This window comes from Eubalaena glacialis, chromosome 5 (assembly GCF_028564815.1).
Source record: "Eubalaena glacialis isolate mEubGla1 chromosome 5, mEubGla1.1.hap2.+ XY, whole genome shotgun sequence".
NCBI lineage: Eukaryota > Metazoa > Chordata > Mammalia > Artiodactyla > Balaenidae > Eubalaena > Eubalaena glacialis.
Window position 1 is genome coordinate 118,110,623 of NC_083720.1, and position 144,179 is coordinate 118,254,801.

Consider the following 144,179-nt stretch of genomic DNA (forward strand, 5'->3'; position numbering starts at 1 on the left):
TCCCAGCACCACTTATTGAAGAGGCTGTCTTTTCTCCATTGTATGTTCTTGCCTCCTTTGTTGTAAATTAGGTGACCATATGTGTGTGGGTTTATCTCTGGGCATTCTATCCTGTACCACTGATCTATATTTCTGTTTTTGTGCCAGTACCACACTGTCTTGATTACTGTAACTTTGTGGTATAGTTTGAAGTTGGGGAGCCTGATTCCTCCAGCTCCGTTTATCTTTCTCAAGATTGCTTTGGCTATTTGGACTCTTTTGTTTTTCCATACAAATTGTGAAATTTTTGGTTCTAGTTCTGTGAAAAATGCCATTGGTAGTTTGATAGGGATTGCATTGAATCTGTAGATTGCTTTGGGTAGTATAGTCATTTTCACAATATTGATTCTTCCAATCCAAGAACATGGTATATTTCTCCATCTGTTTATGTCATCTATGATTTCTTTCATCAGTGTTTTATAGTTTTCTGAGAATAAGTCTTTTGCCTCCTTAAACAGGTTTATTCCTAGGTATTTTAATTCTTTTTGTTGCAATGGTAAAGGGGAGTGTTTCCTTAATTTCTCTTTCTGATTTTTCATTGCTGGTGTATAGGAATGCCAGATATTTCTGTGCATTAATTTTGTGTCCTGCAACCTTAACAAATTCATTGATTAGTTCTAGCAGTTTTCTCGTGTCAACTTTAGGATTTTCTATGTATACTATCATGTCATTGGCAAACAGTGACAGTTTTACTTCTTCTTTTCCATTTTGTATTCTTTTTATTTCTTTTTCTTCTCTGATTGCCATGGCTAGGACTTCCAAAACTATGTTGAATAAGAGTGGTGAGAGTGGACATCCTTGTCTTGTTACTGATCTTAGTGGAAATGCTTTCAGTTTTTCACCATTGAGTATAATGCTTGCTGTGGGTTTGTCATATATGGCCTTCATTATGTTGAGGTAGGTTCCCTCCATGCCCATTTTCTGGAGAGTTTTAATCATAAATCAGTGTTGAATTTTGTCAAAAGCTTTTTCTGCATCTATTGAGATGATCATAAGGTTTTTATTCCTTAATTTGTTAAGGTGGTGTATCAAATTGATTGATTTGCGTATATTGAAGAATCCTTGCACGCCTGGGGTAAATCTCACTTGATCATGGTGTATGATCTTTTCAATGAGTTGTTGGATTCTGTTTGCTACTATTTTGTTCAGGATTTTTGCATCTATATTCATCAGTGATATTGGTCTATAATTTTCTTTTTTTGTGATACCTTTTTCTGGTTTTGGTATCAGGTTTCATAGAATCAATTTGGGAGTGTTCCTTCCTCTGCAATTTTTTGGAAGAGTTTGAGAAGGATGGGTGTTAGCTCTTCTCTAAATGTTTGATAGAATTCGTCTGTAAAGCCATCTGTTCCTGGACTTTTGTTTGTTGGAAGATTTTTAATTATGGTTTTGATTTCATTACTTGTGATAGGTCTGTTTATATTTTCTAATTCTTCCTGGTTCAATCTTGGAAAATTGTATCTTTCCAAGAATTTGTCCATTTCTTTGTGGTTGTCCATTTTATTGGCATATAGTTTTTTGTAGTAGTCTCATAATCCTTTGTATTTCTGCAGTGTTGGTTGTGATTTTTCCTTTTTCATTTCTAATTTTATTGATTTGCATCCTCTCCCTTTTTTTCTTGATGAGTCTGGCTAAGGGTTTATCAATTTTGTTTATCCTCTCAAAGAAGCAGCTTTTAGTTTTATTGATCTTTGCTATTGTTTTCTTCATTTCTATTTCATTTATTTCTGCTCTGACCTTTATGATTTCTTTCCTTCTACTGACTTTGGGTTTTCTTTGTTCTTCTTTCTCTAGTTGTTTTAAGTGTAGGGTTAGATTGTTTATTTGAGATTTTTCTTGCTCCCTGAGGTGAGATAATATTGCTATTGACTTCCCTCTTAGAGCTGTTTTGTTGCATCCCATAGGTTTTGGGTCATCATGTTTTCTTTGTTATTGGTTTCTATGTATTTTTTTCTTTCTTCTTTGATTTCTTCAGTGATCTCTTGGTTATTTAGTAGCATACTGTTTAGCCTCCATGTATTTGTGTTTTTTACAGTTTTTTTTCCTGTAATTGATTTCCAGTCTCATAGCGTTGTGGTCAGAAAAGATGCTTGATACGATTTCAATTTTCTTAAATTTTCCAAGGCTTGATTTGTGACCCAAGATGTGATCTATCCTGGAGAATGTTCTATGCGCACTTGAGAAGAAAGTGTATTCTGCCACTTTTGAGTGGAATATTCTATAAATATCAATTAGATCTATCTGGACTATTGTGTCATTTACAGCTTGTGTTTCCTTATTTATTTTCATTTTGGATGATCTGTCCATTGGTGAAAGTGGGGTGTTAAAGTTCCCTGCTATTATTGTGTTACTGTCGATTTTCCCTTTGATGGCTGTTAGCATTTGCCTTATGTACTGAGGTGCTCCTATGTTGGGTGCATAAATACTTATAATTGTTATATTTTCTTCTTGGATTGATCCTTTTATTATTATGTAGCGTCCCTCCTTATCTCTTGTAACAGTCTTTATTTTAAAGTCTATTTTATCTGATATGAGAATTGCTACTCCAGCTTTCTTTTGATTTCCATTTGCATGGAATATCTTTTTCCATACCTTCACTTTCAGTCTGTATGTGTCCCTAGGTCTCAAGTGGGTCTCTTGTAGACAGCATATATATGGGTTTTGTTTTCATATCCATTCAGCCAGTCTGTGTCTTTTGGTTGGGGCATTTAATCCATTTACATTCAAGGTTATTATCAATATGTATGTTCCTATTACCATTTTCTTAATTGTTTTGGGTTTATTTTTGTGGGTCTTTTTCTTCTCTTGTGTTTCCCACTTAGAGAAGTTTCTTTTGTATTTGTTGTAAAGCTGGTTTGGTGATGATGAATTCTCTTAGCTTTGGCTTGTCTGAAAAGCTTTTGAATTCTCCGTCAAATCTGAATGAGGTCTTTGTTGGGTAGAGTAATCTTGGCTGTAGGTTTTTCTCTTTCATCACTTTAAGTATATCCTGCCACTCCCTTCTGGCTTGCAGAGTTTCTGCTGAAAAATCAGCTGATGAACTTATGGACATTCCTTTTTATGTTAATTTTTTTTCCCCTTGATGCTTTTAGCATATTTTCTTTCAATTTAATTTTTGTTAGTTTGATTAATATGTGTCTTGGTGTGTTTTTCCTAGGGTTTATTCTGTATGGGAATCTCTGTGCTTCCTGGACTTGGGTGAACATTTCCTTTCCCATGTTAGGGCAGTTTTCAACTATAATCTCTTCAAATATTTTCTCAGTACCTTTCTTTTTGTCTTCTTCTTCTGGGACCCCTATAATCTGAATGTTGGTGCATTTAGTGTTGTCCCAGAGGTCTCTGAGATTGTGTTCAGACAATCTTTCTTTTGTCTTTATTCTGCTCCCCGGAAGTTATTTCCACCGTTTTGTCTTCCAGCTCACTTATTCGTTCTTCTACCTTAGTTATTCTGTTATTGTTTCCTTCTAGTATATTTTTCGTTTCAGTTACTGTGTTGTTCATCTCTGTTTGTTCTTTAGTTCTTCTAGATCTTTGTTAAACATTTCTTGTATTTTTACAATCTGTGCCTCCATTCTATTTCCAAGATTCTGGATCATCTTTACTATCATTACTCTGAATTCTTTTCAGGTAGATTGCCTATTTCCTCTTCATTTATTTGGTCTTGTAGGCTTTTACCTTGCTCCTTCATCTGTGACATATGTTTTTACTGTCTCTTTTTTTTTTTTTTTTTTTTTTGATGAGTGGGATTGTGTTCCTTTCTTACTGGTCATTTGGCCTGAGGCTTCCAACACTGGAGTTTGTAGGCTGTTGGTAGAGCTGGGTCTTGGTGCTGAAATGAGGAACTCTGTGAGACCTCACTCCAATGAATATTCCCTGGGTCTGAGGTTCTCTGTTAGTCCAGTGGTTTGGACTCGGAGTTCCTACTGCAGGAGCTTTGGCCTGACACCCGGCTCATGAACCAAGACCCCACAAGCTGCATGGGGTGGCAAAAAGAAAAAAGAAAAAAAAAAAGAACAATAACAGAGTAAAATATAAAATTAGACTAGGAAACTAACAGATATGTTAGAAAGAATATAAAAATAAAAATATAGATGAATCAACAAGTAGAAAGTACAGCAGTATCAGAACAGTAAAAAAAAAAGGAGGCGGGAAAAGAAAAAAAAATGAGGGGAAAAGGCCTTTGCTGTGGAGGGTGGGGCCTAAGCAAGGGTGAGTTTTGGGTGGTGGCCGGGGCTTATGCTTAGGACCCACAGGGCTGGAAAAGGCCCTGGGGGCTGTGGGGAGTGGGGCTTAGGCTCAATGGAACAGAATAAGCCCAGGCGTGCCCCCCACCCCTGGTCTCAGAGGGCAGGGGACCTCACCTGGGAGCCCAGCAGGTTTCCTGTGCTCAAGTGGGTGGGCCAAATGCCCTCCTCTCCTCTTCTGCTCCTCTGGTCCCTGATGGCCCCTCCTGCCTGCCTCTCCTGCTCTCCCCAGCCTCCCTCTTATGCTCCGAAGACCCACGTGGCCTGGAGGGGGCTTTGGAGGGGGTGGGTACCAGCCTGGGAACTCAGCAGGCTCCCTGGCCCGAGTGGGCAATGTAGTTGCCTTCCGCTCCTCTCCCACTCCTCCCAGAGGGACCCTCCCACCTGCTTCTCCTGATCCCCCCGGCCTCAGGGGTGCCAGTCCTGTCTGACCTCCATTTCTCCTCCCCCCTCAGTCCCCCCACATCTTACCTGTTCACCTGGGGGTTCCTCCCATCTCCTTGGGTATCAGGGTCCCCCACCAGTGGCCGGCAGCTGCCCTAGTTGTGGGGAGATGCTGGCTCAGTGTCTTTTCACACCACCATCTTGCCTCCGCCCTGCAGGTCAGCTTTTAAACTACATTTCAAGTAATGAGACTTATGCCTTAGAGCCAGTGTTTTAATTAGCTGGTGAATGTTTAGGCTGTTTCTCTATTTACTAATACCAGCTGATAATTAGCAATGAAAGAGGAAAATAAATTAGGTTGATTCTAAACAACACTATTCTTTTCCCAGTTTCCACTCATCTTGGGGTATCATTTTCCATTTCAGGCAACAATGCATCTAGTAAAAGGTAAGCAAAACTTTCCATCAAATGATGATGGGAAAGGGAAAAAATGGCTATCTACTTCTAGTGACTATCATCTATCACCACTTGGAAACAAGAGGGAACATTAGTTGATAATTTAGTATGTATCACTCACCATGTGCTAAGGATTTTGTGTTCATGGTAGCCTTTAATCCCTGCAACCTTAGAAAGTAGATATTGTAACTTCCATTGCAGGAAAGAGGAACATCAGTCCAGGTCCATTTAACTCTAAAGCGTTTGGCTACTGTGTTATACCACCAGAATACTTGCAATATTCTTTACTGTGTAGACAAGCATGTGTGTGCACGAGAGAGAGAGAGAGAGAGAGAGGGAGGATGTTGTAAAGAAAGGGGAAGAGTATGTTTTACATATTTCTAAAATAAATAATGTTAACTGTACAAATGACAGTAGAAAAAAGCGGGAATGGAAAGATTTTCCTTGGAGTGTTGGAGTGTTGATGGCAAAACTGAAATGGATATTTGAGAGTCTGATCACCTTCCCAGATTAGTGTCTCCATCATCCTGTTTTTACTGTCTGTCTGAACTAGGACAGCAGTGGCCACATCTATGTCTCCGTAAACCAGAGCATAGTAGAGTCAGGCTGGATATGTTAATTAACTTCAGTTGCTAAATGGTGGATCAGATCAGTCACTAAACAATTCAATTAATAGATGAGAGTAAGTAACAGACTGAATATGCCATGGCTAATTTCATCCACACCTGTTGATTCTTCAGTAATTGATCTGATCCACCACACAGCTAACCCACGTGGTTCTTAAAATGCCTAGAATACTGTGTGTGGTGTTCCAGCTATTTCAATAGTACATTTATAGCCTTCAAATGCCACATCCTCAAAAAGAACCAGACCTAGGTTGAAGGCACATACAACAGGCCTATCTGATTTTTTAATAGATACATTTTCTAATAATGGACTCTCTGAGATAAATATATACTTTATCTTTTGTATGTAAATATAAAAATATGTAACAATTAAAAAATTGCCTTTAAAAGTGATTAGCTTGTGCACTAGAGTTCTTTAAATTGTCATACTGATAACTAACAAGTAGTACTGGTTATTATTAACTAATAGTTTAGAAGATTTTACCTGTTATTTTAGACAAAACATTCTAGTTTTACTGTTTTATTTTTCCTTAAGACATAAAAAATCTCCACTGCCAAAATTTTATCTGTTACAGCTTCTGTACAAATAAAAAACTTATTAATAAATAATTAGAAAGTGACTGGTTGTGTGAATAAGACCCCTAGTCTACATTCAGGGAATCTAGATTATAATCCCAGCTACATCAGAGATTCACTGAGCTAAGAGAATCCAGAGTCAGGCCATTTAGTTCAAAGCCTCAAAGGAGAGGGTCTGAAGACCAGAGGAGTTCACCGCAGATCTCCTGATGCCTAGCCATGTATCACCTCCACCTCTACAGTCTAAGAATTTTCGAGGAAAAATGTTAGAAAGTACAGTTCACAACTAATTAGATTATGGAAATATCTCATGTCTTGATTTTACTGAATCAATCTTCAAAGTACAGTATGATAAGATTATATAGTTAGTGTTAGCCTTTAAATTTTGAAATATGATTGCAAATCTATTTTGTAAAGATTTCTTGAGTGAGACCAATTATAACACTTCATTGAATTTTTTTCTAGGCCATGGTAAAATGTATGGATTTTTATTCTAAAAACAATAAGAAACAATAGATGGATTTTCTAAATTTAAATGTATATATACTTATTTTATTTTATTTTTTTCAAATCATTGATTTTTGACCCATATACCTTCATTACATATTCCACTGACTTTTTTTGGGGGGGGGGGGCTGATATTACTTTTTAGCATTAATAACAAGATGGGTTGAGTCAGTGTAGTGGTGGTGGGTGGAGAGTATAATTTGTGAATCCATAGCTTTATATGCTTCTATCAATTATTCATTCAGTCACCTAATTATTCAACACATATTGATTGCCTGCCTGTAGGCTCCAGGATACAGAAATGAAAAAACATGGCTGGTTCCAGACCCTGTGATCCAGGACAAGATGGACATGTCAGCCTAGGATTACAGTGCAGAACAGGATGTGCTGTGAGCCAGGTAAGAACAAGGGACAGCAAGGACACAGGATGATGCAGATGCAATCTGCTTGACAAAGGACAGGCTACCAGGAGGAGATGGCTTAAAGGATTAAATATTTATAATTATAATAATAGATAATATTTTATTGATGCTTACAATAGATAATATTTTACCCCTTTAATATTTACAATAATTTATTTACATGTATATTGTTGATAATATTTATAATAGATAATATTACAATAGATAATATTTTATTGATGCCAGGTGCTATTCTAAGCCCTTTGCATCTATTAGCTTACTTAATCCTCACAACAACTCCTTGAGATAGGTCTTATTATTATCTCCATTTTCCCATGAAACAACCAAGATTCAAGGTCACAGAATTAGAAAGTGGCAGAAGTGGAATTTGAACTCAAACAGACTCTAGGTTGTGACAAAGAAAAGGGAGTGAGAGCGAACAAAATGATAGGATAAGATCACAGAAGTCAGCAACGGCAAATCATAACAGCTTTGTGTGATGTATGAACAACTGTGAATTTGTCCTAAAGGCTATAATTATGCAAGGCTCTTCAGTGTGTCAAAGACCAGTACACATATTCTCACTTCCATCCCTTTGCTCACATAGTTACCAGAAATGTCCTTCCTCTATCCCTGCTCTCCCTTAATTCTTTCCTATCCTTTAAAACCTCTCTCCTCTGTGACACTTCCAGCCCATAAAACCACCATCCAACTCTTCCAGCACAAATTGCCCATATCACATTATTCAGTAATTCTGGCTGACATTGTGCAATAGTTTTCCACATGTATTATCCAATCACCCCATAGACGTCACACACACATCTTAAAGGCTTAGAAGCCATGACCTATTCCCTTTCTGTACTCCCACAGCATCTAGTCCAGCTAGTGAGCATCTAGAAGTTACTTATAGAATAAAACTTGTAGGGACAGTGGAATCTGTTGTTATTACTGTTCCTCAAAACAGAAATTTCCCCACCTGTCCATCCGGTCTTTCTGGCTGCTTGTTGTATAATCAAGAGATTTAAATCTCAACAATAGAAAATTATAACTTGCTTGGCAAATGCCCAAACTTCTGCCCAGATTAATGGGGGAAGAAAGGTAAAATAATAAGGATACAGCACAACACATATATTAGCGTTAACTGATTTTCTAATATCTTACTTCATAACTAGTACTATTTTCAAGGCAGTCAATCTATTTTAAGATTAGAAGGTCTCTTCAGTGTTTAGGATGTTCTCCTACACCTCCCAATTCACCAGTCTCCAGCCTTACTGTTCAGACAGGATTTAATTTTTAAATTAGTCTTGACACATGAGAGACTATTTTTAAAGATCTACCAAGTAGGAAATTCCATATCCTTCCATAGTAATTCATCCCACTCAGCCAGTTCTTCCCTAGGTTTAATCTAAATCCCACACATTGCAGTTGGGGCTCATTTCCTCTTGTTTTGACCCTGCTGTGTAAATGAAGAATAGTTGATTTTGTGCAATTATGACTAAACCATTCTTTTCTCTTTTTTTTTAAAGTACTATTAAATAACCCAGGCCTCTCTGGTTTAGTTGAATCATCATAGTTATTTTAACCTATACTCATAGATCTTATTCCCTAATTATTTTTATCTTCACTACTAAATACTTTCTAAGTGCTCTACATTCTTAGTGCAGAATCTAGAGCTTAAAAATGGGACCCAGGGACTGTCTGGCTAGGGGCAGGCATAACTGGAAGATGACCTCATGGTTCCTGATTTCTGCTCTTCTATTACTGACTCTCATTGTGATGTCTCCACTCCTTGCAGGGATACTTTCTAGCTTCATTGCCTGATAATCATTCCTAAAATATCCATCAACCAGACTAAAGATTAGTAATTATTGCTCTGCCACAGCTACTTGACATTATTAATTGAAATTCTTTGTGAATGTCTTATCATTTGTTCATATTAGTAAGAAATCTACATAAATAGTGCTGATCCTAGGCTCTAAATCTACCCTATTATTAGCAGCAAGTTTAATGAGTATTTTTTTTTTTTTTCTAAATTACTGACCATTTTGTCCTGACCAACACCTCTCTCCCAAGTTGGCATGTATTCTCATAAACATGCTCTGAGTTTCGTCCCCAATCCAGTGAGCCTCCATAGGATGGTGGTAATCTCATTCCTTAATAGAATGATGAAGCTTTCTTATTGAATATAATTTTAAACAGGTTAAAGTCAAAATAGACTGCATCAAAGAACAGATAAGTGACCTGGAAGATAAAATAGTGGAAATAACCACTGCAGAGCAAAATAAAGAAAAAAGAATGAAAAGAAATGAGGACAGTCTCAGAGACCTCTGGGACAACATTAAATGCACCAACATTCGAATTATATGGGTCCCAGAAGAAGAAGACAACAAGAAAGGTACTGAGAAAATATCTGAAGAGATTATAGCTGAAAATTTCCCTAATATGGGAAAGGAAATAGTTAATCAAGTCCAGGAAGCACAAAGAGTCCCATACAGATAAACCCAAGGAGAAACACGCCAAGACACATATTAATCAAACTATCAAAGATTAAATACAAAGAAAAAATATTAAAAGCAGCAAGGGAAAAACAACAAATAACATACAAGGGAATCCCCATAAGGTTAATAGCTGATTTTTCAGCAGAAACTCTGCAAGCCAGAAGGGAGTGGCAGGACATATTTAAGGTGATGAAAGGGAAAACCTACAATGGAGAATACTCTACCCAGCAAGGATCTCATTCAGATTTGACAAAGAAATTAAAATCTTTACAGAGAAGTAAAGCTAACAGAATTCAGCACCACAAAACCAGCTTTACAACAAATGCTAAAGGAACTTCTATAGGCAAGAAACACAAGAGAAGGAAAAGACCTACAATAACAAACCCAAAACAATTAAGAAAATGGTAATTGTAACATACATATTGATAATTACCTTAAATGTAAATGGATTAAATGCTCCCACCAAAAGACATAGACTGGCTGAATGGATACAAAAACAAGACCCATATATATGCTGTTTACAAGAGGCCCACTTCAGACCTAGGGACACATACAGACTGAAAGTGAGGGGATGGAAAAAGATATCCCATGAAAATAGAAATCAAAAGAAAGCTGGAGTTGCAATTCTCATATCAGACAAAGTAGATATTAAAACAAAGACTATTACAAGAGACAAAGAAGGACACTACATGATGATCAAGGGATCAAACCAAGAAGAAGATATAACAATTGTAAATATTTATTCACCCAACATAGGAGCACCTCAATACATAAGGCAAAAACTAACAGCTATAAAAGGGGAAATCGACAGTAACACAATCATAGTAGGGGACTTGAACACCCCACTTTCACCAATGGACAGATCATCCAAAATGAACATAAATAAGGAAACACAAGCTTTAAATAACATGTTAAACAAGATGGACTTAATTGATATTTATAGGACATTCCATCCAAAAACAACAGAATACACATTCTTCTCAAGTACTCATGGAACATTCTCCAGGATAGATCATATCTTGGGTCTCAAACCAAGTTTTGGTAAATTTAAGAAAATTGAAATCATATCAATTATCTTTTCTGACTACAATGCTATGAGACTAGATATAAATTACAGGAAAAAATCTGTAAAAAATACAAATACATGGAGGCTAAACAGTACATTACTTAATAATCAAGAGATGACTGAAGAAATCAAAGAGGAAATCAGAAAATACCTAGAAAAAAATGACAATGAAAACACGACGACCCAAAACCTATGGGAGGCAGCAAAAGAACTTCTAAGAGGCAAGTTTATAGCAATACAATCCTACCCTAAGAAACAAGAAACATCTCAAATAATCAACCTAACCTTACACCTAAAGCAATTAGAGAAAGAAGAACAAAAAAACACCAATGTTAGCAGAAGGAAAGAAATCATAAAGATCAGATCAGAAATAAAAGAAAAAGAAATGAAGGAAACAATAGCAAAGATCAATAAAACTAAAAGCTGGTTCTTTGAGAAGATAAACAAAATTGATAAGCCATTAGCCAGACTCATCAAGAAAAAAAGGGAGAAGACTCAAATCAATAGAATTAGAAACGAAAAAGAAGAAGTAACAACTGACATTGGAGAAATACAAAGGATCATGAGAGATTACTACAAGCAACTCTATGCCAATAAAACAGACAACCTGGAAGAAATGGACAAATTCTTAGAAATACACAACCTTCTGAGACTGAACCAGGAAGAAATAGAAAATATGAACAGACCAATCACAAGCACTGAAATTGAAACTGTGATTAAAAATTTTCCAACAAAAAAAAGCCCAGGACCAGAGGGCTTCACAGGTGAATTCTATCAAACATTCAGAGAAGAGCTAACACCTATCCTTCTCAAACTCTTCCAAAATATAATAGAGGGAGGAAGACTCCCAAACTCATTCTACAAGGCCAGCATCACCGTGATACCAAAACCAGACAAAGATGTCACAAAGAAAGAAAACTACAGGCCAATATCACTGATGAACATAGATGGAAAAATCCTCAAGAAAATACTAGCAAACAGAATCCAACAACACATTAAAAGGATCATACACCATGATCAATTGGGGTTTATCCCAGTGATGCAAGGATTCTCCAATATACACAAATCAATCAATGTGATACACCATATTAACAAATTGAAGGAGAAAAACCATATGATCATCTCAATAGATGCAGAGAAAGCTTTAGACAAAATTCAACACCAATTTATAATAAAAGCCCTCCAGAAACTAGGCATAGAGGGAACTTACCTCAACATAATAAAGGCCATATATGACAAACCCACAGCCAACATCGTCCTCAATGGTGAAAAACTCAAACCATTTCCAGTAAGATCAGAAACAAGACAGGTTGCCCACTCTCACCACTATTATTCAACATACTTTTGGAAGTTTTAACTACAGCAATCAGAGAAGAAAAAGAAATAAAAGGAATCCAAATTGGAAAAGAAGAAGTAACTGTCACTGTTTGCAGATGACATGATACTATACACAGAGAATCCTAAAGATGCTACCAGAAGACTACTAGAGCTAATCAATGAATTTGGTAAAGTAGCAGGATATGAAATTAATGCACAGAAATCTCTTGCATTCCTATACACTAATGATGAAAAATCTGAAAGTGAAATTAAGAAAACACTCCCATTACCACTGCAGCGAAGAGTAAAATATCTAGGAATAAACCTACCTAAGGAGACAGAAGACCTGTACGCAGAAAACTGTAAGACACTGATGAAAGAAATTAAAGATGATCCAAACAGATGGAGACATATACCATGTTTTTAGATTGGAAGAATCAACATTGTGAAAATGACTATACTACCCAAAGCAATCTACAGATTCAATGCAATCCCTATCAAACTACCAATGGCATTTTTCACAGAACTAGAACCAAAAATTTCACAATTTGTATGGAAAAACAAAAGAGTCCAAATAGCCAAAGCAATCTTGAGAAAGATAAACGGAGCTGGAGGAATCAGGCTCCCTGACTTCAGACTATACTACAAAGCTACAGTAATCAAGTCAGTATGGTACTGGCACAAAAAAAGAAATATAAATCAATGGAACAGGATAGAAATCCCAGAGATAAGCCCACACACATATGGTCACCGTATTTTTTTTTGTTTCAAATCTTGATGTTTTCAACATTTAGATTTTATTTATTTATTTATTCATTTATTTTTGGCTGTGTTGGGTCTTCCTTTCTGTGTGTGGTCTTTCTCTAGTTGCGGTGAGCAGGGGCCACTCTTCATCATGGTGCACGGGCCTCTCACTATCGTGGCCTCTTTTGTTGCGGAGCACAGGCTCCAGATGCGCAGGCTCAGTAGTTGTGGCTCACGGGCCTAGTTGCTCCGTGGCATGTGGGATCTTCCCAGACCAGGGCTCGAACCCATGTCCCCTGCATTAGCAGGCAGATTCTCAACCACTGCATCACCAGGGAAGCCCCAGTCACCTTATTTTTGATAAAGGAGGCAAGAATATACAATGGAGAAAAGACTAGCCTCTTCAATAAGTGGTGCTGGGAAAATTGGACAGCTACATGTAAAAGAATGAAATTAGAACACTCCCTAACACCATACACAAAAAGAAACTCAGAATGGATTAAAAACCTAAATGTTAGGCCAGACACTATCAAACTCTTAGAGGAAAACATAGGCAGAACACTCTATGACATAAATCACAGCAAGATTCTTTTTGACCCGCCTCGTAGAGAAGTGGAAATAAAAACAAAAATAAACAAATGGGACCTAATGAAACTTAAAAGCTTTTGCACAGCAAAGGAAACCATAAACAAGATGAAAAGACAACCCTCAGAATGGGAGAAAATATTTGCAAATGAAGCAACTGACAAAGGATTAATCTCCAAGATTTCCAAGCAGCTCATGCAGCTCAATAACAAAAAAACAAACAACCCAGTCCAAAAATGGGCAGAAGACCTAAATAGACATTTCTCCAAAGAAGATATACAGATTGCCAACAGACACATGAAAGAATGCTCAACATCATTAATCATTAGAGAAATGCAAATCAAAACTACAATGAAATATCATCTCACACTGGTTAGAATGGCCATCATCAAAAAATCTATGAACAATAAATGCTGGAGAGGGTGTGGAGAAAAGGGAACCCTCTTGCACTGTTGGTGGGAATGTAAACTGATACAGCCACTATGGAGAACAGTATGGAGGTTCCTTAAAAAAATAAAAATAGTACTACCATATGACCCAGCAATCCCACTCCTGGGCATATACCCTGAGAAAACCATAATTCAAAAAGAGTCATGTACCACAGTGTTCATTGCAGCTCTATTTACAAAAGCCAGGACATGGAAGCAACCTAAGTGTCCATCGACAGATGAATGGATAAAGAAGATGTGGCACATATATACAATGGAATATTACTCAGCCATAAAAATAAATGAAATTGAGTTATTTGTAGTGAGGTAGATGGACCTAGAGTCTGTCATACAGGGTGAAGTAAGTCAGAAAGAGAAAAACAAACACTATATGCTAACACATATATATGGAATCTTAAAAAAAGAAAGAAAAAAATGGTCATGAAGAACCTAGCAGCAAGACGGGAATAAAGACACAGACCTACTATAGAATGGACTTGAGGACATGGGGAGGGGGAAGGGTAAGCTGGAACAAAGTGAGAGAGTGGGATGGACATATATACACTACCAAATGTAAAATAGCTAGTGGGAAGCAGCCGCATAACACAGGGAGATCAGGTGGGTCCTTTGTGACCACCTAGAGGGGTGGGATAGGGAGGGTGGGAGGGAGGGAGACACAAGAGGGAAGAGATATGGGGATTACAGGGTGTTAAAGTGAACGGAAGGATTCAACCCCTTTTCAAGGAGGGTGTCTCCATGTGGGCAGAACTAGAGAATAAATGGGTCTTTAATTAAAAAAAAAAAAAAGACTGCATCAAGTCTTCCAAACCCTAAGGTCATAATGAATGTGTTTGACAGGTTCTTTTCTTCATGAGTACTCAGTTAACTGTCCAAGTTTAAAAATATATATATAAGCTTTTATTTAGGTCTCCCATTTTTAACTTTAAAAATTGTATTAGTCTGCTAGGGCTGTCCTAACAAAGTACCACAGACTGGATGGCTTAAATAAATTTATTTTCTCATAGTTCTGGAGGCTAGATATCCAAGATCAAGGTGTTGGCACAGTTGGTATCTTCTGAGGCCTCTCTCCTTGGTTTATAGGTGGCCGTCTTCTCCTTGTGTCTTCACATGGTTACCCATCTGTGCATGTTTGTGTCCTAATCTCTTTTCATAAGGACACCAGTCATATTGAATTAGGACCCACCTCAGTGACCTCATTCAATCTTAATTACCTCTATACAACCCTATCTTCAAATACAGTTACATTCTGAGGTATCTAGGGTCAGGATTTCAACGTATGAATTTGCGGGGGGACACAATTCAGCCCATAACAAAATATCCATGACTATCTTTCTTCCTCCACTAAGTGTAATATTGTTAATAAATTGCCAGTAATGCATCTATATCTTGTTTTATTTTTTTCCCAAACTATTTCCTAAACCCAATCTAGGATGTTTTATTGTCCTAAAAACTTCACTAATTCTCTATATTTCTTTTTAAAAAATCTCTTTGATTTTGCTTTTTTGTTGACAACAAAGCAGCTCATCAATTCAGTCAAACTGGACAATTCTCTGAGGAAAAAAAAATTAAACTACATGTTTAGTGCAGTTGTTTGGTCTATATTGCCAAGATCACTTAAGCCAGTAGCCTTATATCTAGCCTTGGTAGTATTCTGCCTTATTTCCATTTCAAATGTAGTTCTGTGTACAGAAACTTCTCTTTTTTTCACCTTTCATTATGTTTTATGATATTTTCCAAGAGTATGCTTAACTCCTTTGGACAGCTTGGCTCCTTAAGCTCTCTTAGTATAGAAGAGAACGTCTAAGCTCTCTTAGTATTTTTTTTTAAACTAGCTACCTAAGATTATTGAAACCTGATTTCTGAAACACGTTAACTTTACTTAACTAATAGAAAAGAATCTATGAGGTAGCTACAATCACCAAAGACATGAATAATTGGATTAAGAGATGAAGAGTCAAGATTACCCAGTCTCAGATCCAAGTGGAACTGCTTGGTTAAAATGTTGGGATGTATTTCACCAACATTGTCTTAGATCCTCTTCTCCTTTTGATCAGGTCCCCACATGAATCATTAATTCCTTTAATGCTTCCTCTGGGTAGATTATTTTCAGTCCAATTAACATACCAACGTTCTCAGCTTTACCTTGGGAACCTCTACCTAAATAGCCCTCCACGTCATTAATGACCCCTTCAAATCTGCTCCTTCTCCATTTCTCTTGACCCCTACTCTCCTAGTTACCCAGGCTGGAAACTTTATAAACAGACATGTGATTTTTCTCTTCCTTCACTAAACTGTCTTCCACTTTGCCTTCATTACCTCTGACTTAAACCATTCACTGATCATGTAAAAAGCATCTTCATTTATTGAATTTCTCTTCCACCACCCCCACCACCCATTCAATCCCAGACCCTATCTACTGCTAGACTGGTAGATATAACAATACAATAACAAGCTGTGTAGAGAAAGGAATGGAAATAAGGAAAGAGCCACTTTCTTAGAGATAAAGAAGAGAGATGTTAAAATAAAGGAAAAGTTGCCTCCCTTAATTAAACAACTCCCAATTCAAATATATATATATATGATGCCTTCCAAGGCCTACTGAGCAAAATTCAAATTCTTACCCTAGGTAAGGTATTCAATGCCTTCCATATTCTCGTGCTAATTTCCCCACAATTCTCCTTTGATACTCTAAAATAATGGAATTTCATTATTCCTTCCATATACCCTGTGCTTCCACAGCAGTACTTACTCTCCTCCAGTTTCTACTCATCATTCAAATTTAAGTTCCTGTGTAAAGCTTTCTCTAATGTGTTCAGATATGAGGGACTCATATCCAAACCATCCTCCAACCTAGAAGTCTCCAAATTAGTATACACACACTCCAAGAGAAGAGCAAACAATCTATTGGAGTGTGGAAAGAAAATATTTGAACGTCTATGATAGTTCCTTTTAAAAATAAGAAAGAAGTTAAAGGCTACTATTATTTAATATACATATTGACACTAGGACCCTCACTAGATCCATGCATCAGACGTGGATTCTATGGAAAATTAGCCTTCAAAAGTCTGGAGTTCCACAATGACAAAACATTTGCTGTGACGCATATCCATCATTCATTTTCAGTATATTATGACATATTGAAGTTTATATAGGTTTTTGGATAGTCTTATCTAGTTTTTAGCTAAACTAAGCCTCACAACATGCTTAATATTTTTTCTACAAGACCCTACAAATTAAAAATAATATAATATAAGCACCAGCAAACAAGAATTAAATGACAGATATAACATTCCCCTCTCCCAATATAAGATTTACATCAACCACACTAGATGCAAAAATCAGATCTGACATATAAATCACATTCTTACTGCCAAAAAATTATTAACTGTATACTTAAGAAAGTGAGAAGAGTTTTCAATTGTTCAACAAAATTAAAATCATTTCAAAAAATACTGTTTCCTCTTAAAATTATCTTTTTAATTTCTAATATTGTTTATGATTATAATGTATGTAATATATTAGTATGGAGTGCATACATGTAACATATATAAATATCATTTATCTCCAGCAGGCATGCAAAATAATTTGTTAATGGGCTGCACAAACCAAAAGTGTGGGGACCAGTCTTCCGAACTGACATAGCACTGTTCATACCTCTTAAGTGGAATTCATTTCTTTCTTACTTGTATTCTAGTCACTTACAATGAGGCACTTTTGGCTACGCATGTCTTCTAAACTACAGTCTCTTGGAGGAAAGGGATATCTTATTCACATTTAATTGTCCACTGTGTTAAACACATTTATTGAGCACATTAGTGACTGATCATTCGATAAATGTTTGGTAGGAGAATAAATGGAAGGCTGGATGAGTAAATGGGAGTGTTCCCGTGAAATTAAGGTTCTTGCCTCGTCACGGAAAGAATTCGGAGAAGCGGCAGGGAGGTTAAGAAAGGAAAGTGGGAATTTATTTAAGCAAATATACGCTCTCAGAGGGAGAGCGGGCAGACAGGTGAGGAGCTGCTGCCCTGGGTTTCTCTGGCAAGCTGGTTATGAGGGGCATACAAATGAAGGGGTGGAGTATTCACTGAGGCAGGAGGAGTTTGGGGGTCGTATTCCCTGATTTTCATCCCAGCTCCACCTTCCCGAGGGGAAGATTTTTGTCCTTATTTAGCTTAGATCAGAAGTGTCATGGCGTTAGTGCATGATGGGTACTTCTTATCTGCAAGGCTAATTTTATTGTAATGACAGCACAATAATCAACAGGTTACATTCGGATGCGGGAGATTCCTGCCTTTCCTCACCTTTCTTTGTCTGCCTCCTGCACACTTGTCACCCAAAATGTGTGGTTTCCGGTCAGTCTGGAGGTTCCTGCTTTTCTTTGTCTGCCCATGGACTCCTGCTGTTTACCAGATGCTTGATTTCCTGCCACCTGGCCCCTGCCCCCATTTCTCTGCTCATATCTAGCTGCCTGCCTGCTGTAACAGGAGGATGAATATATTGTGGTTTAAAGTGCTATTTAAATTGTCCCTGGTTGGATGACCAAGAAAGAACACTTCTGATAGCCCTCCCCAGGCAAGAGGGGTTAAAGAGCATCTTAGGTGGAGCTCCAAGAACCAACATAAGACCCCAGATTTCCCTGAGAAGAATGTCATGTTTCAGGAAGTAGAAAGAAGGCAGAGTCAAAATTAGTAGTGGCAATGATTTTCCTCTTTGAAGAGAACCAGGGCTCCTGACACATTCTCCAGGCTGCTCTCATCATCAGCACAAGTTTTCTTCTGACACGTATTCTGTGAACGTGCTACAGGCACTATAACCCAGGTTCTGATTTGTTACCTAAAATGAACTGACTCACCAGGAAATGCATTTTTACTGCTCTTTTCTAGATGAGTATCACAGCTCTGTTTACAGTAGAAACGTTCATCAAGGTAGCCACATTAAAAATATCATGCAAGACAACCACCAATGATAAAACATTTTAATCACATAAGTCCTTCACAAGGCGAGCACTGTAATTACCAAAGTTTTAGTATCGCCTGCATTTAAGGAGACATGCTAGGCAATAATAGATGATAATGCCCTATGACACCAATAAACCTGAAAAGGAAGAGTAGGAATGAGTCTGAAGGCAAGGAGGTTGCTGGGGAAAAGAAGTGTCTGAATCTGATAAGAAAACTGTAGCACATGCTGCATTCAAAGCAAGGGATGAGGTAAGAGGATGAACTGATGTGGGGAGAGAAAATTCAACAGCATCCACAGAGATGGAGAAAGAGCAAGGCAATGCACACTCCCCGTGTTGTGTAAGTGCTATTTTGGGGTATAGATGTTTTACTGTATTTGGGGACACTGTGGAGTTTCAAGCACCTTAGTCATTTTGTTTCTGACAATTCTTAGCTGAACACAGAGCTCATGAAGTCCAGATATCACGAAGCCTAAAGCCAGGTTCAGCCATGAAGTTGCCTCCAATTGCTCAGCCAGAAGGTGACTAAAAGAACAAAGGGGTCAAATCAGCCAACAGAGAGGCCCTGCCCACCCACCCACTCCTCAGCATCTCAGGGCTTGTAGAGGATAAGGTGAGCTCTGAAAGTACAAAGTCTCAGGGAGTCCTGGGAGGGGAAATAATGCCCCTTGCACATGTCAGATCCAGCTGCAGTTGAAGTGTGACAACTCCACTAAGTGTTAAGAATTGACTAGTTGCACAGTTGAGAAGGGGAAGGGAAATTGGAGGCATACCAGAGACTCAGAGTTGAGAATGTAGGTTTGTTACCACTTCCCTGAAGCTCAGCTAGAAGCCTGACTGGCCTATTCCAAGCAGTTCAGAGCTCCCTGTGTGCCTTCAAACCAGTCCAGCACTAGAGCCCTTCCTATGGAGGGCGCTCATACAGTGGGAGAGGTCAAAGCCCCACACTAGGCGCAAAAGAAATGTGTTAAAATGAAGTAAAAAACAGATTGGAGGTGCACTTTGGTAAAAGGTTGAGCAATTCCTTATGGTTACATACATACCTACCCATGCCACAGCAACTCCATTCTTATACATCCAAGAAAAATGAAAATATACGTCCACACAAAGACTGGCACAAGAATGTTCAAAGCAGCTTTATTCATAATAGCAAAAAACTGGTAACATCCCAAATGTCCATCAACAGGAGAATGGATAAACAAATTGTGGAGTATATACATATAATGAGACAATTCTCAGCAAAAAAAAAATGAAAAAGCAAAACAAAACAAAACTATTGACATGCACTGCACATATGCATGTTACAGACATTATGCTGAGCAAAAGAATCCCAACACTAAAGAATACACATTGTGTTATTATTCCATTATATAAAGCTGTAGAACAGGCAAAACTCATATATAATGAAAAAAATTAGAACTGTAGTTGCTCAGGGGAGAGAGAAAGAATTGCCTGGGAGGGGGAAATTGTTGGGATGATGGAAATGTTCAGTATCACTATTGGGGTGTGGATTATACTAGGTATGCATTTATCAAAATTCACTGAATTGTGTGCTTAATATTTATTTTACTGTATGTAAACTTTACCTTAAAAAAACAGTAAACAAATGTTGAAGCCTAGTTAGAAGGTTTCTTTTTTACCCCTCCACAGCGGTATGGGTTACCAATTCCTACGCTAATTTCTGTGTATTCTAATCTTGAGCAAATGAGTAAATGTATTAAGGGTAATGAGATTCAAGTTTCATGTAGTTGTAGAAGAGTTACAAATACGGAAAAGAGAGAATCAGAATGTACCCTGTAGTGTTAGATTGGAATTGAAAGCACCAGTATAAGGTCATAGTTTTAATAGATGAATGAATATAAACAGAGATAGATAAATAGATAGATAGATAGTTTCCCAGCTCTATACATGTGAGAGGACCTAGAAGCAATGACATCCATTAACAATGAGCATATGTAGTACTTATAATATTTGGCTTCTAATTTTTTTAAATTAATTAATACATTTTATTTTTTTATTTTTGGCTGTGTTGGGTCTTCATTGTTGTGTGCAGGCTTTCTCTAGTTGTGGTGAGCGGGGACTACTCTTCACTGTGGTGCGCGGTCTTCTCACTGTGGTGGCTTCTCTTGTTGCGGAGCAAAGGCTATAGGCACGCTGGCTTTAGTTGTGGCACGTAGGCTCAGTAGTTGTAGCTCACGGATTCTAGAGTGCAGGCTCAGTAGTTGTGGTGCACAGGCTTTGTTGCTCTGCAGCATGTGGGATCTTCAGGGACAAGGGCACAAACCCATGTCCCCTGCATTGGCAGGCAGATTCTTAACCACTGTGCCACCAGGGAAGCCCTTGGTTTCTAATTAATAGTGGCTTCTCCTTTAAAAATAAGCCAGAGATCCATGGGAAAGGTTGATTATAGAGATGGAACAGAGAAAGTACAAGATAATCCTGGAACATCTCGTTATACAGAAATTCAGAAAGTGGTCAAAGAATGATGGGACTATATCAAAAGGATACAAAATCCTAATTTCTGCTTCCACTTCAACCTTAATATCAAAAACAAGCTGAATAACCTACAGTCATAGTTTTTTGTAAACTCATCAGATAGTTGAGGATAAAAAAAGCCAAAATGAACTAAAACCTAGAAAGTGGCAAGCCCTTTGTAGGAAATGCCCTACAGCTTCTATCGTCTTTTGTAGGGCAGTGGGACTAGGAAGATGCCACCATTAATGGGTTTAAGGAAAAACTAACTGAACTCTGTAAGAACTCTAAAGACTAAGGGACAGTTGGTGTGATGTTTGAATCCTGAGGAGCTCTGTCTACACCCACTCATCAGATCTTTCTCATAGGTCCTCACTAAGTGCTCATGCAAAAGATTATGAGCAGAGCAAGAGAGCTGAGACAGAACCCGTAAAACACAGGTGCTTGTTAAATGCTAGAGGAAGACAGGAGAAATGAGATAGACTGTTCAAGGCACTGCAGGTTCTTATTCCATCCTTCTCAGAGGTCGCCCACAGCTGGAGGAAGAATAGGAGAGCCAGGAGAGACCCCTTTGAGAAGCAGGTGCCCAGGGCCTGAGAGTGTCTTTCAGCTCTTTTGCCCTCCCTGTCATAGACAAGCCATGCTAAATCCCTACAGACATTCTGAGCATTCACTGAATATACTTCTCAGCACTCCAAAGATGCAAGAGCAAGGCAGGAGAGCAGAAAAAGATCTCTTGAACCACAAAAGTCAGAAGGCAATTGCCATAATTTGCCATGGTGGAAGTGTGTGTCTGCATCATGTCATGGCATTCCTTATAGAGGGAGGTATTGGAGTTCCAAGGAACATGAGGGCTTTGTTCCTCCTGGGAGCAGCAAAACTCTTTACCACATTTCCCCCTTGCAGTTTACCTCCTCTGAGTGCAGATTCATCTTAATTACTGTCCCTTCTATTTTTATTGACCGGCTGTAGAGATTTATTGAACGATCGATGTGTACTTACCACTCCCCTATCACATTGATAATATGACTTATTACTGTCCATTTAGTCATTCCCCGATTAAGCACTCTTGAATTAAATAAGGGTGTGGTGTATATGTGGGGAGGAGTAGGAAAAGTTGGCCCTTCCTTTCTCAAGAAAGGCATTCAGTAGTATGTAACTATGTGACTTCTGATTGGCACACCAAGCTAATAAGGAGAAATTTTGGATTCCAAACTCATGCTGATCTAGGGCTAGCCTGATTAGTCTCTGTGGCCACAGGGAAAGCCCCAAACCTCACAGCCATATCATAATGAGAATCAACAGAATTTCCTCCTTCCCTGGAGAAATATTTTATAGCAATGATCCCACTGGAGGCCTGATAATCTCTTCTTCCTAGGTGAAGCCCAGTTTGGCCACAGCTGTAATCATTATTTTGGCCATAAGTCCCAGAAGCTGCAGTGTTTTCTTAGTACGTCATATATAATAGGTATTAATATCTGTCTCCTGAAAAATGATTCATTGATAGCAATATCTTTGCAGTCACCCAGACACGATGGGCTGGGAATAAGGGGGCTTCCTCTGTCTGAAATCATCGTAACCCTCCACTTCCTCCATCTCCATACCGTCAGTAACCACGCCCTTTTGCTACTTTTTAAAGTTTCCCCCATCTTCCTCTACCATTTAGTTCCTACTGAGGGTTCTCTGGTGTAGGCCTGCTATTACTTGAACTTGAAAGAAAGAGTACCTTGATGGAATTAAATGAGCTGATATTTAAAAAAAGAAAAAAACAGGAAGGAAGCAATGAACAAGAAATAATTAGGTGATATAGAGATACTAAGCTGGACATTTCCAGCCACCAGCTGGCACAAAGTAGAGCTGACCATTGGCTTTTTATATCCTATAATGTTTTTAGCACTATTTTTCACAAATCTCTATGAGACATATTCTCAATAATATTTGTTAACTGAATGACCTCTACTATGTATGTACAGAAGTGACAGCACACAGCTTTTACTGAAACTAAAAGAGGAAACCACTTTATGTTGTTGTTTTTTTTTTTTACTTTATTATTTATTGATTTATTTTTGGCTGTGTTGGGTCTTCGTTGCTGCGCGGGCTTTCTCTAGTTGCGGTGAGTGGGGCCTACTCTTCGTTGCAGTGTGCGGGCTTCTCATTGCGGTGGCTTCTCTTGTTGCAGAGCATGGGCTCTAGGCACGCAGGCTTCAGTAGTTGTGGCTCATGGACTCTAGAGTGCAGGCTCAGTAGTTGTGGCGCATGGGCTTAGTTGCTCCGCAGCATGTGGGATCCTCCTGGACAAGGGCTTGAACCTGTGTCCCCTGCATTGGCAGGCGGATTCTTAACCACTATACCACCAGGGAAGTCGCTATGTTGGTTTTTAAAAATTTTATTCAGCACACTTTTTACACCCCTCAACACACACACACACACGGTAATATATAAAGATCTAGGACTTTGAGATCAGACAAACTTGATTTCTAATCCAGTTCTCTCCTTATTACATTTGTGACCTTGAGAAAGTCACTTAATCTCTGTAAGGTCTAGTTTTCTTGTCTATAAACACGATTAGATGAGATAATGTAAAATTCACTTACAAAAGTTAGATATTATTCTACTTCTTTCTAGTATTTTATTTATGTTTATATAAATTATTCCCTCAAAATGTTAGTATGATTTTATATGGGCCACATATAAAACATGTTGAAAACTTTCCAGAAGTTAGTTTTCCATTAAGAACACGGCCACATGGATACAGTTCTCATGAGTAAGATTGTGCCACTATCTTCAAATAATCTCACCCCAATTTTCAACCATGGCTGCCTGTACTCAGAGAAGGTGCACACACATGGGAAAAATATTCTACTCAAGGTTTTCCGCAGTCTTGCACTCATCTTCCTTAGATCACATGGTGTATATCCCAGTGACCCAGGAACAAATTACCACCAATGGCTAATATCCTGCATTTACTGTGCTGGAGACAGCATCCACCTTTATCCATGGGATGTCCTCAGGGCTTCACAGAGCCACTTTGGGGGCTCATTCCTATTCCAGAGAACCATAAAGAGACGGTGAGAGAAAGCAACTTTCCTGACTCACCCTGCTACCAATGTGTTCCATCCCTCAGAGTAGTTAACGGCAAAGTGTCTGGAGCCAGATGCCTGAATTCAAATCCTGGCTCTGCTCATTACTTCGTCTATGACTTTGGGGAAAATTGTTTAGTCTCTCTGTGCCTTAGTTTTCTTATCTGCAAAATGGGGATATTTGTAGAACCTACCTCAAGGTGTATTGTAAGGATTACATGAACCAATATATTTAAGGCACATAGTCCACACCTGGCACACTGGAAATGCTCATTGCAAGGTTTGGTAGACTTGGTGAATGTCCTGAGAAAGACCAGGCTCTACCTGAAGAGACTTAAAATCCTGGCCCACTATTGACTCACAGCACAGGTTGGTCATTTCTTAGCTCAAGAAATGAGGGTGTTAATAAGTCTGTGGGTGTTAATAAGTACCTGTATCCATACCAGGAAGCATTGCTGTGCCTGCCTAATCTTCTCACCTTTTGTTAATATATTTCTGGAGCACAGGGACCAGAGGGTGTGTCATGGATATTAGTGGCACCAAATACCTATGCAAGTTAATTCATTCACACAAAGGACAGAGAAATACAAATACTATAGGTGCAAACAGGGGTCTCTAGGGCTGACCTAATTTTTCTTTTTTCCAAAAGTTTTGTATTTAGGTTTAGAATAGAGATTTGTAGCCTGAGGGAAGGCCATGCCCAAGGAAGTTGGTTGCTGGTGTTCAGTAGCTGGTGGGAAGATCTTGACCACCATGAGTCTCTTCTGGCAAATGTGACAGAAAATTGCTGTCTTTCCCTTCTTCTCAACATCATGACACTATCCTGCACACATTCATGAGTATTAGATGGGGACTGTCCCTTTATACTCAGGAGAGTTGCTACTCAGAGATGGCTCACAGAGTGACAAGTCAGATCCTGGCAGTCCTCCTCTAGAAGGGTGTTTGAGGGGGAGGTCAAGTTTTTTAAAAGTTGATTTTGGATTTTAAATGTCCTCCCCACAAAAAGAAAAATGTTCCTTCCTTTAGAGGTAAATGATAACTATACTCATATTTGAATTCTTTTTTGAAGAGCTAAAGATAGATAATAGATACATTAGATAGATAGATAGATAGATAGATAGATAGATAGATAGATAGATAGGTAGATAGATAGATAGGTGATAGGCAGATGATAGATAGATAGGTAGACAGGTTGGTAAGGAGATAGATACTAGATATACAAAGTCTATACTCATATACTCTTTAGTATGCATGTATGCATGTATGTATACATCTATGTATATTATGTATATGTTAATGTTATTTATAGCTATGTATGTATTTCAGAATGGGAGAACTACACAGTTATCTAGGGTTTGGTTGATCCTTGGTCTACGAGGCCTTTAGTATTCAACAACGGGGTGTTTCAGAGAGGACCTGACCTTAATGAGGAAGAATAGGAAAACAAAGAAAATAAAACATAAGCAGGCAATGCAAAAGCCAAGAGAAAGTGATGGAGTCCACATTCAGACAGGAAATGTGAAGTGTTAACTGCAAAATCAAGGTCACAGGCATCCTACCACAGCATTTTGATAGTTCATTTATCATTGCCCACTTGTGAAGTGGAATAAAGAACAAAATGGCTTATGACTCGTATTGCTGGAAGTAAAATGGCCTAGAACATATTTTAATAAGAAAAAATAGACTCCAATAGCAGAAAAATGTAAAGAGAAAACACAAATCACGCAGTAACTAACCACAGTAAATAAGCTCCAGCCAATGTGGATAATTCTGGGAAATAAGGGGCAAAAGCATAAAGAAAAACATACAAACTTGTTCAAGAGAAAATGCCATCCTTTGTTATTAGAAGAAGGGGTTGGGCATGGGAATTGAAAATCCAGAAAGTTCACTTGTCTATTTTTGTTGTTTTAATCCAGGGCAAAATAACCCCTTAGTTTAATGTAGTTCAACTAACAGATATCAAACAATACATATAAAAAGCGAGAGGCTACAGCTTTTGAAGAAAACATGAATAGATAACAAGAACTAGACACTTAAAAAAGACTCCTGGGGAGTGGAAGTGACTATATCCTTCTTTGAAGGAAGCTTCTCCTTTTATTTCATTGAGTTAGTAGTGTTGGGAGAAAACACTGTAAAAACTTTAATGAAGCAATAAAACTCACTTTGAAACCTTCTGCATATGCTTTGTTTTTCTCACCGAGCAGCTCACAATTACATCCATGTAAAAAAGAAACAGCCCCGGTAACTGACCTATGATCGCTTATTAAATATTTACCTTAGTGACCACATATAAAACAGTCAAATATAAAAGGAACTCTCAATTTCACAATTTATCTAGTGCACAAATGGCAGCTCCAAACTGTTAAATGGGCAAGGGACCAAAAGAGAAGTGCTCCCTGAGACTTTGAAATCCAACGTCCCCTTGTCTAAAAATGCTTTAAGAGTATAAATTGGCAGCGATCTACACATTGCCTGAGAGCACTCCACCTTCACTCCAAATCTATGTAGATCACATTTGAGCACAGCTTCCTCTCCAGGTTTATGCTCCTACCAAAGCCATGCTCTCCTAGGTCACAGTGCTTTCCACATAGCTTCCCTTCTTGCTGCAACGTGCAGCTTCAATCCCATCTCCTCTACAAGGATTCCCTTCGTTTAATTGAATGGCAATGATATATTGGGTTGGCCAAAAAGTGCCATTGGTTTTTAAGTAAAAATAAAAGACAAATTGTTCATTTTGACCAAGAACTTTATTAAACAACGTATTCACCATTTTGTTCCACTACGTTCCGCCATTTTTCAGGCAACTTCATAATTCCATCTTCCCAAAACTTTTTATCTTTTTGAGCAAAGAACTGTTCCAGTTGCATTTTACAGACTTCCAGAGAGTTGAAATTTTTTCCATTAAGAGAACTTTGTAAAGACTGAAATCAATGGAAATCTGAAGGTGCAATGTCTGGTGAATACGATGGTTGAATCAGAACTTCCCAGCCAAGCTGTAACAGTTTTTGCCTGGTCATCAAAGAAACGTGTGGTCATGTATTATCCTGATGGAAGATTATGAGTTTTCTGTTGACTAATTCTGGATGCTTTTCATCGAGTGCTGCTTTCAGCTGGTCTAATTGGGAGCAGTACTTGTTGGAATTAATCGTTTGGTTTTCTGGAAGGAGCTAGTAATAGAGGACTCCCTTCCAATCCCACCATACACACAACATCACCTTCTTTGGATAAAGACCGGCCTTTGGTGTGGTTGGTGGTGGTTCATTTCACTTGCCCCACAATCTCTTCCATTCCACATTATTGTACAGTATCCACTTTTTAACGCCTGTCACAATTTGTTTTAAAAACAGAACGTTTCGTTACGTTTAAGTAGAGAATCACATGTGTAAATACGGTCAAGAAGGTTTTTTTCACTTAACTTATGTGGAACCCAAAACATCAAAGCTATTCACATAACCAAGCTGGTGCAAATGATTTTCAATGCTTGATTTGGATATTTTGAGTATGTCGGCTATTTCCCACGTGGTATAACATTGATTGTTCTCAATTAATGTCTCAGTTTGATCGCTATCAACTTCAACTGGTCTACCCGACCGTGGAGCATCATCCAGAGAGAAATCTCCAGCACAGAACTTCACAAACCACTTTTGACACGTTTGATCAGTCACAGCACCTCTCCATACACTGCACAAATCTTTTTTTGCGTTTCAGTTGCATTTTTACCTTTCTTGAAGTAATAAAGCATAACATGCCAAAAATATTGCTTTTTTTCTTCCATCTTCAATATTAAAATGACTACACAAAATTTCACCAATTTTGATGTCTTTTTTTAAATGCATGCTGATATGACAGATGTCACATGCAATCTAACAAAACTGTTTCGAATGAAGTTAAAGACGAGTTAGTGGCTGCAGCCATCTTACAGAAAAAACCGAATGAACTTTTTGTCCAACCCAATATATATTTCTAACAAGCTAACATAAGCAAGAACTTTTAGCTGTCATCACCAGTAAGATGACCCACAGGATAAATTACTATTGTATATTTGTTTATGTACCATGAGGACAGATGCTATGTTTTTCTTTCAACTCTACAAAGAAGGTATTACAGTATCAAAGGCCCTCGATGCCAGATGATGATGTTAAATTTCCTCTGGTAATGGGTAATAAAGAAGGAAAATAGGTGGAGGGTGGGGGAATTGGACCATTAATTGATTAAAAGTGTAGAAGTAATATATACATGACATATATCATAAGACATATATATATATATATAAAATCTTAGTTTTCTAGCTATAATAGATTACAGTCTATAAGTTATTTAATTTTCATACCACAAACTTCAATTATATTTCTAGGTGTAATTTTATGTGTAAGTTTATAGTATACCATTTTTGTTTCACTAAAAATGATCTTGATCATCATTATATTGTGTAGGGTCAAATACTAAGTATCCTAAAATAGCCATTGGTAGACTTTTCCCCCCACTCTTGTAGCTCTCTTCTCTATGAAATCCTATTGGCTTAAAGTTACAAATGCCTCTCTTGACTATTTCTTTTTCTATTGGCTCTTTTCCAGTCTAAACTTACCTCTATTTTTTTTTCTCATTATGAAAGCGAGATTCCCCTTTCCTAGTTACTGGGTACTCCAGATAAGAAATAGAATTTGGATTGGGAAAATATGGGCTATAAATGGGGATTCATGGATTTTTCCCCCTTGAAATTTAAGTTCTTCAGACAAAACACAAAAGGTCTTTATTTCCAAGTTCTTTAAGGATTTTTTTCCCTGGATTTATATTCTACATCCATATTTTCAAGACAATAGCTGTGGCTCTCTTTGTCAAGTCCTATGATATAATTGACTAATATTATTTCCACTATCTACTTAAAGTGTTCTGTGAAAGTGTCATGGCGTTTCAAGTATCCAATATTAGCTATTGATTTAAGGGAAATTTCTGGCACTTTTTTTTTGCCTTAATGGTTCATTACCAAGTCAAATTTACAAACTAATTCCATTGAATTTACCACACTTCTATGTTGGGAATTAATAACATTCCCTTCTATTTGAGAAACCATTTCTTCCAGCTACTTGACAATTGTGGTTGCTGCTGTGTCCAGTGAAATACCACTAAACTAAGAAAGTATGTTTCTATCTCTAAATTAAAATTCAAAGAAAACCTTCAATCTAGAAAAAAATAAAGATAATAGAAATAAGAACAACCCCCCGCCCCAATTTTTTCTTTCTGCATTCTGCTGAAGAGTTTCCCATCCTTCACAATACTGTCAAGAGCACTGGCAATGCTACATGGGTCAACTTGTTTCTACTCTAGCTCTACACTTGATTTTAGAAAATAAGTGAGCAATGGAGGAAGCCACTAGTTTTGTCTTTCAAAATGGTCTCTCTCAGAGGTGCAGCCACACCCAACATGAGAGCAACTGTCTGTCTGAAAATGGCAGCTGTTTTGAAGTGAGATTCAGCTGAATATTCTCGTATGAGATTTCATCATTAACGACAGTGTTATTTACTTATACGGTGAGGAAAAGTGCAAGAGGAATTCTGCAGCATGTGACCTGTAAATCCTTTTACTTCACCTGACATATTCGCTCCATTTGGGGCTTCTTGACCTGACCAAGAGCAACATCAACCAGTGTTTGATTTTTCCAAATTCTCTGATCATTTTTCCCAGTCTGTCTTGTGTCCCATAACTTTTGAAAGTTCAAAAGACCAATAAACATGTTCTCTAATTGTTTATGATCTTGTCTTTACTGATTGCATTTAGGACAATAAAACTTTGTTTCCCATAGTATTGGTACTCCCTGACAAGTAATGTTAAGCACTCAAGAAATATACTAGAAAAAGCTGTGTAGAATATTTCTAAAAATAATCTCCAAGTTACTAGCAAATGGACCAGTTTGGTTTGATATGGTTTCAGAACATAGGAAAAGTTATAAATCCTATATGAAAGAACACATAGAGGAGGCCAACAATGAAGATCAAGAACTAATTTAATTAAGAGATACAAACCTCCAGTTACAAAATAAATGAGTCACAGGGATGAAATATACAGCATGGGGAATATAGTCAATTATATTGTAATATCTCTGTATGGTGACAGATGGTAACTAGACTTATCATGATGATCATTTTGTAATGTATAGAAATATAGAATCATTATGTCATGCACCTGGAACTAACATAGTATTGTAGGTCGATTATACTTCAATTACAAAAAAAATATGTAGACACTGGGAAGAAATGCATCAACATGCTAACGGTGGTTATCTCTGGGGGTGGTGATTATGGGTGATTGTTATTTTTTATTTTATGCTTTATGTATTTCTAGTTGTCTACAATGAACATGTATTGCTTATAAAAGTAAAAAAACAATGCATCATTAAAAATGAAAAAAAAAGACCTAATTGAATTAGAAGGAAAAAGGTAGGAGAAATGGAATCATTTATAGAAGACAGGCTTAATCAGTGCTACTTGAGACATGCACTCCATGTATGTGTGAAATCACACACACTCCATGTATGTGTGAAATGTATTTCTTCACAGAATCATAGAAGAAAACGTGCAGCTAGAATGCTCCTTTGAGTTCTTCTAGTCCCAACCTATTTAGGCGCCAAGGAGTTAACATGGGTTTTTTTTTAGCTATGTTTGGGAACTCTCAAATCAACTTTGATTATCTTTGTGATTTGCTATCTCAGGGTAAAATGTACTTTCCCTATTCTTTGGTTAATGTATATTTAAGGGTTTTCAGAAGAAAATCATAAAACTAATAGACCCACTTAACTGAATATTGTGCCTTTCCTCTAAAGAACCCAAAAGATTTTCTCCTCATTTCTCCTTAAACAAATAACATGATTTAATATATGAGGAAAAGGTACCATTATTCTTCTTTTATAAATGTAGAACTAAGACCCAGGGAAATGAAGCAAAAATCATACCATTCTTTTTTTCAGAAAATGAATCTTCTCACATAAAGCTATACTTGCACGTTTAGTATCTTCCTCAGTCATTGTCATGAATTTATAGTGAATTTCATAACTATGCTAACACTCTCATTCTTACCTAATCCTTCTTGGATACTTTGGATATACTTTGATGTACTATATTATACATACACATGTATATCAATACATGTGCACACACACACATATAAATGGCCTTTTGGAATTTGCACTGCTGTGTTCATACTGACCAATTTCATCAGCATTCTCATTTTGAGCATTATAAATCCACATAATGACTGGCAAGGATTAGGAGTTCAGTCTGTGATCAAGAAACAAAGAAAAGCTTACTGGCCCACACTGAGATCAAATGGGTAAACTTAGTCTCATTACTGTCTTTGTTAATAAAGCTAACCAATTGCCCTAAGACAGAAACACAACAAAAGGTAAATTCAATGCATCTAATATCTAACTAGTAGCTCTCAAATTTATCAAGTGGTACTATAAACTATACATTGAGATTTACCACTAATAATTACTAAATTTTGTGGATCATTCAATTCAAGACCTCAATCTTTAAACAAAATTAATTTATATTTTGTTATATTGTTACAAATTATATTGTTACAAATCTGCTACTTATAATTCTACTCATTGGTCTGTTTCAAACTGAGTTTCTCTGATTTGAGGATTTTCACGCTACAGACAGTGGTAACTAAGGCATTTAGAAAATGTAAGTACTTACTCAAAGTCAGACTTTAATAAAATGGTAAGCTGCCATAATTTGAATCCATTTTAGTTTGATTTAAAGTTGTTCATTTTAGCTTGCATACAATTAATTCCCAAGAAATTAGCAAGTGCTAATGAGTGATTACTATGTGTTAAGCACAGACTAAGCTCTAAGTAATTTTATTAACTTATTTAGACTTCATAAATACCCCCCCCCCATTTTATAGATGAGAAAATCAGTAACCTGGAGTTAAAGATACAATGTAGTTCATACCTATAACTAAAACTTAGCCTATATGTAGGCAATTAGCAGATCACCTACAGAGTTTAAGGGCATTATTTACAAGCACATGCTTCCACACACCCCTGACTTACATGGGCATGCTATTCCATCACTAGAGAGTAAGTCCTTTGAGCTAAAGCATCATGTCTTCTGTATTCACAGCTAAAATATAAAGGATAATAAAGCAGGTAACACACTATCTTAAGTCAGGCACACCAGAAGCAGAGCCCAACAAGAATTTATGTGGAAGAGATGTATATACTTCCAGGGGATATCAGAAAGGATGGGGGGACAGGAGAGGCACAGGGAGGAGGCCAAGCATTCTGCATGCCTGATCGACAGGGGAACCCTGAAGGGTAAGCTTTGCCTCAGTGTTGTCTGACCCAAGCTGAGAAAGCTGGCCTTTCATAATCCTATACTCCTCAGCTGTTCTTTAAAGCCTACTCCAGAAAAGTGTAAATCCCTGCAAGGTCTCCCCACTGCAGAATTCCCTGAAATTAAAAAAAATAAAAGAGCCAAAGACTTTAACAGACCCCTTACCAAATAAGATGTACAAATGGCAAATAAGCACATGAAAAAATGCTCCACATCATATGGCATCAGGGAAATGCAAATTAAAACAACAAGATACTACTATACACCTATTAGAATTGCCAAAATCCAGAACACTGACAACATCAAGTGCTGGTGAGAGTGTGGGGCAACAGGAACACTTATTAATTGCTGGTGGGAATGCAAAATGGTACAGCCACTTTGGAAGATAGTTTAGCAGTTTCTTATAAACTAAACATACTCTTACCATGTGATCCAGCAATCATGCTCCTTGTTATTTACTGAAAGAAGTTGGAAACATGTTCACACAAACACTTGTGCACAGATATTTATAGCAGCTTTATTCATAATTGTTAAAACTTGGAAGCAACCACAATGTCCTTCAGCGTGGATAAACTGTGGTACATCCAGAAAATGGAATATTATTCAGTGCTCAAAAGAAATGAGCTATCAAGCCATGAAAAGACAAGGCAGAAATATAAACGCATATTGCTAAGTGAAAGAAGTCAATCCAAAGAGACTATACACTGTATGTTTCCAATTACATGACATTCTGGAAAAGGAAAAATTATGGAGATAATAAAAGGATCAGTGTCACCAAGGGTTGAGAGTGGGGGAGAAGAATGAATAGGTGGAGAACAGGGGATTTTTAGCATAGTGAAACTAGTCTGTTTGATGCTATAATGGTGGATACCTGTCATTATACATTTGTCCAAACACATGGAATGTACAATACCAAGAGTGAACTTTAACACAATCTATGGACTTTGTTTGATAATGATGTATCAGTGTAGGTTCATCAATTGTAATAAATGTACCACTCTGGTGGGTGATGTGACAATGGTGGAGAATAGGGGTTATATGAGAAATCTCTGTACATTCTCCTCAATTTTACTGTGAACCTTAAAATGCTCTAAAAATTAATCTCAATTAAAAAATTTTAAAAACAACCCAAAATTCAAAAATTGCTCTTTTTCACTTTTAACTAATCTTTAAAAAAATGTTTTCTGGCCAAATATATCTATAATAACTGCTCTTCTGAGAAGTCAACATTTACAGCTGTTTGTTTCCTTACTCTTGAAATCTCAAATTATGGAAATGTTATAGAGTTTACATGATGGTGGGAAAAAATATACTTTGTACCTGCTTTCAGAAACTCTGTTCCATGTTCACATTAATCATGTTTGGGATGATTTATTTCTGCATTCATGCTGGCCAATTTTATTAGTGTTTGGTTTGGCTGAATGGAAGAAAATCTGCTTTCTATTTCACCTCTGTAAAAAGAAGAATTAGATTTGTGCTAAATTATATAAAGTTTATAGCTCTGCTTTGTCCCCAGTATCAGGCACTTCCATATTCATCTTTCTTCTATATTCTCCCTCTACAGCATCCTCTAGAAAAAGTCGCTTGATCTAGGTCTGCTCAAGTAATGTCTTTGGTTTGTTTTCCAAACTCTTCAGAATCTTTAGCACCTACAACAGGAATGTTTCATGTTCACCATACAGATCTTGTCACAACCATTCCCCACTTTAGTACTTAGTGTTCAGTGCTGGCCTCAAATATTTTTACTATTGAGACTGCTCCCTTCATGCTCACCATCCTCTACACTGCCACCATTAGCCTGGCCCCCTGCACAGCCCCAAAAGCCCCCTTCCTTTGACCACTGACACACTAATGGCCCATTATTCCCAAATACAGCCACATTCTTTTATACCACAAAGCGAACGCCCTTCATCTTTGCAACTGCTGTTCAACTCTAAACATTCAGAAAGTTTTCCCAACTCCCTCCCCAAAAATATTGTCTCAAACTTTGCAAAATGGTCAACAGCACGTTTCTTTCATAACCACTACTACTCCGGCCTCCCTGAGGGCAGGAGTTCACATTCAGCAATTCCTAAATTCCTAATACCAGATAAGAGTCCATCAGCCTGAGCAGTAAATTACTCTTGGATTTACTATGTCATTTTGGTCATATTATTTTGATTTTCTTTTTCAGGTGGGAGTACTTCTGAGATAGAATTTCAGAGGTTCCCACCCTCCACTTCCAATGTTCAAACTTCCACCATTTTCCAGCACTTCTGCCGAAGAGCAAATCGTTTAATGAAAATCCCATCTCTCTGCTATATATTTGTATACCTACAATGTTTCAACCTTGTGACAAATATTTGGCTAAATTTGGTTCCTACCTTATAGTAGATCCATGTGAATAATCAAAGGTAGGTCTAGCTTCAATTAACTCAAAAGTTATAAGCTATAAAATTGCTGGCCAAGTTCCTGACTTTAAATGGTTCAGGCTATTTTAAATCATATCGATGAAGAGTAAGACTAAATATCAATCTTCTGGATACTTAGTCTACGAGAGAGCAGTGGTTAAGATTTCAAGCTAAATTTTTTAATATTCTCTACAGATATCCCTGCTGCTGTAGACTCAACTGTATACGGAGATTTGAAGTTTCCAGCAGCACATTGAATATAATGTTTTCCTTTTCTCACGTTCCTTTATGCCTTACTTCATCTGGCAAATAATTGGGGACAAGAACTATTGTTCTGTGGTTGTGTAAGAAGCTGGTTCTTGTAGAATGGGTGAGAGAAGAGGGCCATGGATTTTATTGTATTGATTTGGAGCTTAGACTTTGAAGTTTGATGCGACCTAAAGTCCTGGCTCTCACCCTGAGCCCAGGGCAAGTTCTTTAGCATCTCTATACTTTTGTTTGCTTATCTGTTAAATAAGGACAACACTAGTACCCATTTCACAAGGTTTTATAAGTATTAAATGAGGTAATGGATATAAAGTATGTAACTTGGTGCTTAGATAAATCAATGATTAGTAAATGTAAATTACTATTATTATTGTCACCACCTTTATTCCATATGCTCTATATATTCAAATCTCAGTGAAGCTCTAAGCAAAACATGGTGGAATAAAGGAACTATGAAAACTGTTGATGGAAAGAAAACCCAACCAGATAAATAACTTATTTCTACAAAATAAAGATCAGAAGCTTGATACATACTCATTAGGTAGGTTGACTATATAATTTATCATCCTAATTGGGACCCTTTGGAGACTGAAGGGAATGCTATTAGTAATTACTCCAGAACAAAAGCATAAACAAAAACCATCAATGGTTGAACCAGGAGTTAGGGTCACCCTTTTGTTAGCACACTCTGATTTCTGGTATTCTAAAATGAAAGAGACAGGAAAAACAACCTTCAGCTCTGAGATTTTCTATGTGTTATAATCCTTGTATCCCTGGGTAGTAGAGAGAAAATAGTCGAAGCCCCCCCAAATTACCAAGGTACAGTTAAACATATAGAAACACAGAATGAAATTCAAAATAATGAATTTGTAGAAAGGATGCAAATTTTAACATCAAAGCTGTGGGTCAAGTTCTAGTTTTGCATTTAAGTCGCCATGCTACTTGAGGAAGTCAGAATCTCTGACCCTTTGTCTATCACCTGTGGATAGGAATGATGGCGGTGATAATAATAAATATACCCAGTCATTAGGATATATAAAAAGCTGCATTATATATTATAAAGCAATAAACAACAGTTATTACCTGAACGAGTTATTTTGGGGAATTTCTTGAAAATCCTAACATGATTCTCTTCCTTTGAGATATGAAGAGAAAAGCAAGAAGCTTGTTTATGAAATGCAAGAACTCTAAGAATAATAGCAATACAGAAGTCTCTACCTTGCAATGGTGATTGCTGAGCTGATCCTAGAATCGTTTAGTTATTATTAAAACTTTATGTCCTTCAACAAAATGTGGAAACTGACTCAATAAATATCGTGGATTCACTTTTTCTTAAAGCATGTCTTAAAAATAATTAAACCAATAAGAAATAAATCCTTTTTTAAGAGACTGGGTTTTCAGTGGTTTAATTCAAACAGAACCTGTGGGTAGATTAGGGGGAATTAGGTAGAAATGTTTCCTGTGCCTCTATTTCTTCTAATTCCATGGTTTTCGATTCTACAAAATATTTGAATTGCCTAAGGGGCTTTTATTATTATTTATTTATTTATTTATTTATTTATTTATTTTGTTAACATCTTTATTGGAGTATAATCACTTTACAATGTCGTCTTAGTTTCTGCTGTATAACAAAGTGAATCAGCTATACTATACATATATCTCCATATCCCCTCCCTCTTTTGTCTCCCTCCCATCCTCCCTATCCCACCCCTCTAGGTGGTCACAAAGCACCGAGCTGATCTCCCTGTGCTATGCAGCTGCTTCTCACTAGCTATCTATTTTACATTTGGTAGTGTATATATGTCCATGCCGCTCTCTCACTTCATCCCAGCTTACCCTTCCCCCTCCCCGTGTCCTCAAGTCCATTCTCTACATCTGAATCCTGTCCTGCCTAAAGGGCTTTTAAACACTGAAGATCCCCTCCCTAACCAATTAAACTAAACCAATTAAATCCTAATCTCTGAGCTGTGGGGCCTGTGTTGGTATTTTGTGAAAACTACTGAGGTGATTCTGATGGGCAAGGGGAGGCTGATGTCTTGATTCAGTGGCCACATGTGAGAAGAAGACACCTTGGAGGAACATTTTATCCCTGTATCCCTCAAGGCATTGCTCCTTTAATCCACCTCCATCAACTCTTTCCTAACCCCTCAGGCCCCAGAATCCCAGCACCTTAAACTTCTCTTTCTCTTTACTTTGCTCTAATCAAATCCCATGAAAAGTAAAGTCTCTGATAAATCCATTCACATCAAAGGGTAATCGTTGATAAAACAAAGTATTCATCCTCCTAATGGTGTTTACATTTTAACAATGAATTGAACTTAAAGGTAAAGAAAGAACACATGGAAGGTGAAAATAGAGACATCAGGCCAGTATGTCAGGAAGTGATTTCTGAGCATTTCTGGACCTTCCCAGGATTCCAGAAATCACATCAAGGATGTGGTACTCCATTTGCCTGGGCCTAACTCTAAGAAGTTGATGTAGGTATCAGTTCATGGACAAAACAAATAGTCCAACTTAATGAACTAACATAATATGTGATTCATACTTTTCATTTCCCAAACACGTTGCGTGTTTTCATGTTATCGTCAATCCCATAACTCTGATGGAAAGTTAGGAACTGTTATTCTCATTTTACTTATGAGAAATGAGGCCAGAGAGGTGAAGTCATTCCTGCAGATACAGATAAAGGGTTGTCACCACAATCTGACTTCACGCCCCAGCTCTTCCCACGTTTCTTCTCCAAAGGTGATCATTGCTTTAGAAATGATTAAGGCCACAATAAAGGGAGTTCAGAACAACAAAAAAAGAAAACCTGTTAGAGAGGTTGGTAACCCCTGTAGAAGAAATTTAGAGCTTTTTCTTTTTTTGTTTTCTGTAATTTAAAGCCTGTTATCATGGGGAAATGCAAACAAGTTCAATCCAAAAAATATTTACTAGCGTATTCAACCTCTACTGTTTCTCCTGTCACTTCAGATGTCATGGGGACATCAGTAAGTACCCACAAGTTGCCCTTGGCAGGAAAAGCCTTTGTGGTGAAGTTGTAAGCGTCACAGTTAGTGCAATCTTATAAGGGCAGAAGCAAGAATCTGCATCATCTCAGGAGTAAAGAGGGAAGTGAGTGATTTGTATATTCTATATACCTACGCCAATCTGTTAAAGAACCTCTGGGTACACTTAATAATGTATTGGTTTGATATTTTAGAGAACATATCATCCATTCACCCAGGTGAATAGTTTATGCCAAACAAGTCATCTAGAATCTTGGCATATTGATCATTTTTAAGGATAACTCAGTGACTGGAAAATGAGTGGAAATAATTTGTTAGATGGCAAATTGTGTTCTTATTTTTTAATGATGATTTAGAATTTTGTATTTAGGCACCTGATACTGAATTTCTTAGTGTTCGTTGCTTAAAAACTTAGATTTTAAAATAACATAAGATGACCTATGTTTAGGTGTTAGATTACATTGTAAGATTAATGTGCCCATATAAGGATGGAAATTGCTAGAAGGAGTTATTTTGAAGGAAGAAGGAAGAGAAAAAGAGACAGAAAAGAGAAAGGAAGAGGAATAAAAAAAGAGTACCTGTTGAGCAAAAAATAAGTTTCTCACATCGTACCTTCCTTTTGTCCAAGAAAGATAAAAGTTAAGTTTGAAGAAGAAAAAATAGCTTCGATCTTGTTTCCAGTAGGAAAAAGGTGGATAGACAACCTAGATGGAAGACCCAGAGACAGAGTAAGCTTACTCTCAAGGAGAGAGGAAAAAGATGGTATAGAAAATGACAAAATTTAAGCAGTTGATATACGTAGATAGAAATGGAGCGTGTGGCAAATCCACAGAGAGTTTTGAAATGAGCAGGAAAAACAATTTCAAATTGTATAAAGACAAAAAGAGAGTAAAGTGGAAGTAATGTTGATTCGTCATGATGTAGCTTAAGCTACATCACTGAGCATGAGCTCGTAGCAGCAGCTAGAGGAGGAAACCATCGAGTAAGCAATGACAGAAATCTCAGTGATATATCGCAAAGCAAATGGCCTTAGGAAGGACCAGATGAGAACCAGACATCAGGGAGGATACTGGAATGAACAAGTGGCAGGGGGCCAGCCGTAAACGTGTTTAGTCTTGGTGGCAGTTGAGCCTTCAGTGACGACTCACAATCTTTATATGGGGGCAAAACATGAGCCTGATGCCCTTAAAAGTCAATTAAGTTCTTCAGCCCAAAGAAAAAAAACACACGTTACCCAATACGCAAACAGTGCTGAAAGTTCACTTCCTCTTAAAGCTACTCGCTCAGGATAGCATTACTCTATGGCCAGGCACTGAGGTCAGGAAGTAGTTTATTTTCACTGAAACTGAAGGAGGAAGTTAGAAAAACGGCTGCAACTAGATCAATTCGGAAAAGCCAGGTACGAATAAAGAGAGCAAGTTTTTACTTTCTCTTTTGAGAAGGCCAGCTGCGAGCTAAATTTTGCACACCAATAAAAGACAAAAACCCCAGCAGTATTCATCTATACTCAGTATGAAAGACGGAAGCTGAATTGGTAATGGAGGCTTTTCTGTGTCGGAGGGCAAAGTTAGCTGTAGGAGGCTATGGGGCTCTCAGTGAGACCACTTGAAAAACCGAAGAAAAATAGACGGAATAGATTGAATAACTGGATTTCTCCAAGTAGGAGTGGGTGAGTGGGGACCAGGGCAGGGGGAGGCCAGAGAGGGGAGGAGAGAAGGGAGAGTTGGGGGGAGGGGGAGGTTTTTAATGGAAGGCAGGGAATGGGGACAAAGGCAGAAAGAGCTGCTTGTTTAAAATCAGTATTCTTCAAAGCGGATGTCGTCTTTCCCCAGGGATATTCCGAGGGAGTCACAGGACCAGAGCTGCAGCATTCCTAACATCTGTTCAGCAAGGGCAGCTTTAGATTTGCAGCAAAACCTCTTCCTCTGCATCACTCCTTCCTTCTCTTATTTGGAATCATAAGGCCTGATTTCCTGCCCACCCTACATTCCAATCCCTTCCCACCTTCCCCTGAGTGCTTCCCTCCCTTCTTCAGTGTCCAGAAAAGTAAAAACGTCACCTGCTTCTCCTCCCAACAGCTGAATTATTCTTACACACTTTTATTTCGATAGCAAAGTGGTTCAAGGTGTGTTTCAGGGTTGTGGAAACCCTCAAAGGGATTATGGAATGAAAAAGTTTTGAGAACCATGCTCTAAATAAAGAATTGGAGATGAAAACCTGTCATAATGAAAAATTAAACTACCTCAAATAAAGCAAAGGATCAACCAATGCCTTGGCAAGCAAGGAGAGAAATTCATATACCGTGGGGCTGGTAATGAGCCAGTTTCTTGCCAATGTCTAAGCCTCTTTCTACCTGGCTAGGGAAATGCAAGGAAAGAATTTATAGCCATGCAATAAAACATGCAAGAATCAGAAAATAGAAGTTTGAATATGTTTATTTCTAAGTTTGAAATTTTTTGTCAGTAACTTCTACCCCAGGGCTAACTAAACCTACATGAATGAATGGGTATGATAACCCATAGCTCAGCAGACTACAAGGCCAGTCTGTGAAAGGTAATCATTCTCTATAAGCATTATTTAATTAGTTAAAATGGAGATAATACCTATATCATAGAGATGTAGTGAGGATTATGGTTAAAAACTAGGTATTATTTTTAAGTGCTTTCTATGTTTCAGGTAGTGTACTATATACTTTACATGCATTATCTTATTCCTACAACTGCCCTCTAAATAACTGCATGAAAGCATGAATGCATGCATGGATGCGTGGATGGAAAGAATTATCAGTTCCCACTTCTTTTTTTTTTTTTTTACTTTTCAGCCGCTCTACAAGACATGCAGGATCTTAGTTCCCTGAACAGGGATCAAACCTGTGCCCCCTGAAGTAGAAGCACAGAGTCTTAACCTCTGGACCGCCAGGGAAGTCCTCAGTTCCCACTTTAGAGATGAGAAAATGAGACCTAGATTAAATAATTTATACAAGGTTCCATGGTTATCTGGTTATCAGAAGAAGAGATAGATTCTACCTGACTCCAAATTCTTGCTCTGTATTATACTCTTACTTTATTATTCTGCTTTTTGTATCCTATACTTCCACTCTCTTTTTATTCTCCCCCTATCCTGAGAGTCCTACTGGCTGACTCTTACCCCTAACACAAGCACTAGGATTTTCAGATTGTCTTTTTTGTCTCTTCCTAAATCTTTTCTGATAAAAAGATCTGAAAATCTCTCTTATTCAACTCAGCAAAAAATAATGGGATAAGAGCAACATGCTAGGCACTGGGTTAGAGGCTAGAGAAGTAGAATAAAACATGATTCATTTTCTCAAATGATTCAGAAGCAATACATGAAGCTTAAAGTCTTGAATTTCGTCCCATCTCTCCAACTCTCCACCTCCTCAATCCTCAATCTCCAGCTTACTCTCCTCGCCCCTTCTCCCCCAAAACCCTGCCAAACTTTCTGTAGAAAGTGAAGAAATGCAGTAGGGTGATTGTTCAGCTTTGATAGACATGTCTATTTCTTTTGACATAGGGTCTTTTTGTTCTTCGGAAATCACACTCCTGAGATGGGCTCTTTCTCTGCCTGATTGGAAAAGATTTTATTTTCAAGGCTAATGGCCTGTGTGCTTCTAACTACCTTTGAATCAGAGCAATCATATTTTTCTACCACCCAGTGTTCAAAAGTCATGAAGAAATGTCCCCAACATATTTAGAAGCATAAGGTTTTCTGAATGAGGACTATACATGTACAAGGAAATCATGGTCTTCATAGAAGTATAGATGCTTGGGACAGAGGAAGACTTCGGATTCAGAAAGCCTGGTTTTTGAATGTCAGTTCTGCCTCTCACTAAGGATGGGATTGTGGACAAACTGATTAACTTCTCTGAGCATCATTTCCCTGTCTGTAAAATAATCGCTATAATACCTTTGTCTCAGAGTTTTTCCTAAAATCCAATAAGATAATTATGTACAACACTTAGACACATAAGTGGTCAATAAATGGTAGCTGTTATCACTAGTATTTTCTATGTGGAAATCATGTAATCAAAATTCTGAAAAGAGATTTAAGATAAACCTGTCCCTTTTGTCTTACTAAGTCCTTCTACACACGTGCTTTCTCTGCATTTTTACATCACACTTTTTTTTTAAGCCCATGGTGGACAACTAACCTCTGTATCCTGACACAGCCAGAATGTTTTTTTGCTTAGTGGACTTTAATTGCTACTGCATTACATTAGGATTCCCATGGAATTACTTATTATAGCCACACAGTGCCAGAATGAGTAATAATGAAATCTATTAGAATGGCTACCAAGGAAACTACATATGAGTTTCCATCCTGTAAAGTATTTGGCCACATGAAACCAACATCCAATGCCTAACAAGAGTAACATCCCAGGGATTTTATGACATCATGGACAGTGAGTAAGTAGTTTTACATAACAAATAGAAGCTTAAGTGACAATATAAATTTAGGTCCTACAATGCACTTCCTTTTTCAATAAATTAAAATTAAATTAAAGATATAATTTTTATATATCTTTAATCATTCATATATATCTTTTGATTTTAGTGAAGCCATAGAATAAATGAGTAACTAAAATTCATTGATACAATGTATGATTATGTAAAAATGTTAATTAGCTTTGTAATCTACACAGCAAACGTAGAGTACCAAGTCTACCATATATTTCTGCAAAAAGCACTGAAATAATGAATAAAATGTTAATACCTCCTCCTCTGATTGAATTGTTTCTTAGAAAATAATTTTAAAAATCTATAAATATCAATATATTCTATTGGTCTGTTTTAAAGTTAGCATATAAATTAACATTGCACTGATGGTTTCAGATCTTGGGATTCAGAAATAAGAAGTAATAAAAACTAGTACCATGCCGTGTATTGCTTGATTCCATAAAGATGTAAAAAGTATCTTCACATTTCAACAATATTGCAATTGGGTTTGTTCTGATATGGCATCACATTTTACTCATGTCGGATTCCCTGAATTTTGGTCCCCATTTGCCTGTGCTGCATGGCGACACTATACCCCCTGAATCACAGGAAGAGGCAGGTGAGCATCCAGAGGCAGAATGGGAGGGATTGGAAGGGATTAAAAGCAAACTCCATGAGAAATTAGGTTTGTTGGGTCAAATGCTGGTGGAGCCATTCTACAATTGTATTCAATCTGAAAAATGTATAACTTCAACGCACTATATTTAGATGGTACTATTTTGTGAAGTGGGTCAAGATCAGGCAACTCCCTGAATGTTTTGGTTTTGCTTTTGTTTTGTTTTCCAGGAGCAACCCTCCTCCCAGAATTTACAGGATAGCACAAATATAGATTAAAACGTTTCATACTTTTATGACTTCAGTTGGCTCTACACATCATTTACTCCATTTTTTTCAACTTCATGTACAGTTGTTTACATATCTGAAGGCACTGAGCTTATTTTGTGTAATCATGAAATATTATTTCTTAAAATGTCATTAATATAAATAATTTTTCTAATGTCACACCATATTTATATTATTTATGAATGTGAAGGATATTATTTCCATTTGTTTTAAAGGTGACAGAAACTGAGGTTAAGCATTTACAGCTGTCAAGTGAACAAATAGCAGCTAAAAGCCCAGAAATCTTTCCTTTAATCCCTCTCACTTTGTTATTAACATAAGGAAAGACTCAGTCATTTTCAGCTTTCTTCCTTTTCCCCCATTTGTGAATGGGGTGCACTTCTATTCTTGTCTTTCTTGCACTTTCTGCATCCCCATCAAATTTCAAAGCAGGAGACAGGAGGGAAGTATGCTAGTAACTGCGGGGGTTGGAGGGGTGCAGAAATTGCACTCAGTGGAGAGTGGATCTCTTGAGCATGTTGGCATTTCTAGTAATTTTCTCACTCTATTCTCCCATTTACTTCCTATCACTCTGCTTAAGCAAATCTCTTTGAGGGAAACCCTAGGACTCAGGAAAGAGAGCCTAGGTCTTCACGTTGGAGAGATCTGTCCTAGAGTCTCAGAGCCACCCACTTCCTCATCTTTAAAATGAAGGTAACATACTTATTTCTTACAAGCACTATTACAAGCACTAAATATCATAACTAGTTAGGCAGCAAAAAACACCCAATCCTTACTCATAGTAAGAATTTAACAAATGCAGTTGTTAAATGGCTCATAACTGTTATCTTCACCCCCATCTCCACAAGCCCCCACCCACCCTGACCCACCTGTTCTCCCCTCACAGAAGGCCACTCTCCATACATCAGCCAGGCCTCTCCAGTTGCATCACTCTTTCAACAAATATTTGTCAAACAAACATTACTATGTTCAAGGCACCGTGTAGAGAATTGCAGAAAACACCACTGTGTATGGAACCTTTAAATAGTCAACACACCTCTATGCCAGGTCCCAGACCAGGTGGTAGCTGAGCTTAGGCAAGTCCCTTCACTTTCCTGAGACTGACTCCACATATTTACATTGATCTTAACACTATCTTTGTTTTAATATTATCTTTTCTATTTCATTACATTATTATATACATCAGATAACATAAATTATGAGACTAGATTGTTCAAAACTATAGCAAGTAAGCCATGAAATGTTTGGTGTAAATGTAACATATATATCACAACTGTGATTAGTCTGGGAGAATTTTGCCCTCTCTATAGGGATATGTAGCTCGTGCTTCCTTTTTTTTTTTTTTTTTTTAATAATCTGCCTTAATATCTCAAGGCAGTTTTGTTTTTTTTTTTTAATTAATTTAGTTATTTTTGGCTGTGTTGTGTCTTCGTTTCTGTGCGACGGCTTTCTCTAGTTGCGGCAAGTGGGGACCACTCTTCATCGCGGTGCGCGGGCCTCTCTTGTTGCGGAGCACAGGCTCCGGACGCGCAGGCTCAGTAGTTGTGGCTCACGGGCCCAGTTGCTCCGCGGCATGTGGGATCTTCCCAGATCAGGGCTCGAACCCGTGTCCCCTGCATTGGCAGGCAGAATCTCAACCACTGCGCCACCAGGGAAGCCCTCGTGCTTCTTTAATTTCATCTTTTTATCCAAATTCTAATTCTTACTCATATAGGGCTTTTGAAGAACTGACCCTGCCTCAAAATGTGGGACACTCTCCCCTCTTATTATCACCTCATGAAAGTCTAATGAGGTGTGGAGGGAAAAAGGGTCATGTGTTGGCCTTTAGATCTATTCCATATACATTGTTGGAAGCAGTGTTTTAATACCAGAATGAAGACGAGCTTGCAAAATAAAGTTACTTTCTAAAATTCTTTAAAGAATAGGGCTTCATGGGATGAAATATGAGTTTCACTCTTTGTATGTCACTACATTTTCCTTCTGATTTTACCCAAGTGTTCTGCTGTTGGGCTCCAGTTAGCATCTGAATCCAACACTTTACCCAGTCCATGTAGACTGGTTGGATTAGGTGAAGGGAAGTCCCATCAAGATAAAGTTGCCCTAAGGGGCACAAAAGGGCATTACAGAGAAGTCAGGTAAGCCATGAATGGAGTCTTCTGTGTGAAATAAATTAACTACAAAAGGCCCCAGGTGGCTTTTCCTATCTTCCAAGAATTAACAATGTTTCATTGTTATTGAAAACTTATGGGATTTTTTCTTTTTTTAATGACAGAATGAATGTTAAATATACAACATATAATTTATTCCATCCTGGCAGGAAATTGCCTTCAGTTTTCTCTGGGGAACCGTGCAAACATCTGGATAATATTGAAATCTTTTAATATAAAAGAGTAGTAATTACCCCCAAACTTACTACTTCCCACATTTATTTCCTCTTTTTCAACAATTAGGAATTTATTTCTTTCTCAATGAGGATTTAAAGACTGCTTATGAAGGAATTAATTTTGCAATGCATCTGCAAAGAACACAGTTCTTTTAGCCTGGTCCCATGGAAATTCACAGAAAGTTAATTTTTACCATTTTTCTTCAAGGCAGCCAAATTTCCTTATTTTACAGATGTTCATTTTTTAAAAATTTTGCCAACATAGTTTCCTTTGGTTTTGAATGTTGTGCTGAAATGTCTTTTTAATGTAATGAGCAGTATTACATGGCTATTTATATTTAGCTTTGATTCTCATTCATCACCAGCCTATGGAAGAATTTTGACAAGCAATGTACAAATGTGACATGGGTACAAAAGCATATCTCAGAGGTCTGGAATCTCTGGGTGAATGCCATGCTCCGTATAGTGCTGCATAACTCTGGAGGAGAATTTCCAATAAGTTACATGGGATATGAAACTAGCCTTGACATTTTGCTCCATAATACTTTTTTGCTTCTCAGAAAGCAGTGTGAGTTCTTTCCTCTCACTTTTTCCCTATATTCCTTTCTTTTCTTATGTGTTCTTGAGTGTTGGTTCTTTATTCTTTTACTCAACTCACGCTATTTTTTTTAATAGTTTAGTTGGTAAAATGTTAATTAACCTCAAGTAATTTTCTTTCTTCTATTGCTATGTCTGAGCATTTTTGATTTTTGTTTGTTTTGTCTCCTTGTTAATAGTATACCTAGAGCTGTGTTATTTCCCCATATAGCCTACATTTGAGTTCATTTATTCTCCTTGTGTTGGTTTTAGTGTTCTATGTTGAATTACAAGGACCTTGAAGGGAGAGAAAAAGCTGAGTAGTCCAGCTGGTTGCTGAGTCACCAGCTTCATTTTGTTAAGAATGCAGTTTTTGAACTTTGCCAAGTCTACTAATCTTTTTGGACCCCAATTTCTGATCTGAAATAATAATTTATATGTTCTGTGAATGGGTTCACTATGGTAATTAGTCATTCCTTCTAAAGTTTCTGAAGATGTAAATTATACTTAATGCTTACTAGCTTAGAATATTTAATGATACCAATATATGCCTAGCACTGTGCTGTGTACTGGGTGTACAAAGATGAATTAGGATCCCTTTCCTCCAGGACTGTTTTGAGAAACAGTTTCATGTAGAAGGATAGTTTGAATAGACCATAAGAAAGGCTTTACATTACAATTACACCACATTACCAGTTAGTGTTAAATATGTTTGTGTACCATGGCATGATTTTTAACATTCTATATTGCAATAATTGTAAATTAGAGAAGAGAAATAAATTTCCAACATAATCTAGTCTTTCTAGATTCAAGCACAATTATCCAAACAACTCTGAACAAATTTTATCCAGTTAATACCAATCATCAAATTTATATTTTTAAAAATTGTCCTATATCTAATAAGTATTGACTTCTGCTACATTTTAATTCACATATTACCTGTTTTAAATATAGAGAAGGGAAGAGGGAATTAACATTTGTTGAACACCTATCACATGCCCACTATGATGCTAAGTGTTTTAAGAGCATTATTTCAATCAGTACTCAGAATAATTCTCCAAGGTAGATATTGTTATCTCTAATTTAAGAATATGAGAAGTTAGACTGAGAGATCAGGTGATCTGTCCAAGGTTACCCAACCAGAAAATATTAGTCAATATTCACACCCAGGGTCATTCACTCCAAAACCCATGCTTGCTCTGCTACACCACATCCCTACCCCAAAGGAAACCCAGAGAATGGGAGTACAAACAGTCCTTTAAAGATATTGTAGGACACTGGTGGCCTCTGAACTAACTGCCTCACCATACAGATGAAGAATATGAGGCCTGGAGAGTTTAAATGACTTGCCAGAATTCATCCTGCTAGTTGATGTCAGAGATTGGAGTGGGCATTATTTTTTTTCTAGGACAAGTCCATGCTCGGGAACATTCTGTTTGAAAATGAAAGAATGAACTGCCTGCTTCAGGAAATGCTTAAACAGAAACGTGGTGATCAAAAATATTATAGAAGCACTTTTCAATGGATGGAAGTTTGGATTGGAAGACCTAAAAGCTCCCTTCCATCTCTCGCATTCACTGAGGCTGTATAATTAAATATACTTTTCCATTATCTTTTCTTCAATTAAAAATAACTTACTAAATAATTTTCCTATTCTCCTCAAGATATATACTTTTTAAAATAGGCTTTATTTTTTAGGGCAGGTTTAGTTTCACAGGAAATTTGAGCAGAAGGTACAGAGATTTCCCATATACCTTCAGCTCCCACACATGCATGGCCTCCTCATTATCAACTTCCCCTACTGGAGTGATACATTTGTTACAATTGATGCACCTACATGACACATTATTATTACTCAAAGTCCATAGTTTACATTACAGTTCTCTCTTGGTATTGTGCAGGCTATGGGTTTTGACTAGTGTATATGACCTGTATCCACCAGTATGGTGTCATACTGATGAGTTTCACTGCCTTAAAAATCCTCTGTGCTCCACCTATTCATCTCTCCCCCTCCACTCCCAACCTCTGGCAAACACTGATCTTTTTACTGTCTCCATAGTTTCTCCTTTTCCAGAATGTCATACCTTTGGAATCCTGCAGTATATACAGCCTTTTCAGACTGGCTTCTTTCACTCAGTAACATTCATTTATGGTTCTCCATGTCTTCTCATGGCCTGATAGCTCATTTCTTTTCAGTGCTGAATAATATTCTATTGTCTGGATGGACCACAGTTTATTAATCCATTCACCTACTAAAGGACATCTTGGTTGCTTCCAAGATTTTACAATTATAAATAAAGCTGCTATAAACATCTGTGTGCAGGTTTTTGAGCAGAGGTAAGTTTTCAGATCCTTTGAGTAAATACCAAGGAGTGTGATTGATGGATAACATGGTAAGAGTATGTTCAGATTTGTAAGAAATTGCCAAATTGTCTTCTAAAGTGGCTAGACCATTTTGCATTCCCACCAGCAATGAATGAGAGATCCTGTTGCTCCACATCCTTGCCAGCACTTGATGTCAGTGTTCTGGATTTTGGCTGTTTTAATAGGTATGTAATGGTATCTCACTGTTTTAATTTGCATTTCCCTGATAACATACAATGTGGAGCATCTTTTCATGTGCTTATTTGCCATCTATATATCTTCTTTGGTGAGATATCTGTTAAGGTCTTTGGCCCATTTATAAATTGTGTTGTTTTCTTATTGTTGAGTTTTAATATTCTTTCATATATTTTGGATAGCAGTCCTTTATCAGATATGTCTTTTGCAAATATTTAATCCTAGTTTGTGGCTTGTCTTATTCTCTTGACATTGTCTTTTGTAGAGCAGATGTTTTTAATTTTAATGAAATCCAGCTTATCAATGATTTCTTTCATGGATCATGCCTTTGGTGTTGGATCTAAAACGTCATCACCATACCCAAGGTCATCTAGGTTTCTTCCTAGGTTATCGTCTAGAAGTTTTATACTTTTCTGTTTTACATTTAGACTACTTTAATTTTTGTGAAAAGTGTACAGTCCAAGTTAAAATTCATTTATTTGCATGTGAATGTTCAAATGTTCCAACACCATTTGTTGAAAGTACTGTTTTTGCTCCATTGTATTGTCTTTGTTCCTTTGTCAAATACCAGAGAACTATATTAAATCGTTCTATTTCTGGTCTCTCTTGCCAATAACATACTGTCTTGATTAACTTTATAGTAAGTCTGAAGTCTGGTAGTGTCAGTCCTCCAATTTCGTTCTTCTCCTTCAATATTGTGTTGCCTATTCTGGGACTTTTGCCTCTCCATATAAACTTTAGAATTCGTTTGTAGATATTCACAAAATAACTGGCTGGGATTTTGATTGGGATTACATGGAATCTATAGACCAAATTGTTAAGAACTAATATCTTAATATTGTCTTCCTATCCATGAACATGAGATAGCTCTCCATTTTATAGTTCCTCTTTGACATTTTTCTTCAGAGTTTTTGGTTTTCCTTATACAGATCATGTACATATTTTGTTAGATTTATAACTAAGTATTACATTTTGGGGGGGTGCTAATTTAAATAGTGTTAAGTTTTTAATTTCAAATTTTACTTGTTCATTGCTGTTGTATAGGAAAGTGATTGACTTGTATGTATTAACTTTGTATCCTGCAATCTTGCTATAATCACTCTTTAGTTCCAGAAAATTTTTTATTGATTTGTTCAGATTTTCTTTGTAGATGATCATGTCATCTGTGAACAAAGTATCATTTATTCCTTCCCAATCTGTATACGTTTTATTTCTTATTATGTACTTGTTGCTATATCTAAGACTACCAATATGACATTGAAAAGCAGTGGTGAGAGAGGACATCCTTACCTTGTTCCAGATCTTAGTAGAAAATCTTCAAGCTTCTCCCATTAAATATCATGTTGGCTATTAGTTTTTTTTGTAGATATCTTTATCAAGTTAAGGATGTTCCCCTCTATTTCTAGTTTATTAAGAGGTTTTATCATGAATCAGTGTTGGATTTTGTCACGTGCTTTCTCTGCATTTTTTTATATAATCCATGTAAGTTTTCTTTTTTAATCTATTGATGTGCTGAGTTACAAAAATTGATTTTCAAATGTTGAAAGAGCCTTGCATACCTTGATTATGTCCCACTTGATCATGGTGTATAATTCTTTTTGTACATTTCTGATTTCAATTTGCTAATATTTAGTCAAGGATTTTTGCATCTATGTTTAAGAAAGATCTTAGTTCGTGGTTTTCTTATGGTTTTGTCTGTTTTTCGGTATTAAGGTGATACTGGCCTCATAGAATGAGATAGGAAGTATTCCCTCTGCTTCAATCTTCTGAAAGAAAATGTAGGAAAATGGTACAATTTTTTCCTTAAATGTTGGTAGAATTCACCAGTGAATCCAGCTGGGCCTGGTACTTTCTGTTGTAGAGGTTATTAATTATTGATTAGATTCTTTAATAGTTATGTCTATTCAGATCGTCTACTTCTCCTTTGTGCTTTGGCAGTTTGTGTCTTTGTAGGCATTAGCCCATTTCACCTAAGTTACCAAATTTGTGTGCATAGAGTTGTTCATATTATTCTTTCATGATTCTTTTAATGTCCATGGGATCTGTAGTGATGTCCCTCTTTCATTTCTGACACAATTTGTGTCCTCTCCTTTTTTCTTAGCCCAGCTAAGGAGGCTTATCCATTTTGTTGGTCTTTTCAAAGCCTTTGGTTTTGTTGCTTTTCTATATTGATTTCCTGTTTTAGGTTTTATTAATTTCTGCTCTAATATATTTTCTTCTGCTTATTTTGGATTGAATTTTCTCTTCTTTTTCTAGTTTCTTAAGGTGGAAACTTTAATTATTGATTTTAGATTTTTCTTCTTTTCTAATACACGCATTCACTGTTATAAATTCCCCCTCTAAGCACTGCTTTTGCTGTACACCACAAATTTGGTGTTGTACTTTCATTTAGTTTAAAACATTTATTTTATCTCAAGATTTCTTCTTATGCTATATAGAAGTGTGTTGTTTAATCTGCATATATTTTTGGGTTTTCCAGTTATCTTTCTGCTATTGATTTCTAGTTTAATTCCACTGTGGTTTGAGAGGAGGCATTCTATGATTGTTATTCTCTTACATTTTTTAAGGTGTGTTTATGGCCCCAGATGTGGTCTATCTTGGTGAATGTTCCATGTGAGCTTGAGGGAAAAAAATGAATATTCTGCTGTTGTTGGATAAAGTAGTCTATAGAGGTCAATTATTGCTGGTTGATTGACAGTGTTTTGAGTTCAACTATGTGTTTACTGATTTTCTGTTTGCTGAATTGGTCCATTTCCAATAGAAGGGTATTGAAGACTCCAACTATAGTAGTGGACTCATCTATTTCAACTTGTAGTTCTATCAGTTTTTGCCCCCTATGGTTTGATGCTCTGTTGTCAGAAACATACACATTAAGGATAATTATGTCTTCTCGGAGAATTGACCCATTTAGCATTATGTAATGCCCCTTTTTATTCCTGATAATTTCCTTACTCTGAAGTCTGCTCAGTCTAAAATTAATATACCTACTGCTTTTTTTGGTTTGTGGTATCGTGAAATGCCTTTCTCTACCCATTTAATTTTAATGTATATGTCTTTAGATTTAAAGTGGATTTCTTGTAGACAGCATATAGTCAGGTCTTTTTTTTTTTTTTCAAGTCTTTATTGAATTTGTTACAATATTGCTTCTGTTTTATGTTTTGGTTTTTTGGCCATGAGGCCTGTGGTATCTTAGCTCTCCAATGAGGGATCGAACCCACACCCCCTGCATTGGAAGGTGAAGTCTTAACCACTGGACAACCAGGGAAGTCCCTAATTGGGTCTTGTTCTTTGATCCCCTCTGATAATCTCTATCTTTTATTTGGTGCAATGAGACCATTGATGTTCAAAGTGATTATTGATAGGGCTGAAAGAATATCTACCATATTTGTTACTGTTTTGTATTTGTTGCCTTTGTTTTTTGTTTCTATGTTTGCCTTCCATTTTATTTGCTCTTTGTGGTGTTTTTTTTTTAAACACCTTTATTGGAGTATAATTGCTTTCAAATGCTGTGTTAGTTTCTGCTTTATAACAAAGTGAATAAGCTATACATATACATATGTCCCCATATCTCCTCCTTCTTGCATCTCCCTCCCACCCTCCCTATCACACCCCTCTAGATGGTCACAGAGCACCAAGCTGAACTCCCTGTGCTATGTGGCTGCTTCCCACTAGCTATCTATTTTACATTTGGTAGGATATATTAGTCCTGCAACTCTCTCACTTTGTCTCAGCTTACCCTTCTCCTTCCCCGTGTCCTCAAGTCCATTCTCTACATCTGCATCATTATTCCTGTCCAGCCCCTAGGTTCTTCATAACCTTTTTTTAAAAATTTTAGATTCCGTATATATGTGTTAGCATATGGTATTTGTTTTTCTCCTTCTCACTTACTTCACTCTGTATGACAGACTCTAGGTCCATCCACCTCACTACAAATGACTCAGTTTCGTTTCCTTTTGTGGCTGAGTAATATTCCATTGTATATATGTGCCACATCTTCTTTATCCATGCATCTGTCGATGGACACCTAGGTTGCTTTGATATCCTGGTTATTGTAAATAGAGCTGCAATGAATATTGTGGTACATGACTCTTTTTGAATTATGCTTTTCTCAGGGTATATGCCCAGTAGTGGGATTGCGGGGTCGTATGGTAGTTCTAGTATTAGTTTTTAAGGAAACTCCATACTGTTCTGCATAGTGGCTGTATCAATTTACATTCCCACCACCAGTGCAAGAGGGTTCCCTTTTCTCCACACCTTCTCCAGCATTTATTGTTCGTAGAATTTTTGATGATGGCCATTCTGACCGGTGTGAGATGGTATCTCATTGTAGTTTTGATTTTCATTTCTCTAATGATCAGTGATGTTGAGCATCCTTTAATGTGTTTGTTGGCTGTCTGTATATCTTCTTTGGAGAAATGTCTATTTAGGTCTTCTGCCCATTTTTGGATTGGGTTTTTTTTTTTTTTTTGACATTGAGCTGCATGAGCTGCTTGTAACTTTTGGAGATTAATCCTTTGTCAGTTGTTTCATTTGCAAATATTTTCTCCCATTCTGAGGGTTGTCTTTTCGACTTGTTATGGTTTCCTTTGCCGTGCAAAAGCTTTTAGTTTCATTAGATCCCATTTGTTTATTTTTGTTTTTATTTCCATTTCTCTAGAAGGTGGGTCCAAAAGGATCTTGCTGTGATTTATGTCATAGAGTGTTCTGCCTATGGTTTCCTCTAAGAGTTTTATAGTGTCTGGCCACCTTAAATTTAGGTCTTTAATTCATTTTGAGCTTATTTTTGTGTATGGTGTTAGGGAGTGTTCTAATTTCATTCTTTTACATGTAGCTGTCCAGTTTTCCCAGCACCACTTATTGAGGAGGCTGTCTTTTCTCCATTGTATATTCTTGCCTCCTTTATCAAAAGCAAGGTGACCATATGTGCTTGGGTTCATCTCTGGACTTTCTATCCTGTTCCATTGATCTATATTTCTGTTTTTGTGCCAGTACCATACTGTCTTGACTACTGTAGCTTTGTACTATAGTCTGCAGTCAGGAAGCCTGATTCCTCCAGCTCCGTTTATCTTTCTCAAGATTGTTTTGGCTATTTGGGGTCTTTTGTGTTGCCATACAAATTGTGAAATTTTTTGTTCTAGTTCTGTGAAAAATGCCATTGGTAGTTTGATAGGGATTGCGTGAAATCTGTAGATTGCTTTGTGAGGTAGAGTCATTTTCAAAATGATATTTCTTCCAATCCAAGAACATGGTATATCTCTCCATCTGTTTGTATCATTTTTAATTTCCTTCATCAGTGTCTTATAGTTTTCTACATAGAGGTCTTTTGTCTCCTTAGGTAGGTTTATTCCTAGGTATTTTATTCTTTTTTGCAATGGTAAATGAGAGTGTTTCCTTAATTTCTCTTTCAGATTTTTCATCACGGTTGTATAGCAATGCAAGAGATTTCTGTGCATTAATTTTGTATTCTGCTACTTTACCAAATTCATTGATCAGCTCTTGTAGTTTTCTGGTAGTGTCTTTAGGATTCTCTATGTATAGTATCATGTCATCTGCAAACAGTGACAGCTTTACTTCTTCTTTTCTGATTTGGATTCCTTTTATTTCTTCTCTGATTGCTTTGGCTAAAACTTCCAAAACTATGTTGAATAATAGTGGTGAGAGTAGGCAACCTTGACTTAGTCCTGATCTCAGTGGAAATGGTTTCAGTTTTTCACCATTGAGAATGATGTTGGCTGTGGGTTTGTCATATATGGCCTTTATTATGTTGAGGTAAGTTCCCTCTATGCCTACTTTCTAGAGAGTTTTTATCATAAATGTGTTGCATTTTGTCAAAAGCTTTTTCTGCATCTATTGAGGTGATCATATGGTTCTTCTCCTTCAATTTGTTAATATGGTGTATCACATTGAATGATTTGCATATATTGAAGAATCCTTGCATCCCTGGGATAAACCCCACTTGATTGTGGTGTATGATCCTTTTAATGTGCTGTTGGATTCTGTTTGCTAGTATTTTGTTGAGGATTTTTGCATCTATGTTCATCAGTGAAATTGACCTGTAGTTTTCTTTCTTTGTGACATCTTTGTCTGGTTTTGGTATCAGGGTGATGGGGGCCTTGTAGAATGAGTTTGGGAGTGTTCCTCCCTCTGCTATATTTTGGAAGAGTTTGAGAAGGATAGGTGTTAGCTCGTCTCTGAATGTTTGATAGAATTCACCTGTGAAGCCATCTTGTCCTGGGCTTTAAACAAAAGAAGGAAGATTTTAAATCACAGTTTCAATTTCAGTGCTTGTGATTGGTCTTTTCATATTTTCTATTTCTTCCTGGTTCAGTCTTGGAAGGTTGTGCATTTCTAAGAATTTGTCCATTTCTTCCAGATTTTCCATTTTATTGGCATAGAGTTGCTTGTAGTAATCTCTCATGATACTTTGTATTTCTGCAGTGTCAGTTGTTACTTCTCCTTTTTCATTTCTTATTCTGTTGATTTGAGCCTTCTCCTTTTTTTTCTTGATGACTCTGGCTAATGGCTTATCAATTTTGTTTATCTTCTCATAGAACCAGCTTTTAGTTTTATTGATCTTTGCTATCGTTTCCTTCATTTCTTTTTCATTTATTTCTGATCTGATCTTTATGACTTCTTTCCTTCTGCTAACTTTGGGGGTTTTTGTTCTTCTTTCTCTAATTGCTTTAGGTGTAAGATTAGGTTGTTTATTTGAGATGTTTTTTGTTTCTTGAGGTAGGATGTATTTCTATAAACTTCCCTCTTAGAACTGCTTTTGCTGCATCCCATAGGTTTTGGGTCGTTGTGTTTTCATTGTCATTCGTTTCTAGGTATTTTTTCATTTCCTCTTTGATTTCTTCAGTTATCTCTTGGTTATCAGGTGGTGTATTGTTTAGCCTCCACGTATTTGCATTTTTTACAGATTTCTTCCTGTGATTGATGTCTAGTCTCATAGCATTGTGGTCAGAAAAGATACTTGATACGATTTCAATTTTCTTAAATTTACCAAGGCTTGATTTGGGACCCACGATATGACCTATCCTGGAGAATGTTCCATGAGCACTTGAGAAGAAAGTGTATTCTGTTGATTTGTATGGAGTATCCTATAAATATCAATTAAGTCCATCCTGTTTAAGGTGTCATTTAAAGCTTGTGTTTCCCTATTTATTTTCACTTTGGATGATCTGTCCATTGGTGCAAGTGGGGCGTTCAAGTCCCCTACTATGATTGTGTTAATGTCGATTTCCCCTTTTATGGCTCTTAGCCTTTGCCTTATGCATTGAGGTGCTCCTATATTGGGTGCATAAATTTTTACAATTGTTATATCTTCTTCTTGGATTGATCCCTTGATCATTATGTAGTGTCCTTCTTTGTCTCTTGTAATAGTCTTTATTTTAAAGTAAATTTTCTCTGATATGAGAAGTGCTACTCCAGCTTTCTTTTGATTTCCATTTGCATGGAATATCTTTTTCCGTCCCCTCACTTTCAGTCTGAATGTGTCCCTAGGTCTGAAGTGGGTCTCTTGTAGACAGCGTATATACGGGTTTGTTTTTGTATCCATTCAGCCAGTCTATGTCTTTTGGTGGGAGCATTAATCCATTTACATTTAAGGTAATTATCGATATGTATGTTCCTGTTACCATTTTCTTAATTGTTTTGGGTTTGTTATTGTAGGTCTTTTCGTTCTCTTGTATTTCCTGCCTAGAGAAGTTCCTTTAGCATTTGTTGTAAAGCTGGTTTGGTGGTGTTGAATTCTCTTAGCTTTTGCTTCTCTGTAAAGGTTTTAATTTCTCCGTCGAATCTCAGTGAGATCCTTGCTGGGTAGAGTAATCTTGGTTGTAGTTTCTTCCCTTTCATCACTTTAAATATGTCCTGCCACTCCCTTCTGGCTTGCAGAGTTTCTGCTGGAAGATAAGCTGTTAACCTCATGGGGATTCCCTTGTATGTTATTTGTTGTTTTTCCCTTGCTGCTTTTAATATTTGTTCTTTTTATTTAAGTTTTTGATAGTTTGATTAATATGTGTCTTGGTGTGTTTCTCCTTGGATTTATCCTCTATGGGAGTCTCTGCACTTCCTGGACTTGATTGATTCTTTCCTTTCCCATATTAGGGAAGTTTTCAACTATAATCTCTTCAAATATTTTCTCAGTCCCTTTCTTTTTCTCTTCTTCTTCTGGGACCCCTGTAATTTGAATGTTCGTGCATTTAATGTTGTCCCAGAGGTCTCTGAGACTGTCCTCATTTCTTTTCATTCTTTTTTCTTTATTCTGCTCTGCGGTAGTTATTTCCACTATTTCATCTTCCAGGTCACTTATCCGTTCTTCTGTCTCAGTTACTCTGCTATTGATTCCTTCTAGAGAATTTTTAATTTCATTTATTGTGTTGTTCATCACTGTTTTTTTGCACTTTAGTTCTTCTAGGTCTTTGTTAAATGTTTCTTTTATTTTCCCCATTTTTTCCAAGATTTTGGATGATCTTTACTATCATTACTCTGAATTCTTTTTCAGGTAGACTGCCTATTTCTTCTACATTTTTTTGGTCTGGTGGGTTTTTACCTTTCTCCTTCATCTGCTGTGTGTTTCTCTGTCTTCTCATTTTGCTTAACTTACTGTGTTTGGGGTCTCCTTTTTGCAGCCTGCAGGTTCATAGTTCCCGTTGTTTTTGGTGTCTGCCCCCAGTGGCTACGTTTGGTTCAGTGTGTTGTGTAGGCTTCCTGTTGGAGGGGTCTAGTGCCTGTGTTCTGGAGGATGAGGCTGGATCTTTACTTTCTCATGGGCAGGACTGTGTGTTTTGTGGTGTCTGTGACCTTAGTATGATTTTAGGCAGCCTCTCTGTTAATGGGTAGGGTTGTGTTCCTGTCTTGCTAGTTGTTTGGCAAAGGGTGTCCAGCAATGTATCTTGCTGGTCGTTGAGCGGAGCTGGGTCTTGGAGTTGAGATGGAGATCTCTGGGAGAGCTTTCACCATTTAATTTTATGTGGAGCCGGGAGGTCTCTAGTGGACCAATGTCCTGAACTCAACTCTCCCACCTCAGAGGCACAGGCCTGACACCCCGCTGGAGCACCAAGACCCTGTCAGCCACACCACTCAGGAGAAAAGGGAGGAAAAAAGAAAGAAAGAGAGAAAGAAAGAAAGAAAGAGAGAAAGAAAGAAAGAAAGAGAGAAAGAAAGAAAGAAAGAAAGAAGAAAGAAAGAAAAGAAAAGAAAAGAGAAGAAAGTTATTAAAATAAAAAATAATTATTAAAGGAGAAAAAAACAGACAGAACCGTAGGACAAATAGTAAAAGCAAAGCTATACAGACAAAAATCACACAAAGAAGCATACACATACATACTCCCAATAAGAGAAAAAGGAAAAATATATACATATCTTTGCTCCTAAAGTCCACAGTCTCAATTTTGGGATGATTCGTTGTCTATTCAGGTATTCCACAGATGCAGAGTACATCAAATTGATTGTGGAGATTTAATCCACTGCTCCTGAGGCTGCTGGGAGAGATTTCCCTTTCTCTTCCTTGTTTGCACAGCTCCTGTGGTTCAGCTTTGGATTTGGCTCCCCCTCTGTGTATAGGTCACCTGAGGCCATCTGTTCTCCGCTCAGACAGGACGGGGTTCAAGGAGCAGCTGATTAGGGGGCTCTGGCTCACTCAGGCGGGGGGAGGGAGGGGTACGGAATGCAGGGCAAGCCAGTGGTGGCAGAGGCTGGCATGACGTTGCAGCAGCCTGAAACGTGCCGTGTGTCCTCCTGGGGAAGTTGTCCCTGGATCACAGGACCCTGGCTGTGGTGGGCTGCATAAGCTCCTGGGATGGGAGGTGTGGATAGTGACCTGTGCTTGCACATAGGCTTCTTCATGCCTGCAGCAGCAACCTTAGCGTTTCATGCCCGTCTCTGGGGTCTGTGCTGATAGCCGCGGTTTGCGCCTATCTCTGGAGCTCGTTTAGACGGTGCTCTGAATCCCCTCTCCCTGCGCACCCCGAAACAATGGTCTCTTGCCTCTTAGGTAGGTCCAGACTTTTTCCTGGACTCCCTCCCAGGTAGTTGTGGTGCACTAGCCCCCTTCAGGCTGTGTTCACGCAGCCAACCCCAGTCCTCTCCCTGGGGTCTGGCCTCCAAAGCCCGAGCCTCAGCTCCCCGCCCCCACCCGCCCCAGCAGGTGAGCAGACAAGCCTCTCGGGCTGGTGAATGCTGGTCGGCACCCATCCTCTGTGCAAGAATCTCCCAGCTTTGCCCTCTGCATCCTCCGTGGCTCCAAAGATTCCCCCACCACCACCCCTGTCTCCACCAGTGAAGGGGCTTCCTAGTGTGTGGAAACTTTTCCTCCTTCACAGCTCCCTCCAAGTGGTGCAGGTCCCGTCCCTATTCTTTTGTCTCTGTTTTTTCTTTTTTCTTTTGCCCTACCCAGGTACATGGGGAGTTTCTTGCCTTTTTGGAAGTCTGAGGTCTTCTGCCAGCATTCAGTAGGTGTTCTGTAGGAGTTGTTCCACATGTAGATGTATTTCTGATGTATTTGTGGCGAGGAAGGTGATCTCCACATCTCACTCCTCTGCCATCTTGAAGGTCTCTTCCTCTTTGTGGTTTTGATTAAGCACTTTATATGATTCCATTTTCTCTCCTTTTTAGCATATTAATTATGCTTCTTTTTTTAATGGTTGCCCTGGAGTTTGCAATATACATTAACAATTAATCCAGGTCCACTATCAAATAACACTCTATCACTTCACAGGCAATGCAAGTGTCTTATAATAACAAAATAATTCCTCCTGTCTCTTGTATCATTGTCATTCATTCATTTCACTTACACATAAGCATACATATACACACAAGCATACATAGTTAAATGCTATGGTTATTTTTGAACAAACTTTTATCTGTTAGATAAATTAAGAATAAGAAAAGTAAAAGTTTTATTTTACCCTCACTTAGTCCTTCTCCAATGATCTTTCTTTTTTTATCTGAGTTTCTGACCAATATCATTTTTCTTCTCTTTGAAGAACCTCTTTTAACATTTCTTACAGGTTAGGTCTACAGGCGAAAAATTATTTCAATTTTTGTTTGACAAAGTATTTCTCCTTTTTTAAAGGATAATTTCATGGGGTATAGAATTCTAGGTTGCTGGTTTTTTGTTTTGTTTTATTTTTTTCTCCAACACCAGATATTTGATTCCACTCTATTCTTGCTTATGAGATTTTTAAGAAAAGTCAGATATGTAATTCTTAGCTTTTTTCCTCTATAGGTAAGGTGTTTTTTTCCCCTCTGTATTCTTTCAGGAATATTTTCTTTATCTTTGTCTTTTCCATAGTTTGCAAATGATATGCCTAGCTACAGTTTTCTTTGTGTTTATCCTACTTGTTTTTCTCTGAGCTTCCTGAGTCTGTGGGTTGACGTCTGACACTAATTTTGGAGAAATTCTCATTCATTATTGTTTCAAATATTTTTTCTTTTTCTTTCTCTCTTTCTTCTCTTTCTGGTATTCCCCTTACAAATATGTCACACCTTTTGGAAATATCTTGCAGTCTTTGGATATTCCAGGGTTTTTTCCCAGTGTTTATTCTCTTTTTTTTTAAGGTTTTCATTTTTAAATGTTTCTATTGAGATATTCTCAGATCAGAGAGTCTTTCCTCAGCTGTGTGCATTCTACTAATAAGCCCATCAAAGGCATTCTTCATTTTTGTTATGTTGGTTTTGATCTCTAGCAGTTATGTTTTTTCTTAGAATTTCCATCTTTCTGCTTACACTTACCATCTGTACTTGAATGCTGTTTAGTTTATCCATTAGGACCTTTAGCACATTTATCATAAATATTTTAAATTCATGGTCTGATAATACCAACATCACTGCCATATCTGTGTCTGGTTCTGATGTTTTCTCTTTCTCTTTCAACTGTGTTTTTTTGCCTTTTAGTATATCTTGCAATTTTTTCTTGATATCTGGGCATGATGTGTTGGGTAAAAATAATAGTTATAAATAGGTCTTCCATAGAGTCAGCCCTCTGTATCTATGGGTTTCATATCCACGATGCAATCAACTTGGATTGAATTTTTTTTTTAATTCTAGAAAGTTGTAAAAAGTAAAACTTGGATTTGTTGTGCACTGGCAACTATTTACACATTTACATTGTATTAAATATTATAAGTACTCTAGAGATGATTTAAAGCATACGGAAGGATGTGCAAGTGTGCATATGTTACATGCAAATACACACCATTTTATATAAGGGACTTGAGCATCTGAGAATTTTGGAATTTGTGGAGGGTCCTGAAATCAATCCCCCTCAGTTACTGAGGGACAAATATAATGCGGCAGTAAGGTTTAGGGGGAAGGGAAGTGTTTTGTACTCACATGATTAAGTCCCAATATTTCAGTGAGCTTGTGCCTCTAGACTGTGAAGTTCACAAGTACTTTTCAGTTCTCCCCATCCCATCCCCCTTAAGTGGGAAAGGATGGCTAGACTTGGGGACCATTGCATATTTCCCTTCTCCCACATGGAAGACTAGAGGGGGCTGGAGGTGGTATTTTCTTTCCCCCACGTCAGTTAGGTGCTCATTAAACCCCAGCAGGTTAGGCTCTCATTAACTAGTTTCTTCTATTGGTAGACCTTACTAAGAAGAACAGAATTCTCTGGCATATTTCAAAATGGTTCCTTTTCCCTGTCCTCTGCCAGAATCACAGGGGATTTTTCTGCAGTATGTATTTTGAGAACCTGGTAGAGCTCCAGGAAGTAGAACACACAAGAGCGTGGGTGCCCTCTCCCCATGGCTGGGTCCCACTGGGTATTTAACTCTCAGAGTTGTCCACACTGAGACATCAATTACAGTTTAGGTTTCTCTATCCCATCACTGGTTCCCAAGGGGCTTTCAGTTCATGTGTTTCTATTTTGGTAAGCCCTGATTCCCTGTATTCACCTGTCAGTCTCTCCAATTTGGGGGGGGGGGGCAGCAGTTTGCCCTGTGATCTCACTACTCTTATGGATCTAAGGAGAGTTGTCAATTTTTCAGTTTGTTCAGCCTTTTACTTGTTGTTAGGACAGAGTGGCAATTTCCAACCTTCTTACATGCTAGACCAGAAGCTGGAAGTCTCAGGTTTTTACTTTTTGATAACTTTTATCATTTTCCATGTTCTAGGTTTTCTAAGAGTTTACCTTCTCTGACCTTACACCAGAATACAGGTCATAAGCGAGGAGAAGTGAACTTTGAGCGGTAAGGACAATTCTCTCTCAATATCTCTCTCTCTAGTTCTCTTTTCTCTCTCTCTCTCTCTCCCTTCTTCCCTCCCTCCTTCTTCCTCTCTCTCCTTCCTTCCCTCCCTCTCCTCCTTCTTTCTTTCCCCTAAAACACACACACACACACACACACACACACACAGTTAATATATTCTGTGTCTTTGTCTTTAGGCAATCCATGATCACCTTTATTAAAATAACAAAAAACATTTGTAAGCCTCACAATGGTATGCCAGGCACTAGTTTTCCCCATATCTTATCCCAATATTTAATTTACATCTTGTACACAGAGTCCTTTGTTATACATTTGGGTTCTGAGCTATTTCCCTTTGAACAAATATCCCTTTAAATCTTAACTATAGTGTATGATGAATTGGGAGATTGGGATTGACATATGTACCCTAATATGTATAACATGGATAACTAATAAGAACCTGCTATATAAAAAATAAATAAAATAAAACTCAAAAATTAAAAAAAAACCTTAACTATAGTGCAAGAAAAGATTTTCCCCTTATTTTTCTTTAAAAAAGTTTTATTTAATGCAAATTGATAACATCAGTTATTAAATTGTTTAGTTACTATTTTAATCTTGGATATTAAAGTGTAAATTGGCATCAAATTGAGTCTATGATTCCAGGGTCATTACATTAATTTTTATCATAAGATTCCAGGATTATGGATGGGAGGTGGCATAGATATGAAATATTTCTCATTTTTTAATTTTTTAAAAAATCAATAAGTGACATAATTAAAGCAGATAAAGTTAAAACTCAGTTTCTACTTGATAAGTTTTATATATTTTAATTATCATAAGATTTCATGCTCACTGTAAATCATTCAAACATCATAGAAGTGTATTAAATAAAAGTGAAAGTTTTATTCCTCACATGCCCCCAGCCTCCACTGCTCCAGGATAACCACTATTAAGAGTTTAATTGCCAGACTTGTAGACCTTTTTGATTTTGCACATATATATATATGTGTGTGTGTGTGTGTGTGTGTGTGTGTGTGTTCATACACAAAAGAACTGCTCATACTATACATAATGTTCTTCAACTTGCTCTTATAGACCCAACATTATAGAAAATTTTTATACAACTATATACAAATATGCCTCATTTATTTTAATGTCTACCTAGTATTCCATCTTATGGATGTGACATAATTTATTTAACCATTCTCTGGTTGATAAACATTTAGTCTGTTTTCAATTTTTCACCATCACACATAAAGCTGCAATAAACATCTTTGTACATAAATTATTCTGACATGTTTATTTTTACCATTTACCCTAAAAAGTCTGACAAACACACAATCTAGAACTAGACAAAGATTTCACTGTCTATCTCCAAGGTTAAGAGGCAGAGTTCACAGTTGGGCAAGTCCTACAGGGGAACAAAACAACACAGAGAATGGACCTTAACACGGGGGGCTACAGGTGACTTCAAGATTCTGAAGATCAGTGGATCTTAATACACTCTCAACAAGGAGAGAGCCCATTTAGATACAGGCTAGGATCCAAGTCCATGTTTATAAAGGGAGGGGATGATTGGGAGGAGAAAAATGCATGTCTCAAAGGGTAGTGCCTGAAATATTAGACATACCAAAGGGCATCTGAGGTAAGATTCAGGGGAGAAAAAAAAAAAAACCTGACATTTTCCAAGTGCTTACAGGAAGCAGAGGTCAAAGCTCAGATAAGTTTACTGGCTCTTTCGGGGTTACACACCCTCTAAATGGCTATATTCATCCCTTGTCATGAGTGTTAAACTACTGCAGTAGAATCTAATAGCAAGCACCATATACAAAAGTAGCAAATATGCAATGTCATATGCAAGTAATACCTTGATTCTTGGCAGAATATTCAATCTCCTAGCACCACTGCATTTCTATCATGTTGGAAACCTCCCCCCAAACTTTATTTCTCCTTGCTTCAATATCATATCTCTTTTTCAACATGATAGTTTAGGTACAATTGTTGAGCAATTATAATGTGTCCAGCACTATGCTAAGTACATTTTGGGTGGTATTTCATGTAACCTTCACAACAGTGCTACGAAAAGAATGTTATTATTACTCCCATATGCAGACACAAAGAGATCACAGTGCCAGTAAGTGGCAGAACCAGGGCTCAAATCCAGGTAGGCACACTCTGAAGCCCATGTGTCTAATCACTACAGGATATCATCTATTTTATTCTGAATATTCAAGGAAGAAATCTTCAGATGGAAGTGATAGAACCCTATTAATGCATGGTAATGAGACTGGAACTGTTCAGTTTCTATCAAGTTCTATCTTAGTTGCCAGGGAACATAATTCTCAAGTTTTTGGAAGCAGAATATTGGTGAAAAGGCCCTAAAGCCCAAAGTAAGGAAGAAAAATTAGCCCTTTGAAATGTGTTTGAGATCTTTCCAAAAATTCTAAAAGAATACCAAAGAAGACTGTTGAATCAAATTTGAAACCTTTGATAAATCATGGAGAATTAAATAAATGCATGATAATAGGAAATAGACAAATATAGATTTGAAATTCAAAAAGGAGAAAGTAAATTTTGAAAATTTATATCTAGGAGTATTTATCAAACATGAGGAAGATTCCAGGACTGATTATTAAAAGCATTTTTTATTTGAAAACAAAACCAAAATCTCTAGACAGAACTACAGATTTCAAAGGGAGAAAATCTGTTTCTTCTTTTTCTTCTTCTTCTTCTCTTTTTTTTTTTTTTTTTTGATGGACTGATGTATCTGGACTTTGCTAAAGTCTCTGATTACCATTTTTCAGGAAAGTATTTAGCAAAAGCTTTCATGATGGAGGTACACATGACAGAAAAATACAAGGTCAATGACATGGAGTTTGGGGAAGAGCTGATTATTTCAATCATCAGACCTAAGACTGTTGGTTAACTGTCCAAATATGTCCAAAATAAGAGTCTCTGTTAGCAAGTTGCAGCAAATCCAGTAGGTAGCAGAATCAGAATTTAAAGTTTTCTACTGGATGTTCAGGCCTAAATCTAGAAAGATAAAATTTAATGTGGAGAAATAAAACTAAAATATCTGAGACAGTTTATTTCTCCAATAACTTTGGATACTACTTCCTAATGATATGATTAAGCATTCTTGATAATATCTGAAAAATGGGACAAGCAAAACAAAGTTCTACCACAAAGTTTAATTAAATAGCTAACACTACATTGGGCATTATAAAGCCTTAGAGTACATAAAGATATAAAAACAGTTGGGTAATCTCAAGCTGCATGACTCAGCCACCTTACCGCATCCAATGTTGTTTCATTTCTTTCCTGTGTTGGAAAAAGTTTTTGTTACTTTTTAGCTCACATTTGCTTCTTTCTCTATTAACCCTACTTTACTGAAAACCTACTGCAAATGCTGACTTCTGCCCCCACACAAAATCCCCAGCTCTGACATTTAGGGCAGACCATGTGTATTACCAACCCACTTGCCTCCTTTTCATGCTGCCAGGGTCCCGATTGGTTCTGGAGTTTACCCTTCCCCATTCAACTCAGATAAACTCTGAAGGGTCACAGTCAGTCACAGGGTCTCATCGTCCTTGTCTATGACTGGTTTGGGGAAAGTGCGTGCAATCCACTTTGGCCAATAAGACATGTATACATATATTTATTCATTAATTTCACAAACATTTACTGAGCACCTACTACATGGCAGACACAAGGGGAAAGAGGAGTAGACAAAACAGAAATATCTCTGGCCACATGGGCCCTAGATTCTATTTGGAGAAGGAAAAAAATTAATAGAAAACATGAAGAATAATAAAGGACTTGTGGGAAAAGACTCTTCATTTTTAATATTTTTTAATGCCAAAGGAAGAAATTGTTCTTAATCTTTCTCTGACACTGATGTATAGAACATGATGTTTGGAGCTTCAGCAATGTGGAGAGGAGCTAGCCCACCTGGCCAGGACAGCAGTGCAGAAAGATGGAAAGAATGACCACTGAGCTGCTAAGCTAATCAACCTGGTCACTATAATGCTTAAGGGTTTTATTACATTCTGTTGAGTGTATCCTAACTGATATGATATGGTATACAGGGTTGGCAGAAAAGACTCCAGAGCAAGCTACCCCTTCTCTGACCCTTTTTTTACAGGCAGAGTTGATTAGGACATCCATCACCACCTTGGTAATAGAGGACGTTAAACAAGAAAGTGAATATATGCCCCGCTTTCTTGTGCATTGGCGTGGAGAAAGAAAAAATATATAGAATGAAGGTGCACAGACAACTAGCCCACTAATATAAGAGTATACATCCTTTATAAGTATACTTCAGAATAGATTTAGATTGCTGTTTTCTGGCACTGAAATAGGTATTTATCATCACAGAAAGATTAAGGTTATTTTGAGGCTTTACTTATCTGTGTTCTTAATGTAACAATGACCCATCCATAATCAGTATCTGTTTAGTAGATGAAAGAAAAATATTCTTTTTATGCAGATATAGAAATGGAAGATGTAGCTAACAGATATTCCCAAAAACTTCGTGAGAAGAAACTGTTATTCTCCCAAATGTTGTGATGATGAGGCTAAGAGCTGTGCGATTCTTCCTGTGATCGCAGAGAGCAAAAATCCCTCATGGATACAGAAAAGGAGTAACTTAATAGATACTTATTGAATGAATGAATATTTAAGCATCTCAAATTCTGCAATGCATATTCATGGTTTCTTTTCACCCAAAGACATAGTCTTTATCTTTCAAAACCTTACATTCTTATTGGGACCGGAGACAAATCTTTCTCTCTCTCTCTCTCCCTCCCTCCCTCCATCCATCCCTCCCTCATTTCCTCTCTATTTTTTTTCCTTCCTTCCTTCCACTCTTTTTCAGCAAACAGTGTGTGCCTTCTATGGAGCAGGTATTATGTGCACTATATGAATAAGACAGATAAGACAGTTTTTGCCCTTAAGCTTATTATACTCCAAGAAAAGAAAAAGATACATTTAAAGTTTTCATGTATTTGCCTGGTGAATGTTATCTAATAAACAGTGAATGCTACTGAAATCCAAAGTAAGGAGAGAGAGAGAGCTATGAGCAGAATTCATGTGGAGATACTTCAAGCAAAAAGTGATTCTTAAATTGGATTTAATAAGGTAATGAGTATATATAAAGGGAAAGGAAAGACAATGAAAGCTAGAGAAAATGTAAAAAAGAAGTACTCATGTACAGATGTATGTCGGGTATTGTAGGGGCAGTGACTAGATTGCTTTGTGAAAAGTACACGTTTCCCGTGAAGAGTCAGGAGAGTGAAGTTCCAAAGGGTAGCATGAGGTCATGTAAGAGAAGTCTTTGAAGGACAGGCTAATACTTGGTCTAAAGCTACTGGCAATGAGAAGCTTATTTAAGCAAGGCAAGAAACACAGAACAGAGCTGAAGCAAATTTTCTATCGTTGATGTAGGCAATGGAAAACAATTCTTGTATCATTACTGGACTGTGATGTTTGAGTTGAAATAAGATTTCTAAAAAGGAGAAAACAATTGTGGGCCAGAGTACCAGGGACACTGTGATTTAAATTAAGAAATATGTATTGGGTCTTCATCCTGGTTCCTGTGATGAGGACAAAAGTGTCTTCTGTTATGTTAATGAGGTGACTTTTGAAAAGCACCCAAGGATAGAGGCTGGTTGTCAATGGAGCCAACCCTGCCATTAGGGGGTTAGAATCCTCCCCCATGCCCCCATCCCCACCTCTGGGTAGGAGAGAGGGAGTAGAGATTGAGTTCAGTCACCACCAATGGCCAATGATTTAATCAACCATGCTTATGTAATGAAGCCTCCATAAAAACCCAAAAGGACAGGAGTCAGAGAGCTTCCAGGTTGGAGAACATGTGGAGGGGCTGAGAGGGTAAGACACTGGGAGAGGGCAGGGAAGCTCTGTGTCCTTTCCCTGTACCTTGCCTTATGCATCTTTTCCATCTGGCTGTTCCTGAGTTTTACCCTTTTATAATAAACCAGTAATCTAGTAGTAAAATGTGGTCTCTAAGTTCTGTGAGCCACTCTAACAAATTAATCAACCCCAAGGAGGCAGAGTCCTTGGAACCTCCAATCTAGCTGGTCAGTCAGAAGCATAGGTGACAACCTGGACTTATGACGGTGTCTGAAATTGGGGCAGGGGAGTGGGGGAGGGGTCAGTGCTATAGGACTGAGCCCTTAACCTGTGGGATCTGACACTATCTCTGGGTAGATGGTGTCAGAATGCAGTTAATTGCTTGGTGGTACTGGAAAACCCCCTCATTGGAAAACAAGAAGGATAAGGTGAATATTTAAACAGTTCACTGAATCTAAGACCCCTATAATAATGGTGAATAACAATATGAATATTTTTAACTGTTAAATTTGATTATAGCATGGATAAGAGTAGGAAATAATTTAAGCAACAGAATCATCAAACCCCTCATTACTCCAAAAATGTGGAGTTTTCAATTTCAAAACTGTAATCAAAACGTTAGTCTAAAAATGCACACTCTATTTAACTCATTTATCAATTGTTTCAAAATATAATATTATAAATGCTAATTTTGATAATAAAAATCCTATTAATGAATTGAGCTGTCTCCTAGAAAACCTTTTATTAATCCAATCATATTCTATAACCATTCAAAAAGCTTGGGAATGCTAGTAAGAGAAAAACTGTTTTAAGGAAATGAAACATCCCAACTTAAAGCTACCCAGATTGTGCTACTTAAGAGTCTCAATGGAAAAATGCTAAATATTATCCCAGGTCTCTCCAAAACCAAAGCCCTGGGGCATAACACACTCCTTCAAGAATTATGTTCTAAATTAGCTCATGTTCTCCTAGATCGTTCATTAGAACTTTATAACCAGATCTGGAAATTAAAAACCATCCATATTACACACTCTGTCAATATTTTATGCATTTTATGAAGAAGGAAAACTGCTACACTTTAAATTTCTCATTGGCTCCCCGCCTCCAAAAACAGCAGTTTGGAAAGTATGACTCAGATTCTCACCTGGCAGGTAGAATACAAAATGTTCTCTTTTCACTCATGAAGACAAGCCTGGATTCATGCCAGGAAGAATCTCTCTAGCTAACAGATGAACATTCATTGATAATATTTTAAACACAGGCCTTTGTACTGAGATGACTTTTATTTTAATATTTAGTGAATATGAGTACTTACTTGGCTTAAGCTTACTTAAATGACTCCCTTCACCTTGAAAACAGTGTGAAAGTTTCCTCAACTGCTAATGATTACATCCCAAAGGAAAGCTAAGGATGAAAGGCGATGACACACTGAAGTTTGCAAAGGTGAAAGAGTATACCTAGTATAGAGATAAGAAAACTGAAAAGAACTCACAGAGGAATATATGAATATTCTGCCCAATTCGCCCCTCAAAGTGTATAATTATTACACCCACGTAAATGAAAAGAATGGTGATGCTCTTCTTTTTATACCCTGCCACGTTTCCCTTCTAATGTGTTTACCCCTGGGTCAAGCAGAAAACTATTCAGCTAGAATTAACAATTAATGCAGCTTTGATATGTAATGCAAGTTTAAGCCTTTAAAATAATCTGCTGTAAGGGAGGGGATGGGAGAACAGGTGACAGCCCTCTCTGGATCTGGCCACTCCTCCAGTCACAAACTGTGAATGTGCACAAGAGTATGCAGGGCACTGCCCTGCTGGTGGAGTTTCTTCTCCATTTCCTGTTTCCTTCCACATAAATGGGTTTATATGAGTCCCTCATCCAAGGCTGGAGTGTAATTTTAAGCTCATTCATCAATGTTAGTACCTCATATATCAGTTTTAGGGACCACCTAAAACTGAATATACCAACTCAAGGATAGATGTGGCACATATTACAGGACAAAGTGAGACTACAATTTTGCACAGAGAGTACACCAAATACTTTGTTTTTAATAGCCCCTGATTTTTTTTTTTAAAGAGTGATTATGTCTTTTTTTTTTTTTTTTTTTTAATTAAACTTTACAACTACCAGTTGGTCTTAAGGGAATTTTTAGGTACTGTGAAATTAAGGGCAAATTCAAAAAGAAAAATTTTCAGATAGAAGTTGAGAATATGGAAGGCATTTACTCCTTAATAGAGAGATGACATTTAATTACATTTTTTTCTTGACTTGTTTTAACCTCTTTAACATTATAAGAGATTGCCCATAAGCTCAGACAAGCACAGATCTCAGAGACTCTACCCAACTGGCCATTCAGCAATCTCTGTAAAGCTCTAGGAAAGGAACTAGGAATAACTGAAGTTCCAATCTGGACACTTGTGTGTTGTGTTGTAAGGGGGGACAACACAGTATTCTGTCCACCAGGAACAGCTGAGATGGCTGAAGACTGAGAGAATAAGACCAATGGCAGAGTTGTGAAACTAGGAAGAGAAGAAAGAAGATAAAGTAAAATTTTTTGGAGAAGAGTAAGCACATAAAAAGCCTTTGAAAAATAACCATCTGATAAATAAAAATGTGTTTAGCTTTTTCCAAAAACCAAGATATGACATATATTTAATCAATCATTTCTTTGAGCCCTATCAGGAAAAAAAAAGATACATCCCAATAATACTTATTCCAACAAACCAGTTCAGCTTTTTACCCACTTGCAGGCATTTTAACTATTCTCTGTACATGTTGCCTTTAGCATTTCAGGAAAAAGCCTTTAATATCCTCATTTAAAAATATTTACATCATTGCTCTCACTCCCTAGGATGCTGTCATTTTCATATACCCATCATTAAATGAACACCGCATCCCCAGTTCCTTTTTCATTTTCAAAGGAAGACTGGCCTGGGCTTTATTAACATATAAAATCTATTTTTCTAAAGGGAAAAAGATACCAAAAATCAATGAAACTTTTCCCTGTGATATTAAAAATCACTAAGTGGTCTTAAATTTCCTGCCTTTTTATGTTTCTTTCATGTCAGGAACTTGAGACATATTTTGAGTTGGCTTTTACCCAGAGAGAACTTGAGTTGGCTCAAACTTGAACAAGGTGAACAGTGGCTTCTTAAAAAAAAAAAAATCTTTTTGTAACACTTTTACCTGACAATTCACCAAAAAAGAGTGTTAATTCAAATTACTATTCGAAGACACGAAATAAGTGAAGGCAGTATGTTGTTTTCTTAACTTTATGCATAGGAAGGGCTGAGGCTGAAAAATTTATCCAGAATCACACAAATAGCCAAGGGGTGTAAACCAAATCAGATGATAGACTAGATTGCATAGATCCGTCAGAAAAATGATGACAAGAAACACAAAGCTAGAAGATGATTATATATGGCAGACCAGTTGGTTTCACCCAGTTTGCCACAGATAACTTTGTGGCAGGCAGCCGTCATGCAAATTGGTAGTCTGTGACACCAGGAGCCTCCAACTGAGAATGGAGACAGCTTAAAAAACCCTTAATGTCTCTGGAAAAAACTCAAAGCACACACCTTACTAGGTCATTAGCTTCAAGTCTACACGAAGGTTTCTTTTCAATATCATCTATACAACATTCAAGAACACTGGCCCCATTATCTTTTTGATCCAACACCATGTTCTTCATGGAAAACACTCTTAGCAATAAATAAATTTGTCAGACTTGATATGGTGATGTAAATGCTAATTTCCTTTATTTGTATGTGTTATTCTAATACCAGATAACAGAGTATAATCATAACAAACCTAACAGTTCATTTGCTGTAAAATTGCTATAGATTAAGTTGAGCGTGGTTTAACACATTGAGATGACTTTTATTTTTGTTGTTCTCAGTATTTCTCTTTGGGAGTAAACTAAGAAATATGTACCTTTTCCAATCCTCTATTTATAAATGAAAGTCCTTGTTACCAAGCATTAGATGTATTCCTATCCAAAAAAAAAAAATCTACTTTTGAAATCTGTTTAAAAACAGACTTCCTAAAAGTAAAATCATCTATCTAAAATATATTACATATTCATAGTATATAGATTTTTTTTGTTCAGATTGAAAGTCTTGCTTAGAAGAAGATAATTATAACACCAATTATAGGGCTTTGTCATAGGCAGTGTAGCTTAGCAATTAAGAGCACACAAAGTCTAGAGCCAGACAACCTGGGTTCACATCCCAACCCTGCCATTTATAAGTTGTAACCTTGGGCAAGATACTTGAATTCTCTTTGCTTCAGGCTCCCTATCTGTAAAATGGGAATAAACATAGTATCTACCTCATAAAGTTGTTATGAAGATTGTTGAATAATGCATATGGATTATTAAGTAATACACTTGAGACAGTGTCCTGCAAAGAATACGTAATATGCAAATATTAACTGCTACTTTTAAAAAGTCTAATAAATGACAGCTATTATTATGATGAGGAGGAAGAGGTAGAATGTGAGAGGAGAAACAGATCAAATGGCTCCATTCAAGAGAGCTAGAATGATCCAAAAACAACTTGTGCCACTGTGAAAATGTTTAAAACAGCTCTATCAAAGTGATTTCCAGGGTCCAGAACCTGAAAAATTTTTTCAAATCAATCATAATCTGACACATGCTTTTGAAATTGCCCCTTGTGTATAACCAATGGTCTAATATGAAATTTTGAAGCTTCTTGATTCCTTATTCAAACCATGTTTTATACTTTTTAATGATCCTTTCTTTGTTCATTTCTTTATTTTTCCTGAACACACCTTTTCCCCTCAACCAGGTTATCAGTTACTTTGATAACAAGAATTTTATGTTATTCACGTTTATAGCCTACTCTGTCCCAAGCCAGGAAGAACGTTGTTAAACATATACATTATTAAACTTACATATGTTATTAAACCTAAACAACTAATCACCTCCATGGCTAATATTTTAGATTCCTGTATGGGACACAAACTTTTATCACTACTATTCATGTTTAATAAATCAATGCTTTATCTAGTGTTTTAATTCAAATTTAATTCAAATTTAACTCAAATTTATAAATCAACCTAGATGAGATTTTAGTCATGTGTTTAAACTTTGCTTGGTGCATGTCTGTGTACTAGGCACTGTGCCAGACATTTTAGATGTATTGTCTAATCTAATCCTCATAACGATGTGAAAGAGGTACTGATATACTGGTTTTAGAGTAATGGAACCAAAGCTAAAAGAGGTTAAATAACTTGCTCGAGGTTACTTAATCCCATGACCAAAATCGATGTCTTCATCATTTTATTCTCCACTTCTGCATCGTTTTCTCCAACTTCTCATAGTTTCCCTTCATTAAACTAAAATCAACACACAGCATAAACAGTTTCATATTTAAATAAAAGAATGATTCAGTGAAACTGGTAATATCCACCAGCTGCCAACCAATTTCATTTCCTGTAAGTTGAACCAGATAAGTGAGAAAAAGTCAAAACTTTTTCTCAACCAAACAGATACAAATATATTATGAGCTAGAAATGAATAGTTTAAGGGAAAAACAGAAAATTCATTAAAGTAGTACAAACATACAGCCTTGGCTTCTCTTCTGAACAAACCAGGTTTCCCTGTAAAGCTCCCTTAATTTTCTTGTATTTCCACTCATTCAGTTCCAATAGTAATTGCAATTTCTACAGAAATAAGGCCTACAACCTCTAGGTACTCTATTTTTATAAGTACTGCAACCAATGTTTTTCTTTACCAAGGGAACCAAATCAACTTTTAAACTCATTCCCTTGGAACACGGGTCTATAAACTTTTTCTGTAAAAGGCCAGGTAGTAAATATCTTAGGCTCTGTATACCATATGGTCTCTGTCACAACTAGTCAACTCTGCCATTGTAGTGCAAAATTAGCCCTAGACAATACACAAGCAAGTGAGCATGACTGTGTTCCAATAAAACTATAATTACGGACACTGAAATTTGAAATTTTATATATTTGTACATTTCACAGAACATTCTTCTTCTTTTGAGTTTTTCAATCACTTAAAAATGTGAAAGCCATTCTTAGTTCACTATTTTCCTTTGTAACATTGTTCACACTCGTATGTAAGTAACTGGGTTTTTGTATTTACTTGAATAATACTATGTTCCCCCATTAGACTATAAGTTCCATGAGGACAGGGATCATATCTGTCATTTTTATTGCTTTCACCAGTACCTGATAGGATAGTGCCTGGCATTCAATACATAATTGTTTAATCAATTAATCAATGAACCAGGATTCAAGCAGTTTAGCTCTTCTGACTGCTTGAATCTTGGTCCAAGCAGTTTAGGTCCAAGATTCAGTCTTTAGGTCTTCTTTTTGTTTTCCAGGCCAAGTCATGAATTCTGTATTTTGACCCTTTTGCCATTTTGCCTCAATTTGTTTTAGAGGAAAATAACTCATTTTTGCCTCATTTTTAAAAAGTATTTGTTACATTGTGTTAACCTAGATACACTAATTCTCCCTGAGGGTTTTCATCCCCTTGGAATTTCTTCAAGTTACTGCTTCACATCACAAAAATTCCTGATTCCTGGGTGTAGAATCACAATAAGCACAGAATCTATACTAGAGGGAGAACAGTTGAAAGGCCAAGCCATCTGATTACCAAATATAAGCAGGGAAGCTTCAAATGTTAACTGAAAGTCGGGGAAACAAAGGCATGAAAGGGAGACTATTGGTTATAAATCTTTACTCTCACAGTCCTAGAGAATTTAGGGGGAACCACATTCAAAATGTTACTGTATTGCAAAAGGTAGGTGTAAGTATTATTACGAAAAAGCCAATGATAATGTAGCTTAAAAACAAAAATGAGCACAATTCCCTACAACTCCAAAATGGAAAAGACATTGCAGGGAAAGAAAGTATATTTGATAATAGAATTATGTGTCCTTTTTTTTTAAAAAAAAAAAAGCTATTGAAGCATCAAAAGAAGAAGTGCATGTGAAGGGACTGAGAAACATGAATATTACAAAATGGACAATCCCACCAAATTAAATATAATGTTCTGGAATACCCCTTCTCCATCTATTAGCTCTAATTCTGTAACCCTTCAGAGGAAAATGGAACTGCAAAAGAAAACTCCAATTATGTCTCTGAGCCTAAGGCATATTCAAGCCTTAGTGATCCAACTGGAATGGCTTTATAATTCAAAGGTGATCTGGTGATGTCAGTCAGGGCTTTCTCATCATCCTGCATCTTTTCTCCATCAAAGAAAGGAAAGAAAAATGCCTGAATATGATACAGCTCTAACAAAGAAACCTCTAACACAGAGGAAATGCTATTTCCCCTTGACACACTGTCATTAACCAACAGAGGGCCAACTGGAGAGGCAGGTGTTTCCTGGGGAATAGGATAGATCAGCAAGGGCATAATCAGAGGTTTAAACAGGAGGACGACTTTGCCTAGAGGTATGTGTTTTGTTTTGTTTCTTTCATTTATTCCCTTGAAAAGAACCTGAAAGTATGGTGTTCCTTCTAATCTTTCCTGTCCAGGTTTCAATGAAAGTAAGAGATGTCTTAGTTCATTTTTGTTTTCCACAGTCTTTGGGGACAGAGAAATGTGTGTGTGGAGGATCAAACTTTATGAAGAAGACACTCCATGAAGCATCAGACAGATATTTGAGAACATGGAAAGGTAAGCCCCTTAGCTGGGGAATTTTGATGGATATGCTTCATTTCAATCCAGGTTGTAGTCAGTCAAGGATAAGAGCAGACCTGGTGTTCAGTGGCTAGAATTTGCTTGAAATCAGTGTTCTCAAGGGCAGGGAAATAAGCTCCAATTATAATGTGCAGATGAATGAATTTGATTCCATTAATTCATGCTTAATTAGGTACCTGTTTTGCTTTTTAAATTGCAACTTGGTCTTTCCCACCACTGTTTTGGTCCATGCCTCCCTGCATGAGGATAAAAGGAAAAGGACCATTCCCCTCTGACTAGACACTGAGCATATGACATTGCATGTTCCCATCAGAGAATCTGGGCTTTCCCAGCATGTGGGTTCCAGCAGTCAGAAAGATGCTGAATAGTAGACACAGTCCTGGTGAAAGCCTCATCCATCTTCCTAAGAAACCACTCCCTCCAAGCTTTACTTCCTCCAGGCAGGGCCCAGAGAAACCATACAGCAAGACATCCCTCTCTTTGAAAAGATTTCATTAATCAATCAAACAGGCTTAAAGAGAAGCAAAAAGTCTGGCTTGCTTTTCAACCAATCTGAGGCCTATTCTTTTGGATGTTTTTGCATGTTAAAATGGAAACTTTAACACTGATCGCTTAGTTCTTTTCTCTGAGTGTTAAAAGGTATTAAAAAATTGTAAAGCTTTATTAACTTTTTGATGTAAACCACTTTTCACATCAAAAGTGCTTCCTTATTTTGAACTATGAAAAGCAGGCAAATGTGTTTTCTATAATGTTTACCACTTTCCAAGACATAGATTTAATATTACACAACCTTCAACACCCAAGACAAATTGCTCTCTTCGAGTATAACTATAATAATTATAGTATATCTCCATAATGGCATGAAGATAAATCCAGATTGATATGGATTTCATTAATCAGATAATTGCTGAGACACGGGTTGATGTTCATCTTTGCACTATCTCTTGAAAAAAGGGCTAGCTAAGCAAATTACTATGGCATGGGCAAACCTATAAGTAGAATGCTTACCAAAGTGAATCCATTTATATACAAATTATGTAATTGCAATGTATGAGCTGGCTGTTTTGATACATTACTTCCAAATCATTTGTCTTTTTAGTGTAAAGCTTCCCATAGACCAGGGGTCCCCAACCCCCGGGACTGCTACTGGTCCCGTCTGCAGCCTGTTAGGAACTGGGCCGCACAGCAGGAGGTGAGCGGTGGGTGAGGAAGTGAAGCTTCATCTGCTGATTCCATGGCTCACATTATGGCCCGAACCATCCCCCCACCTTCCCCCCACCCCACCATCTGCAGAAAAAATTGTCTTCCACCAAACCAGTCCTAAAAATGTTGGGGACTGCTGCCGTAGACAACACTTGTTTAGTATACTATTAGTGACTATGAGAACTTGAATAATTTAATTTCTAGGGGAAAAAAAGGATTCAGATGATGTTTTTTCCTTGAAACTTGGAGCCAGGAGACTCAGTTTAAACCCTTGGGCAAGGAAGCTCTAGCTTACTGATGTTCATTTTCATCATCTGAAAAGAAAATAATAATATTTTTTTATAGTATCACTGTGGGGATTAAACTGGATGAAAAATAAAGCAACTGCTGGAGTGCCTGGAACATGGTAGGTTCTAAATCAACACTTTTTGAATAGGACTGTGAACTTTTAACTAAATCAGGCTTTTTCCTCAATACGGTAATCACTCAAGGGATTTTATTCTAGAAAACAGAAAATTTCTCTTACATTCATCCCTTGATAGTTATTTTAGTACTATTCCCTTATTTACAATCTCTTTTTTTAAAAAGTCTATAGTACTCTATTAAAATACTATTTTTTAATATAGAGGGTTTTTTTTGTTATGAACACTACTTCAAGGGTCTTGTGATGATGGGGGATTTAAGAGTACATACTCTAAACTCCATTCCCTATATACCTACAATCCAGAAATAAGAAGTTCAAGAGCACGCTGGCTTTGGAATTCCCGGGGAGGGAAGAAAAGCAGTGAAAAGGTGGAAAGGTTTCATTCCAGATGTCCACACATTCTCAATGCTACCCACCACGGCCCTTCTAGAAATGTCTTCCTGTTAGTTGGGAGTGAATGGCTTTTTACAATTTGAATGATTAAATGTGGAATTCTTGAAGGCTCTGGTTTAGCTAAATTAAAAATACTTTCATAGAGGTTTAACTTCTAACATCTTAGTTAATTTTTTTTTAATTATTAGCACCTTTTAAATTATTTATTTTATTATTATATTATTATTATTATTATTATTATTGGCTCTGTTGGGTCTTCGTTTCTGTGCGAGGGCTTTCTCCAGCTGCGGCAAGTGGGGGCCACTCTTCATCGCGGTGCGCGGGCCTCTCACTATCGTGGCCTCTTTTGTTGCGGAGCACAGGCTCCAGACGCGCAGGCTCAGCAGTTGTGGCTCACGGGCCCAGTTGCTCCGCGGCATGTGGGATCCTCCCAGACCAGGGCTCGAACCCGTGTCCCCTGCATTAGCAGGCAGATTCTCAACCACTGTGCCACCAGGGAAGCCCCATCTTAGTTAATTTAAAGTTAATACTTTGGTCAGGGATGGAGAATTTTAATTACTATAATCAACATCTGTGGATTATAAATTCCCAAACCATAGAATATTAGGGCTTTTAAAAATGGCTAAAACATCTAGTACAACATTCTTATTTGTCAGAATGAGAAAATGGGGGCCTGGAAAAGTTTACCACCTTGTCAGACATCTAATGAATGGAAGTTCCAATTCTAGAATTTATACCTACTGACTGGAGTCTAAGTATCATTTAATAGCACCATGTTTCTTCTATGAATGTAATCCCTTGACGACTTAGCTCTCAAGAATAACTTGCGAATAGCTACCTGAAACGTAAGGCTCTGTCCTTTTGTCAAAATGACATCATTAATAATTAATTGGGAATCTGGTTTTATAAATGATTACAGAGGTAAGGATCCCAAAAAGCAAAGAATAAAGAAATAGTAAATACATAGAATGAGGAAGAAAAAAGCCTAGTCTGCATGGACATTTTATCAAGTTTTAAGACAGAAATTTCAATGTATGAAGAGAAAGTCACTCTTCATAGTTACTCTGAGGATGCGGAAAGGGGGGGAACAAGGGCAGAGAAATGTTTGGTGGAAAACATAAAACAATCCCCTTTCCAACCAACAAAAAAACAGCTCAGACTTCTTTTCATTTTTTCCTGTTTGGGAGTATTTCAGCTACCTACTCTGAATCTTGGGATACCTAGCCAATATCCACATTACAAATCGAGAGTCAGAAATAAAATCTCTGGAGAAAAACAAAATATTTAACAGAACCTGTTGAGGATACAGCTGGTTGACCAGCCAGCACAACAAACCCAAAATCTCCCTCAATTTGTTTGTCAGAGTGTTGGAAAGAATTCCATATCTGTAGAAGGCATCTAATTCCTCTCGGCCTGAGCAATGAAATAAGGAAGAAGAGACACACTATTTCTGTTTTAATTTTAAAATACAACTAGGACACATTTTGAGAAGCTGTAATAAGTAACTCAAAGCTCTTAATATGGATTACTCTTGTGTTGACGTCTGGTACCAGTTAAATGCTACATTATTATTCATTTTACATTAAATGTCTCCTCATAGTTGCTTCAATACCCACCAAGTCATCATGCCTAATCTTCAATCATTTCCATAAACCTCCCTGAGAATGTTTTCCAAGGAGGCTGAACATTTTCCAAGGAGGCTGAAAACCTCTACAAAGCTTCCTTGGAGGTGAATCCCCACGAGTAACTTCCTGTTCATGTGGCCAGGAATAAATTTCATATGGGGTTGCTTCAAAGAGGCTTGATAGTAGTGTGTGTGTGTGTGTGTGTGCGCGTGTGTGTGTGTGTGTGTGTGTGTGTGTGTGAAGGTGGGGTCTCTAAGGCACAACTACCTGCTGTGTAAAACCCTAAGAGGCCTACTAGGCTTCCCAATATTCCCCTTTCTGAAGCTGATTAACACCTTTCATAGTAATTATCCTCAGTAAACAAGGAGACTGACATAGTAAAATGTTAGGGCTGTAAAAATTGCAGTCCCAAATGGTTTTGCAAAAAAATGTACTTCTAATAATTCAGCCAAATCTCTCACAATTGAGATTTTCTCCATTCCATGAATGCGTGCACCTCCTTCATACTCTGGCTCCCATCCAATTCTAAGTTAGTAGGTGTATTACTGTCACAACCAAACACAGGAGCGCAGTCACTGCAGCCTAAAATGACAAAAAAAAAAAGAGCAGGTCAATTTTACACTGCACTTTCCCTTTTCACATCCTTCCAGAAAGAAAAGTAACCTAAATAATATCAGGATGAACTGAAAAGGCAGAAGGACCCTACTGAAATCAAAGAGGCAAGCCTATCTGAGCAGCCTAAATACTGAACAATGTGTTATTTGGGACAAAATAAAAACTATCCCACTTTGCAAAGGAAAGCAACTGGCATGACTGTTAAACATGCTGAAAATTCTTATATCTCTATTAAAATTCTCCTAGATAGCTCTTTAAAAATCTCTGACTTCTGAAATTCATTGTTGAAATATGTGTCCAGTTCTCAATGGCTTCTCTTCTTTTACTGTCAGGACAGCAAGATTTTCTGCCCATATTCAAGCCTGGAGATTGACACTTTGCTGAACGCCTGACCAAACCACTCTAAAACAACAGAAAGAGAATGAATACATCTCCATGAAGATCTGGTACTGACCAGTTTACCTAAAACCCTGAGCTTTCCTTGGATCGCTTCCTGCACAACAACAAAATGAGGTTTAAAATGTGCTTTGTACAAAACAGCAACCCTTGTCCAAAAGCTGGATTTGCAACCAAGAAATAAAACCTCTTCCTTCCAGAGAGTGAACCAGTCAGCTTAGTTCATGCCATGAATATCTTTCTCCTGCAAAGTATGAACCCATTAGTAATGAATTATAACACAAACTTCCCTATTTCAGTTCCAGTTTCAACACAGCTGCAATTACCAAGGGAATTATCTTAAAACGAGGGAGAGAGAAAAAGGGGGTTAAAAAATCATCTATAAATAGATTGTCCTGAGGATAAAAAGAGAACATAGTGAAAAAATGAACTTAAAGAAGACAGAAGGACACATGAGATACAGTTTAAAATATATAGAAAAATGTATAGAGTAAGCAATAGGATTCTAGTTCCAGCCTCTAAGATCACTGAAACATCTAGAGTCAATCATCACCTCTCACACCTTCAACCTTTCTCTTAACAACAACAACAAAAAAATCTGCTCTCAGCCACAGTCAAGTTCTTTGGAAAACCTAAATAAAATATCTAAAGCAGTCTTTCATAGCTTACTCTTTCATCCTTGGAAAGATACTGATCATCTGACTCAACTCCCCAAGAGGGAAGAGACCAATTCATCTTTGTATTTCCAGAACCTAGGAGAGCACTTGGCATACAGTAGGCTCTCAATCCATGCTAGGGAGATGAACTCAACTAAATAAGCCTGACTGTAGACCAGCCCTTCACCCAACAGAGACTGAAGACCCAGCTCCCCATCCAGCCCCAGCGAGAGAGGCACGGCCCAGGAAAGGCATGCCCTCTGTCAGTACCAGCGCTGTTAGTGCTAGCTATTGCAACATCGGAAGTCTTAGGGCTCAGTTGTCTGGTGCCAATGACAATACCAGTGCTTACCAAATAAGTTATAATAATAAACATAACTTTACAGGTCTCACAGATTTCTTTGTATCAGCAACTCTAAACCTGCTTCCAACCCCCAAACTCCAGAAACCCAGCTAGCGGGCCCTCCTGTGTTTTCAACGGGAGCCTGAGTCAGGGGTACAGTCATGAGAGAATTGTTCTTCGTAAAAGAAGGGTACGAAGAATATCTTACTTCCAGGAGATGTAACACAGATTCCCTGTAACCATAGCAATCAGTTCAGCTGTGAGCGCCCTCATTTGTTCAAGGCACAGAGGCAGTATAGGAGAGAAAATACTATTACAAATAGGAACAATACGGTTTAATTTCAGATGCCAAAACACGATTGCTTCGGTATTGGACTCCCAGCCATAAGAAGTACATTACACTTTCTGGGTTTCATCTGCTCTCTTCTGGTCCTCAAGAGTAATATTAATTTCAGTTTCTTCCAGAAATAATGATTAACTTGCTTCCAGGACTATCCTGAGAGTGAAATAAAAAATTTGGTAAAACATATTTTTGGCAATGCGCTGTGTGCAGGAGAGCAGAGATAACCAGCCAAGGACCATAAAACAATGTCAACGTACACTTTTTTTTCACACTTTTGATGCAGTTTTTTTCGGGTTAGTATCCAACTTCCCTTGGTTAAGTAATAAATGTTGTGCTCCATGATTACTGCTGCTTCTCTCTATTTTAGTCTCCTTACATTTCTGGAATTAAGAAAAATCTTATGGAAGCTGCTTTACCCTATTCTAGACACTCAGTGACAGAAGAAGTATTCTTGATTTTCAAAGCAATTACTTACAACTCATTAATTAGCTAAACTTCAGCGATTCTAAAGTTTTTTAACTGTATCCTGGTATTTCCACTGACAAAACTCAATTAATATTATTTCAAAGGTACATAGATATCAAACATTTGGGAGGAAGAGAGAAAACTACAATAGAATTTTGCTGTCTATGAGGCAAGCATTGTCACTCTCTCAGTTAGTTATGGAGTTCCTACCATGCGCAAACAATGTGAGACTTACAAAGATGGGGCAGATGCATACCCCAAGTTCCTACCATGTGTAAAGCAATGGGAACTATATAAAGATGTGACAAAGATCTTTATTTCCAAACACTTCTGCCTAGAAAGGAAAAAGTCATTGGAAGCCACAAAGGAAATATTTTATCAAAACAAAGAACTCTGGAAATAATCCATTTAATCAGAAAATTATTAAAGTTGTTACTTTTAGCTTAGTGATAATTGAATCGGTTTGACTAAAGTGTCTAAAATTTTCATTGCAAAATTTGAAGCTTCATAAAGCTATGATTTGAAGACTATTTCACTTCCCTAAAGCTCAGCCCATCTATCATACTTTCAAATCAAAGAGGATTTTAAAATAATGAGAAATAATTTCTTAAACGTACTGAATGTCTGGTTTGATTGTTTTTCTTTTTTCCTTGTGGTCCTGTGCCTCTCGCGAAAGCTTCCTGTCTCAAACTCCTTGGTCTGGGCTGTAAGTGACCACCAGCCAATCCCAGCACCTGGCTTGTAAGGTGTTGGAAGAAAACAAATTCAAGATAACTTTGCCCCATGACCACTTGAAAGAGAGAAATACATTTTAGGGTGAGAGTTAGAGCCATCCAAGATTTGCTTATACTCCTATCCACGAGAAACCATCACTATTTTTTTTTTTTTGGTAACTTCTTTCTTAGAGTATAATTGCTTTACAATGGTGTGTCAGTTTCTGCTTTCTATTAAAGTGAGTCACTTATACATATACATATGTCCCCCTATCTCTTCCCTCTTGCATCTCCCACCCTCCCACCCTCTCTATCCCACCTCTCTAGGTAGCCACAAAGCACCGAGCTAATCTCCCTGTGCTATGTGGCTGCTTCCCACTAGCTACCTATTTTACGTTTGGTAGTGTATATATGTCCATGCCACTCTCTCACTTTGTCCCAGCTTACCATTCCCCCTCCCCGTATCCTCAAGTCCATTGTCTTAAGAGGTCTGCAACTTTATTCCCATCTTGCCCCTAGGTTCTTCTCACGATTTTTCTTTCTTTTTTTTTAGATTCCATATATATGTGTTAGCATACTGTATTTGTTTTTCTCTTTCTGACTTACTTCACTCTGTATGACAGTCTCTAGATCCATCCACCTCACTACAAAAAACTCAGTTTCGTTCCTTTTTATGGCTGAGTAATATTCCATTGTATATATATGCCACATCTTCTTTATCCATTCATTTGTTGACGGACACTTAGGTTGCTTCCGTGTCCTGGCTATTGTAAATAGAGCTGCAATGAACATTTTGGTACATGACTCTTTTTGAATTATGGTTTTCTCAGGGTATATGCCCAGTAGTGGGATTGCTGGGTCGTATGGTAGTTCTATTTTTAGTTTTTTAAGGAACCTCCACATTGTTCTCCATAGTGGCTGTATCAATTTACATTCCCACCACCAGTGCAAGAGGGTTCCCTTTTCTCCACACTCTCTCCAGCATTTATTGTTTGTAGATTTTTTGATGATGGCCATTCTGACTGGTGTGAGATGGTATCTCATTGTAGTTCTGATTTGCATTTCTCTAATGATTAATGATGTTGAGCATTCTTTCATGTGTTTGTTGGCAATCTGTATATCTTCTTTGGAGAAATGTCTATTTAGTTCTTCTGCCCATTTTTGGATTGGGTTGTTTGTTTCTTTGATATTGAGCTGCATGAGCTGCTTGTATGTTTTGGAGATTAATCCTTTGTCAGTTGCTTCATTTGCAAATATTTTCTCCCATTCTGAAGGTTGTCTTTTCATCTTGTTTATGGTTTCCTTTGCTGTGCAAAAGCTTTTAAGTTTCATTAGGTCCCATTTGTTTATTTTTGGTTTTATTTCCATTTCTCTAGGAGGTGGGTCAAAAAGGATCTTGCTGTGGTTTATGTCATAGAGTGATCTGCCTATGTTTTCCTCTAAGAGTTTGATGGTGTCTGGCCTTACATTTAGGTTTTTAATCCATTTTGAGTTTCTTTTTGTGTATGGTGTTAGGGAGTGTTCTAATTTCATTCTTTTACTTGTAGCTGTCCAGTTTCCACAGCACAACTTACTGAAGAGGCTGTCTTTTCTCCACTGTATATTCTTCTCTCCTTATCAAAGATAAGGTGACCATATGTGTGTGGGTTTATCTCTGGGCTTTCTATCCTGTTCCATTGATCTATATTTCTGTTTTTGTGCCAGTACCATATTGTCTTGATTACTATAGCTTTGTAGTATAGTCGGAAGTCAGGGACCCTGATTCCTCCAGCTCCGTATTTCTTTCTCAAGATTGCTTTGGCTATTTGGGGTCGTTTGTGTTTCCATACAAATTGTGAAATTTTTTGTTCTAGTTCTGTGAAAAATGCCAGTGGTAGTTTGATAGGTATTGCATTGAATCTGTAGATTGCTTTGGGTAGTAGAGTCATTTTCACAATGTTAATTCTTCCAATCCAAGAACATGGTATATCTCTCCATCTATTTGTATCATCTTTAATTTCTTTCATCAGTGTCATAATTTTCTGCATACAGGTCTTTTGTCTCCTTAGGTAGGTTTATTCCTAGATATTTTATTCTTTTTGTTGCAATGGTAAATGGGAGTGCTTTCTTAATTTCACTCTCAAATTTTTCATCATTAGTGTATAGGAATGTGAGAGATTTCTGTGCATTAATTTTGTATCCTGCTACTTTACCAAATTCATTGATTAGCTCTAGTAGTTTTCTGATAGCATCTTTAGGATTCTCTATGTATAGTATCATGTCATCTGCAAACAGTGACAGCTTTATTTCTTCTTTTCTGATTTGGATTCTTTTATTTCTTTTTCTTCTCTGATTGCTGTGGCTAAAACTTCCAAAACTATGTTGAATAATAGTGGTGAGAGTGGGCAACCTTGTCTTGTTCCTGATCTTAGAGGAAATGCTTTCAGTTTTTCACCCTTGAGGACGATGTTGGCTGTGGGTTTGTCATATATGGCCTTTATTCTGTTGAGGAAAGTTCCCTCTATGCCTACTTTCTGCAGGGTTTTTATCATAAATGGGTGTTGAATTTTGTCAAAAGCTTTCTCTGCATCGATTGAGATTATCATATGGTTTTTCTCCTTCAGTTTGTTAATATGGTGTATCACATTGATTGATTTGCATATATTGAAGAATCCTTGCATTCCTGGGATAAACCCCACTTGATCATGGTGTATGATCCTTTTAATGTGCTGTTGGATTCTGTTTGTTAGTATTTTGTTGAGGATTTTTGCATCTACGTTCATCCGTGATATTGGTCTGTAGTTTTCTTTCTTTGTGACATCTTTGTCTGGTTTTGGCATCAGAGTGATGGTGGCCTCATAGAATGAGTTTGGGAGTGTTCCTCCCTCTGCTATATTTTGGAAGAGTTTGAGAAGGATAGGTGTTAGCTTTTCTCTAAATGTTTGACAGAATTTGCCTGTGAAGCCATCTGGTCCTGGGTTTTTGTTTGTTGGAAGATGTTTAATCACAGTTTCAATTTCAGTGCTTGTGATTGGTCTGTTCATATTTTCTATATCTTCCTGGTTCAGTCTTGGAAGGTTGTGCATTTCTAAGAATTTGTCCATTTCTTCCAGGTTGTCCATTTTATTGGCATAGAGTTGCTTGTAGTAATCTCTCATGATCCTTTGTATTTCTGCAGTGTCAGTTGTTACTTCTCCTTTTTCATTTCTAATTCTATTGATTTGAGTCTTCTCCCTTTTTTTCTTGATAAGTCTGGCTAATGGTTTATCAGTTTTGTTTATCTTCTCAAAGAACCAGCTTTTAGTTTTATTGATCTTTGCTATCATTTCCTTCATTTTTTTTCCATTTATTTCTGATCTGATCTTTATGATTTCTTTCCTTCTGCTAACTTTGGGGTTTTATTGTTCTCCTTTCTCTAATTGCTTTAGGTGTAAGGTTAGGTTGTTTATTTGAGATGTTTCTTGTATCTTAAGGTAGGCTTGTATAGCTATGAACTTCCCTGTTAGAACTGCTATGCTGCCTCAAATAGGTTTTGGGTCGTTGTGTTTTCATTGTCATTTGTTTCTAGGTATTTTTTGATTTCCTCATTGATTTCTTCAGTGATATCTTGGTTATTAAGTAATGTACTGTTTAGCCTCCATGTGTTTGTATTTCTTACAGATTTTTCCCTGTAATTGATATCTAGTCTCATAGCATTGTGGTCGGAAAAGATACTGGATAAGATTTCAATTTTCTTAAATTTACCAAAGCTTGATTTGTGACACATGATATGATCTATCCTGGAGAATGTTCCATAAGCACTTGAGAAGAAAGTGTATTCTGTTGTTTTTGGATGGAATGTCCTATAAATATCAATTACATCCATGTTGTGTAATGTATCATTTAAAGCTTGTGTTTCCTTTTTTATTTTCATTTTGGATGATCTGTCCATTGATGAAAGTGGGGTGTTAAGTTCCCTTACTATGATTGTGTTACTGTCGATTTCCCCTTTTATGACTGTTAGCATTTGCCTTATGTATTGAGGTGCTCCTATGATGGGTGCATAAATATTTACAATTCTTATATCTTCTTCTTGGATTGATCCCTTGATCATGATGTAGTGTCCTTCTTTGTCTCTTGTAATAGTCTTTATTTTTAAGTCTATTTTGTCTTATATGAGAATTGTTACTCCAGCCTTCTTTTGATTTCCATTTGCATGGAATATCTTTTTCCATCCTCTCACTTTCAGTCTGTATGTGTCCCTAGGTCTGAAGTGGGTGTTTTGTAGACAGCATATATATGGGTCTTGTTTCTGTATCCATTCAGCCAGTCTATGTCTTTTGGTGGGAGCATTTAATCCATTTACATTTAAGGTAATTATCAATATGTATGTTCCTATTACCATTTTCTTCATTGTTTTGGGTTTATTATTGTAGGTCTTTTCCTTCTCTTGTGTTTCCTGCTTAGAGGAGTTCCTTTAGCATTTGTTGTAAAGCTGGTTTGGTGGTGCTGAATTCTTTTAGCTTTTGCTTGTCTGTAAAGCTTTTAATTTCTCCATCAAATCTGAATGAGATCCTTGCTGGGTAGAGTAATCTTAGTTGTAGGTTTTTCTCGTTCATCACTTTAAATATGTCCTGCCACTGTCTTCTTACTTGCAGAGTTTCTGCTGCAAGATTAGCTGTTAACCTTATGGGGATTCCCTTATGTGTTACTTGTTGTTTTTCCCTTGCTGCTTTTAATATTTGTTCTTTGTATTTAATTTTTGATAGTTTGATTAATATGTGTCTTGGCGTGTTTCTCCTTGGATTTATCCTATATGGGACTCTCTGTGTTTCCTGGACTTGATTAACTATTTCCTTTCCCATATTAGGGAAGTTTTCCACTAGAATCTCTTCAAATATTTTCTCAGTACCTTTCTTTTTGTCTTCTTCTTCTGGGACCCCTATCATTCGAATGTTGGTGCGTTTAATATTGTCCCAGAGGTCTCTGAGACGGTCCTCAATTCATTACATTCTTTTTTTCTTTATTCTGCTCTTCAGTAGTTATTTCCACTATTTTGTCTTCCAGGTCACTTATCCGTTCTTATGCCTCAGTTACTCTGCTATTGATCCCTTTTAGAGAATTTTTAATTTCATTTATTGTGTTGTTCATCTCTATTTGTTTGTTCTTTAGTTCTTCTAAGTCCTTGTTAAACGTTTCTTGTATTTTCTCCATTCTATTTCCAAGATTTTGGATCATCTTTACTATCATTATTCTGAATTCTTTTTCAGGTAGACTGCCTATTTCCCCTTCATTTGTTAGGTCTGGTGGGTTTTTGCCTTGCTCCTTCATCTGCTGTGTGTTTCTCTGTCTTCTCATTTTGCTTAACTTACTGTGTTTGGGGTTTCCTTTTCGCAGACTGCAGGTTCGTAGTTCCTGTTGTTTTTGGTGTCTGTCCCCAGTGGCTAAGGTTGGTTCAGTGGGTTGTGTAGGCTTCCTGGTGGAGGGGACTAGTGCCTGTGTTCTGGTGGATGAAGCTGGAACTTGTCTTTCTGGTGGGCAGGTCCATGTCTGGTGGTGTGTTTTGGGGTGTCTGTGGCCTTATTATGATTTTAGGTAGCCTCTGTGCTACTGGACGGTGTTGTGTTCCTGTCTTGTAAGTTGTTTGGCATAGGGTGTCCTGCACTGTAGCTTGCTGGTCGTTGAGTGGAGCTGGGTCTTTGCGTTGAGATGGAGATCTCTGGGAGATTTTCACCATTTGATATTACATGGAGCTGGGAGGTCTCTTGTGGACCAGTGTCCTGAACTTGGCTCTCCCACCTCAGTGGCACAGCCCTGATGCCTGGCTGGAGCACCAAGAGCCTGTCCTCCACACGGCTCAGAATAAAAGGGAGGAAAAAAAGAAAGAAAGAAAGAGGAAGATAAAATATAATAAAATAAAATAAAGTTATTAAAATAGAAAATAATTACTAAGAAAAAAATTTTTAATTAAAAAAAAAAATAGATGGACAGACAGAACCCAAGGACAAATGGTAAAAGCAAAGCTATACAGACAATATCACACAAAGAATCATACACATACACACTCAGAAAAAGAGAAAAAGGGAAAAAATATATATATATCGTTGCTCCCAAAGTCCACCTCCTTAATTTGGGATGATTCGTTGTCTATTCAAGTATTCCACAGATGCAGCGTACATCAAGTTGATTGTGGAGCTTTAATCCGCTGCTCCTGAGGCTGCTGGGAGAAATTTCCCTTTCTCTTCTTCGTTCGCACAGCTTCCGGGGTTCAGCTTTGGATTTGGACCCGCCTCTGCATGTAGATCACCTGAGGGCGTCTGTTCTTCATTCAGACAGGACGGGGTTAAGGAATCAGCTGATTTGGGGGCTCTGGCTCACTCAGGCCAGGGGGAGGGAGGGGTACGGAGTGCTGGGTGAGACTGCAGCAGCAGAGGCCGGCGTGACGTTGCACCTGCCTGAGGCGCGCCGTGCGTTCTCCCCGGGAAGTTGTCCCTGGATCTCGGGACCCTGGCAGCGGTGGGCCGCACAGGCTCCCAGGAGGGGAGGTGTGGACAGTGACTTGTGCTTGCACACAGGCTTCTTGGTGGCAGCGGCAGCAGCCTTAGCGTCTCATGCCCGTCTCTGGGGTCCACGCTGATAGCCGCGGCTCGTGCCCATCTCTGGAGCTCCTTTAAGCAGCACTGTTAATCCCGTCTCCTCACGCACCAGGAAACAAAGAGGCAAGAAAAAGTCTCTTGCCTCTTTGGCAGCTCCAGAGTTTTTCCCGGACTCCCTCCCAGCTAGCTGTGGCGCACTAGCCCCCTTCAGGCTGTGTTCACGCCGCCAACCCCAGTCCTCTCCCTGGGATCCGACCGAAGCCCTAGCCTCAGCTCCCAGCCCCCGCCCGCCCCGGCGGGTGAGCAGACAAGCCTCTCGGGCTGGTGAGTGCTGGTCGGCACCAATCCTCTGTGCGGGAATCTCTCTGCTTTGCCCTCCGCACCCCTGTGGCTGCGCTCTCCTCTGTGGCTCTGAAGCTACCCCCTTCCGCCACCCGCAGTCTCCGCCCACGAAGGGCTTTCCTAGTGTGTGGAAACCTTTCCTCCTTCACAGCTCCCTCCCACTGGTGCAGGTTCCATCCTTATTCTTTTGTCTCTGTTTTTTCTTTTTTCTTTTGCCCTACCCAGGTACGTGGGGAGTTTCTTGCATTTTGGGTGGTCTGAGGTCTTCTGCCAGCGTTCAGTAGGTGTTCTGTAGGAGTTGTTCCACATGTAGATGTATTTCTGATGTATTTGTGGGGAGGAAGGTGATCTCCGCGTCTTACTGTTCCGCCATCTTGAAGCTCTGTTCATCACTATTTTTAAATAATGGTGGCTGCTGTTTCCACAAGTTTCTCCTGTGTCAGAGGAGCCTGATGGTTTTTTGTGTGCTTCTTGTTTTTTGTTTTCCTACTTAGGCATTTCCTGGTGGTAAGTATTTTAATATCCAAGTTTGTATATACTAACCACTTTTTTTTAATAAATTTATTTTTATTTACTTATTTATTTTTGGCTGCATTGGGTCTTTGTTGCTGTGCGCAGGGTTTCTCTAGTTGCGGAGCGCGGAGGTTACTCTTCATTGCGGTGCACAGGTTTCTCATTGCAGTGGCTTCTCTTGTTGCGGAGCGTGGACTCCAGGCACGTGGGCTTCAGTAGTTGTGGCACATGGGCTCAGTAGTTGTGGCTTGTGGGGTCTAGAGCACAGGCTCAGTAGTTGTGGTGCACAGGCTCAGTTGCTCTGTGTCACGTGGGATCTTCCCGGACCAGGGCTCGAACCTGTATCCCCTACATTGGCAGGTGGATTCTCAACCTCTGTTCCACCAGGGAAGCCCTATCCCTTTTTTTTGTACACAAATCTTCATAGCAGCTTTATCTGTAACAGCCCAAAGTTGGAAACAACCCAAATATCCACTAATAGGCAAATGGATAAAAACTGAATACTTCTGGGCATCCTTCCTATATGAAGTCTTAGTAACATTACCATCCAAACTACAGCAGCTCTTTGCCCCCATCTTCATAACTGTAGGACCTTAGCGCTCCCTCAACCTACTTTCCAGTAGGCATCTAAGCATCTCATGATGGTTTCTCCTGAGCGCTTAGGAATATGTCTGCTCATCGTCCTGTGTTCCCAACCCCTCCTCCAGGAACCTTGACACAGCCTGTTCCTAATGCCCTCTGTGGAAACAGCAAGGTCCAAGCCAAGGGCATGCATTGTCTCCAGAGCCGCAGTCTTTGGAGAACAGGAGCCACTGGCAAGTGTTCTGTCTGTGGGGACTGAAGCAGGACTGTGCTCTCACAGTCCTTCCTAAAAACTGTTCTGCTTGCAGCTAGCTCTTTTCCTTTCTCAAAGTGGCCCCAGGTTCATCTTTCAGACCAAGAATGTAGACTTTATGCCACCTCTGTCTATTGTCTCTTTATGCGTAAAGCTCATTCTTCGTGCTTTAGCACAAAAAAACAAAATCAACTCATAATCTTATACTCTCATGAAGGAATGCCAGTCCACTGGTCCTGCAAAGTCAGACATGAAAGGCCAGTTTATTTATGTATTGTGTGTATATACATATATATGTACACACACACAATATACACATAGATACACACATCTATATATGTATATATACATATATATGCATGCATATATGTGTATAAACACACACGTATGTATATTTTAGGCATATATATTATATGCAGGCTCATATTATGTATGCTAAGACCCATATATATAATAAAGCAGGGACTGAGTATGATAATTCAAAAAAATGAACAGCTGTAGATGAAAGTATACTCATATAGCCAAAATTGTTAATTAGGCTCATTGTTGCCTTTAACCAAAACCTAAGAGTAAGGCCAGCATCTATCATTATGAGGAAATACTTAAGAATATTATAGCTACAAACACTTGTTATTGGGTTAATGAACAAAGGCTAGAGCAAATTACCTACTAAATGCTCAGAAATAATATTTATGCAAAACAGGTATTCACTTGAACAAAACTTATAGAATACCTATTACTTATAAGGCACTAAGAACTCAAAGGGGATTAAATCAACAGGACAGCCTTGAAAGAACATGACATTTGCACTCAGACAGAGCTGGGTTAAGAGTTCTTGAGAGGCACAAGTATGATGATGTACATGGAGTTTCTTGCCATCAGCACAGTGTCACACAGATGTTTGTTATATATTCATTTGTGAGTAAGCCTTTATTGAGTACCTGCTATGCCAATGCCAGGCATTGTCCCAAGTACTAAGGTTACATCAGTACACTAGAAAGAAGGTCTGTGATTTCATCAAGCTTATATTACAGTGGAATCAACCAGGCCAAAGGAAAGATCTCCTGCCCTGTTCCACCACATACAAATATCAATATATATCTTTTTAATTTACAAAAAAATAGATTAATCAGGCCAGTATCCTAACCTAAATCACCATTCATTCCAGTTGGAGGAAAGATGAATCGGCACCTTAACAATCTATTTATCTCACCTCACCCCTCGTTCTGCTCTCTGCTCTCTCCCTCAATTGGTTGTTTCTGTCCTTGCATGTCAATGGTGTTTGCTCCTTCCACACACTTTTGTGTAGACAAATTATGGTGTGTGTGTGTGTGCTTGTGTTTGTGTGTGTGCGTGTGAGAGAGAGAGAGAGAGAGAGAGAATAGGAGGGAGCCTGTGAGAATGATGGTAGAAATACATGCTCCTTTGAAGAAACATAACCTGATGTTATATTTAACATAACCATAACATAACCAAAATCTTTACATTCAGAATCTTCTCTATTCAAGCTTTCTGATCTTCTTGCACTCCAATAGCCCATGTCAATACTTGAACCCCCCCCCTTTTTTTATTTTATTGAGGTAAGAACACTTAACATGAGATGATGTACCCTCTTAACAGATTTTTTAAGAAGTTTAGGATTTACAGAAAAGTTGTGAAATTGTAGAGTTCCCATAGATCCCACACCCAGTTTCCCCTCTTACCAACACCTTACATTTGTATGGCATAATTTTTACAATTAATGAACCAATATTTATAAATATAAAGTCTATACCTTGTTCAGATTTCCTCAGTTTTTCCCAAATGTCCTTTTTCTGTTCCAGGATCCCTTTTGTTGTTGTTGTTGTCATGATATTTTGTTGTCATGTCTCCTTACATCTTGGCTGTGATAGTTTCTTGGACTTTCCTTGATTTTGATGATCTTGACATTTTAGAGGAGCAATGGTCATGTCTTCTGTAGAATGTCCCTCAACTGGAATTTGTCTGAGGTTTTTCTCATGATTAGGCTGGGGTTTGGAGGAGAAAGACCACAGAGGTGAAGTGTCATTCTCATCACATTATATGAAGGGTATGTACTGTCAATATGACATCATCGTTGATGTTAAACTAGATCACTTTGGTGAAGTACTAGGAACCTTTTTTATTTTATAGAAATTTTTAGCAACTATTGTATTTGTATTCCTAAAATCACTCCAAAGATATTTATGAGGCAATCTCAAAATAGCTTATATTTTCTCCAAACTTCATTTATTCTTTAATTTTCACTAGGAAAATACACTGACTATATACTAGTCAATGCCAGGCACTGAAGATATAGGCATAAATAAGACTCATCCCTACTCTTAAGAGCTTTTGTTCCAGTCTAGTGTGAGAGAGACTTGTAAAAACACAAATAAGGCCTGCTCTCACCACTTCTACTCAATACAGTATAGGAAGCTCTTGCCAGAGCAATTCAGCAAAAAAAAAAAGAGAAATAAAAGGTATCCATATTGGAAAGAAAGCAGTGAAATTATCCCTGTTCACAGATGGCATGCTCTTAGATGTAGAAAACCTTAAAGATTATATTTTAAAAACCTGTTAGAAATAATAAACAAATTCAGCAAAGTTGCAGAATACAAAATCAACACTCAAAAATCAATTGTGTTTCTTTATACTGACAATGAACAATCCCAAAAGGAAACTAATAAAATTAGTCCTTTTACAACAGCATCAAAAAGAATAAAATACTTTGGAATAAACTTAACCAAGGAGGCAAAAGACTTATATATTAAAAACTATAAAGCATTGCTGAAAGAATTAAAGAAACAAATAAATGGAAAGATAGCCCTTGTTTATAGATTAGAAGATTTAATATTGTTAAGATGTCAATACTACTTGTATCAGTTTGGTGAGGCTGCCATAACTTTAACAACAAAATTTATTTTTCCACAGTTTTGGAGACTGGAAGTCCAAGATCAAGGTGTCAGCAGGTTTGGTTTCTCCTGAGGCCTCTCTCCTTGGCTTGCAGATGGCCACCTTCTTGCTGTGTCCTCAAATGGTCTTTTTTCTAAAGCATGCATCCCTGGGGTCTCTTCTTCTTTTTCTTCTTATAAGGAATTAGTCATATTTGATTAGGGCTTCACCATTATCATCTCATTTAACCTTAATTACCTCTTTAAAGAATTTATCTCCAAATTCAGTCACAATGGCAGTTAGGACTTCAACATGTGAATTTTGGGAAGACAGAATTTATTCCATTACACTAACCAAAGTGATCTACACATCAATGCAATACCTATCTAAATGACATTTTTGGCAGAAATAGAAAAACCCATCTTAAAAGCCATATGGAATCTCAGAGGGGCTCCAAATAGCCAAAACAATATTGAAAAAGAACAAAGTTTGAGGTCTCACACGTCCTGATTTCAAAACATATTACAAAACTACAGTAATCAAAACAGTATGGTACTGGCATAAAGGCAGACATATAGACCAATGGAATAGAATAGGGAGCATAGGAATAAACACTCATGTATATGGTCAAATGATATATGACAAGAGTGACAAGACCACTCAATGGGAAAGAACAGTATCTTCAACAAATGTTAGGAAAACCAGATATCCACATGCCAAAGAATGAATCTCGATCCTTACCTTATTCCTTATACAAAAATTAACTCAAAGTGAATTAAAGACCTAAATGTAAGACCTAAAACCATAAAACTCCTAGAAGAAAACACAGGGGAAGTGTTTCATGACATGGGATTTGGCAATGTTTTCTTGGATGTGTCACTAAAAGCACAGACAACAAAATTGAAAATGACAAATGGGACTATATCAAAATTAAACCTTCTGTGCATCAAAGGACACAATTAACAGAGAGAACAGGCAATCTGTGGAATTGGAGAAAACTCTTTGCAAGTTGTATATTTGATGATGTGTTAATATCCAGAATATACAAAGAACTTCTACAACTCAAGAACAACAAAAAAGCAAACAACCCAATTCAACCCAAATCACAAATGGGCAAAGGACTTGAATAGACGTTGATCCAAAGATGATATAAAAATTATCAACAAGCTATGAAAAAATGTTCAACATAACGATCCGAGAAAGACAAATCAAAACTGCAAAGATAATATCACTCACACTCATTAGGAGAGCTATACTTTATCAAACAAACAGAAAATAAGTGTTGTTGAGAATGTGAAGAAATTGAAGCCATTGTGTATTGTTGGCAGGAATGAAAAATTGTGCTGCCTTTATGAAAACCAGTATGATGTTTACTCAAGAAACTAAATATAGTATTACCATATGATCAAGCAATCCACTTCTGGGTATATGTCTGAAAGAATTGAAATAGAATCTCAAAGAGATATTTGTTCACTCATGTTCATAATAGCATTATTAATAATAGCCAAGAGATGGCTAACCAAATAACCCAAATTGCTATTGATGAATGAATGGATAAGCAAAATGTGGTAAATATATACAGTGGGATATTTCCTTCCTTTTCATCCTTGCTACGTCGTAGATGAGCCCTGAGGACATTATGCTAAGTAAAAAACTCTAGCCAGTCACAAAATGACAAATACTGTACGATTCCACTTATATGATGCATCAAAAGTAGTCAAATTCATAGAAACAAAAAGTAGAATGGTGGTTGCCAGGGACTGGGGGGAGGGGAAAATGGAGAGTTGTTTAATGGGTGCAGCTTCAGATTTGCAAGATGAAAATTCCTGGAGAATTGTTGTCCAGCAATGTGAATGTACTTAACACTACCAAACTGTACACTTAAAAATTGTTAAGATGTTAAATTTTATATTTGTTCTTGACCACAATTAAAAATTCATTATATGTTTATACACATATGTGTGTATATACATATATGAATCCAGTGGGTTAAGGGAAGCGGTTTACGGGATAAGAGGAATTTAAGGTGGCATGGCGATCATGTAAATGTGGTTTTGGGAGAAAAGGGATTCTCCTTCCTGGACAAAGTGACTCGTGAGCTGGTTTGAAAGATAAATAGGATTCTGACAAGCAGACAAGAAAGGAAGGAGACCACAGGGAAAGTGGGCAGCTGTGCAAAGTAGGCCTGTGTCCATGGAACTGTAGGTACTTTGGTTTTAGAGAAGTGGTGGGAGGAGGATGGAGAGGAGGGCAAAGAGCTTGGAGAGCCCAGGTGCATCGTAAGCAGCTTGGCCACAACTCTTTCAGATGCTGGAGGCAAAGTACTAGAAGGCAAAGGCAGGCTTCTGGCAGGCTCCACCTCTGACGCAGGGGTGGTATTTCCTGCAGGGTGGGAGGCCAGGCACTGTAGTGCCACAAACCTACCTGTGGGAAGGATCTGTGCCTCCGCTCTAGCTGGCTCCTGATCTCTCCCTCTCCGCACCTCTCATATACACACTCACAGGCATGCACCACTGCTCACTCCCTAAGAGCGGCCAACCCACATAGCTTATGACTTCAGATTTGACCTATTGGACTTTTTTTCTATAGCTTGGCAGTGGATGGGGAGACTTCAGCCATGGCTCATGAATGCAGCAGCCTACTCTACTGTTATCAGAAGGCATTCCTGCGGTTTCGCTATTCCTGCTTATATATGGCCCTTGAGAACAGAGTCAGCACCCAAGGAGAGCCAGAAGAGCCTTCTTGTTAGATGCCTGTCACGCACTGTGAAACTTGCCTGGATCTAGAGGGAAGCTGCTGTTTCTCAGAAAAGCCCTGCTCTTGGCTTGTATTAGACACTTTAGCGTAAGAATCCACTTCATGGGTTTCATATCCAGAGGCATGATCCTCTAATCTTTTTGTATGAAAATTTCCCATTGATTCCAGCAGGACCTTCACCTAGGACATCACTAGCTCTAAATAAGACATAGTCAATGAAGTCTGCACACTTTATTAGACGATTAAAAAGTCATTACATTCTTCATGTTCTCCTTCATCCCAACATATCTCTTTGTCTCCAAATTCTGGAACTTCTAGAATATAATATATAATGTAAAATATACAGTAATATATAATATCCTGCAGTAGCACTCTATCATCAGAATAAAGTGCAAAATCCTCAGTCTAGCATAAAAGTCGTTTTAGGATCAGGATGCTATCCCCCTCTCGAACCTCACCATTGACCCTTTGGCATTTGTTGCTCCATCTTTCCTAAACTACCTACCAGTATTCAGCAATCAGGCCATGTTCTCTGCCACTGCTCTGCCTTTGCACGTGCTGATCTCTCCCGTGAATTCCTTTCCTTACAGGATTTTTCTACCTACCTTGGTCTGAATAACTCCTGATCTGCCTACTCCACCTTTTGGAATTCTGAGATGGGTATCCCACATTCATTCTCTCTTAGTCCCTAAGGCATCCTCTATATGGCATATGTAAGTGTATCACCATTGTCTGTACCTCCAATCTCACTAACAGGGACCATCTCTTTTTCTGGAGGGTTGTAGTTCCATGTTGAATGCAGCAGCTCAGCCCTCCTGCTCTGCCATCCACAGTGTGCAGACTTTCATCCTCAGGCTTGTTACCCTATGAATGCAAGACAACTAGTATAGTTTGAGGAATCACATCCTCATTTCAGTGTCTCAAACAAGGAGGAAGAAGGCAGCAGGTGGAAGAAGGCTACTATTTTTTTAATTAGAAAAGGGGAAAAATAGCCCCTCGGAATTCCCTTTGTGCCTCGTTGGCCAGAACTTGTCCTATGGCATCTCTCAGTGCAAGGAAGCCTGGGAAAGCAAGAATCTGATGAAGCAGAAAGGATTGTCAAAACTGGTCCAATCATGATTCATTTCCTGGAGATGGTACATGGCCTACTTAAAAAAAAACTTGGGATTTTGTTAGCCAGAGAGAGGCTATAGCTTTTGGACAGCCAAGTAATAGTATATGCCACACTTAGATTTTACAAAATAAAAATATCAAACACACTCTTGAATATTATACCAACAGGAAGTCAAATATAAGGAGCAAGAAAAACTATATATGTGGTGATAAAGTGTGATATTTATTTCTTGGGGCTCAGATGGGTGTTTTATTCCAGAATTATCTCAGATTATCAAGACTTGTTTAATACTGTTTACCTATACTTATCCATGTATTCTGACTAGGACAATACATGGTAAAGATGGGCCTAGCTTCATAGAACCACATGCATTTAAAGCCCTGTTTATACAATATAGATTGGAAACTATCCTTATGGGTTAATCAGTTAGTTTTGATATGTGTGTTTAGGAGTTTGGCATAACCTTAGTGATAGGTTTGGGAAAAAAAGAGTCAGAATTGTCATAATTATTGTATCCATTAGCCACATATTTAGAAAATATTTGTTTCAGGTGTTTTGTGAGTGACTTCTCTGAAGATACTCAATCTCAAATTGCATGTCATTTCCATTACAATGCATAAAGGATATGGTCAGATGTGACTCTTGAACATTTCTTTTATCCTTGTCTTTATTGAAATGATTTCACCTAATGTTAAATAGATCAAGGCTAGTTAACTCGGATGAGTGCACTGGATGAGTAAGGACAGCATCGTGAGTTGGGTGTGTCCATGAAATCAATGCATAATGCTCCCTGATAGCTAAGGGAAACTAACAGCTTCCCTACCCGCCTCTGTACTAGCCTATCTCCATTTCCACTATCCTTAATCCATCCACTACGGAAGTTTCAAGAGATAAGAACATTGGTCCCTGGGCTAATAATTACCACAAGGTTGGATAGGAGTTAAAATTTGAGTGTGCCAGAAGGTAAGGATTGGGGCACACAGGGCTCTAGGACTTACTTTTTCAGAAAGAACACAAACACCTGTCTCTTTGGGTTTGCATCTTCCCTGCATGGTAAAATAGAATCAGGCCTTGTCCTCACTGAAGAATAAGTGTCTTCCTCTCTACTCCTTTTCCCCTTAGAAGCCAATTAGGAACCAGAGAGAGGCAGAGGGAAAAGGAAGCAATTTGGGCAGCACCTGGCCTAAGCAAGAGTTTAGAGGTTCTCCACAAAGTCCAGCTTAGATCCCCAAGGAAATGCACAAAGCTGACATGTGCAAAAAGCACAGATGTTAGTAAAGTGCCAGACCTGATCTTCTGTGTGTATATATCCATCAGAGTTCTTTCAGGCAAGTGTGGTAGGGCAAGGGCTAGATTCGGGAGTTCATACATCACCTAACCAATTACTATTTCTTTCTCAAAAATTTATTCCTAACTCTCTCCTCCCCCAAGGCCAGATATCTTCATCTTGCAGTGTATGTCCTTGATTATAATAGGGGAAGGTCACATAGCACTCTGATTTAAAGAAGCATGTACAGATAATGCAACAAAAAGAACACAGCTTAGCAACCCACAGATCTGGGTTTGAATCTTAGCACAGTTGCTTTCTCATTCCATGAACTTAGGTAACTTATTTAGCTTCTCTGAGCCTTGATTTCCTTACTGAGTTAGCAATACTTATCTCAGGAAGTTATTATGAGGATTAAACATATAAATAAAGCAATTAATAATTTATAAAATGTGCCAGACATCTAATGTATGTTCAACAAGTGTAAATCTCCCAAGTGAAAATTATTACTAGAAAACTAACTCAAAATTCTATTGATGATAAGTCAATAGTAAGATATTCTTATAAAAAGGTATTTGTTTTATTACATAAACAATAAGAAAAGATGTAGATGATGAGCTTATGTTTCTAGGCTAGTTATGTCACCATAATACAAATTCATTGAGACAGAGTAGATTAACAAGGTATTTATCTTTATTTCAGCATTTTAAAAAGCAGCAGAATTAAGTGCTGACCATATTTGAAAGACTCTAGAATAGCACAGTATTGATTAAAGGTCTGTCACCACAGATTGGATGTGTTGATTTCATTTCCCCAAAAGTATCCACATAGCAACTTGGCAGTACACAAATATTCTGAAAATTCTAACAGTTTTTTACAGAAAATAATAATTGCACCCTTACCTAAAATGTTAGGTCCCATTTTCATTTTAAAGACTCAAAATGATTTTCATAAGCTAACAATTTTGTTCATTCCAACCCTGTCACTGTGAATTTGAAAGAAGGTCACAACAAATAGGTACTTAACCAAAGAAGGGGCTTTCTCTGTAGGCTTCATAAATCTAAACCTATTGATTGAAGGCATATGATTCAAAATCAGGAACTCAAGGAAACTACTCTCAATTCTACTGTAATCACAGCTCATTCTTTTGATCCTCCTATTACAGTTAATTTAAGGTCACACCCTATGCCTTAAAATCTCTTGTATCCTTTGCAGCACTTGTCAGGGGGCCTTGTATATAGTCGGTGCCCAGTGAATATCTGCTGCATTGCACTGAGTTGATCATCCATCTTATGCACTAGACTTGGCTTTGAATAAGTTACGCTTATTTTTCTTTTTTTTTTTTCAAGAAATTAAGTCCACCCACAAAGGAAAAAGGCAGAGGAAGTTGTGGCAAAAATGCTAACCTGGAAAACAGATCTTGGTTCTGATCCCAGCTTTATGTGACTCTGGACAAATCACTTGAACTTTCCAGATCAAGTTTCTCCATAAAAGGAGGACGCTAGACACAATGTATATGCCAGACTGTAAGGCCCATGATAAGACATTCAAAGTAATGTACATGGAACTGCAGATCTTGCAGAGAGACTGTAGAAAACTGATTTTGAATAATTTCAGAATTATCGGGTTAAGTACTAGCCTTCCAAAATGACTGCCCCAAAGGAAATAACACATATTTACTTTTTCTTGTATGTTGTGAGGGTCTTTTGTTTGTGTGTTTTAAGTTACATTACTTTAGAGGTACATGTTATATAGTCATTAGGATACAATTCAAGAGAGCAAATGTCAACAAAGTTCTGAAGTTGCTTGGCATGTTATCAATCATTATTTAGAGTTTCCTCTTTTATTTTTTGCCTTAATATATTTGGTCAGGGACACAGACGTTTGTATGGTGTAATGAGAAACAAATAAAGGAAGTTTAATCTACTGCTCCTTCAACCTTAGCCACTCAACACTTAACCTTGTGACAGACCCTGACGCTCTTAATAAATTCCCAAGGTTACTAAAGAACTTGGAAGATCTTCGATTTCTACAAGGTGATTCCAGGGGCTCACATTTTGCCAAGTCACAGGCAGGACGCTAAAGAGTAAGTTTGCTTCCTATACGTTTCACGTCACACTTGTTCTTTTCTATGAATGTTTTTTAGTAGTCATACAAGCACTCAGGGCGGTCACTCCCCACCAAAATGGTTGTTACATAGGCAACCCTGCAGCAATATAAGTTCATGTCATCTCAGACCCACCTCGGAGAAAAGTCCGAGTTCATATAATACACTCTCCAGCAGCTGGTACACAGTTTTAAAAGTGTGGGCCCTAGCTATTGTAAATAGAGCTGCAATGAACATTGTGGTACATGACTCTTTTTGAATTATGGTTTTCTCAGGGTATATGCCCAGTAGTGGGATTGCTGGGTCGTACGGTAGTTCTATTTTTACCAAATGTAAAATAACTAGTGGGAAGCAGCCACATAGCACAGGGAAATCAGCTCGGTGCTTTGTGACCACCTAGAGGGGTGGGATGCGGGGGAGGGAGATGCAAAAGGGAGGGGATATGGGGATATGTGTATACATATAGCTGATTCACTTTGTTATAAAGCAGAAGCTAACACACCATTGTAAAGCAATTATACTCCAGTAAAGATGTTTAAAAAAAAAAAAGAACCAGACCATGCTGGCATCCTAATCTTGGACTTCTGGGCTCTCGAACCGTGAAAAATAAATGTCTTTTTTTTTTTTTTTTTTTTAAATGTGGGCCTTTACATTGTAGGGGGTTTTGTTTTGTTTCCTTTTGTTTGTTTTTGAACACTGCACCATAAGTGCACTTCCTTTCTCCCCTTGTAACGTATAAGAGAAATGGAATTCTTAGCTCACTCATGCAGATCTCGCTGTAAACCCAATGAATGGCACGAATCCGACACAAACACCCACACACTTCCCTCCCTCACGGATCCGTGCTCAAGACCAGAAGTCGGCCATGGCTATGCTGAATATATATGCCTGTTGGATTTCTATGGAATTTGGTTTCATTCAATTGTATGTTCAATGTATTAAAAAAAAAAAAGAAAAAGAAAAAGTTTCAGTCTTCCTACCTCAAGGTTAGGGTGAGTCAGAGAGGTTGCAAAGGGAGTGGAGCTGCCACGTGAATGTTCTGACATCAGAGAGGAGCCTCTCAAGCCACCTCAAAGCAGCCGAGCCCCAGCCTGCTCCGGATCACTGTGGAGCAGAACCAATTTTTAAATGTCTTCATCTGGTCCCTCCTACTTTCATGGTTGCTCTGGGGGTGGTGAGAATCAGGACGCACTGAAAGCTGCTGGGACATCTGACTCTTTATTTTCTTGGCTCTACGTGTCTTAACTCTGCACCAGCCCTCCCGACTGTGCAGCATTTCACTTTTGAGAGCAGAGGCAAAAGGAGACAGGCGGTTGGGGGTGGGGGGTGGCAGGAACCCTCACTGCTGTTTAGGGAGAGGAGAGCCACCACCCGTTCCCCACCATGCTCCAGGTGTCCTGCCAATCGAGGTCACCTTTCCCACCTGAACTTCCCCTCCACAGTGATGGGGGGGCGGGGAGTGCTCCTAAGAGGAAACTGATTTTAAGTATCCTTGCATTTTCAGAAAATACTTCCTGGTTCTTTCTTAAGAGTGCATTTGGATTTCATGAATAGATGTGGTGTCTGGGGAGCAGGGCTGTGCAGAGAGATAACGGACTCCAATAACTGAAAATTAGTTGCATGATTACACCTGCTCCTTGCTGCTCCAAGAACTCAGTAAAGTATTGTCACATGGTGGAAGACATGGTTGGGCTCCATATGAGAGCTTCCTAACAGGATCATGAATCACAATGGGCTGCTAGGGGCAATGTCCAGCTTCTGAGGGTACTCAAGCAAGTTCTGAGAGTGACTTGGTTTGGAAATTATGCAAAGGATTCCACTGTCAGGAGGGATGTGTGTTGTTGGGTTAGAGGAACATTTCCCCCTCCCCTCATCTCTGCTCCAAGAAGAGGAGACAGTGGTCCATGCTTTAGCCCCTCCCACCACCCCATGGAAGGAGAACATTCTAATCTGATTGGACAGAGGCTGGCATCTCTGGTGCCCATTTTAACAGAGGGTAGTGTTACTGTATCTTGAGAAAGACTTGGCATGTACTGCTTCCTTCTTTCACTTCCTGTATCCACTTAGAGCAGGTCATTCCCACTTTCTCTTTAAATTTTTGCTTCAGAAGTCCTTGCTCCCCTTCCTGACACACAAGGAAGTCAAGCCTGGCAGTGGGATAAGCAGCCTAGGCCAGCATGAAAGGAGACGAGAGTAGAAAGGGCACTGCCCTTGCTGCCTTTCCCACTTCTCCCCTGGCACAGGTAGGTACAGCAGATCGGCCTTTGTCACATCGCAGGGTTGAGAGCCGTGGGATTTGAAACTTCCTTCAGAGGAAGCTAGAGGCCTCATCTAGTCTTCAGGATTAAACTGTGTTCTCAAATCTATCTTTGAAGAAAGCCCAACAATAGGGGTGATTCTATTTGTCCTGCCATTAACCAAGTTGGTTCTTCCTTTCCCACTCAGCTATTATTTTTATATGTACAATCAAAACCCCAAACAAAACACAATCAAAAGTGGCACACTTACTCAGAGTGGTCTAAACAGAATAGAGGTTTTCCATAACATCACTAAAGCATAAACAGAATTTTTAAGTATATACAGATTACCTTCAGGAAAGAATCCAAGTGTTTTCACTGCAAATTGTGAGATAGAATATATAGCGATGTGAGGATCATCATACAATTCATAATGTCTTTTAACCCTAACGCCTTAAAATTCAGAAAAATATGGTGTTTCCTATTTAGCCGAACACTTTCTCAGTTCAATCATCATCTATTAGATTCAAAACTACAACTAGAATTTCTACAGATTCACAGATAGAGTTGATTTTATCTGTTGGTAACTTCTATCTGTTGAATCAATCAATGAGAATTCTTTGGAACCTACTGTAGAAAGTGTAAATTCCAAATAATTCCCAGAAATAAGTCATCAGCACACCAATAAGACTGGCTTTAGTAAACAGGAGTCCAGTTGCCATGTGTCACAAATAAATAATAAACAGATACTCTTTGTACCTTCTGACGGAAAGTTCTTCCTTACCTGAAGCAATTATTCCTATAAAAATCTCTGAAGTACTTTCTTGTGCTGTTTCTGATACCAGTACCATCAGGAAGCAATGAAAGTGTTCACTGAAAAGCCAGTTTTCACCGAGCTCTGCAGGCCAGTGAGAATGAAGATTAACTCAAATAAACTTTGGAGTGCCAGCCAAACCCCTGAAACTTGTTAGCATTTCACCCACTAAGGTGGTTCTGGTTTTGCAGTACTACCTTGTCCTGAAATGACCTGATAGAAAAGCCAGTGTCGGATGACATATGACATCAAGTGCTCAATGAGAATTTTGCTGGCATAATATCCCATTTGACAGCTCATGCTCTTTGGCCTTCCTCAGCACTCAGGGAGGACTGAGTCCCTTTTCAACCCCCAGCAAAACTTGTAAGACTGAAATTTAATTCCTTAGGGAAGTAACTCAATGGCATTCATAGATTTGATTTTGGATTGGAAAACAGTAAAGTCCTAATTGAAGTACCTGTTTTTTCTCATAAAGAGTCTTTTTTGACATTCATTTCACTCGTATATGAGAACCATTTTACATTTGATTTTGTTACCGAAGATACAAAAGGGCCTATATTTCATCCAAAACTGAAACTGGAAGCATTTAACTAGTTGAGTGTTCTCTTCCTCCCAACGAACATTAACTCAGTATTTTACCTAGCTTGACTTTTCAAATATGGTGTTTTATAGCGCCTTGATTTATAGTTGGGTATGTGTAAAGGTTATGTCACCACTTACATTATAAGGCCATGTTTTTGTGGGTTGATAACTAGGTCATAAAAAATAATTCTGACTGAAACTTGCAATGCCAAGCGTCCACCCTGAAATGGAAGTTTGTTCCTAGATGTAGTACACGCACACACACACACACACACACCAGAATTCAACAACTACTGTTTTGAAAAATACATTCATTCAATATGTTGCCTTGATGAAAATGAATTGAAAGAAAGTCAAGGCTAAGAAGTGAAATCAAACATAGCTGTCATCCAGTGGTAGCCACTTATATCCTAAGACATATGTAGTAGGTTTGAAAGATAATTTAATGACAAAAGAATTGATTATATAATTGTAAATAGTTAAAGATTAAAGGGCAGAAAGATGAAGTAAAACCTCCACAAAAAATTAGCTTTTTCTTAACCAGAAATGTTTGCAACTTTCTTCCACACTCTATAGAAGATATTCTCTGAATCTCTTTGCAGATGTGATCTGATGACCTTGAACACATTTATTACAATTCAACATCTACATAGCAACAGACAGGACTGGCGTTGGATCTTGTAAGTTATTAAGCAAATATATTCCTAAGTCACACAAGGCTTGCATGCCCACTGCCCTCCTGTAAACAGAAAATAGGATTTCTGATACACAAATTACTTTTAAGACTTGTAAAGTGGTTGTCTTTAATTGACATCTTGCCCATTTTTGCATGATTTGACTATTTTCAAATGCTAAAGTATACCTGGATAAATTTTTCATGGTTGTCTTTAAGATTACTATATTTTTCATTGCATTGTCTTGAAATGTTAGCAAGTAAGAAACAGAAGTATTTTCACTGAGACTTTTTTATTAAATTAAGAATTAGGGGGAAAATCTGAGACAACATCAACACCAAAGGCTAATCTTATCAAAAAGATAAGGCAGGACTTCCCTGGTGGCACAGTGGATAAGAATCCACCTTCCAATGCAGGGGATATGGGTTCGATCCCTGGTCGGGGAAGATCCCACATGCCATGGAGCAACTAAGTCCGTGTGCCACAAATACCAAGCCTGCACTCTAGAGCCCGCCAGCCACAACTACTGAGCCCACATGCCACAACTACTGAGCCCACGTGCCTAGAGCCCATGCTCCACAACAAGAGAAGCCACCACAAGGAGAAGCCTGTGCAACACAACGAAGAGTAGCTCCCACTAGCCACAACTAGAGAAAGCCTGTGTGCAGCAGTGAAGACCTAGTGCAGCCAAAAATAAATAAAATTAAACCTTAAAAAAAAAAAAAGATAAGGTCGTTGGTATATCTGAAAAATCATTCTATAATCACCTAATCATAGAACTGATACACCCAAATAGGACTCAAGAAAGAAAAAGTAATTTAATAGAAACTAGCAATAGTTGTAGTGTATGAGTCTTATTTAGTTGGTGAAAAAATGTTATAACTCAGAGGTTAAGAGCATGGACTAAAGTGCTAGGTTGCCTAATTCAAATCCTAGCTCTAATACTAGGACTAGCTGCATGACCTTGGACTAGTTACTCAACCTCTCTGTGACTCATCTAGAAAGTGGATTTAAAATAGTATCTGCATTATAGAGAGGTTTTAAAGTTTAAATGCATTAATAAACTGAAAATCCATACAATTCTTGGTACATCATAAGTGCTACATAAGTATTAACTATTATTATTATTATTATTAATATTATTACTATTACTATTTGACCAAACTCAGAAGAAAAATTCTGTAACAAAGTAGTAACATTGTTTAGTGTATCAAAATCATAAATCATCCTCCAATCCTGGTTCTTTACATTTAAGAAAATTTAACAAATAGAAAAGCTATGTACTCAGGAGAAAATGGATAAGAACAAAGGCAATGTTGGCTTACTTGTTATGACCCTAGTAAAGTAAAACTGTTTGAAGAAACATACAAACTGTGCAATGTTTAACACTGACCCATGATTGGCTTTACTGGGGAAAAAGTTTGTCACTAGGTGAGTGTCGCATGTGAAAATACAGAGGAACTAATTTGTCTCAACCTCTGATGTTGCTTAAGAGACCAAAGAAAAGTAAGATCTTAGGTATCCTCTAAACTGAGGACTGGTTTCATGACTGGGGAGGTGAAAAAGGCTGAGGTTATTGTGTTCTCAGAGGAAGTTCCCAAGGTGTTGAATGTCATCTCGGCTACATTAGAAAATGGAGACCATCACCCTCTCTTCTCTGGGCAGAGAGAAGGGAGGAATTTGAGACTGCACAGTTCAGTGAAGAGAGGAATTCAGGATGATTTTTGTGTCACCCAACCTCGAAGCAGGTAGGGAAATTATATCTTACCTCTCTTTACCATAATGGCTTGGTCTGGACCTTGCTTTTGATTAGCTCAAAAGCATGTTCTAGAAATTACAAGGAAGTCAAGACATAGAGTAATTTGATTAAAGTGTTCCCAGCTGAATTAAAACAAAAAACAAAACCTCTTCTTTTCACAAAGTTTCAGAGTAGTTTGGAGGTACATTTGAATTAATGCACCCTTCAGAAGGCCAGTAATGTTGCTTCATGGATACAGAAAGACAAATCTTACCCTGCTATCCTCTCAAATTTTCCTGTCAATCCAGAGTCAAGTTGAGAATAGGTTTCTGGGTGCTGACAATAACCACTACCAAAGAAGTTTTGGTATGACCACTTCAAACAAACAGAACTCATTCCAGGGAGGAGCCCAAGGGCCGATGTTTATCCAACAGAATTACTGCGGCAATATGGGTCACTCCACCCTTGTGCTACACTCCACCTGCAAAACTAAGCCTTACGTGTGTGAAGTCACTTGAATACACCCTCTTCCCCAAGGTTCTCTGAGCCGTGCTGAATGAAAGCAATGGCAAAAAGAGGCAAGCCTGTGTTATTTTCTGTGCAATTTCTAAGCCTGTTGTGTTAAAAATTAAATCTGTGGTTGTTCTTCCCCTCCCCAGCCCCTTATTCAATTTCACTGCATATTTTAGGGATTAAAGTATTCAGTTCTCTTCCCCTCTCTGCTGTGTCATTAGAAAATAAGAGAATCGGTTTTTAAATATTAGAGTTTTGAAAACCCTGTTTGAGGCTAGGATATGGCAATGAAATCAGTTCTACTCATGGAGAAGAGTGAGGATGCCTCACTACATCTCTTTAGGTGTCAGATACACCTAAAGCCTGTGAATCAGTCCTCTCCCAGCTGATGTGATGTCTGTAACAGCAAGTGTCTCTTTCATTCCAGCACTAAATGACAACAGTTGGTCAATGTCTCAATGAAGCTGCTTCTGTAGAGAATCTCTCCTATTTTAAGTTCATTTGACCCCGTAATGGTAATATTAAAAGAAGGCAGATTTACTAGAAATTTGCCTCCGCTTCAGATGGTCTGAGGACCAGCATCAGTGTCACCTTTATGCCTTCTAGGTTGCAAAATCTCAGGTTCTGCCCCAGACCTTTTGAATTACAATAGAATCTGCATTTTAATAGGTCCTGGGGTGATTAATCTACATACTAAAGTTTGAGATGCAGTGGTTTTTAAAACAGTCAGAAATTCTACTAGAAATCATAACAAGGCAGTTTCCCAGTACTGGTTTTGGAACAAATCAAGATAATTTCAATGCAATTTAACCCAAAAAAATTTTGATGACTTTTTCTTTTTGTAATATGAAGTTAACCTATAATATATGTTAATTAGTTTGAAGATGTTTTAACGATTTTGATGGCCACGATATACAACTTCCACAGAATATGTAAACTCAGAATTTTAAGCAGTTATTTGCACATAAATTATAATTAGTTTTGAGCATCGTTGCTAGAAAAACTGAAATCTGCAGAGAATTCTTAATTTGGCATGCTTCTAAAAAGCCTTTCATCTTTCCCCCCCAAATTTGGATATACATTACAGATTGTTAGTAAATTAAGGTAGATATTATATCATATTGAAAAATTAATGAATACGAATTTTAAAATTATTTCTATAAGCCATATGTATAATTTTATATATATAATTTATATTATATATAATTTATATATAAATAAAATATAATATATATAATGCTATATGGCTTTATTCTATGTTTTTCTAATGTTGATTTTCACTCATTCAAATATGTGCTAGGATCGTTCAAGGCATAGGTGGCCTATGCCTTGCAATGACCAACAGAGACAAAATCTTTCCCCACTCTACAGGAGGGGAGATAGGCAATTGATACCAATAAAGAAATCAAAGTGTCTTGTATTAGATGGTATAAGTGCTATAAAGACAATGAAACACGGGGCAGTATTGGGAGTGATGGAGGAGAAGGGGTTTGTAATTTTAAACAAGTGGTCCAGGAAGCCCCTATGGGGCAAGTGCCATTGCATCAAAGACCCCGAGGGGATGAGGGGCCCAGTCTTAAGGCTACCCAGTGAGGTGAAGCAGCAGGTAAGATGGCCTGAGCCAGGAGTGTGCATGGTGTGTTCCGGGAGCAGCAAGGAGGCCAACGTGGTGGAGCGGAATGAGCAAGGGCCAGAGTCGGTGGTGAGTTCAGAGAGACAAAGGGGCGACAGGAAGAGCAGGCAGAGCTGATAGGCCATTGCAAGGACCTTTTGCTTGGAGTGAGATGGAAACATTCTGCAGTGATATGATCCAGCTTATGTTTGAAAAGCATCACTTGTCAGCTGTCTGAGGGCACGTGTACCTTCCACTACAGGGGCAAGGATGAAAGGCAGGGGTGCGTACCTCCCTTCTCTCCAACAATATCTGACCACCACCCTTTCTGGCCACAGACACATTTCTCATCATTATTACGTACTTTTTTTCTAATCAGTATGAACAGAACTGTAGATCTGAAGTGAATTTAAAGTTCAGAAAAGACAACCACCTCATTTCAGAGATTAGGAAACTGAGGCCTGGAAATGTATATGATGTGTTCAAGGTCACAAACTGAGTTTATGGCCCAGGAAGAACTAGAGATGTGACTTCTATTCTCACGCAGGGACTTAGTGGGGAATAGCTGAAAGACAAGGGTTTTGGCGCCAGACAACCTGGGGTCTCGGCTTGGTCACAGACTAGGACTAGCTCTATAGCCCTGAGGAGGTAACATAAACTCCCCAAGCATCAGTAAACTGGGAATGATAATAAGAGTGCCTACCCATAGGATTGTGTTGGTGATTAACTATGTGTAAAGCAAAGCAGTAGAGTGTTTGGGAGATAGCTGGTGCTTCAAAATATGGGAGCTTCCACTCTCCTTTCCCACTATCACAGCATCTGTGAGTCAGAGTGGCATCTTTTCATACTGGTGTTTAGCCCACCACAGAGTACAATGCTCATGGCAGTACTGATGTTATCAGACAACTCTAATAATGATTGAAATAGAGAAATAATAAATTCACAGATATAGCTAATTTGTTCATGACCCACTATTCTTTTTTTTTAACAACTTTATTGGAGTATAATTGCTTTACAGTGTTGTCTTAGTTTCTGCTGTATAACAAAGTGAATCAGCTATACATATACACATATCCCCGTATCTCCTCCCTCTTGTTTCTCTCTCCCACCCTCCCAATCCCACCCCTCTAGATGGACACAAAGCACCGAGCTGATCTCCCCGTGCTATGCAGCTGCTTCCTACAAGCTATCTATTTTACATTTGGTAGTGTATATATGTCCATGCCACTCTCTCACTTTGTCCCAGATTACACTTCCCCCTCCCCATGGCCTCATGTCCATTCTCTATGTCTGTGTCTTTATTCCTGTCCTGCCCCTAGGTTCTTCAGAACCTTTTTTTTGTTTTAGAGCCATATATATGTGTTAGCATACGGTATTTGTTTTTCTTTTTCTGATTTACTTGACTCTGTATGACACTCTCTAGGTGCAACGACCTCACTACAGATAACTCAATTTCGTTTCTTTTTATGGCTGAGTAATATTCCATTGTATATATGTGCCACATCTTCTTTACCCATCCATCTGTTGATGGACATTTAGGATGATTCCATGTCCTGGCTACTATAAATAGAGCAGCAATGAATATTGTGGTACATGACTCTTTTTGAATTATGGTTTTCTCAGGGTATATGCCCAGTAGTGGGATTGCTGGGTCGTAGGGTAGTTCTATTTTTAGATTTTTAAGGAACCTCCATTCTGTTCTCCATAGTGGCTGAATCAATTTACATTCGCACCAATGTGCAGGAGGGTTCCCTTTTTACCGCACCCTTTTCCAGCATTTATTGTTTCTAGATTTTTTGATAATGGCCATTCTGACCAGCATGAGGTGATACCTCATTATAGTCTTGATTTGCATTTCTCTAATGATTAGTGATGTCGAGCATTCCTTCATGTGTCTGTTGGCAATCTGTATATCTTCTTTGGAGAAATGTCTGTTTAGGTCTTCTGCCCATTTTTGGATTGGGTTGTTTGGTTTTTTTTTATATAGAGCTACATGAGCTACTTGTATATTCTGTAGATTAATCCTTTGTTAGGTGCTTCATTTGCAAATATTTTCTCCCATTCAGAGGGTTGTGTTTTTGTCTTGTTTTTGGTTTCCTTTACTGTGCAAAAGCTTTTAAGTTTCATTAGGTCCCATTTGTTTATTTTTGGTTTTATTTCCATTTCTCTAGGAGGTGGGTCAAAAAGGATCTTGCTGTGGTTTATGTCATAGAGTGATCTGCCTATGTTTTCCTCTAAGAGTTTGATGGTGTCTGGCCTTACATTTAGGTTTTTAATCCATTTTGAGTTTCTTTTTGTGTATGGTGTTAGGGAGTGTTCTAATTTCATTCTTTTACTTGTAGCTGTCCAGTTTCCACAGCACAACTTACTGAAGAGGCTGTCTTTTCTCCACTGTATATTCTTCTCTCCTTATCAAAGATAAGGTGACCATATGTGTGTGGGTTTATCTCTGGGCTTTCTATCCTGTTCCATTGATCTATATTTCTGTTTTTGTGCCAGTACCATACTGTCTTGATTACGGTAGCTTTGTTCTATAGTCTGAAGTCAGGGAGCCTGATTCCTCCAGCTCCGTTTTTCTTTCTCAATATTGCTTTGGCTATTTGGGGTTTTTTGTGCTTCCATATAAATTGTGAAAGTTTTTGTTCCAGTTCCATGAAAAATGCCATTGGTAGTTTGATAGGGATTGCATTGAACCTGTAGATTGCTTTGGGTAGTATAGTCATTTTCACAATGTTCATTCTTCCAATCCAAGAACATGGTACATCTCTCCATCTGTTTGTATCATCTTTAATTTCTTTCATCAGTGTCTTATAGTTTTCTACATACAGGTCTGTTGTCTCCTGAGGTAGGAGAGAAGGTATTTTATTCCTAGGTATTTTATTCTTTTTGTTGCAATTGTAAATGGGAGTGTTTCCTTAATTTCTCTTTCAGATTTTTCATCATTACTGTAGGGAATGCAAGAGATTTCTGTGCATTAATTTTGTGTCCTGCTACTTTACCAAATTCATTTATTATCTCTAGTAGTTTTCTGGTAGCATCTTTAGGATTCTCTATGTATAGTATCAGGTCATCTGCAAACAGTGACAGTTTTACTTCTTCTTTTCTGATTTTGATTCCTTTTATTTCTGTTTCGTCTCTAATTGCTGTGGCTAAAACTTCCAAAACGATGTTGAATAATAGTGGTGACAGTGGGCACACTTGTCTTGTTCCTGATCTTAGTGGAAATGGTTTCAGTTTTTCACCATTAACAACGATGTTGGCTGTGGATTTGTCATATATGGCCATTATTATGTTGAGGTAAGTTCCCTCTATGCCCACTTTCTGGAGAGTTTTTATCATAAATCGGTGTTAAATTTTGTCAAAAGCTTTTTCTGCATCTATTGAGATGATCATGTGTTTTTTTTTTTCCTTCAGTTTGTTAATATGGTGTATCACATTGATTGAGTATTCTGAAGAATCCTTGCATTACTGTGATAAACCCCACTTGATCATCGTGTGTGATCCTTTTAATGTGCTGTTGGATTCTGTTTGCTAGTATTTTGTTGAGGATTTTTGCATCTATGTTCATCAGTGATATTGGCCTGTAGTTTTCTTTTTGTGTGACGTCTTTGTCTGGTTTTGGTATCAGGGTGATGGTTGCCTTGTAGGAGTTTGGGAGTGTCCCTCCCTCTGCTATATTTTGGAAGAGTTTGAGAAGGATAGGTGTTAGCTCTTCTCTGAATGTTTGATAGAATTCACCTGTGAAGCCATCTGGTCCTGGGCTTTAAACCAAAGATGGAAGATTTTTAATCACATTTTCAATTTCAGTGCTTGTGATTGGTCTTTTCATATTTTCTATTTCTTCCTGGTTCAGTCTCAGAAGGTTGTGCTTTTCTAAGAATGTGCCCATTTCTTCCAGGTTGTCCATTTTATTGGCATAGAGTTGCTTGTAGTAATCTCTCATGATCCCTTGTATTTCTGCAGTGTCAGTTTTTACTTCTCCTTTTTCGTTTCTAATTCTGTTGATTTGAGTCTTCTCCCTTTGTTTCTTGATGAGTCTGGTTAATGGTTTATCAATTTTGTTTATCTTCTCAAAGAACCAGCTTTTAGTTTTATTGATCTTTGCTATCGTTTCCTTCATTTCTTTTTCATTTATTTCTGATCTGATCTTTATGATTTCTTTCCTTCTGCTAATTTTGGGGGTTTTTTGTTCTTCTTTCTCTAATTGCTTTAGGTGTAAGGTTAGGTTGTTTATTTGAGATGTTTCTTGTTTCTTAAGGTAGGATTGTATTGCTATAAACTTCCCTCTTAGAACTGCTTTTGCTGCATCCCATAGGTTTCAGGTTTTCGTGTTTTCATTGTCATTTGTTTCTAGGTATTCTTTGATTTCCTCTTTGATTTCTTCAGTGATCTCTTGGTTATTGAGTGGTGTATTGTTTAGCCTCCATGTATTTGTATTTTTTACAATATTTTTCATGTAATTGCTATCTAGTCTCATAGCATTGTGGTTGGAAAAGATAGTTGATACAATTTCAATTTTCTTAAATTTGCTGAGGCTTGATTTGTGACCCAAGATATAATCTATCCTGGAGAATGTTCCATGATCACTTGAGAAGAAAGTGTATTCTGTTGTTTTTGGATGGAATGTCCTATAAATATCAATTAAGTCCATCTCGTTTCATGTATGATTTAAATCTTGTGTTCCTTATTTATTTTCATTTTGGATGATCTGCCCATTGGTGCAAGTGGGGTGTTCAAGTCCCCTACTATGCTTGTGTTACTGTCGATTTCCCCTTTTATGGCTGTTAGCATTTGAGTTGTGTATTGAGGTGCTCCTATGTTGGGTGAATAAATATTTACAATTGTTATATCTTATTCTAGGATTGATCCCTTGATCATTATGTAGTGTCCTTCTTTGTCTCTTGTAATAGTCTTTATTTTAAAGTCTATTTTGTCTGATATGAGAATTGCTACTCCAGCTTTCTTTCAATTTCCATTTGCATGGAATACCTTTTTCCATCTCCTCACTTTCAGTCTGTATGTGTCCCCAGGTCAGAACTGGGTCTCTAGTAGACAGCATATATATGGGTCCTGTTTTCGTATCCATTCAGACAGTCTGTGTCTTTTGGTTGGAGCATTTCATCCATTTCCATTTAAGGTAGTTATCAATATATATCTTCCTGTTACCATTTTCTTAATTGTTTTGGGTTTGTTATTGTAGGTCTTTTCATTCTGTTGTGTTTCCTGCCTAGAGAAGTTCCTTTAGCATTTGTTGTAAAGCTGGTTTGGTGCTGCTGAATTCTCTTAGCTTTTGCTTGTCTGTAAAGCTTTTAATTTCTCCATCGAATCTCAGTGAGATCCTTGCTGTGTAGAGTAATCTTGGTTGTAGTTTTTTGCCTTTCATCACTTTAAATATGTCCTGCAACTCCCTTCTGGCTTGCAGAGTTTCTGCTGAAAGATCAGCTGTTAACCTTATGGGGATTCCCTTGTATGTTATTTGTTGTTTTTCCCTTGCTGCTTTTAATATTTGTTCTTTGTATTGAATTTTTGATAGTTTGATTAGTATGTGTCTTGGCATGTTTCTCCTTGGATTTATCCTGTATGGGACTCCGCACTTCCTGGATTTGTTTGACTATTTCCTTTCCCATGTTATGGAAGTTTTCAACTATAATCTCTTCAAATATTTTCTCAGTACCTTTCTTTATCTCTTCTTCTTCTGGGACCCCTATAATTCGAATGTTGATGTGTTTAATATTGTCCCAGAGGTCTCTGAGACTGTCCTCAATTCTTTTCATTCTTTTTTCTTTATTCTGCTCTGCAGTAGTTATTTCCACTATTTTATCTTCCAGGTCACTTATCCTTTCTTCTGCCTCAGTGATTCTGCTATTGATTACTTCTAGAGAATTATAAATTTCATTTATTGTGTTGTTCATCATTGTTTGTTTGCTCTTTAGTTCTTCTTGGTCCTTGTTAAACGTTTCTTTTATTTTCTCTATTCTATTTCCAAGATTTTGGATCATCTTTACTATCATTATTCTGAATTCTTTTTCAGGTAGACTGCCTATTTCCTCTTCAGTTGTTAGGTTTGGTGGGTTTTTGCCTTGCTCCTTCATCTGCTGTGTGTTTCTCTGTCTTCTCATTTTGCTTAACTTACTGTGTTTGGGGTCTCCTTTTCACGGCTGCAGGTTCATAGATCCTGTTGTTTTTGGTGTCTGCCCCCAGTGGCTAAGGTTGGTTCAGTGGGTTGTGTAGGCTTCCTGGTAGAGGTGACTAGTGCCTGTGTTCTGGTGGATGAGGCTGGATCTTGTCTTTCTGGTGGGCAGGTCCACGTCTGGTGGTGTGTTTTGGGGTGTCTGTGAACTTAGTATGATTTTAGGCAGCCTCTCTGCTAATGGGTGGGTTTGTGTTCCTGTCTTGCTAGTTGTTTGGCAAAGGGTGTCCAGCATTTTACCTTGCTGGTTGTTGAGTGGAGTTGGGTCTTATTGTTGAGATGGAGATCTCTGGAAGAGCTTTTGCCATTTAATATTACATGGAACCAGGAGGTCTCTGGTGGACCAATGTCCTGAACTCGGCTCTCCCACCTCAGAGGCACAGGCCTGACACACGGCCCAAGCACCAAGACCCTGTCAGCCACATGGCTCAAAAGAAAAGGGAGGAAGGAAGGAAGGAAGGAAGGAAGGAAGGAAGGAAGGAAGGGAGGGAGGAAGGAAGCTTATTAAAATAAAAAATAATAATTAAAAAAATAAAAGGACAGACAGAACCCTAGGACAAATGGTAAAAGCAAAGCTATACAGACAATATCACACAAAGAAGCATACACATACTCAGAAAAAGATAAAAAGGAGAAAGAAAATATATATATAGAAAAAAAGAAAGAGAGCAACAAAATCAATAAACAAATCTATCAATGTAAATAAGCTCTAAATACTAAACTAAGATAAACATAAAACCAGAAACAAATTAGATGCAGAAATCAAACCCCAAGTCTACAGTTGCTCCCAAAGTCCACCGCCTCAATTTTGGGATGATTCGTTATCTATTCAGGTATTCCAGAGATGCAGGGTACATCAGGTTGACTGTGGAGATTTAATCCGCTGTTCCTGAGGCTGTAGGGAGAAATTTCCCTTTCTCTTCTTTGTTCGCACAGCTCCTGGGGTTCAGCTTTGCATTTGGCCCCAAATTTAAATTTTGGCCTCTGCGCGTTGGTCGCTGAGGGCGTCTGTTCCTGCCCAGACAGGACGGGGTTAAAGGAGCAGCTGATTAGGGGGCTCTGGCTCACTCAGGCCAGGGGGAGGGAGGGGTACGGAATGCAGGGTGAACCTGCAGCAGCAGAGGCTGGCATGACGTTGCAACAGCCTGAGGTGCACTATGTGTTCTCCCAGGGAAGTTGCCCTTGGATCACGGGACCCTGGCAGTGGTGGGCTGCACAGGCTCCCAGGAGGGGAGGTGTGGATAGTGACCTGTGCTTGCACAAAGGCTTCTTGGTGGCTGCAGCAGCAGCCTTGGCATCTCATGCCGGTCTCTAGTGTCCATGCTGATAGCCTTGGCTCGCCCCCATCTCTGGAGCTCATTTAGGTGGCGCTCTGAATCCCCTCTCCTTGCACACCCCAAAACAATGGTCTCTTGTCTCTTAGGCAGTTCCAGACTTTTTCCCAGACTCCCTCCCGGCTAGCTGTGGTGCACTAGCCCCCTTCAGGCTGTTCACACAGCCAAACCAAGTCCTCTCCCTGGGGTCTGACTTCTGAAGCTCGAGCCTCAGCTCGCATCCCCCACCCACCCCGGCAGGTGAGCAGACAAGCCTCTCGGCCTGGTGAGTACTGGTTGGCACCGATCCTCTGTGTGGGAATCTTTCCACTTTGCCCTCTGCACCCCTGTTGCTGTGCTCTCTTCCATGGCTCCGAAACTTCTCCTCCCACCACCAGTGAAGGGGCTTCCTAGTATGTGGCAACTTTTCCTCCTTCACAGCTCCCTTCCAGAGGTGCAGGTCCTGTCCCTATTCTTTTGTCTCTGTTTTTTCTTTTTTGTTTTGCTCTACCCAGTTACATGAGGAGTTTCTTGCCTTTTGGGAAGTCTGAGGTCTTCTGCCAGCGTCCAGTAGGTGTTCTTTAGGAGTTGTTCCACATGTAGATGTACTTTTGATGTATTTGTGGGGAGGAAGGTGATCTCCACATCTTACTCCTCCGCCATCTTGAAGGTCTGATATCATGACCCACTATTCTTCTTTATAGGAAGAGCCTACAGAGAAAAGACCGACCCTAAACAGTGAATGATTTATTATATGAGATGAATTCTGAATTATAATAATTGTAACGGTAGTAACTATCATTGAGTTGACTCCTACTATATGTCAAACAATGCACTAGGTACTTCATACACATACATATTAAATCATTTATGCTCCCAATAAAAGCATATAGGTAGGTATAAAATATGCTCATTTGACAGATGGAAAAACTGAAGTTCACAGAGTTGAAGTCACCCACGATGCATGTTTACAAGAATAATATATGGTAAATAAAGGAATGGAAACCAACTATGTCATCCACAGGAAGCTTCCTCTCAAGAGTTTCGCATTGAATATAACAAACAGTAGCTTAATTAAGCATACACACAAAGTAGCTAATTATTTCCATTTACTGAATGCCTATGTGTGCCAAGCATTATGGTTGTCAGTTTACTTACTATGCTATTAATCCTCACAACAATAGATATTATTTTCCTATTTTATAAATAAGGAAACAGGGTCAGAGAGCGACTAGGTAACTTTCCCTGAGTCACCCTCCTCCTTGAGGCAAAACCAGGATTTGAACCCAGGCTCTCTGACACCAATGTCTGAGTCTGACCCACTGTTATGACACATAGGGCCAGACTTCCCGCAGCCATCACCTCAGCTAACTATTCTGCTGATTACAGCGGCCCCAGAGGGACCTGGGAGGACAACTATGTCTTCTTGGATATTAGCTTCAAATGTTGGCTATATCCCAATTTTCTCAGTAGCTGTTGAAGGCTCAGTCATTAAGAAATGAGGAAAACGCCTTCAGTTTTATAGTGGTGGTAATTTAACAAACTTTAAAGCAAAACGCATGGCTCAGATATGCTTCAAACAGCGCTCCTCGCTTATACTTTCTTTAAGGCGAGTTTTAATTCTTATTTGAATATGATGCATTGCCAGGCTCGGTTTAGGTGGTTCCCCAGGTTGGATCAGCCCGACCAGGGTCCCAGTCCCCAGTCTGTGGCTGTTTGTTCAAGTGGACAGCCCCAGCTTCCACCATTGACCCTTAACTCCTCAGCATCAGCATCTCAGCCTCTGCTACAGGGGTGGTAGCCACAGTGATTTTTGGAAGCAGGTACAACCTGAATGCAGCTACAAAGGCTGTAACTCCTCCGACATTTCCAAGGTCAAATGATGCATCACACTATGGTGTGTGGAATCTGTTTCCTCAGTGATCACCTGGTGGGGCAGGTGACAAAGTCCCGATGTATTAATGCCCCATGAACTCTGACCAGTGAGGAAGAGAGACAAGAAAAAAAGGTCAAGTTAATTCCTCTCCCTTTTCCAAGACAGGGGTTGTCAAACTATAGTCAAAGGGCCAATCTGTCCTGCCTCCTATTTTTGGAAATAAAGTTTCATTGGAACACAGCCATGCCCATTCATCTACTTATTGTCTATGACAATCTTCACAGCATAACAGAGTTGAATAATTGTGACAGAGACCGTGTGCCCTAATCTGAAATAGTAGTTATTATTTGGTCCTTTACAGAAAAAGTGTGCAGACCCCTGCCCTAAAGGTTTGCTCTGAAGCAGGACCTGCTTGGAAAACGCTGTGACCCAAGTCATCAATTAGGTTTCTTATGAAGCTGTGGCCAGCCTGGTTATGTATCTTTTCATGTTTGCATTCCTTCCTCTGTTGTCTCACCCGCCTATTTACCTTGGACCTGTTGCTCTGGGGTTGCACCTGTCAATAAGGCCTGAGCACTCCAGTTTTATCACAGACTTCATTTTCTAGAGAACCTGAAATAAAGAGAGCTATAGATCTAAGATCCAGATTCGTGAATTTTGTTCTTCCTAGATGTATTGGCTTTCTCATAAGTTGCATTAATCCTTCAAAAAGAATATAATCATTTTCTAATTCTTCCATGTTATTTTAAACTAGTTTTATAAAGCCATCATACCTGTAAGATCTCTAATGAGGATGTATTGAAAATTTAGACCCATTTTACTCATATTGTAAAATCTTTGGGGGTGGTTTTGCAATGCAGGATTCCTCTTGACTCTCGTATCATTCCACTTGGTAGCATACAATTAGAAGTCACTAGTGTTTTCTAAGGTCGTATTTAATGAGTATTATTGATGGACACTTGCATCTGTTATGGCTCAATGTCATCTCTCCTCTGTTATATTTTGATTCTCCAATAACTAAGTTCTTATCTGCTATGTTTTTCCTATCAATTTAAAAGATTTAAATTACAAGTTCTATTAAACCACCAACAAAGCATTCATTTTCAGTCTAAAGAAAAGTGCTAAATACTAAGATTGACAAGAAATGGAGCACACATTATAGAAAACTGTTGTATGGCCAGGGAATCTTCAGAAGTGCAAACAGTATCTTGCATTGTCTTTCACCACACCCTGCTTACTAAGGAGCTTTCCTTGAGAAAGGAGTAGTACAAAAGGTAACACCAACTTGAATTTAATTACAGCTGTCAGTCTACCAAAGACAAAAGAGAAAACTGCTATAGGTCTACTGGAGAGATTTAACCTAGATTTTCTTTCATCCCCTCTCTGCGTCACTGGTTAAGGTGATCTAGGCCAGATCTGGTCAGAGAGTGAGTGACTGACCCTATTAGGGACCATTTGCTGCGTCCACCTTGGAAAGTGCCAACGTTGTCCGGGACTTCTCATTCAAGTTCAGTCTTGACTGATATACCTGGAACAAAATTGTGGAAAAGGAATTGCCTTGGTTCCATCCTCAAGTTCCCCTCCATTCTCTTAAGTCAAAATGGGTTATCTGCCGTCCAACTACCGGAAGAAAAACTTAACTGTTGTTTGTTATCAGTTCAACGTTTTTAGTTGTAGACGACAACAAAAGAAATCCTGATCAGACTTTGGAAATAAAGATTGAAATGGAATGGGGTGGTTATACAGAAGTCAGGGATTAGGCTTCACTTTACAGTGACTGCGTTCTTCCCAACCTTCTCATCTTCTGCCTTTCATGCTTGGGGAAACTCATTTGCAAGTTTGGAAACTGAAACAAAATCTAAACTTCACTAAAATGTTATAATGCTTTGATTTAGTCAGAGAAATTTCTCTTTCAGTTAAATCTGATTTAAATATCCATAGCAGCTCTACCTTTGAAAATAGAAACTAATTCACAGACCACTGCCTTAGCTTACATTTAGGTATCAGCCTTGAAGAAGCCATAAACATTCTAATGAATAAATTAAAACATTCCTTTTGTATTACTACCAATGCCATACATCTGCTTCAGTTACAAAAGTAAACTAGCAATAATTATTTAGAACATTAGGAAAAGTCTAGAAATGTGTAAACCAAATGTAAGCCCTTAAAATTTGTTTAATTTTGTTCTGACTGTGTGATTAAAATCCAGTAAAGATCAAATAAGAATTGGTGAAAAAAATGAGTACTGGCTTTCCTCATGTTTATGTACAGTCTAGAGAAGTAAAAACCCAGGCAAATCAAGCAAGAAAAATCAAGTGCTTATTGCTATTATAATAATTACCTCTATAGGTCTTGGAATTTAGAACCATGTTTTATATGTCTACTTGGGGACCTAAATATCCAGATTATTACAAACAAAATATTATTATGGTTTCCAAATAGTATCATTTTTATCCAGATATTTGAATAATGAGTATTAATATAATCACAGTTTCTCTTCCTCAAACTAAAACAAAACAAAACCAAACACAAAAGCCTAGTTTCAATTCCTCCTGAACTTCATTTTAAATCCTCTTATTACATAACTCTGAGCCCTTTCCAGAGTATCCCAGTCTGTTATAAGTTTTAGAAATAGTAGTCTCATTAAAAGCAATATTAAATGTAACAGGGAAAATTTTATCACTCCAATTAAGAACTTACTATTAATTATAAAGTTTCCCAGAGCAACTGGATTGTAATAGCTATAGATATTTATGTGATTAGTAACAACACTTTACAAAAGATCTTAAAAGACATACTGTTTTATCTATAAAGCTGACTCCTTTTGTTTGGAAAATAATGTCTATTAATAGTGTATATGGCAATTTCTAATATTTCACAATGTTTTTCTAACTGTAGAAGATATTTAAGGAGATCATATTCCCAGACTCTCGGAGATCTCATCCCATTCTACTGTTTACCCTGTGCACTAAGATAAACTGTGTCCTGCCAACATGGCAGTGCCGGGGCTCAAGTCCTTCATGCTTTAGACCACAGTAGACTCAGTACTCCTGAGGAATTACTGCTCGGGTCATAGGTTCTGCTTCCTGATGGGGGGTAGCAATAGAGCCACATTCAGTCTTCAACAACCCCATGATACCTGCAAAGAAACCCTACTGCTTTGAAAACTGGAAGAGCCAAATGTGGTGGCATATATGACCAACCACCTCTTTGGCTTGCTGGCCCATGAGCAGTGTGAACTGATTATGCATTATGGCTCTCTTTTCTCTGAGCCTCCTCACTGAACAATCCAAGTGGTATCCCCTCTGAACCCTTGGCCCCAGACACCTGAAAGTTGAGGGAAACTTCTATTCATTGTTTAGCTCAATGTTTCTCAAGGTTTGTGTGGAAAGAAGCTATGTTGAAATACCTCGAGAAAATTGAAGGCAGTAAAGACCCCAAGGACGGAGAAAGATTCACGCTTTCCCTCTCCTTTATTGAAATGCTTCTTTCCTCTGCTCGCCCCCATTAAACACCCTTGTATCTCCAAAGCCTTAAGACCTTTATCATGTACAGGTATATTGGGTTACATAACATGGTTAGCATAGCATTCACAGATATAACACCCATAGTTTCACCAACAGCGAGTAACCTTGAAGAATTTGGGTTGAACATGCTGCAAGCTGGAAGATCTGTTATTCTCTACTTGTCGCCATGTACACAATGAAAATCAGAAGGTGATACAAATTTTGTTTCCCTGTGAAAAAATCACCCTCAAATGAGAGGGACGTGCTAGTGGCAGAAATGAAAGAGAATGCGAAATGATCTAAGAAAGTCACGGGTCTTAGAATATAAAAAGTTTCATGGGGAAAATAATTTGTTATTGTGATATTTATAAATTAGAATATTTATGAAGCCTTGAGATGTCTATCTCTTGAATTTAAAGAGTCTGTTGTAAATCTAGGATTTTAAAAAATCATAATATTATATCACAAGCAAACTATTTATAAGACTGAAAATTGAAGAAACAAAGCATGACCAATTCAGTCACCAAGTCAGCAAAGAGAACAAGTCACAAAAATAAATGTTTTATAAGGAAACCACATACAGATGGAATGTCAGTTCAGTCTCCATTCAGCACTGGCTTGATTTTGGAATCACAAGGTTTTGGAATCCAGTGTATTAATACAAATGAAGAGACAAGATTTTGGGTGTTTTCCATCAAAGAAGTCTCTTATACATTTGGATATATTTTTAGCTACATCTATAGGACTCAAAGCCATTTATAAGTGAAAGAAAATGCCAGCATAAAATCATCTTACAATCTGACTGGTTTATTTTCTTTGGCTCCAGTGGTCACTGAGTGCCTTATCTTTTTTATGTACTACCAAAAGCACAACTGTCTTTCAATATAGGATGCATATGATTCTATCAATGCTAAGTCTCAGTCCTGAAAGGTTCTGAAGACAATAATAACGGAGGGCAAAGAGTGGAAAAACTCTTTGGAGAATGAGAGCATTTCATTACTCTCTGGAGGGTAGCCACAGCTGACCAATATAAACCTTTCTGTGAAGCGGCACCCATCTGGCCTTTATAGACAGGCACTAAGCCCCCTACAGGCAGTGTCATCCATCTGGCTTTAATGAATGTATGATGTACTGTATTCAATTCAAATGATAATATCTGTCTCTACAGATAAACCAAAGCCAATCTATAAAGTTATATCCACATATCTCTATGAATTACATAATAGGATGACAGAGCAGGTAGAGGTAATTAGTGGCACTGTTGCTTTATCCCCCCTCCCACCACCATCTACAGTTATTTCATGGTCTACCCTTAGCCTTCACACATGCTTCAGAAAATACATAATATTTAATAGCTTGTTGTATGTGTGTGTGTGTGTGTGTGTGTGCACGTTATATGTAAAGTAAACCTTTATAACTTTTTTCATTTGTTCAACAATGACTCAACTATTTCCAGCTTAAAACAAACAAACAAAACCCTTGCAATGAGAGGAGGTTAACTTCCCAAAGTCTATGTTAATTTTCAGCAACCTTTCTGGAAATACATAATGTTGAAGAACCTGTTTGGCATGTAATAGTGAGTTCATCAACTTGTATGCTCTATACAGTGTAAAGAATCTAAATCTTTTCAATTTACATGCCTGAACCCTTGAACAATTTATCAAAGAACAAGCTCATTTCCAGAGCAAGAAGCAATTAGTTATATTAAACATTCAAGACATCGAATGAAACACACCTTAGAAATTATAAAGTAAACACAAAAGGATGAATTCTTATCACTCCAATAGTTTAACTGCAGGACATCAGGGCTTTCATTGGATATAATATGCAGTGTTTGCTTTAGTAACTAAACGAAAGGTTCTGCACTTACAGAACTACTGCAGTGTTAAGTAAGATTAACAATTTGTATGAGCACAGAGTTGGATTCTTTTTTAACCCTCTGGAGTCAGTGTCAAAATAGACTCTATTGGGTAGCCTAGCGTTTTCCCACAGGGAAACACACTGACCCCAAGATACCAAAATGAAGCATTAGTAACAACAAGCAGAATATGCTCTGAGATGAACAACAGTCTGATAAACCCTTGAGTCACTGCTCCAGACCTTGAACCAATAAGAACTGCTCTAACTGTACTGACATGAATGATATATTGCACTCCCTGGTTTTCTTCTCCAGAGTAGAAAGAAGACTGAGATGTGTGTTGCTCACAAATTCTGCTCTTGACTTAAGGAGACACATTCAAGTACTTCTCAGTAGTTTCTAGCATCACTTATTTATCTCTTATCTATGCTATGCTAGGCTATTATACTCTGCTAGCTCTCTCAGAAGGGTTTCTTGTAACTAAAATGATAAAGCAGAAGGATTTACTTCCTAAAGGTTTTCCTTTGACACAATTATTAGTAGGGTCAACTATATCTAATGTACAGAGAACACATCCCCCTGTATTATCAGTATCTGGGAGAGTCAGTGTCATTGGTTTCATATCCATTTAGGGAAACCATTGCTTTATCCCATCACCCTGGTATCCTTTAAATCCACTGGGGAATTAGGTAGAGAATCATTCCCAGAATACATTAAATATTTCTAAACCATGCTAATAGTCATTAATTCACCTCCAGGAGGCAATAACATATGTCACACAAATTAAATACACACACAAGCACAAACTTACACATGCTTACATACATGAGCCATAATTAATTATATTTTAAATATAAAATTCTCATTATGTACAAGTGAAACATTTTCCAAATTCAGACCAAAGAATTAAAAAGAATGATGATATAGTCTACTGCTTTCAGAGTGAAAAAAAAAAATGGGATATCTTTTCTGAATTATCTCACAGATTTCTCTGTGATTTTTGAAAAATGAAATAAAATTTTAACATAGTCTAATTTTCTGTAAAGTCACAATAGTACAGGTAGCATGATACAATTTTTAAGACCTTAAAAAATTCCAGGAAGAGGAAATGGGCTTTAGTCATAAAGCACAGTCAAATTAGCTGTGGAAAGAGCTTTAAACTTGGATTTAGAACCTGGGTTCTAACCTTGATTATTCAGTTCATGAGCCGACTTTTTTGTCAAGTCATCTTACCTCTCACTTTTTTATATAATGGGAATAATAATTAAAGTACATGATGGTTGTGAAGATTAAATGAAATAATGCATATGGACAAGCCAAGCATCATGGCAGACACATTGTAGATATTCAGTAAATATTAATACCTTTCCCCATTTATCTGAGGTTTTACAACCTTTAGGATATAGTTATACACTTTAGGTTACAGTTGTTGTAAAGCCTTCTAAAAGCAATAAATATAAGCCAATCTAGACCCTAAGGTTTAAAATAGAAGCTAATTTCAAAAATCCAAATGAGAGGTAAAATTGTCCCTGATTTACTATTATAAAAACAATAATTTAATTACTGTAGAGAAGGGAGAAAAGAAGCATTCATTTCAGGTTTGGAGGATTTCAACAAAGGTTCTCACCATTTTGCATGTAATAATCCAAGAGAGTAAGGAGATTCCTTTCTACTTCATGGTAGCTCAAGGCAGATCTGAACTCCCCAGCAATGGAAGGTAAACATCTCTCTCCAAAGGAAGAACTACCTCTATACTTTGAATCTTTTGATGTTAAATTCTGATAGGAACACTAGGCTAAACCCAAACAAAATAATCATCTTATTCATTTATTTCACCAAATTAAGGTAATTTTCACATTAAGAAGGTCACCAACAAATGATCCGTTAGTATACTTAACACCTTGGTGTTAGGTATAAACTGATGAGTTTATTTTTCTGGGCAAGTCCCACAATTCTTTTATTTTGAAAAGGGAAAGGATGATGTTGCTGGTCAGGTCCCTGGAAAGCAGACTCTGAGAGGACTGAGGTTTGCAAGCACGAAGTTTATAGGGGAATACCTTGGCATTACCACCTGTGAGAGGGTAAAAGAAGTAGCACTGGGCAGAGAGAGAAAGTGGGTACCACAAGGACCTCAGCCTATCTCATGGGGAGCTCTGGAGCTGGGAGTGTTGACAGCACAGTTGTCAGAAATTGAGCAAAGGAGCTAGCCTTTCTATTCTCCTCATGAACCATTAGATTCAGGCTCTCCTGGGAAGGAGATGTGACCCAATTAATGAAGAGAAGGAAATTCAGCTTTGCACTGTTGGCCTCAACAACCCCAGAAGCTGGGAGAATGAGAAATTCAGTCCCAGGAAGAAAAGATGAGGCTGAGAGACTGTTTCCAAGGCTTTTACTTTGCTCATATGATTGCTCTTACCCACAGGCTTACGCACAAATGTGGGATCTTCCTGCTACGTTCGATTATATTTTGGGGACTGGGGAAATAATCTTTGGGTGGGTCTCTGGACCCCTTGAGCCAAACCTGGGCCAGGACTTTATTTATTATCTTTTCCTCCACTCTTAAACAATGTGTGAGTATTCCCCTTTCCTCAGTATATGGTTACTAAGTAAATGCCCATAGGTTCCTTTGTGGAAAAACTAGGGAATTTATTATCATATATACTTGTCATCTTCTTGCTGAGTCCTTCCTTCCAGGGATCTTGTCTCTCCCATGGTAAGTGGGTTATGGATTGGTAATCTGGCTCAGATCCAGAAAAATGGTAAGGGATTTTGACATTTATTGGGGAAGTCGTCTAGCCCATGGATGATCTACTCTTGGTTGATTTGCGTTGTGTAGATTGAGCGATTCTTTTGCAGGCTTCCCTTCTATCTTGACTATAGAGATGCCATATTCGATTAACCATCTCCAGAGCTCTCTGCATCTCAATTCTCTGAGCTACCACTCCAGCCTTGCTGCTCATCACAGGAAGTGTGCCCAACTGACTTTTGACATTTAATAATTATAGTCTATTATTTTAGGATACAGTCATTCTTCCTTGCTGTCAGAGAGTCTAGTTCTGTTAAGGCAACTCCTACCATGACAGCCACCACGGAGCTTCTCCATGATGTTGGTGCCTAGCAACAAAGCATTCTTTACTGCTTTGATAAATGCAGAGTCCTTTGGGACTTCCTTTAAAACACAGACATCAGGCAGATTTTTCCAGCCTTACCTAGTATAGTTACTCCCCCGAGCCTTTCTATCCCTTCCTCATTGGCCCACAGAGTTGGCATTCTATGTCAGTGAATGTGGCCATCATTTTCTTCAAGCTCTTAAGAGTGATTTCCAACTGCATACAGCATCTACTCTCAGGATCCTTTATCCACGGAGTTCTTCAATATTGATAAATTCTCCCTCAGGCAACTTTATTCACCTCTCTCTTTGGGCAACACATTTTTGAAAATTCAGGAGCAACCAAGAAACAGAGGATCCTGTGCTATCAGAAAATTCCCCCAAATGAGATGACTTTTCACAAAATAGACTAGAATTCCTAATGTGAAACAGTATTGTGAGAAAAGCGCTCTGAGTTCAAACAATAAAATCATTTCTAATCTAATATTGTCTCAAGGAGATGGGTGAGATGAAGTAGAAAAATCTAACTGGTTCATACTTTTTTTCCTGAGATTTTCCTATCTTTCAGATGTTTTTTCTCTTTCTTTCATTCAAAGGGACAAAAGACAGAATCTGGTCCAGCAACAGTTTGCAGATGGAATAGCTAATGTGTGTAACCACTTGGCCAATACTAGTCTGTGGATGCCTTTCAGGGCACAGTTTCCAACTGAATCTGCCTCAGTAGAATATAAAAAGCAAATGGGCAAAATGTGGTTATCTTAGGTGGAAAGTAACCATCTTCCTTAATTTTCCAAGCATAAAAAAGGAGGGGTCATTTTCATGGAGGCAAATCTGCACTGACACTGCCTGAGACAGCCATTCATGACTGCAATTACTTTTTAAATGCTGTCCTGAGCATTTCTGCACTTCTTTTCTCTTGATTCCAGCTGCCCCTACTGCCCCAAAGCCCAGACCACCAGCATGGCCTATCTTTCTCATATACTAGAATTAGAATGTGAATATGGTTGCTGAAAGAATAATGGGGAAAAGAAAAAGTAGTTTTCCTAAAGGCCAACAATATCAAAAGTAGTTTACCTGAACTTACTGAGTAAACCAGACAGTTTCTCTGTGCGCAACTACGCTTAGCACTGACTAAACCACCAGAACTAAATTGACCTCCTGGATACATATTTATTAACGTACATCCAAAGTAAATTAGATTTCATTTGTCTCTTAGATCATAGAGAGGTCCTTTCCTTTTCTTTTAACCTTGAGACAGGTAAACACATCTGGGGCAGGGACCTTCTGCATATTAATCAGAAAAATTCTGAAATGTTTGATACGAACAATGTATTTGTGCTTGTTACATATTTTTTTCTTTTGCTTAATATTTTGAGAACTTCCATCTATATGCTTTTGAATCAGTACACTTAGATTATTAAAAAATGTTTTGTAAGGTCTATTCATCATCCAAAAGCTTCAGAGGTATTTCTTTTTTCTTCAAGCTCTATTAAAACACACACGCAGAGGAAACTATGATTTGCCAAGTATAAACAAGCACAGACACCAAATGTTTCAAGTAGACTTGGAAACCTGACTCTGAATTTAGAGTAAAATTCTGTCCTTGGTTTATGTTAAAGATGTACCTACACCCACTCCTGCCCGATCCCTCCAGTGGCTTCTGTAACATAATTGTTGCTTTTTATCATGGACCTTGTCCAGCAACTAAGACTCCCCCATAGATGGCTCCAATTTGGCTCTATGGGCTGCCACACTCTTCTTCCACAAAATAGCAACCCTGCCATCAATCATGGCTGGAGAAAGGGAACAACACACGTGGGAACCTCTGTTGGTGAGGAAATGCCAACCGATCATGGGTGGCACTCCCTGCATGTACACCTTTTTTTCCTCATTCTTATTTGTCACATATTTTTTATATTTTCCCTGGCTCCCTTCCTTTTCTCTTATTGTCTTAGGTTTTCTTACCATTTCTCCTTTTTTTTTTTTTTTTTTAGCATACTTCTTTTCTTATGACAAGGTTTTAGGAGAGCTACTCAGGACATTTGTGTTTGGGGCCCTAGATCTACAAAATGGTTTAGGGATGGTTGAAGGGGAGTGTCACAGAATTGATTGGAATATGTGTCACCTCAGCTCTTGGTGGCCAAAGCACTGGGGCTTCTAGATTCAGCCCCCAAGGGCAGGTAAATAGTCTTTGTCTTTTCTTAAAGAAACTGTTCCAGCAGTGGTCCTTTCACTGTGTGTTCAAAAGCGGTCCACCCAATTCTAAGGACAAATGCAGTCCAAATCTTGTCTGCATTTCTCTGTCCGAGGTTGACTGTAAAACCTTAGAAAACTTTACCAAGAGCACATTGTAAACATCTCAGCTCAAACCACCACTAACATTCACCGGCCAACCACAGAAGCCTCTTAACTTTGAGCCCATAGTCCATGCTTGCTCCCCCCATTCTTCATTCTATACGACATTCAGGGTATTATGTTCCGAATGCAGGTTTGATCTCATTGCTCACTTCTCCCTAGTCAATCTTATCAAGCCTTTGAATAGTCCTCGGAATAGAGACCAAAGTCCAGCCCCATCTTGTCTCACTTTCCCCTCACTCTCCACACCCTACAGCTGCCCTTCTTTTTCATTCCTCAGCTCTCCGTGCTCCCTCCCATCATAGGGTCTCTGCACTCCTGGTGCCCCCTTTGAATCCATCTCCCCATCTCTCAGCCCCACTGCCTATCCTTCTCCTCCACTCCTTACACAGTTAACTCTTACTCATTCTTCAGCTCTCAACCCAGGCATTATTTCCTAAAAGGAATTTCAGTTCCTCTGTTAGATATTCTCATCATGCAACACCCCATTACTTTGGAGTTCTCACCTCAGCTTTGGTTATACATTCTCACGATTTAAATTGCCAGTGCATCACCAGCATAGGGCCTAACACATAAGACTCCCTTAATAATTATTTATTGAATGAATAAATGAATTCATTGAGAGTTACTTATCACAACATGCTCTCAAATATTGTATTTTGCCCCTGGCTATTATTATCTGTATACTGAACTAGATATGGGACTATGGTTTCTATAGACTCGCAGTTTAATTTACATCTTAATGATGGTCTTTAAATAATAGACACCAATGTTTTCCCTATGGCCTTGTTCATGGCATTGTTAAAATGATGTCCAGAAATTTAAAACTTTTGCTCTGTGAAAGTACATATGAAGAGGTTGAAAAGACAAGCTACGGACTGGGAGAAAATATCTGCAAATGACGTATCCAACAAAGAACTAGTATCTAGAATATGTAAAGAAGTTCCAAAACTCAACAGTAAAAAAACAAACAGTCCAATTAGAAAATGGGCAAAATACATTAACAGACATTTCACTGAAGAGGGAATACAGATGGCAAATAAGCACAAGAAAAGATATTCAATATCAATGGCCGCTAGCGAAATGTAAATTAATGCCACAATGAAATATCATTATACACCTATGAGAAAGGCTAAAATAAAAATTAGTTGACAAAACCACATGCTGGCAAGGATATGATGAAACTGGAGAAATGGGATCACTCATACATGGCTGGTAAGATGGCCTGGCCCCTCTAGAACACAACTTGACAGCTTCTTTAAAAACTCAAGATGCATCCACCATACAACCCAGTAACTGCATCACTGGGCTTTTATTCCAGAGAAATGTAAACATATGTTAACACAAAAACCTTTACACAAATGTTCAAAGCAGCTTTATTTGTAACAGCCAAAACTAAAGTCAGCCCAGATGTTCTTCAATAAATAAACAGTTAAACAAACTATAGTACATACATACTATGGTATACTACACAGAAATGTAAAGGAACAAATTCTTGATACACCACCATTTAGATGAATCTCCAGGGAATATTCTGAGTGGAAAAAAAAATTCTCAGTCCTCAAAGGTTTCATATTGTATCATTCTATTTATATAACATTTTGAAAGGACAAAATTTTAGAAGTGGAGGATAGTTTAGTGGTTGCCAGGAGTTAGCAATAGGGTAGCAGGAGGAAGGAGGGAGGTGGGTATGATTATAAAAGGACAACAAGAGTCAATATCTTGACCATGGATGGATATGCAAACCTGTGCAGGTGATCAATTGTATAGAACTTAATGCACATGCATGAGTATAAATAAAACTAAGGAAATCTGACAAAGATTGGTGGCTTATATCAATATCAATACCCTAATTGTAATATCATACTGTAGTTTTACAAATGTTACCATTGGGGGAAACTGGGCAAAGTGTACAAGGGGTATCTCTGTATTATTTCTTATAACTGCCTGTGAATCTACATTTCAAAATTTTCAGTTAAAAATGATATCCAGAGATTTTTATCATTTTACTTTTTTCACCAACAGATGAAAACCTCTGGAGGCCTAGTGGATCCAAGGCAGAACACATCTCTAGCTTTTATGGAGCATATATTTCTTGTGCAAGAGTATAGAGGGAACCAGCTTTCAGAAGCTGGTTCCATGTCTAATGGTTTGGACTTAAGGGTAGGTGGAGTTACTGTTGTCCTAGCACTCCCTATAGCAGGTTTTATAGCCTTGTGACTTCAAACACAGGGAAAAGAAGTTCCAGGAATTATGGCAGGGACAGGGCAGGACTTCCAATGTCAAAGGAAATAGTAGCTGGAGGAACAAACCAGTCAGAGGTGAGAATACTGATGACAGGTGGGTTCCCATGGACCTGTGTAGCCGAGGAAATGGGAGTAAAGGAGAGGGGGTAGTGGAGAAGGTGCTGATTTATATATAAGACTTGATGGTAAGGTAGATGTAAATTTCACTAACTTACATCTCCATTTCAAGGCAAAGTCTCATCTGCTGCAGATGTGTATATTATTGTGTATGTGTGCATATGTGGATGTGTGTGTAAATTTAAAATTTACATAATAGCAATCTGTATCTGTTTGGGCTTTGCTGTCTTAACACTTTCATAAAGTGGTTGCAGATGCTGATGTTACAGTTCAGAATTTCCTCCCCTCAATTAAAAGCAGGATGGTGGGGCTTAATTATACTGCAGGGACTTTTAATATGGTATCACCAAAATTATCGTGAGATCTCATTAGGTTCACCACAAAACTTTAAGTATCTGTGATAACACTTCTTATGGGCTAGATTCTAGAATAATGCTTAAGAAAATTCTGAGGTTTTACCAGATAGTAAATCAGCAATGAAATAGCCCCATTTAATTACTGGGAAATGACTGATTATTTTCTCTCCAGAGGTAGTTACATTAAGTGAAATTTGATGGTGTGGTCTTAAGAGACAAAAAAATAACACATACTGCAGAAGGGTTGAAAGCAAGATTGAGACCGTCCAACAGGATACAGAGAAAACACGCTAATTAGCAACTCACTAAGATATCTCACTGAAGTGCTCTCTGAAAGCTGCACCTTTTTTTTGTTTGTTTCACAGAGCACCTGCAGCCCTGTGAGTACAGACTGTCAAAATCAGGTTAAGGAAATTGGCAAAGGGCACACAATGATTATGATGTCACATCCATAAATATTAAATAATAATAATAAAACACAAAAACATTAGGGTGATATACACAGAGCCAGAACAGGATTTGATTTCTCAAGAGCCAAATAAGAACCAGATGGGAAAAATGCCCAGCCCTAGAAAAGAAGACAATAATGAAAAGAGGGTACTGTTATTATACCGAGAGAAGCTTTGCAAGTCGCACCATACCTTCATGGCAGGAGAATCAGGTCACTTCAGGAAGGAGGCCTGTGATGAACCTTAGCGGGCTTAAGTCAGAAATGGATTTAATAACTGTTGATTGTAACCCTGGTGGATGCTTCAAGCTCTCTCTGTAATGAACCCAGCACACATCCAGTGGTACATCCTGTCCCAAGAAGCCAGTGGTCCATTACTTAACCTACAGCACATGTTGCATAAAAACCTGCTTTTGTTTTCACCACAGAACCTCCGCCAATTTCCTTTAATTGACCTGGATTAGAGTGTTGATCCTAGAAGAAGAATCCAAGCAGCCAGAGACCCACGTTTCTGTTCAAAGTTTATCCTCAATTTACAGATAGAAAGAGGGTCCAGCTAGATTTATCAAGTGTCTGGTTATCCAGTTAGACTCCCAGCTTTGTCATGCCTTAGACATTTTTATGGCTCTGATTACATTTCCCGGGTTTAAAACTGACAATTTTAGAATGATTCTTTCCTTTGTTTTTCCTCCCCTGTCTTTCACACTCATAACTTCATTTGAATGTATGAATCTAACCTGATGTGGATTTATCCACAGAAGGGCTAAAGCTTAATAAAATTTATTTCTGTTTTGTTGGGGTATTATCACTCAGTGACAACCAGCATGGTCTTCTGCATCGTATGTGATGTTTCCTTCTGATAAATCATATACATGCACACCAGTGTACAGGCACAAGCTCACAGACGTGGGCATACAGACATGAGAACACACACACACACAAGCACATGCACACACACTCAAGAACACACATATTTAGAGTTTCTTCATGAAAAAGGAAAATTTCTGAAAGTGTTTTTGCTCTTTGATTTCCCACTAACTTAGACATTTACACTTTGGGTCCTGGGGCTTGTAATAATAATAAAGTACCTCTGCAGAACTTTTCTGGGATCATGATTCTGTCATTTTACCCCCAACCAAGGAAACTATGATTTCTTTTCCCAGGCCCAGTAGCAATCTTAAGTTCTGTTATTCTCAGTATCTCAGAGAATTCCAGATTCTTGTAAATTCAGAAGCACCAGGGACTTTATCCTAAAATAAGCTATCGTTCTTATTTATATATTAGAGTTAAAACTTCTTGGGCTTTTGTCTTTGATGTTGCTTAAATATTCATAAGATGCAAATGGCCAATATCATATTCTTTCTTTAGAGCAGGTATTCATGGGGCAAGGATTTAGGAAAGGATGCAGTAAAAGGGAGACTGGAAAGACCAAAGATAAACAGCGACAACTTTGCCAAGAAACAGCCCCATGCTTCATGAGAGTTGAGATACATTTACATTTGGCTTTTAATTTCTCCATGAATTTGGACTGTGTTTTGTGAAAACGAGATAATATATGTGAAAGTACCTAGCTGAATTTTTGGGACATGGCAGACAACCAATAAATATAAGTTTTTACTACTATATTAAGCATCTTCTTCTCATAAGTAGAATTCACCCAGGTGGTATAGAAAAGTTACAACTTGGTTGAGCCAGTTAGAATAAAACACACACTGAGAACACATACTTAATGTTACCATAAAAATTCTAAACCTCACCTTCATCCAAGGAAACCAAAATCATTGAAAACCTAAGAATTCCTATTCTCCATCTCTAACTCTCCTTAAGCTGTCATTCCAAAAGAAACCAGGCAAATTTCTAAGTCATTCCAGTTTTTATTTGTTCCACATTATCTTCCACTTGAGACTAATAATTGTTAAACCAATCCCATATATGATAATCTCTTAAGAAATGCATACAAATTTATAGGGAATCTTAGCAAAGGAAAGTAGCAATTGTGCTTGTCTAAAAGCAAAATTCCATTTTGGAATTTTGTTGTCACCATTTGGTGAATGGTGAATGTTGTCACCATTCATTGGCTATTGACAAGTATGGTGACAACCCTGTGTCTTCAGTGTCACCATTGGTAGAGGGGCAATAATCGCCCATCTCTGAGGGGTTCTGTGCACTGACTGTTTTGGATGCTGTTGTGCAACAAGTGAGTAGCAAATAAAATAAAAATGGAACCCAAGACTCTTGCTCCTAGCCCTATGTCAATTCATATGCTCTGATAGTCTGTTTAGAAGTTAAAGCATGGAGTAGTGCTATAATAAGTTATTTAACAATACCATTGGGAGGTCTCAAATATTTTAGTTATTATTACACTTCTATACTTCTTACATTCTTATTTCTTATATTCCTTATGCTATAGTAGAAACTTTCATCTTGTTAAAGCAAATCTCTGTTCTATTTAATTCTGGTATGGTTTAAGGTCATTCTTACAGGTCTGTCTCTAGATTTAGTTATACATATAAATTCAGATAACTGTTATACAAGATATTAAATATATCTAAAATATAGAAAAACCTACATCACCAACTCATCATTTTTTTAATCTTTCAAAATGCCTTAAGGGAGTCATTTTTCATTTTCCTTTGATTCATTCCACTTTCAGCCAAGCAAATCTTAAGTGACCCATTATCTAGAGATTATGGGAAAGAACTAACCATCGTCATCACTGTGGAAAGAAAAATAAAAGTGACATTTCCTAAAGCTTACAAAGGTGCACACAAAATCTGCAAAAAGTACTTCATTTATTTCCTGTGTGGATTTTTTGTATGGCACTAATTTTATACACAAAATATACCACATCAGATTAAACATTCATTTTTTTAATTAAGTAAATTGAGACCCCAATATCATACATTACTTGTTCAAAGAAATTATTTCTGTGACTAAGAAAAAAAATTTTAGCTCTCAATCCAGACACCCAGCTTTATCCATTACAGGAGACCACATAACTTCTGAGTATCCCCTGGAACATTTAGGTCACAGGGTCAATCTCTGCCTTGTTCACAGTGATTTAAAGTCATTAGCAGCTAATGATTATTTGTGTTGAACAAGAGTCCAGTCACACCACAAGCTGTCATAGCTGATACCAATTAACAGCTTTGGTAGCAGCAGCAAGTTTGGAAATTGAATAATCCTACCAAGTGCTGTCTCATTAGTAGGAAGCTGCCTTTTCCATCACTACCTGTTCTGTAAAAATCAGAAGTGCTAAGATTTCCATGAATAAGAAACAATTGATTCCTATGACTCTATAGAGAAAATAATTTACTTGAAGAATTTTATCTCTTATTTCAATTTATAACTCTTCTTGACATTTTGTTCCAATATTCAAAATCATGTCAGAGCAAATGAACTATTATAGGAAAAATTGTATTAATTTTACCCGTTGATATAAGCAAAACATATTGCTTTTGATTTTTATGAATAGGTAATTTTGATTTTCATAAATACATAATGAACTCTGTTTTTTCTTTTTCCCCCATGGATGGAAAGGGGCTTTTGAATACATAAGATACAGCTACAAGGATGCCAATCTTTTTGTTTATGTCTGTTCAGCCAACACATTTGAAATGTTCTAAAGCTGATTTTTCTTTTTACATGTAACAAAGTCTGTCACCAGCACAGTGTTGACAAGACTCACAACTGACCCACTCTTTATATTACCAGTCTTCAAACTCAACCGGGGCATCAATAAAAAGTTTGTGATTAATATCAGATTTGAGGCATTTCTGTGGAAGCATATTGCATTTAGCCATAGTATGCATCATTTCTTGCCCTTGCAATTGCACTGGTCTAACTGAACAGCAAAGGGGAGAATACAAATAGCTACATCATTTTAGAGCTTTTCTTGGCCCCGTCTTAGGAAAGTGGAAATGGTACTTCAGCTGTACTCTCTAAAGGTGAGAAGTGCTCATGAACCTATGACATTGAGCTTTTGGGGGAAGGGAAAGGAATGGTACATTTTAAGAAATCTTCCTCCATCTGGCCACTCTGCTCTGACTCCACTCGAGTCCCATCTGAGGTGCGACTGGGTGCACCTCCCGTCTGAGGAGACTGCGTGCAGAGGTCTGGCCCTTGACCAGAGTTCCTGGTGCGGCACTGCTGTGCTAACACCTCCGCTTGGCGGGGCGTGTGCAGAAGCACTGCGATCCAAGATGGCAGTGGCGGGCCATATGCAGAGATGCTGTGCCCACACTGGCACCGCGAGCTGGAGCATGAGCAGTGCAGCCCCACCTGACCTGTGAGAGCCCCACCCCCTCCCCTCCCTGCTAACTAGATCCCTATAAAGCAGCCCCAGCGAGGGCCTTTGGGGAGAGAGCATGTACTCTAGAGCACCAGCTCGAACCTCTCCATTCTCTGATCCAAGAATAAAGCTTTCCTTTGCTTCTGAACAATGAAAAAAAGAAGTACTATACACCAATCTTTTTCAGAAATGTTACCATTTTACTCTGGTGTAAGATATTCCCTTCAGCTCTCTGGACTATAAAAAAGTACTCACTGAGAAAATTATAAATCCTGCCACCTCCACAGAAAGAAGGAATCCCTTAGTAGTAAATCCAAGTTACTGATACTAGCAGAAAGTCACTTGGAACTCTTTCTGAGTATCAAAGCTAGAGGGCTTGAAACAATGGAATAAACCATGTGACCAAAGGATGAGATGGATCCAGGGAAGCATGGTCCCACAGAATATCAGAAGACCACTTTCAAGCTCGAAGTACCCAGACACACTCTACTGAGTCTAGTTAGTAATTAATAAAACACCTAGAGCCCCCTACGCATGAAATGACCATATATTATTGGGTTATTCTGAGTTAACATTGCCTCCCTGATGATGAGTCGTTGGTCATCAAGGACAGTGGGGCTTTTGTTTGTGATTTGTTCCATAATTATATAATTCATTTTCCTATTTATTTACCAGCATTGGTGAGTATCCTCTAGATACAGTATTTAACTAGGAGCTGTTTTAACATAGTAAGGCCATCTGTCTTCTCTTGTAAACCCTGAGAGATTAGGGATATGACCCTAAGGCTGAACTACTTTTCTCCCAAAAGCAGGCTTGGCAAATTACCATGGTCTTGGGTCAAAGTGAACAAATTCTTTGGCTTGTCCAACCAATGCAAACATCCCTTTAAGTTAAAAAAAAAGCATAAAATGCTTAAATTACACATGAAAATCATAAATTCACATATTTTATATATATTTTATCTAGGCTTTCTGAATTATTGACATAAGTCAGTGTTCATAATTCACAGTTCAGTGTTCTGAACACTGTTTCCCAATCTTTTAAATTTTGGTTTCTACTACTTATTTTCCACCTTCTAAATTTGTAACTTATCTCCATTTCTCCTGACTGGTCTTCACAACATATTTTATCAAGCTTTTTAAAAAAATTGTGTTTTCTTTTTATACCTTTTATGGTGGTATTGTTTTTGCTATTTTCCATTTTATTGATTTCTTCCCTTGTCTGCTCCTTTCTTGTTTCTTTGGATTTATTTTAATGCTCATTTTCAAACTGCTTTAGTTGAATATTTAGCTCCTTTGCTTTTATTTCTTTGTTGCCATTGTTGTTTGCTTTTTGATAAATATATCTAATGTCAGAAGTTACTTTTGGTAATGATTTAACTGCATCCCACAAATCTTGATATGTGCTCTTTTTCATAGCTATGTAATTAATAATTATCCAAATGATTTTCTTCTTGCGTCAAGAGCTATGTAATGTATAAACTATGTTTACAGTTTCAAATACACAAAATATTTTAGCTACCTTTTTGTTATAAATTTTAAATTTTATTCTTCTCTAACTATATAATATATACAGTATTAACTCTCTGGAATGCATTGAGCTTAATTTTTGAATTAGTATTCAGTCGATTTTTGTGAATGTGTCATGTATGCTAAAAAACAATGCATTCTCTTTTGGGGGCAAAAAATTGTATGTATATATGTAAATTCACATACAATACGATACTATTATTTCAATCTTCTATGCTACTTTTTTCCCCTTCTGGATCTATCAGTTAAATTATCCAGCTACAATTATTGATGTAACCATATTTTTATTTTTCATTTTGTTGCTTTTTGTATTTTGAGGCTATGTTAATAGATGCATACATCTTTATGATTATTTTATCTTCTGCATATAACATCCCTCTTATTTCCTTTTACATTTTAGCCCTTAAATTATATTTGCCATTTCTAAAACTGCTACCCAACTTTCTTTTCATTCATATTCACCTTTATATTTCTTTATATTCAAACTTTATATACCCTATTTTTTTTTTTTAGGCAATGTATTACTAGATATTGGTGTATTTTGATAAATTAACCTGAATCTTTATTTTTGAATGGTGAATGGTGATTTTAACCCATGTATATTTATCATAATTACTGATATATTAGGTCTTATTTGTGTCATCTTATTTTATATTTATTTTACAATAATTTTACTTCATTTATTTTTTCTATTTTATTACTTTCCATTGGCTAATTACATTTTCTTCTGCTATTTTAATAGTTATACATCCTATTTTTATTCTTCTGGTGGGCACTCATTATATAAAACTCATGAAGTTTTTTTCCCCTCAGTTCTGCTGACGTTTATAAGTAACGATGTCTTAGCCACAAATAAGAGAAAAACTTCTACAACCTCACACCTACCTCTGACCTATTCCCAATAACATACTCATTATCCTACTGTTAACTAGAATTTTATTTTTAGATTGTTGTGGCTATACATTTTTTTGTGTTGCTTAGTTTTATGATAATAAACTTGTCCTTATTTTCCATGTATCATCACTTCCAGATTCACCTCTCTTCTTATCAAAGAATGTATTCTAAGGGTTTTTTAAAGTGTCCCCACGAGGTGAACCACCTAAATCTGTACATGTCTGAGGATATGCTTATTTCATCTTAATATTTAAATAATAGTTTATTTGCCTGTAGAAGTCTAATATTCAAAATTCCTTTCCTTCAAGATACTGCTCCTGTTTCCAATAATCCTGTTGAGAAGTCTGATATCAATGTGATTCTTATTACTTTGTAGGTGATCTGCTGTGTTTCTCTGGAAACATTAAGTTTGTCTTTGTGTTTTATGGTAATATGTAGGGAGTTTTTTCACATCTTTTCTGCTTAGCACTCTCAGTGCCTTTTCTATCTCAAGTTTTATAACTTGCTTTATTTCTAGGGAAAAAATGGTCATTATTTTTCAATTATTCTCCCCTTTATTTATTCTTCTTTCCTTCTGATATATGTGGAAATTTTATCTTCCACATTTGCTAACTTTTCTCATTCTACCATCTCTTCACTCTTTATCAATGCTTTAAGTCTCTACATTGTATTAATTTATCATTTGCCTGTATACATTCAATTATTCAAATCATCTTTTATTTTACATTGACAATTAAATATTTTATATCAAAGATCCCCATTTGTTTATTTTACACAACCCTTTTTCCTGTATTTACTATTCTTCCCCATCCCTCTCAGGATATTTATTAAGTTTATTTTCTATATTTTTATTTTATATACTCTATTATTTTCATTTCTTCTGTTATAGGTTGTTCTGTGTGTTGCCTTTTTTTAAAATAATGCTTGCTCTCCACATTAGCTTTGTTATTTTTTCCTATGCATTCATCTTTTATTACCTTGGGACAAGCAGATATTACCTTGGCTAATATAAAAGGCAACATCTATTTAAACAAACACCTGAAACAAACTGACTCCATCTATTTCCTCTGAAAAGGTAACAGCATGCTTAATGCTCAAAACTAGTAGGCTACTCTCATGCCCATGAAGTGGTACTCTCACCAATTGAGTACAGTGACTCAGATTAGTTTGATTTGTCCCCAAACCTATATATGTCAGTTGCTGTTATTATTGAACATAACTGAGTTAAATATGATGTAAATTAATGAAATACAAATGACAAAAGGAAAAAAAAACTTATTCCTATTAAAAGATTGGGGGAAATCAATAATTCTGTTTTTTCAAAAATAATCCACACAAAGTAAATATAGGTAATATAACTATTTTTAGTAATGCAGAATTATCCTAAAATCTAGGAGTCTCTTTCAGATTGCTTGTCAAGTGTTTTACAATTTTAATTTCAATTTAAAGAATCAAATATTGAAATGATAGATATTCACAGGAGTGTGGTTTATGCAAGAAAGATGATAGAACTTTAACCTGGAAACCTATACTCAAAGGAAAAGCCTTCACCTTGTATTATTAGATTGGTTAATAAATGTACCTGTGTATATTTTTAATTAATAAGTGCATTTGAGGTACACCCATCAATTTGTATGATTCCCCTCTTCAGTCAAATTTTTGAAATTAACTGCATAACTGTTGTAGCTCTTCTTTGGTTGCCACACTCACTGGGTAGATAGGCTGGTGGGGCAAAGAGGAAGTGCTCCTCAGCTGGCCAGCCCAAGCACTGCCATGACCTTGATGTCTCCCTGTGCCTGGCTGGCATGGCGGCTCTCCTGTCCCACAGATAGAACAAGGCAGGACAGTGACTTGCCCAAGGCAACATGAAGACCTGGAAAGGGCGCAACCAGAGAGCTCTTTCTCAGCCAATCCCCCGATTGCCTGTCCCACCAGGCCTACATTTTTCACCTTCACACCAAGACCCAACTATCTTCTGCCTCCCCACAGGTTTCTTGAAGATTTTATTTTAGTGTCTGACGCTAGCTACAAGTTCCATAAATCTCCCAGCAACTTCTCTGGAATTTGGGGGTTCATCTGGGGGAAGAATCCAAGAAGCCGTGCTGGTTTACTCTCTTGTCTAACCATATAATACTTGTTTAGTTTTTTTAAAGTTCTAGTTAATTAAAAAAAAATAAAAAGGACACTCCTCACCTACAAATTTTTTGACACCCATAGGTATTTCAGAAGTTTTCCAAGGATAGAAAAGCTCAGCACCACATTTGTTTAGTTGCTGCAGTACATAAATCATTAGATTTACTAGACAGAATATTTTGGTTTTTTTCAAAAAACATTTGTATTCCTAGCAACCACTCCCATCCACCTGCCTCCTTACCCAGCCCAGTAGACTCTGCTCGCTCAATCCCCTCCATCTATATTCCTCCATAGCCAACCTTTTGTACCATGTAGAACTGGCAATGTTTCAACATGACTCCTCACTAATTTTGAATTTTTAAAATGAGTCCCACTAACAGAAGGTTAAAAATTGGGGCCCAGGAAAAAATACTTTAACAGAAAATTTTAGTGTAGAAACAGGATCTTTGTGCTGCTGAACTATGAAGACAAATGTTGCAAGATGTGGAGATATCATTAATTTCTCTTCCCTGCAGACAAAGCACTTGCAAGTAATGAGGTGTTACTGAACTTGATACCTCTCTGCTTTGAAAACCCTTCTACCTTTATCAGCACTTCCTTCCAGTGAGATCAGATGTTCCAACAAATCAACTCTTTAAATGCTGAATGCACTTACATTATGTGATATAAATTATATACGTTGTCTCCTACATTTATATGATATGTGAAATCCTTCACAGTCACCCAAACTAACATACTGGAGCCAAGGTATTTCCAAATAATCATATTAGTATAACCAGTCAGTAAGGAAGAATTTTTCAAAGTAGTAAACAACGAATCAATTTATACTTTATATACAGCTTATGAAAGTACTTAGAAGTCAGGTTCTCTTGTCTCTTTTCAAATAAATCTTCAGCTTAAAATAAAATTTAATAGAAACTCTAATTTGAATTTCTTACATGGAACATCTGGGGTCTTCCATACCTATGGAGGCCAAATATTTCACAAATAGCCGGGTACAAACAAATGCTTGTCCTTAATTTACATACATCAAAACATTAGTCTTAGGCCACCACAGAAGATTGTTGATCATTATTTGATCGCCTGATGGGTGATCTGTTTTTTTTTTCCCCCAAACTCTATGGAAAGAAATATGGGAACAAGTGACTCCCATGAACCTCTGGGTGATAGGATCCAGAGAGCAGGCAGAGGTTGTCCAGCCTGAACATGACCACGCCCAAGTTAAAACCTTTCATTGGTTCCCTGTCCCTCTATGAATTAAATCCAAATTCATAATCCTTTTACATTCATTTGAAAAATCTACCATGTGGCAGACACTCTTGATATCCTGATAATTAAGACATGAATATAACATAATCAAATGTGAATGTTCAGGATTAGTTAGGGAAAAAACTGTTTATTCTAGAAGCAACATACAGTCCTGGTACAGAGCCAGTCTCATTGCCAACTATAGGGAAACTCAAATCCTAATACATTTCTGTGGTCCCCAGGACCTTCGATAGCATACTGCAGTAGTTCTGGGAGCATCCATTCTCCACCGGGCCCATTTTAATAGACCGACTGCAGCAAACAACTCTGAAAGTATAAGACTACAAAAATATTCTCCTCACTTCCTAGCAAGTTTTTCTACAAAACTTCAGTGTCTCAGACATAAATGATAAATTCAGTCTATACGGGCTTTCCAAAGGGTCTTCTAACTTTGTTTTTCAGGTTCGTGCTTTCCTGATAGTGGCTGTCCTATAACCAAAAATAACTGAAAATCCAGAATATTATGACACACCCAGGACCTCTTGATGGTTACCCAGTGTGTCCAAACACACTGCCTAAAAACAGCAGTCAAAAACACCCTCATGCCTTCTACTATTAGACCCCAAAAGGTTCTTATCTATTTGTAATCATTTCCAGGAAAGATAATTTCATTACCATCTTTTTTCACTCAGCCTGCAACAGTAACACCTCTAAATAATATTGTCTCAGATGTCTCTCAACTTTCTCAATTGTCCCCTACCCCAAGCCCCCCTTTCCCTACCCTACTAGTGAAAAGAAAACTGTCAACAAAGGATAATAATCACCTAAGACCTCTGGTCTGGCTTCTGATCTTGCTCTTTCACAAAAGCCAACTAGAGTGAGAAGAGAATCGTGGGTCATGAAATAGGCATTTGGAGGGAATTAGGTGACTGACCTTCTATTTA

The 144,179-nt window shown here is 37.8% G+C and overlaps 1 long non-coding RNA gene across 1 annotated transcript; it reads left to right on the top strand.

Annotated features, from left to right (window-relative positions):
* The first annotated feature begins 39,718 nt into the window (after positions 1-39,718).
* Positions 39,719-77,627, top strand: LOC133092338 (uncharacterized). The gene is made up of 4 exons (XR_009701042.1): positions 39,719-39,801; positions 62,393-62,467; positions 75,922-76,015; positions 77,588-77,627. It is a non-coding gene; the product is annotated as an uncharacterized LOC133092338 (long non-coding RNA).
* The last annotated feature ends 66,552 nt before the right edge of the window (positions 77,628-144,179 follow it).